This window comes from Ipomoea nil, unplaced genomic scaffold (genome assembly GCF_001879475.1).
Source record: "Ipomoea nil cultivar Tokyo-kokei standard unplaced genomic scaffold, Asagao_1.1 scaffold0268, whole genome shotgun sequence".
NCBI classification, from domain to species: Eukaryota; Viridiplantae; Streptophyta; class Magnoliopsida; order Solanales; family Convolvulaceae; genus Ipomoea; species Ipomoea nil.
Window position 1 is genome coordinate 5660639 of NW_017616696.1, and position 141081 is coordinate 5801719.

Here is a 141081-nt window from a genome sequence, read left to right on the forward strand (position 1 = left end):
TGGTAGCACTCATCAGAATGAGACGCAGATCAGGACGCCGGGGAAGAAGGTCACGTAGAATTATTAGAAGAAAATCTTCATCCATGCCTCGTTCATGAATTTCATCGACCAACAAATGGGTAATTCCAGTTATACATGGGTCCTGAACCTATTATTAAGAAAATAGGGAAAAAAAAAAACTCTGGTAAAATTCCTCAATGGATTGATTTCAGAAAATAACTACATTGCAAGGACAAACAGAAATAATGCCCATATAGATTTTTCAACATTTTTCCCTGTATAGTACAGGACTTGATATCTTAATTTGGTTCACTATTATCTATAATTTTTATTTAAAAGAAAAAAAAAATCTGATTATCATGCATCCACCAAGCTAGGCAAGAAAAAACATTATTATAATTTAAAAGCCAAACATCAGTACAATATACATATGTTCTCTCCTGTACTTGAAACAAGAAAAGAAACTGAACTCATAAAGCCAGAACAAAAAACTCCTCTTTATAATGAACAGTAAAATTAGCATTGTACTAAGATCCAAATACCAGTTGACGCAGCAGCACCCCTGTCGTACAAAACAATAACCTTGTTTCAGCAGACCGCTTTGACTCCAGCCGGATCTGGTAACCAACAGTTTCTCCTAGATTTTCACCCCTTTCAGAGGAGATTCGAGCTGCAACAGATATGGCAGATATACGACGAGGTTGCGTACAAATTATGTTGCAATTGGCTCCACGTGAAGATGCTATCTCTTCCTCCAAAATGAATTGAGGAAGCTGAGTGGTTTTCCCACAGCCAGTCTCTCCTGATACTACCAGTACCTGTGTATCAATAGTGACTAGCATTCATAACCTTTTCCAAAACCACTAAATCACAGTTGTGCACCAAAACCTCTAGAAAAATAATTATATCAAATAACAGAAACATAGGGCCCATTTACTTCAGTTTTTAATTTTCTAGTTTTTCAGTTTTCATTCCATGTTTTCTGTTCAGAAAACTTGTTTACTAATAACACTCATTTTTCCAAATTTATATTTTTAGATCATAACATAACATTATAAAAATAACACAAGTCCAATTTTGAGTAATTTTTTAGACCTTATATTTAAAATATATTTGGATTTGTTTGGTTTAAATGGAATAAATATAATTCTTACTTTTGAGTCTAATATATGTAAGATTTTAACATTCGATATCTGAACCAAAATTTTAAAAATCAGTTCAAATTATAATTTTTAGTTTAGACAATATGAATTTTTTTTTACCTAAATATTTTTGGATATGTTCGTTTGAGTGAAACATATATATTTTTACTTTCAAGCCTAATATATGTGAAATTTTAATATCTAATATCCGGACCAAACTTATGTTAGGATATAGCATAACAAAAAATACCCAAACCAAAGATCTATTGAGTTCATCCAAAATCTAAAAATCGATTTAGATTTCGAATTTTAATTCCGATAATTTGAATAATGTGTAACCTTAAATGTAAGTAAATAAGTTATATTTATACGGAGTATAAGTAAATGAGAGTATAAGGGATAAAAGATGATAATGAATGTTGTCATAGTAATGGATAGATATGTAAGTAGATAAAGGTTAAAATGTGGTAGGGATGTGATGGTAGTGGTAGATATATAGTCAAGTAGGTGATAGGGGTTCTTTGTTCCATAGGAGAAAAAAAAAAAAAAAGTATTCTCCAGTTTTCCAAAAAACAGGAAAACTGTTTCCAATTTTCAAAATGGAAAACTGTGCAAGTAAACATATTCTCTTTTTTTTCAGTTCTCTAGAAATTTAAAAAAATTCTTCAGGTAGTGAACGGGCACATAATCTCCTCAAAATAAACTAGTGTTATAGCAAAAAAAGGTTGCTCAAATGCTGTACCTGATTTGATGCAACTGCTTTCAAAAACTCAGATTTTACTTTAAATGCTGGAAGTTTTTCTCTGAATGACATCATTGCCTTAACATTATCAGTTGCCTGTAAGGAAAATGAATTATATATAAATGCAATAGCAAAACAGAAATACTATTTATATCAGTGATGACCTAAAGCACTTTATGCATACCTTCAGCTTTTCTTGTTTCTGTTTAAGTTCAGCGTTAAGTCTCTCCTTGGCACCATCACTCTCCAATGTAGCGGCAGCTCTTGCAGCATGTACAGCATTAGATGATACATTGGCAGTATATGAGTGTGTAGAAGAGGAATTTCCATCAGACACAGATGCTTGTGAACTGCTCAATAGATTTCCAACTTTTCTCTCAATCTCCGTAGACATTCGTATCTATGAGACACATAAAGTTAAAATAACACATTAAATGACAGCTTTCCACCATAGATGCTACCCAAGAGACCCCCAACCCCCAATGGAGTGGAGAAAATTAGAAAAGAAAAGTTTAACATGTTCAACCACCTCCTGTGTTGATCCATGGCGCTCATCAAGATCTGCCCGGTAATTAGGTAATGGAACTTTGCTCACAACAAGTGCCTTACCCTTGTTATACGCATGACTTTCTTCCCAAAAATAAAAGACCAGAAGACAAAAATTAGCATTGCCTTCATTATATCAAGCTTTAGACTGTAAATTGACACTGAAACACGTTAGGATTGAGGGGAGGGGAAGACAACAACATCATTAAAGTCTATTGTTTGAAATATATTATATACGCTCAGTCTGCTCATGCCATTTGTAGTATTCTCAAAACTCCACAAATCAACTTCTTTCTATTTTGCACAGTAACCAATTACCATATAAAAGACTACAGTGTCTTAGGATTGAAAATGATAAGCTATGGTTACAAAGAAAGCAAATCACAGACAATAGATATTAAATTAAATTGAAAGTAAAGAATAGAAATAAGCTACAATATGGTAAATTCAGTACATAACAAACCAAAAAATTCATTAAATTAACGATTGCCAATTACCAATATATATTATTCAAAATCCACTTACAAGTGAAGTCCGAAATGATATGCCATATCAGACAACTTTCCCTGATCATCCCTGCTAAAGTTTCTCTTAATTATCATCTCCTGCTCTCCTCCTCTCTTGAACTGCTCAATTTTTCCCAACCACTCATTCTCGTTCATTACCTCCATCTGAGAAAATCAAATACGCGTTATTGGAAGGCAACAAAGCACCAGAATATGAACAAGCACAACTTGCAATAAACCACTAATATGCGCACAAAACAGGCTAAAATTCCTATAAATCGTATCATTTCTTCAGTTTCAAGAGTTTTTTTTTTTTAAAGCCAAAAGCTATAAAAAAAAAAATGTAATTCTCTACGCATTGAGAGTTGTACCATCCCTGAGCTTTATACCAGAAATGTATCTGAAACCCTACTAAATGTACAGGAATGCGGTACCTCGGCAGCTTTCTGACGAAGACGCTCAGCTCGCCAGGCGGGGTCCCACCAGCGCTGCTCCCCACCTCGCCCTCCGCCACGGCCGCCCCCACCCCCGGCACCTCGCCCTCCTCCACCACCACCGCTGCGGCCGCGGCCAGCGCCGCCGCGACGGCCACCTTGGTAGTTGGGACGATTGGACATGGCTAAGGTCGGTACCCGACGACTACAGAGATTGTAGTTGCAGTTGCTTCGCGTAACTGAAAGCGGCTTGTACAAACGGAACTGAAAGGAAGTCGGACAGTAGAAGAGAAGTCGCAGTGACATTTATATGGCACACGTGCGAAGCAGACTGGCGAAAACTACCGTTTTAGGGAAGGGGAGACATAAAACTGAATCTCTTGGGCCATCTTGACATTGGGCTTGAAATAAAAATGAGAGTCTATTTTATATTTACTCGATAAATTTATAAGTTACAACAGTTTAAGAAAGTATAGACAGATATTTAGATATGAAATACAAAGCTTACTGAAATATAATAAAATTATAGATAACGACATAAAAAACAAGAACATTAAATTAAAATTTAAACAAGACATGATAAACGTGAATTACTTAAATATACTTTTAGCAATTACTATTAACTTTTTATCTAAATATATTGAACAAATACATAAACAACGAAGTGGCCTGAAAAAAGTTGAAGTAGAGAATTAAGATGAATCGGATAAGCTTAACTAAAGCCATGTGATGTCAAATTATTAGTTGTTGGCTTGGAAATAGGAAGAGTTATATGCTACAGTTTGTTGGGCATAGTTAACTAACTAACCCATCATACAATACCTTAGGGCTCATTTGGTTCGCGAAAAACATTTTAAGGGAATTGGAATTGAAATTCTATGGAAAAACAATTACTAAAAAGATGAATTTCATTGTTTGGTTGGTGGAGAAAGAATTACTGGGAATACTAATTCTATTGTTTGGTTATATTTGAAATTGTAAGGAATAACGAGTATAAAGACATATATGCCCCTACAAATTAATAAGAGTAATATAATTAAAAAAGAAAACAATGGTAAAATAGTCAAACCATATCACTTTTTCTTCCCATTTTCCATGAAAAACAAAATCCTTAGTCCAACCAAGGATTTTGTTTTCCTCAAATTTGAAGAATTCATTTTCCAATGGAAAATGAATTCCATAAACCAAACACCAAAAAATAACATTTTCCTTCACTTTAAGGAAAAAAATTTCCTTTGGAAAACATTTTTCATGAACCAAAGTCCCAAACATCCCCTTATTCTCTAATCATTTATCTTCAAAAATCATAATAGTAGTTATCTTAAGTACACAAAACATATATATGCACCTTCGTTCATCCCTACTTGAACAAATATAGTAGCAAAAACTATTGAGTTTGTATCTATAATGCGGAAATGTGTTTAGGTCAAACTCCGTTGATTGACAAATTTAAAGAAGGTTAACAGCAATTAACAATGAGATTTACTTATTAATTTGTAATTAATTAATTATTAACTAGATAGCTTACTAATAAGAATGTGAATACTATGTTATGAATGTGAATACTATGTTATGAAGCATATGCATGAAATATGTACAAAATATCTACATTCACTTTTTGGGTAACGTGCATAAAAAGTGACAAGCTAAATATTTTGTGATTACTTAATTATAATTTTTTACTAATATAATAAATAATTCACTTGTAGGTATTTTCAAGACACTATGACATGCTCTATTGAAGAAATATATGAAATAAGTGAAATGTGTACTAAGTATTTTAATAAAGAGGATGTATAATTTTATAGATTTGTGTGCATGTTATGTTGGAATACTAAGTTGTTGATGGTTGGATTATTTTTGTGGATTGTATTATACTCCTAAGTTGGATTATATTGTAGATTATATGTGTTCTAGTTTGGCTTATAAGTTATAGGAATAAGGTTCAAATTGGCCACTGAACGTAACCTGAAAATGCAATTAGGTTACTGAACGAAAATAAAGTGCAATTAGGTCACTGAACACTCCAAAAACGTGCAATTAGGCCACTGAACTCTCCAAACGTATGCAATTTCACCGGATAGCAGGTTACCTGCTTATGTGGCAGCTGAGTTGGCATTTTTAATAAATTTTAAATAATTTTTAATAATTAATTTTAATAATAAATTTTATAAAAAATTGAAAAAAAATAAATAAAAAATAAAATAAAGTCGTTTTTATTTAAAAAAAAAATTAAATAAAAATTTATTATTAAAATGTATTAAAAAATATTTAAAATTTATTAAAAATGACAACTCAGCTGCCGCGTAAGTAGATAATCTGCTAAAATTGAGGGTAACCTGCTGTCAGGTGAAATTGCACATTTTTTGAGTGTTCAGTGGCCTAATTGTACTTTTTTTTCGTTCAATGGCCTAATTGCATTTTCAGGTTACGTTCAGTGGCGAATTTAAACCTTATTCCTAAGTTATATTGTGGATGGTAGGTAGTAATTTGAATTTTATTAAGGATTGTGTTGATAGATAGTATTCTTAATATTATTATATGTAAAATTTATTGTACGTAGCAAGGTGAGAACAATATTGTAACTATAGGACTTTGTTCTTCAAAAGAACAAGACTCGATCTCACAACCTCCTTTATAAGGGAGTAACTTGGTGCCCTATACAGTTCCTAACATGTATGACTTTATTATAAAGAAAAAAAAAAGTTAAATTGACTCCTTAAATTAGACGGATAGTGTAATTGAGTTCCCTAAATATAAAAATTCCATTCAGATCACTCAAATGGATAAATTTGTTCTATTCAATTCAAATAAACTACATTGTTTGGTTGGAGGGAATTGCAATTCCCTCAATTCATTGAATTGCAATTCATAGGTCCCCCTATGAATTGCAATTCAATGAATTCATGCAAAGAGAAATGGAAGGAAAATACATATTTGTCATTGAATGTTATTATTAATATTATTACACAAAGGGTATTTTAGTCTTTATATCACTTCTCCCATTTTCATTATTCATCCCTACCAAACAACGTAATTGTAATTCCTACTTTATTCCCACCGAATTACAATTCCTTTCCCCCTTAATTCCTTCCTTCCAACCAAACGCATCGTTAGTGTTTTGTTTTTATTTGTTTACCCATAAATATATCCTTAACTTTCAAATTCTGTCTACACTCCTATTTCCTCTAAACTCTTACATTTATATTCCATCTCAAAATTCTCTACGTTTCTAATTCATATCACCACGTATTCAGTTATATATTGCACTTTAACACATTTTGTATTTGTAATTAACAATTTTTATATTTGTAAACAAATATATTGAAAGCACATCATACTGTAAATTATGAATCTGCTGTATAGAAATTATGAATCTACGGTTTAGAAATTATGAATTTAAAGTATAAATTTTATGAATCTACAGTATAGAAATGATGGATCTATAGTATATAAATTGTGAATCTACAGTATATAAATTATGAATATGGAACCGTGCCCACCTTGCAAGGTGGGCACGTGCTCACAGCATAACGTTCCAATTTTTGATTGATATGCTTACGTCGAATTCTTTCCATCGTTATACCGTGCACTAGGGCGTACAAAGCACTGTGCGCCCTGCGTCTCCCAAAACGACGTCGTTTTGTTAAGTTGTTAAAAAAAAACTCCTGTTTTAAATACACATAAACTCATAACAGAATACACATAAACTCATAACAGAATGCACATAATACATAATACACATAAATTCATAACACAATACACATAAACTTTTAACTGAATACACATAATGGGTTTGGTTAACATAATACACATAAACTCATAACACAATACACATAAAATTTTAACTGAATACACATAATGAGATTTGGTCTGTTCGAATGGACGAAATGACATCAGCATAATGTCAATATAAAACACGTGCGTTTTGTGCATGGACACACATTGCTATGTGCGCCGTGGTGCACGATATAAATTGCCGAATTCTTTTGCCAATACCAGAATAAAAATGCGTTCAGTGCAGGCCCATATATATATCAACAACTTAAATTGGGCCTCTAGTCCACAAGCATTTTTTCTTTATTATTATTATTATTGTTTTTTATTTTATTTTTTTGGAGAAAGTCCACAAGCATCTTACTTTCAATTTCCAAACTACAGTGCTGTGGTTTCCTTAGTTCCTTCACCTCCCGGCATTTTCTACTGAACAGCACAGAACCAGAGATCTGTGCATTACAAGTTCACAATCCAACTGAAAACGCCCTCCAGCCGGTAAACAAAGTCCACCCGGGTGAGAGCCCTCGAGTCGGCGACTCACTAGTCACCGGCGATGGCGGATCCGGCGAATTCCACACTTGGACGAATGCTGTTGGATGAGATCACTCCCGCTGTCATGGTCCTTCGCACCCCTCCCGTCGAGGAATCCTGCGACAAAAATGGAATCTCATTTATTGAAATGCTCAGTCCTTTCTGCAATTTCAACAATATTGATGGTTTTCGTTCTCTCCATTCACCTATACATACATACATTCAAATTCATTTCTCATTGTACATTTTAATATCATTACTTGGAAGCTTGAGCACTTTTTATCAATTCCACTTTGAGAATTATGTGTTTAGTTAATATTGAATTTCTTATCATTGTTCCGATACAGTGCCAGTGAGGACGGCAAGTGATCAACCCTACAGGTTGAAGAAATTTAAGTTGCGATTGTTTTATGCATCAGATATTCGGCAGCCTAATATAGAGGTATACTTAATTGCTTAAATTCCATAGAAAGTAGTTAAACTGTTCTATGCAAATATGTACTGTCATCCCTAAACTTTACTTGCTTTGTTGAGATTCAAGTCGCATACAAGCTCATAATTTACTACTAGCTCATTATCTCAGCCTTAAGCTAGATTTTTTTTTATTTGGTCCTATGGCCTATAAGTGTTTTTCCATAAGCTCAAAACAACTTATATGAATTTTCCATTTCAAATGGCTTTTGAAGATATTATGATAATCTCATTGGAATAGCATAAGAAAATAAGCTCAAATACGATTTTCAAAAACCATAACCGTCACTTGTTTGTTTTTGGTATATATGACTATATGAGTGGAACGGGGATTAAACTTCGAGACCTTATAATCTTATATATCGGTTCAAAAACCGTGACCTCATTGAAACACTATTTTTAAGCTTACTCTGACAAGCTTGTTGTTCTGATTGTCCTGGTGCTTGTGTGGAAGTTGTTGAAACACCACAAGAAGCTAAAATTTCCATTTTCATTCTATTTGTGCCCTATAGCATTAAATAGATTTCTGAAATGATTTGTCTTATTTATGGTTTGTCTTTTTTTGATAACTGATTTTTGCTTAACTAGGCTGCAAAGGAGCGATTAAAACAAGTCATAACTAATGCTGGGGACAGGGATCTTTCAGAATTCTGCTCAGACCCACCAAAAATTGAGACCATCATAAACTGTAAGTTTTGTCTTCCTATAATCATCCTTTTCCTCCGTTCTGACCACTTCTGGTACATTATACTGAAGAAGTGATTCTGAAAAGCACAGTAAACACAAACTATTGACTCTGTGCTTTCCAAATTAAAGGTGTCTTCAGTTAATTGCTTGTTTCTTTTCTTTTGATTCTTGTACCATGAACTTAGTTTCCTATTGAAAGTTTGGATTTAAAAGATGATGTTCCTGACTAAATATGTGGCATTCTTATGGAATATGGACTGATTCTCTGTTGATGCTCAATTGAAGCCTCTCAACTTGAGTTCCTGCCATCATGGTTTCAGTTTTTAAACAGAGAGCTAGTGCGCACAGTATCCTTCTCAGAGCATGAAGCTTTTGACCATCCTGTGGCATGTAAGTCCACCCCCACCCACCTGTTCTTGTCTATGTGCTGCCACTCTAGAAACAATCCTCTTTTTCTATTATATAGAGTTTGTTGTGCTTTTGCTTTTCATTTTCTGACATGCCGCACTTTTGTGAATATCCATTAGGTCTTTTGGCTGTTTCTTCGAAGGATGAAGATCCTATCAAGAAATTCGTTGATCTTTTCAACACTAGTCAGTTGCCTTCACTCCTAAATGATGGTGCCATGGACCCAAAGATTTTCAAGCATTATGTCTTGGTGCATGATAACCAAGATGGCACATCAGAAAAGTATATTGCTGATTCCTTTGCTTTGGAATTGCTTGGGAATTAATATAACTTAATAACTCATAATAATGAGATCATCTCTTTCGCAATCTGATTGTATATATGTATGTGGCTGTGTGTTTATGGATAAGCCCACACCTTTGTGATAAGTTCATGATCTCTATACATGTGAGGGAACACCTTTTATTATGAGAGAGATTGCTCCTTTATTAGCTTTTGATCTGCTAGATTTTAGCTACTTGACAGTTGACACTATTGTTGAGCAAAATAAGAATGTTTGCCCACCAAAAGAAAATGTAAGGTACTGAAAAATAAAGTAAATTAGTAAATGAAATTTGATGGTACTATTTGTCACGGATTTTGAGCATTCCCGAATAAACTGTTGTTTCTGTGTTAATGGAAAATTGAGTTCACTATCTGCGGGATTTTCCTGTGTATTTTCCTATTCTGGGTTTAAATTTGCGATTCAAAGCTGTAGTGCCGTGGACAATACTCAAAAAACTTATCACTATACAGAAAACTAGATATAAGATTTACATGATAAAAGATTGAAGACTTAATTTTACTGAAGTTCTGTATGAATTAAAATTTGCTTTCTCAGCTGGGGCTTCTTAGGTCTTTGAGAGAGCATTTCCTGAACCAACTAAGCAACTAACAATAAGATTATTTTATTCTGAGAAAAGAAAAGAAAAAAAGAAGAAGAAGAAAACTGCAGTTCTTACTAGTGCTAGGAAGATAAGCACATATGAGCTTGTAGCAATCTTATACTTGAAGCATTCAGGAATGTGCCTCCAATATCTATAAATTGACTGCTAATTATTATGGAACTTTTTGAAAGAGCAAAAAGAATAAGGAAACTTGTATTAATCCTATGCATTTCAGAAGTTGTTAAAACATTGTTTCTGATGCACTGGTTTCTTTTGTGGCAACTGTCTTTTTACTCATTGAACCCAGGTTCATGCTGCACAGTGATGGTTATTTTTATTCATGTTTCTTTGCAGAGCAACCAAAATACTGGCAGACATGAGAAGCACATTTGGGGCAAATGATTGCCATTTATTGTGTATTAACTCTTCAGCTGATGGATCAGCAGATCATATTGAAAATCCATGGGCATCTAGTGTAAGCTAATCAAGACTAATTATAGCTCAATTCGTTTAACATATAGTTATATACACTTTCTTTTTGGTTTGTTTGTTTATATACAAGTTAAGTAGGGATGAAATTTTTTGCTTGTATCCTCCGACAGAAAAATGATGTTTCAAGTAGCCAGAAACTTGGTAGCTTTCTCAGCCTTGATGACATAGATGAGGTACCCTCTCCACCTCCTCTTTCAAATTGTTATAGCCTACAGTTTGCAATAATATCTCAAGGATAAAAGTCATTGTACACAAACATATACATGTTCACTATGATATCAACCATTTATTTATTTATTTAATTTTGGGTTTTTGCTTTTGTAAGTTATGTCATTATGAAGTGAGTAACCCTTTTTGAATATGCAGCTGAAAAATGTTATGCATGATCTGTCATCCAAACATATCATCCCTCATATGGAACAAAAAGTTCGTAATCTTAATCAACAGGTACCTCTTCCTAACTTCTGATTTCATACAGTGCAAAGTGTTCTGACTATCTAATTGAATATCATAATATTCTTGCTTATGCTGTGGGTTGTTTGTTTTATGCCACATATAGGTTTCTGCAACAAGAAAAGGTTTCAGAAACCAAATTAAGAACTTGTGGTGGAGAAAAGGGAAAGACGATACAGCTGAAAATCAGACAGCGTATGGTTATGCTATTCTGTTTTGCTGCATAATTGTATGCCCTTTATTTTTCTTTATACATTACTGATTGATGATTGACTTGCATAATTGCTTGGACAGGTATACTTTCAGCTCCACTGAATCACAAATTAGGGTGCTAGGTGATTATGCTTTCATGTTGCATGATTATGAACTTGCATTGTCAAACTATCGACTACTCTCCACAGACTATAAGCTTGACAAAGCATGGAAACACTATGCTGGAGTTCAGGTAGTTCTTGATATTACATTTTTGGATTGTGATTATGCATAATCATATATTTGTTGATTGTCTGCTGGAAATCTTTCATCCAAGAGTGTAGTGTATAGTGGTCTGAGCTGTGGGTTAACTATCAATTTGCTACGGCTGCTATTCACTGCATTGAAAATTGCACTTGAATATGGAAATAATAACTCTTTTTAAGTTTTTATATAGTTATTTGCAAATTACTTATTTTTTTGGATTTCATTTTCTGAAAACTATGGAAATGGATTTAACTATCCTTCTCTCACTTTATTTTGTTCTTTCCTCTCTACTTTCTTTCTGTTCTCTTTTATGGGATGAACCAGGGAAAATAAACCTTAAATCTTTTATGAACCAGATAATTGTTATTAATGCTTTGCTATCACTAGAAAGTATGCATTTTATTCAGCTACTTTGGAGAGCAAACTAGCAAAGATACCCAAAACTCGTTAATTAATCTAATTTCCTTGTATGTCTTTCCTCTTTTTCACTTTGATTGGGAACTTGGTTAGTTGCATGTTACGAAAAGTTTTGTTGGACCATAATTTGAATAAGTGTCTGGATGCGCTGTTATCTGTAGTCATTCATACACATTACAAATTTCTAAGTACAATATGTTAATTTTAAATGTTGGCATTAACTTAAAATTTGTGTATGCATCTGTTTCTTTGATAGGTATTTTTGCTTATGCATCTTCATCTTTCATGACTGTGTTCTTTATATTATATTTTAGGAGATGATGGGATTGACTTACTTCATGTTAGATCAGTCGAGAAAGGATGCTGAATATTGCATGGAGAATGCTTTTACTACATATTTTGTACGTAGCCTTTTTCCTTTCTGGTGTGAATATTATGGAGTAATACATTATTGTGTAAAATACACCGTGCTATGAGTCACTCTCTCCTTGTCCTCGAAATTTCACTTTCCATTGTCTGCCCAATGAAATACAAGAAGGAAAGAGGTAATAATGTAATATTATATCATGGGGCAAACACATATGGTTGACCTCAGAACCAGATTTTGGCCCCATAAGATTGGCAGTTTCTTTCTATTTCCATACTGTAAGAAATAAGTCACTTAATGAAGCTAAATAATCTGAAAACAATTGAACGTCAAACTACTCTTGTGACTACAATATATGAACTTCAATACGTAGTTATTGCTTATAAATCAAGGTGGAGATATCTTCTAAAAGAACGTAGCCCAACTTGGCTGGCGTCTCTTTTCTCTTGGTTTAAATACTTTGCTTCTGCAACATTTATGCTCCTCTTTGCATTTTATTCCTTTTTAGAAACGACAAGAACAGACAGTATTTTGAAGGATCTTTGTTTTCTTTTATCTTTTTGCTATAAGGAAGAATGGGTAAAGTTGTAGATGACCTGTAGATGTAGAGTTCCTCCATGTGCAATCAGCTACCATGCTACCTTCTTTGTAACCACTTTAGCTATGAACGCATGAATATGCCTTATTTATGAGTAAGGGAACAGTTCTTATTAAAAATTGTGTGAACCAGCATATACTATTTGGGGACAATAAGATATTAAATAACACAAAAGTTACGAGTTTGCTCCATGTCTTAGTTTTTACCTTTTGGATGTGGATGTTTAATGTTGATGGTTTTAATTTTAATTTTTTTTAAAAATAAATTCAGAAACTTGGCCCATCAGGTCAAAGAAATGCTACACGGTGTGGCCTATGGTGGGTGGAAATGCTGAAAGCAAGAGATGAGTATAAAGAGGCTGCTAGCGTTTACTTTCGAATCTCTGGTGAGGTAATGCCCAGTTTATGCTAACATAATAGAGATAAATGCTGTATGCTATTCTGAAGGTGCACCTTTCAGGAACCTCTGCATTCAGCTGTAATGCTTGAGCAAGCATCGTATTGTTACTTGTTTTCCTCTCCACCAATGCTACGCAAATATGGCTTCCATCTTATTCTTTCTGGAGATTTGTACAAGAAATGTGATCAGGTTTCTTCTCTCATCTTATCATGTACATATATAAACACACATTTGCAACCATGTGTAGATGTTGAAGCGTGTAAAGAGCTGGAACCTAGACCATAAATATTTGCGTTGTCTCCTTTATCAGATAAAGCATGCTATTCGAACATACAGAGCTGCTCTTTCCGTTTTTCAAGGAACTGCTTGGAGTCACATTAGAGATCATGTTCATTTCCACATAGGAAAGTAAGTTACTAAGATATCTCTAATACTAATAAATTTTTTAGCTAATTCTAGTCCATTTTCCCGTCTACTGAGAATGCAAATGAGCGTAGGTTGATGATTAAGATGCCTGGTTCCCTCATTTTTATAGCACCGTAGTATCTTTGGTTTGCTCTTTTACTGGATATGTTATGGCTTGTATTGGATCTTCCAAAGAATTCTGCTTCTTAATTTTTTATTTTTATTTTTGATGAAAAAGGATTGACTAGTTAACGATGGAATATTTACATGATGTTAATATCCTCATGGTATCAGATGGTTTGCTGTCCTTGGGGTGTATGATGTGGCAATAAAAAACATCCTAGAAGTCCTAGCTTGTGGTCATCAATCCAAGACAACACAAGAGTTATTCCTGAGGGACTTCTTTCAAGTTGTTCAGGTTGTTACTGCTTATCTTCTCAGTTTATCTCAATGCTATTCCTGTTTGTGACTCTTCAAATGGCTGGCTGCTTCTAGCTATTGTCTGCTTTACATCCAATTTAAGTCACCATGGACCAGAATAGATTTGCATTATATATTGTAAATTGAACTGCCAATTATTCAGGCATTGAACTATACTCTAATATTTGTTAACATAGTTAGAAGAAAGGGGAAATGGCTTGATAAACATATTTACTGGAATCAGGTTTCAAAAGATTATACCATGATGATCTAAAAAGAAAGCAGAAGGAATGCAGGATAGTGTGGTTACCTTCATCTTAGAGATTAGAAGGCATTCATACCTCTTGTAGAGTAGAACAGAAGATACTGGAAGGGGGTTGAGCAGATCAACTTCATATACCACTTCTGGTTTCAAATATTTGAAAAATATTTTCTATTTGCAATGTAGTAGTCTAGTGTTAGCCTCTATATGTATCTGATTTAGACAACTAGACCTAGCCATATCACATGTCTTTTCATGTTTACTTTTTAAATGAATTGAGTTTGTGAAGCAAAACAGTAGAGGTTTCTTTGTTTACTATTTTTATTTGAGTTACACAGAAAACAGGGAAAACGTTTGAGGTTCCAACACTTAAGTTACCTGTGATCAACATCCCTTCAATCAAAGTTATTTTTGCGGATCATCGCACTTATGCATCACATACAGCGGTAAGCCAATAAGGCATTTCTTTTATCACTTCATTTTAAAGACTCTTACCTTTATAATCCATTTTACCACTCTCATTTCTCTAGTCTATATCTTGTCATAGTTGATTATACATTTAGCACTTGGTGGATGGCATCAATTGGCTTGTTGTTTGGTTAAACATACCATTTTAGTGAATACTAATGTTAGTGCCATACTATGTATTTTCATGTATGCAGCTTTTATGTGTTTATGCAGTTCTATTTTCCATTGCCTTTATCATTACCTCTTATTAATTCCATTTCTTTGCCTTCTACTTATCATTTAGTTGTTGAATGTTGACATGCTGTCTTTTCTCATTGTTGTGTGCCTAGTTTTGTCAGAGAATATATTCAAACTGCTTAAGATTTGACATGTTCAAGTAGTTGAGTATCATCAAGAATAACAGTTCTATACTCTTTATGGAGTTGTACGTTGTTACTTGTATTCTTGAGATTTGCTTATCTGATATTGCCTATAATGAAGCCACATTATTTTGATCATTTAATGATTTTAAAGAGAACACTTTCCCTTGCATTTCAATATCCATCCAGTATGTATTTTTTGAGTTGGGTTTGAATCATATTGATAATTTGTGGATTTCTAGAGCACTCACAGCATTTGAAACAATGTCCATGTTGGTTACAGTTAGTCCTGTATTTGGTGCCTATGGCTGCTTTTCCTCAGTGCCCACTCAGCACAATAGAAGGATTTTCCAAGATGATTTATTTCTATGTTGTATGCTCCTTGGATCATATATTCATCTCACAAAGTAATTTTCAAATATTGCCTATAGCTTTAAAATTGCCCAAAGACTGCATTCACTTCTAGAATCTAGATACTCCTGAATGACTTTGGACCTGTATAAATATTCTTGCTTCTTTAAGATGAAAAAGTAACAGCAGGACCTCTCTGTGATATTGCATTATCTAATGTTAATTGTATTGATAAGTTATTCTTCTTAAAGTTAAATGATTATGGGTCTTTTCTCTTCAACTCATATGCCCCATACTCTTCTAAGTGAACTTTCCTTTAACTAGAAACAAGGTGATTTCAAAACCTGCAGAGACACCAAAGAACACTCCAACTTGGGGGTTTGGAGTTCCTACATATTCTTTCTGTAGTGCTCTATTAGTTACATGCTTCTTTTGGCCTTGCAATTTTGCCTGATTATATTAGCTTACCATCAATTTCTTCAATTATAAGTAGTCTGTTCTTTATTAGACTTTTCATCTCTTCATTGCCTTCCTTATTGGTGACAGGTAGTGTTTCTAATTACTGAAGTGTTTGCATATTCTTTGTCACTTAGCACTTCCAAGTATAATGCTATTTTCTTTTTTCCATTTGTTTTTTGCAAAACTTATAGGTCAATGTCAAAGAAAGTTTGTGGCAGTCATTGGAGGAGGAGATGATTCCATCACTGTCCACGGGTAAGAGTAACTGGCTGGAATTGCAATCCAAGATTTTGCCCAAGAAGTTTAAAGAATCAAATATCTGTGTTGCTGGAGGTAAAACTAGTATATGCTTTTAGATATTGTTATCTTTCTTGTGCAATTGACCTTTTTATGGTGTGCAGTTTTTATTGACAAATGTTTTGGTGAGTTTTTGAAGTGTCTACTTTAGTTTAATGATGTTGGATGTGCTGGCAGAGACTGAAAGATGCCAACTTTTTTATCCTTAGAATGGCAGTGATTGTAGGTTACTCTGGCGCACACACACACATGTTAATAAGAAGGAATATAAAAGGACTTGAACTTAAATTACACCTTCATGGATACCTATTAAGAGAAATTATAAAACTTTCACACAAAATAACAAGTAGGTAAAGGTTAGTGTTTGTATATTGTCTGCAGTACCCATATTATAGTGCCAATTTAGCAATTTTAAAAGAAGTTGCAAATAACCATATAAAACCAACTCATTTAAATATATATATATATATATATATATATATATATATATATATATATATATATTATTTTGTGTAAAAGTTTTATTATTTCTCTTAATAGGTATCCATGAGTTCAAGTCTTTTTATATCCTTTCTATTAACATGTGCATTATATAATTCTAATTTTTTCTCCTTTCCCATGTGTACCAATAGTATGGCATTATTATTTTTCTCAATTTCGCTTCATGTTTTTACAGAGGCAATTAAAGTGGCTGTTGAATTCAAAAACCCACTTCAGATAGCTATACCAATATCCAATGTTTCTCTCATCTGTGAACATTCTGTGAAAAGTAATGCACCTGACTCTGGTAAGTCACTAGGATGAAAGTTATTTTTACCTTTTTCTTTTCACTCTCCCATTAGTCATTTTATTTTATTTTTATTGATGGTCAAATTATATCTATTTCGACTTTCCCTTTATTTCTAACTTAATGAACTAATTTTCTCCATTCATCATTAACACTATATTGGGTAGTGCAGATGTAAAAAATGTAAACAGTCATCAGAATGACCTGGAATCTAACCAGTCAGTCATTAGCAGGTATGTATATGAATCTTTCTTAATGTATGCTTTGGATTTCCATGCAATTTGCTCTTTGTAATTCGTATTCTATTTTGCTCATTGGAATTGTTGAAAAATAAAGGTTTGAAAGAATTAGGATTTGAAGGTTTGGTGGGTGAGTAGTATCCACTCCCTGTCAAAGATGTGGAAGCTATGATATGAGAGGAAGGGAAGATAATATACAACTAGAAAGACTATATAGGCTATTAGATAAGCTGAAGATTCAAGACTCTACCTCTGAAAGCGAAAAGTCCCCCAGAAATTATGTCTTACATATTTAAAGACGTTTATTTTTAACAAGAATTAGGGCTTAGTTGAGTTGTGTTTTTATTTTGCTTATGCTTATTGGAAATGTTGATTGGTGATTTCAGGGACTTCAACTCTGTCACATCTTCATTTACATTGTCTGAGGTTGACGTTGTGCTGGGAGGAGGTGAAACTACTGTGGTTAGTTGTTCGTTCACAAACAAACTATTTCCTAGCATATAATTCTGGTAGATTGTATATTGTTTTTGAGTCTAAATTTTGATCTTTTAATATGGGTTTTGATCTTATGACTGAAATTTTACGGGTGACTTCCCAACTCTCAAAAGAAATACTGATTATATGCTGTTTGGTTTCCTACTTTCTATAGAATGTTAGCTAAAGCCCAAAACTATGAATCTTAGTTAATAATTCTTGTGCTACCTTACTTGAAAGCAATACAGGTTGACTCCTAATTCTAATGTATTTTTATTTTCTGTATTGAATAAAATGTTTAAATATCATGAAAGGAAGTGTTTTACAACGGACCACAAAAAATAATCATATGACAAATGCAGATATTGTATAAGATGAGTGGGTGGGAAATATTTTCTATCAAGGTTTTAACATGGTTGTTTATGGGCTTATCATAAGTTAGCTACTTATAAGTGACGTCCTTTAATGTTGCATGTATTTATATACATGACCTCAGAACTTGTCTTCTTAATCTTATACAGTGTACAATGTCTTCATTGTCATCCATTTTTAAGTTGTCATACATTACATACATCTCATAGTGATGTTGTCATTCCTCAGCCCTGACCCGCTCTATGAAGGTGATTGTATATATTAATATAGTTGGTTGACTGACATCATATCCTAAATGGCTAGCACCTCCAGTATACTAATGGTCCATTAGTTTCTTCAGAAAATGCTATTTCTTCTTAATTGCACTTTGAAGGATGATAATAATTATCCGCTACTAAATATCCCATTGAATTTTATTCTTCAGGTAGAACTGAATGTTACTCCCAGAACAGAAGGCACTCTAAAGATAGTTGGTGTGCGGTGGAAATTGTCAGGTTCTGTGGCTGGATTCCGTGAATTTGGTCCTGATTTAACCAGGAAAAGAGTTGCAAAAGCTAAAACAAAATCTAAGCGTAGTTTGATTGATAATCTGCAATTCTTAGTGATCAAGGTTCTGCCTCTATTTAATGCCCGTAATTCATGCTGTACATGCCTATTAAACTAACATTTACAATTTGGCAATTACTGCTCAATATGCAGAGTCTACCTAAGCTTGAAGCATTTATTCATCAGTTACCTAAAACAGTTTATGTGGGAGACTTGCGGCCTATCACTTTAGAGTTAAGGAATCCATGTGAAATTCCCGTGAAGGTATGGGCATCCCCTATTACAGCATTTGTGATAGGAATAGGTTTGCTTTAGGAGTCAAGACTAAAGAGCTCATATTGGAATGCAAAGATCTTATTATTGTTTTTACTTTTGAAGAAGTTTTTATTTTTATTTTTGAATAAATCTGTTGTGTATATATAATTATTAGTGCTTGTTTGTATAATGTTTCTGCATTTACTGCCATGTGAATGTGCTGAGCTTCTGATCAATCTGATGTAACATTTGAGCATCCTCATGGATGTATCGTGTATGAATCTGCTTTTATTTGATTATAGATTATAGATGACAACCCTACATATGTTATGACAGAATTTAAAGATGAAGGTCAGCCCTCCAAGGTTTCTACAAATTGGTCATAAGGAAGCTACGAACATGGAATTTCCTGTTTGCTTGGAGAAGGGAACTGAATCCACTGAAAATTACATACAATCAAAGACCAAAAAAGCATCAAATGGTGTTTTTTCATTTCCTAAGGTCAATCTTAAACTATTGTTTTGCATCAGCTATTTAAGTCGGGATGTATTCCTCATCCTTGTGTGTTTTTAATTTCATTTTCCAGGACATGGTAATTATGGAGGGAACACCCTCCTCGTGGCCTCTTTGGCTTAGAGCTGCTGCTCCTGGAAATGTTTCATTGTATGTAACAATATACTATGAAATGGAAGATACGACAAGCGTAATGAAATATCGTACCTTGCGCATGCAATTTAATTTGGAGGTTTGTCTTGTCTTGAATGCTGATGGCTGTATTATTTGTATCTATTTTCCAAGTTCATTAAATGTTACTGCAGAGTCTGGTGTTCTCATTTGCATGAGGTCATAAAAGATTAATTTCAGCTTCACACTCTTCTCCCTCTAAATAATATCTGGATCGGTGACCATAAATTTCTGAATTTCTTTTTAAAATTTCTGATAGCAACTGTTAATTTGGAATTTTATACTGCAAGTTGTTTATTTGAAATTTTACTCTTGCAATTCAAACCACTTTGTTTGTATGATGTCTTATTGGCTTTTGCAGGTACTTCCATCATTAGATGTCTCATTCCATATCAGCCCTCGTCCTTCTAAATTACAAGAGCTACTTGTGCGGATGGATGTTGTCAATAGGACTAGTGCAGAGAGTTTTCAGGTTCATCAGTTGTCATCTGTTGGAAACAAGTGGGAGATGTCATTGGTCGAGCCAATTGATAATGCCATTTCAACAGATTTTCTAATTGCTGGTCAAGCTGTCTCTTACTTTTTAAAGCTCAAGGTTGGTATTGCAATCTGTAGTGCTTTATACATTGCGCCTGATATACTCTATTTGTGTTTTATCTATGTTTAGGGTCTAATTGTAAATAGTTTACTTTAAGTTAATAGTAACTTTATATTTGTTTGTCATTACTCTATTGCTTACGTGCTTTTGCTTTTCGTTAAAATTCATTACCCTTTTGACTTCAGAATTGCAGAAAACCTGTAACTGAAGAGGAGAGAGCTGCTTCTCTTGGTCCTGCAGAAAGAGCAGATGTGAAACTGAACCATGCCAGTAGTGAAGTACTGCTTGATGTCTACAGATCTCCATTGGTTGAATTTCACGATTGTGAAAGGCTTCACCATGGAATGCCAGGCCAGGTTTTCTTTTTCACTTGTTTTCTTTTAGCTAAATAAAAAAAATGAAAGATTTGTTTTGGATGTATCAACATATGACAAATTTCCCACTACAAAAGTTTCTGTGATAGATAATAATTTTTAACCCCGCTAGGTTTTTCTATTTTCTGCTCTTACAACATTCTGAGTGTAATAACCTATTAATCTTTTACTCTTTTTGCATAAGATGCATTGAAGGAATAAATATATTGTCTTATTTATTTTTTTCACTTTCAATTAGGAGCATCGAGATATGGTTGATTTCATATTGCTGTGCCGACAGCAGAGTGATGACAAATCAGGGCAAAACTCTCTGAATATTTTCACTCACCATGCGTGCTATTGCAGGCAAGTATCCCATTAATTATTTTTATGTTTAAACAGATATTTATAGCATGGTTTTTCAACAGTTCCTAATTTTACTGTTTAAATCTCATGTATGTGGTGGTGAATTACCGAATATGTTTGTTATTATTGTTGACACACTATCTTTCTTGATAGAATAGGATAGGATAATTTATTACCCAAAGAAGTAATTTAGTTCTCTTGTATTTTGTAGAGTGATGAGCACAAGCCCAATATGGTGGCTGCTGGATGGACCCCTGACTATAACACACAACTTTGCTGCTGCTTTCTGTGAAATAAAATTGACAATGAGTGTCCATAACTCCTCAGATTTCCCTGTATCAGTTTCTGTTAGTCCTGCGGATTCTTCAGCCAATCTCAGTTCAGCGAGCAGTGCATCCCCAGCTTCCGGTAATGAAGTGGGCTGGCATGCTTTGTTACAAATGAATGACGTTAAAGTTACATCTGATATCCCCCGAGCCCCAAAGACACTCGTGCCGGAGAGTCCTGCAGCTTTCATGTGGTCAGGTTCAAGTTGGACTCATTTTAAACTCAAGCCATTATCTTCTACAGAAATCCCTCTTCAAATTACCGTGTTTTCTCCTGGGACATATGAGCTGTCAAACTACTTGCTACACTGGAGTTTTTTATCTTCCGGTGATCAAGGGGACAAAGGAGATGTATTGAGACCATCCGGGACTTGCGAGGGGCATCCATACTACATAACCGTGCTACCACAAGATTGAACACTTTTGGAACAATTCTTTTTCCCCATCAATAAGAGTGGAGAAGATGTCTGCAGTAATTTTGTACCTTCAGCTTGTACATCAGAAAGTTTCAATGTACATACACAGAAACCCAAATATTAGGAGAAAACATTCTTTTGACCTTAGAGGGGAACACATGCTCTTTCTTTCCTGGAGCCCATTGAGGGCCAATATATCTATATGACATGACTATATCCACATCCACTGCTTTAGCTTGTGTGAGGTTTCATTCGACTTTTACTGGTCTCTGTACCTTAATCCATCCTTGAATTTTTGCTGGCTTGCTACAGACTATTGTCGGTCAAAGGTTTGAAGTTAATGAAATTTATTTATGGACATTTGCCAGTGTATAATGTTGTTTTTTTGCCCATCTAATCCGGCAAATTATACCATGGATCATTGCATTGTGTACCTTTATTCAAAATGACATCCAGGGTGTGTTTGGTTCGCACATAGGAATCGGAATGGGTATCAAATACTTGGTAATGGTAATGTGTTTTGGTGAAAATATTTAACATGTTTGGTAGTAGGGTGGAATGAGAATGGTTACTAATAATAGTGCTTGAGAATGATTAAGGAATGAAAATCTTATTGTATTTGGGTATGAGTTTTTCAATTAATGGGGTATTTGAAACCCATAGTAGTGTTCTAAAAACCTATCAACCAAATAACAACAATCACACACCCTCAATGTGTTTACAGATAACTTATTATGTAATATAAATAAATTTGATACAATATATTATATATAGGTATGTAATCTTAATGTCATTTTGGAGTAAGGTACTTTAGTATTTAAATGAGGGAGATTAAATTAAACTTTGAAAAAGAAATTCAATTTTTTTTTTGAAAAATTATATCGAAGCTGAGGTCATTGATAGAGGCATGGGGCCAAGAGTATCAACAACTTGCAGAAGAAAAAACAGTAGAGGATTGATTAGTTTACAGGTAATACTTAATGCGTGGGTCACAGTCCAAAAATGATATCATTTTGTGTAATATTTTTACACGACTCAGTGTAATATATATTTTTATAACTCATAATATACCTTATTCTAAAATATAATGTACATTATTCTAACTCAAAAAATATATTATCTTACTTCAGAAGTTTCATTATTCTAACACATACTATAAAATTAAATGATATCGTTTTAGACCGTGGAGCTGTATGGACCACGGTTCACAATAATTTGGGAATGAACCAAAAGACAAGATAGCGCAGTGTAAAAGCTGACAAATAGTGACTATCCAATATTCTCAAGAAATGGTAATAATAATGATAAACCAACCATCCAAAAAACAAAAATTATGAAAATGAAAGAAAAAGCAAATGAAAAATTAAAAGGGTGGGTGGGGCAAGAAAGGAAGGAAGGAAGGTTTGACTTTGACTAACAGGAAAAGCAATCATTTTGATTTCTTCCATGGCTGGATAGAGAGAACAATGATCAAGATGACAATGAGAAGGATGATGATTCCAATGCAAGCCCATTTCCTGCTACTCTTCTGGTGCTCCCTGGCAACCTGGAGATGCTGTGCCCCTCCCCTGATAAAGCTACTAGCCCTATTCACCTGGCTCTCTATATCGTCAAGCTGCTCCCCTTGCGTCTCCACCAGCACCGCCATATCCAAGAACACCTGATGCAGCTCTTTAAGACTCCTCTCCACCTCCTTCACCGCCTCATGCCGCTCCTGAATCTCCAGCACCGTCTCCATCACCTCCCCCCTCCCCTGCTCCTGTATAGCCTTCTGCAGGAACGTCTCGCTCTGTCCCGTGGAGATCAGCCTGTCCACCACCGCCTCCTCCGGTTTCTCCCCCGTCACCGTGAAGTAGCGCCGCTGCACCGTCTCCCGGTACTCCGCCGACATCTTCTGCCGGAGCTCGTTGAACTGGTTCATCGACTCCTGCAGCTTCTTCCTCAGCCCGTTCACCACCGACGTCCGGGTCCGATCCGAGGAGGTCCCCGGTCCGCACCCCGCGATGCTCCGGTTCGCGGCGTTGGACCGGTCCAACGCCTCCAGGCGGACCTTGATGAACTTGGCCTTCTTCAACGCCACGGACACGTCCTTGTCCATCTTGTCCCGTAGATCTTTCACCTGCTTCGCATTGTGGAGAGTCTTGCTGTGTTCATTGGAGGCGTTGAGACGGGCGCAGATGTTCTCCAGTTCCCGGAGCTCGTCCTTGATGGCTTCGACATCCTCAAAAAACTTATCGAGGTTGACTCCTCCGGTGCCGGCGGTCATCTCGATGGAAGCGGCGTTGCTATTCGACCTCAATTCATCCTCTCGGTAACGAGAGAAAGACCCAGAGAAAAGATCATTCATTTTGACTTTCAAGATTGATAATAATAATCCTCTAAAAGATAAAAAAGGAAAAGATATTGGAGGCTTAAATGAAGATGATCTGGTAGATCAGCGCGCAATGAATTCCTGACCGGAATACAGATAGATAGGCGTGGGGTGGGGTTGTTGAAAGAAAGAAAGAAAGAAAGAAAGAAATGGTAGCTACGACTTGGCACTTGGGAGACTAGTATGGGTAAGGCGACGACTCTGTTAACCAGAGAAGAGTCAATTGATATTAATGGTGGGGACTGGGGGCCTAGAAAATAACAAAGAAATCGCCGTAACCGTGAGGGTGGGAGGAGAGGGTCAACAGAGACTAAGGTGAAAGAGACGACTTTTTCTTTTTTTAGATATAAGAAGAAGAGTCAAGAGTGGATCTGGAGATCTCTTACCATATGTAAATTTTGAGTCGATGAATAGGCTAACGGACAGGACAGGACAGGACAGGGAGTGAAGAAGTTTCTGGGAAAGGCCATCCATCCATCCCGCGTTTAGTAGTAATTACACAGTACAAGGTTGTTTTGTTAAGCCGTCATTATTAGTTGTAAAACACGTACTGTTTGGGGCTACAGCCTACAGTTCAACGTCTCCCTTAAGATGATGGGATGAATAATGAAGTTGTTGGAGTGGAATTTACTGCGTTGTGTGAATCAATAAATGGGTACAGCGGTATGATTGATGCCTATGGAACAACAGTCCAGTTTTGTCATTTAAGTCTATAGAAGATTCTTCCCTTCTATACCAAAGTGGTACCATTTATGCTTATAATTTTAGATTAGATGCCGTAAAGTGACAAACACAATGAACTAAGAAATGTGAATTCAAGATCAGGCTGCTTCATTGCCACATCAAATAAGTTTACTGGTATTAATCAAGTAATTAAAAGTAGATTTACGCGTCTAAATAATTAATCTCATCAAATTTACAAAAATATGTTCATTTTTGTCACATAATTAATTAATAAGGAGTAATAGAGACGAATTTTAATTTTATTTTTTTAACATAGCCACAAGCCTACAATCTTATTGAGTTGATAATTTTTAAAATTATACTTTTTTTTTAAAGGTTTTAAAATTATACTTATTTGTAAACTATTTGACGCGTTGGTGAGAGGGTTAGTCTTCACATAAAATTTGTAAGAATTAACATTTCAGGCTTTCATTTTAAATTCGTATTAACTAAAATAAATTATCAAAACTCAAGATGTGAATGCAATTTTGAATTTGATACAACATATGCAAAAGGTAGAATTGCATAATTAGTCAATTTGGTCCTACATTCTAAAATGAGTTAATATCCAAAATCATCCTCGACTATAGGGGTTTTTCTCAATTTCGTCCTAAACGACTTTGGTGACCTAATATCGTCCCAGACTTTTGTGTTTTGCTCAATTTAGTCCTCCATTTGTTATTCCGTCAAATTGATGTTAAATAAAGGGACAATTCAGTAATGTCAATATTGATCTCTCTTTACTTTCAACTTGTGAAGTGCGAAATTCCTCTTTCTTGTACGAATTACACCCAGAATTACTCCCGGACCTGCAAATCAAATTTTATATTCACAGTTTTAGGAGTAATTCTGGGAGTAGTTCGTAAAAAAAAAAAGGGATCTCGCAGTTCACATGTCTATGAGTAAAGAGATGCTAATATTAAAATTACTGAATTGTCTATTTATTTAACACCAAATTGACATAATAACAAATGAGGGACTAAATTGAGCAAAAACACAAAAGTCTGGAACTAAATTGAGCGAAACACAAAAGTCTGGGACAATATTATGTCATCAAAGTCGTTTAGGACGAAATTGAGAAAAACAACTATAGTCGAAGACGATTTTGGATATTAACTCATTCTAAAATATACCGAGTATTGAACCCAAACTATGTCAACTTGATGGTCCGAAATCAGTTTGGGCTAGCTAATCTGGTTTTCGGGCTCAACCCGCAATCTCCTTATTTTCCAGGGGCGTTTCCCATTTTAGCCTTATAATAATACAATTATTTATATCAAAAATAAAAAATAAAATCCACGGAATTGTCCAAAAAACCCCTCGAAAGTCGAAATCCGACCTAAGTCACTGAAACCTTCTACGACGGCCATCGGCGCTCCCAACTGAAGCAGCATCTACCATGGCGACGATGCGAATGATAGGCAACTAATCTCACTTCATTTCCATTTATTTCTTTCCACTATTTATCAAATATCTAATAATTTAATATTTCTGCCTCATTTTTTTTTTTTATTTACTTCTCAAATCAAACAGATATTGCAGTCAACTTTACAGGTCAGTGAGTTCTAAAGCCACTCTTAAATGCGTTTTTTTAAAAAAAAAATAAATTTTCTGAACCTTTATGTGTTACTGTATGAATGGAATCACTATTGCAATTCAGATAGCATGTTCAAAGGAATATACAATGGGAAACAATACCATGCTGCTGATATTCAAGCTGTTTTGAAGCGTGCCTGGACTGCTGGGGTTGATAGGATTATTGTAAATTCTTCTCACTTCCATCGCTTGTCATATTGTTTGCTAAATAGAGTTTGAAGTTTTATGGTGTTTGTTCAATGAGAAAATGCTGGAAAGAGAAGATCTTTATTGTTGAGAGTGAAAGAAATGGTGAAATACATTTTGAATTTGATACTGAGTTGAACATTTAGGTGACAAATTGAAACTCGTGAAAGAAGGGCATAGGGAAAATGGAAAGAATTTTACACCACCTGTCTAGTTCCTTTTTCTGGCTACATATTTGAGACATTCTTTTAGGTTTGTACTTCACTTCACAAAGAGTTCAGTGTTGGTACATAGAAGTACTGAAATACATCATCTGCATGAGATTATCATCTTTTTAGGGCTATATTGTCTTTGCAAATCGTGTGAAAAGTTTTGTAGATAGGAGAAAAGACCATATCGTTTTTTTTTTTTTTTTTTTTTTTTTTTTTCATGGTCTCTTTTCGTCTGCATACCACCAAATTGGAGTGTAAATAAATCTGCAATTTAGGTTCCATTTGGTAGTGTATTTTTCCTGATTTTGTTTTCAGATTTTGTGAAACAAAAAAAAAGTGTGGCAATATTTCTGTTTGAAAAAACCAAAAAGTTTTATTTTAAGCTGTTGCTGAGGAAAGTTCTTCTGGTTTTTGTACTAACTATTAAGGAGAGAACATTTGGGATATACATTTTTTCTTCTATTCCAACACTAGCTCTGATTTGTGGAAGATGAATATTAAGTTTGATTTGTATGATGATAAACTATTATTTATGTGTGTGTTTATGTTATAGGTTACTGGTGGCTCACTTGAGGAATCAAAGGAAGCTCTTGCAATTGCAGAGTCAGATGGTCTACCTTTACATCCTTTATATTGATTCTGTTAACTTCCTCTCTCAGTTATTCTTATTTATGCCATGAAGTAGCTAAGCATGAAAACTAACTTATGGCAGCAAGACTCTTCTGTACGGTAGGAGTGCACCCAACAAGATGCAAAGTGAGTTTTGTTTTGTTCTTGACTAATTTTTTTATTTTTTATTTTTTATTTTTATTTATGTATAGTAGGACATGCTTTTATTTTCTTCTGATGTGTTCATTCAGGAATTTGATGAGAGTGGGGACCCAGAAAAGCATTTTCAAGAACTCTTTTTACTTGCTAAAGAGGGAGTAGAGAAAGGAAAGGTGTGCACTATTTTCTGGCTTGTAAGAAGAAATTTCTTTTGATTGTGAAAGCATGGTTCAGAAGGGATCTTCATGCAGATTGATTGTGAACATAAAATAGATGATTATCCTCGATTTTTTTTTTTTCGTCTGTACTTTAATTATTTTAAATGAAGACATCCTAACAGCTTTTTATCCCCCGTATTCCGTTTCATGTTACTGGTGCTAAATTCTCACTACAAGTAAGGTGGTGGCCATTGGCGAATGTGGATTGGACTATGATAGGCTTCATTTCTGCCCCTCTGAGATTCAAAAGAAGTATGTCTATCAGTAACACCCCCCCTCCCCCCTGGCAACACCAAAAGGGTTGTACTACCTTTATATTTCATTCATATGTTTTTCGGATTTCATTGTGCCTCTTTAATTGAGTTAGCTTTGCCTTCCTTGATCTTTTAAAACAGGTACTTCGAGAAGCAATTTGAATTAGCATATATGATGAAGCTGCCAATGTTCCTTCACATGCGAGCAGCTGCTCAGGATTTCTGTGACATAATAGAAAGGAATAAGGATAAGTAAGACTGCTTACTTGTGAAAGAAGACATAATATGAATTTTCGGTGTTAGTGGTTGATCCAAAGCAGAATTAATAATGGATAAGCATCGTATAATCAATTGTCATTGCCAGTTTTGTTTGCAAACCTGAAGCATCTTTATCATTTACAGGTTTCGTGCTGGGGTTGTTCACTCTTTCACAGATAGTTCAGAAGATCGAGACAAACTTCTTTCATTCAATAGTCTTTTTATAGGTAAATCTTGGGGTTTTTCCCTTCGTTTTTGCTGTGATTTTTAACCTATCCTGCTCACATATTAGAAATTTGAGTTTCTGCATAAGTGTTTTTATTCCTTGGATTATTTTATTAGGTGTTAATGGTTGCTCTCTGAAGACTGCCGAGAACCTTGAGGTTTTAAAGGGTATTCCTGTTGATAGGATGATGATTGAGACAGATTCTCCGTATTGTGAAATCAAGAACACACATGCTGGGATTCATTTTGTGAAGTCTTCGTGGCCATCTAAGAAAAAAGATAAGCATTCTGAAGAATGTATCGTTAAAGGTCGCAACGAGCCTTGTATGGTTAGGTGAGTAACCGAGTGTCAGTACACATCTTGCTTATAGAATTTTCATTATTTTACACATTTACACATCTTTGGATGCTTGGTTTCATCGCTCCTCCTATGTTCTGGCTCACCCGTGTGTTTCTCCAAAATAACTAACTACTACTCGCAGGCAAGTGCTTGAGGTCGTTGCTGGTGCTAAAGGCATTGCTGACGTAGAGAATTTGAGCAAGACACTGTATCACAATACTTGCAGGTGATTGAATCTGTGTAGTCGACTCCCTAGAAGATTCTCTTCCCAGAAATTAGTGTCGGGAAATTTCGTACTTGTTTCTCTAACATGGCAATGGATTTTTGCAGGGTTTTCTTTCCCCATGATTTGGATTCCGCAGCAGAAGCACTCCTTGCTAGCAGCCACAAAAGTGACAAAACAGTGTGAAAGAGCTTTCCGCATTTGTTTGCAAAAGCTTTCTGGTAATCGTTGCATCTTCTAAGAGCTTTCCGCATTTATTCAAATTCAGTCCCAAATTATGAGAAACCCCAGTTTGCTTATCATGGATATGTTGTAGATTATCAGATTATGAATGTATTATTTCACTTGAACTGGGCATGTATTACTGATTGTTTTCTGCCATATTTTGCAATAAAGAATTGTTTTTGATCTAGGAAGAAGAACCTTTATGCAACATACTTTCCACACAAGTATATTACACTCACCAAACCAGATTACACAATACATTGTACATGTATAATAAACACAACAGTCTATGTCTGCAATACTGAATTCAACCTACAGATCTTCATGATCTATTATTGCACATATGGGTCATGTATGGTATGTAAACAAAATGCATTTAGGCCAAAGTGCCCCAAACCATTTCCATTTGAGGCAGCCTAAATGCACCTAAGCCAAGGATGAACTGCCTATATGATAGCCAAGAATGAGTTGCCTGTCAATTGCAACCAAATGATATGATCAAATCGGAGATTCTGGGTTTGGTTGCAATGACAAAAGGGTTAGTGTCTTTCACTAACCCCATCTTTCAGCCTAAGCTGTCAGACTTTGAGGTTGCAGCAGCTATCTGCAGCTGCAGCCATCCACTTACCAGCCATGAGAAAATCATGACCGGTGTTCATCATCATATCTGGCGAAGCCCGAAGAGATGAGTGGAGATGGGCGTTGATTGGATGAGGGCGATGATGATCCTCGGGATCTTCCCTGTCAAACATGCTGCCGACCTCTGAACGTTTGCGCTTGCTCCCAGTTGCGCCCTTCACATCTTTGGTGTTCAGAAAGCGCCCACCACAACCCCTGGGGCGCCGCGTTGCGTGGAGATGGCGCGACAGGTGCAAGTATGGCTGCTTAACATTACAAACCAAACCAAACCAAACCAAAGTTATGCAATCACATAAAAGAAGGCTATTGAAGTAGTATTACATAGACATCTTGTTGGGCAGAGGACGGTGAAAGGTCAAGTCTAGCACCAGATGGCAAGGGAGATTGTAGAGCTGAGGCCTGAAAGGCCAAGTCCAACACCCTGCCTCTTGAAAATGTACGCATTTGCTACTAACTATAGCTTTTAGCATAGTGGTAAGCACTTGATCCTAAAACCACTGTTGCAAAAATCGTGCCTAGGCGCCCTAGGCGGTCCTCAGGCGCCTAGCGATTTTTTCAACATTGCCTAAAACAACTGAACAACTTCTACCTTACGGGGTTTCACTTTGTTCTCCATTTCCGCCTTAGCTCGGCATTTCCTGCGCCTCATTATCCCATGGTACTGCTTCGCATTCACAAATATTGGGCCTTCATCAGAGCTCAAATTCAGCGGCAGCATGATGCGCCCCTGAGAATCATTTCACAGTCAGTCTATTTTTGCAAGAAATTTAGACTAAATCAAAACTTATGTCCCAGAAAAGTGACAAAAATCAGTGAACTTTTATGGATCTAAGCATACTAAATCGAAACATTAGTAGAAGAAGAAGACATACTGCAACTTGAGGTCCATAAGCTGAATAAACTCCATAGCACTGCTCACTGTAGGGATTCTTGGCATAAACCTACACAGTTTTAAGAGAAAAGCAAGCCAAAAGAGATAAGAAGAAACTGAGATTCCTTTGTTAATGTTAATGACACAATGGATATACGATTTACCACTGATTGACCGAATCCAAGCTCAAAGGAACCTCGATATTCAGTACTAGTTGGCTGGACAGAGATTGTAGCCTCAACTTGGGGAAATTTTGTCACATTTCCTGAAGATCAAAATTACTACAAATATAAATAAAGGTCCAAATACTAGTATATATAACTTTCATCAAGATGATACTATCATATTGTCTTTTGATGAGATTGTTTCTTGATAACAGTATTATGCTACCAGCAAAGGGTATCTTCACCATTACATACACTAGCTCCCCTCATCTTCACCATTACATACACACACTTGATCAGACATTTATGACAACCATTGCCCTAGCTATATATCTCATTTTCTGCCTACATGGGCAGCTCAATTGGTCACAGGGGTGAAGTTTGATAACAATGACCCGAGATCGAGTCTTACCAGCGACAGTGTGGGTGCAACCTCTCAAAGTGAGGGGGCTCCTTGTGCGTAGTAAGCAAAGGTCTAGCCTTTGTGTTCAACCGAGTTACCATGATTTAGAGTTTAATGTTGGTCACTCTAGCTAGCTATGCAAACCCACAATTTTTGGTACAGGTTCCTTTATTTGGAAGCTAGCATGATTTGTTCTTGGTATTTGGAATGGAAGCAGTTATTGCCAGTTCAAGTTAAAGTGATTCATGCAAATGTTCTCCATTTACACAAAAAGCCTTCAAAATCACAAATACCACAATGAGCTATGTAATAAACACCAATCATTGGAAAAAAGGACAGAATTTACCAGAAAAAACAGTGAATTGAGGTGGGATCCCCTTTGACAGTGATTGCTCCAATTCCAAAGCTCCTTCACCTTCACTTTGCTTATGGTTCCCAGATGCATCCTTCAACTGCCCCAAAGTCTCATCATAAGCAGTTGGTTGAGCCACACTCCACCATGGCACCATGGGATTTTGAGCAATCCCTTCATGCTCCTTGGAAAACACACTTTGCATAGTCATAAATAACTTCCCTGCTTTCTGAACCAAACTCTTCCTACTTCCTGCACTTCAATCATGAATAAAAATTCAAAAACCCTACAAAATTAATACATTTGCAGTAATATTTACGAACAAATTAATCATGGATCGGAGTATAAAAGGGCTTAAAACTATAACAGCCAAGAGAAAACACCACCATATATCCACATAAACTCACAAGAAGATGAACCGGTTCTTTAACAGAAGTAGCAAAGAAGAAAGACAAGTAGACAGAGAAGAAGCTAATAAAAACATGGGTTTTCTTAATAAAAACAAAAGCTTTAATTTAATTTAATTTAATTACCTAGACTAGAGCTATTATATATATTATACAAAATCAAAGCACAGAGAGCTGGGGAATTGAAGAAAAATGAAGAGGATCAAATTAACTCCACTACTGTAGCTTGAACCAGTCATGTACGGAGAAGACAAAGCTGTAAAGATTCATGAAAATGAGCTGAGGGAGGAGAGAAGCTAACAGAGATCCCATAATATGATAATACATACCCAATATAGTATAGTATAGTATAGGAGAACGAGGAGGAATAACAGTTGTAATCTCGAAATTGTTGGGCGGTCAGTGAGACAAAGCCCATATGCTAGGAGCCATGTCTCTATAATAATTTCAAAGAAGTCCCGAAAGGAGGGATGAAGTGGGTAAAATATAATTCTCATTAATATTATTCAGTCATATTCATATTAAGAAGTTTTTTTTTCAATAAAATTACTCATATCATGAGACAATAATTTCTCCATCATCATTCAGTAATACTGGTTCAGTAGGTAGTATTTGGGAGTAGAAAATAAGGTTCTAATTTGACAGCGGTAGTGTAGGGATTATGTCCAAACTCCAAAGTGGATAGATCCTTTATGGGCACTGGCATTTGGCCATATTTGCTAAGCTGTGGTATTGACATTTGGCCATGTCTGCTGAGCCATTGAGATTATGTCTAAAGTGGGCAGATCATTTGTGCGCACCGGCATTTGGCCTTGTCTGCTGAGTCATTGAAGTCATTGTGATTTACATAAGCTAAAATGATCTGTGGAACTAAAATGTTGGAGGCCCTTGAGATTGGGGATTCAACCATTTGAGAGAAGAATAAAAAAAAAAAAAAAAGCAAGAGAGAGAGCAGGGAGTAGAAAGAGATAGCTTTCTACAAGTGTAGTGGAACTACACGAGTACACGACACTGGCCAATCAAAGATTGCTTTATTGCAAAGTCTTCCTCTTCTTCATTCTTTTTTTTTTTTTTTTTTTTTTTTGGGTGGGGGGTAGGGGGTGTTTAATTTTCTTCTCCCTTGAATAAGACAAATTAACCAGCTAACAATATTTGACGTGCTCTTTTTAAAATATTCAATATATTACTTTTTAAAAAATAGATCTATCTTATTAAAATATAAATATTTACAAGTTTGATTTAGGAACGGTCTATTAACCTTGTTTAAACCGATCGGCTATGAACAATCTAAACTAATTTACTCTTTCTTTACCAGCTACAATTACAAACGTGATTTACTCAATGCATACACTCTGAGTTTCTGTCATCACTCAAAAATAAAAATCTATTGTGTAGAAAATAATGTGCATTATCTTTCAAGCAAGTATTCATTACCATTTGTCTATACATACACTTAGGCACGCAGAATAGTAATATAAATGTAATAAGATAGAGTTCATCATATATTTGTATTATCTGTTCAATTGTTTGTATGTTTATGGAGTGATGTTATTAATTAATTAATTAATTAATTAATTAAAGGCATATTAAAATGGAGTTGATATGTTGATAGTATAGCATTTGGCTGTGAACCCACGAAAGATTCTATTCTTATCTATCTAACCTGCTTTTGTTTTTCAATATTAAACAAAATAACAAAATAAAAATAAAAGATATTTTCACCAATATAGGTTTTTTTTTTTTTTTGTTTTGTTTTGTTTTGTTTTGTTTTGTTTTGTCTTTTTCTTTTTTTCTTTTTTGTTTTTTTTTTTTGTTTATTTTTTGTTTCATACATCACATATCTCTATTAGAATGAGACTAATTTGGATTTGATTCAAATTATGTTCGTAGAGTTTATAATTATATCAATAGCGCACTTATCAACCGTCCCAATAAATCCACTTCTTAATATAATATTACAAGTCTTTATTTTTATTGGTTATCTATTAATTAGTTGATTATATCACAATCAACACACTAGTCAAATGCAAAAAGAACCTAATATGTGTACACCAAGAAATGAACATTAAAAAATGATTTTAGTAGGAAAATGTAACAAAAAATTTAAGAAAATAATACGTGTACTTATGAAAGGTAAAACTACTATCACATGTCCTAGTTTTATTAAGAGAAGAAAATAAAATAAATGAAAATTATATTCTACTGTATTTTTTTTTTTACAAATAAATAAAAGTATTATGGAGTAAAAATATTTAAAAAAAAATGAAAAGTGATAGTAAGTATAGTATTACACCCGTTTCTGAGTGACAAAGATAAAGAATTGAGCTCTAATAATTGTAGGAAAGTATAGTATTGCTCTTCAGGGGTGTGAAGCCCTGGGGCGATGAGATTTTGTCTTTTTGTAGGAAAGTATAGTATTACTCTTTCAACTTAGTCAAGGAGTACTACGAGAAGTGGGTAGTACATGTAATTTGAATTTAAAACAAAACCAAAAAAAAACAATGTTGAGTGTATTTTGTCCTTTAGAAGTGTACTTTGTAAAATTATACTCTTCTTGTGTGTGTGTATATATATATATATATATATATATATATATATATATATATATATATATAATATACTTTTATAAAACATTATATATTGTGGACCAAAGTCTAATTTGTATTGTAGTCTTAGGTATATAAAAATAATATTGCAAATTATGTATCTGAAGTAATGACTTTATGTACATATAGATTTATTTTAAAAAATTAAAAAAATCAATATATGTGTCATTCAAAATATCTCAATTAGTATTAAAAAAAAAAAAAGAGTAAGTATTTTTTTTTAACTAGGGTCCATCCGGAATGGACACTTGTCCACGAAATAACTAGTGACATACAATATTATAATCTTGGGCATTTTAAAGATTTTTCAAAAAATTGAGAAACGTATGCAAATAGGTAGCAACTCACTACTTCAGTAGGAACTAAGAAGTATTTGGGAAAAAATACCAACATTTAAACCTTGGCAGTAACAATGTGTAAATTTTGATCAAAGTAGATAGATCCCTTGTGCGCATTGATATTTGACATAGTCTATTGAGTCATTGAATTAATGTGATTTACCATTCTCCCAAATGGAATTCAAATAGGTAGTTGAAAAGCGTTGGTGGTTGTTGCTATTACTCCGTATTAAATAAATGAATGTAATATTATTATCTTAGTGGGCAATTGGCTGGGCATCTATCCCTATGGATTTCACATTGAGTTGTGCGAATGAATGTATGTTTGGGAGTTTTAAGGTGGTCCTTTCTTTCTTGCCTTGCCCACAGATCTTTAATTTAGGGTTGTCCTATTCATTAATTGTATTTCTTGTACGGTGGTCCTCTATATATTTTTCCTGTATGTGCTGTCAATATTAATAGTGCCCTATCTAATTATATATATTTTATTCATATAAGATAAGAAGTACATACTTATATGAATAAAATATATATAATTAGATAGGGCACTATTATAACTATTATAAATATATATAATTATGTATTTCTTATTTTGTCAACTACCATGTAGTGTAATGATATCCTAATTACCCATCCAAATGGATAGTCATAGGTTTGAATTCGATGGTAGGAACTTAGATTTTTTTATACTCAAAATGTTTAAAAAAGTATAGAGCAGATACTACTTATAAAGAATTATAAGTATTTCAAAAAGAAATGTACTTCTTATTTTTTATATTTTACATAAAAAAATACCATTAAACTTTATCAATAAATATATACCGCAATATAATTATCCCCGTTAATCAGTCATTATCGTTTACTTATGGTTGCTGGCCGCAACTTCTTTTCAGGTTGGTGTTTGCTAATCGCCTATTGTCGCTGTCCCTGTCGGTTTTAAGGATTTTTATCAAACAAATGTTTTGTAGCTGATTTTATTATTATTATTATTATTATTATTATTATTATTATTATTATTATTGTTGTTGTTGTTGTTGTTGTTATTATTATTATTAAACATTTTCATTTTCTTGTATTTAATTTGAGGGGCGGCTAGCGGGGCTAGGGGTTTAAATAACGTTGATAGGCCAGGGTGCAACAGCAATTTTACTGAAGTCCAGCTAATTGCAATTTATTACATAGGATAATTAATTAATTTATTGATGAATAATTGGATAAGTTTAGCGCTTTTGTAGTTTTGTTTATCTTCTGATCTCTAAAGGTACAAAGGGTATGTAAAGTGTAACATTATTGACAGATGAAAACTACAACTCATATTCATCACCATATTGCCTTTTGCATTTGCTTTTCTTGTCTTTTTAAAAGAAAATCTATTTTCACATAATAAAACTATCTAATATAGTTACCGCTTACTATAAAATAAACAGTACTTTGCGAATAATAAAATTAAAAAATATTGGAATCATGACGGCCATATATCTAATAAGAGAAAATACGATTTTAATCTCATGATTATACTAACTTTTTTTTTTTTTTCAAATTGACCAAATTAATAGTGTGATAATGGTTGGTTGGAGGAGAGAAAATTAATTAAGGTTGAATTAATTGTCAATAAAGTTTGCAAGTTGCAACTTTAATTCATTCACTTTGATTTATGAAAAAAATCACAATTGTTACACAAAGGAGCGCTCTAACGTTGTGTTTGGTTCAAAAAAATAAAAATTAAGGGAATAGAATTGAATTTCAATATGAATGGAATAAGAAAAGAGTAAAATGAGAATAATATTCAAATGTTTGGTTCACACATGGAATAAACATGAGATTATATATTTACAGAAAAAATTATATTATTGTGTTTGGTTAGACTAGGCAATAGAAAAAAAATCATTTAAATAACCAAAATACTCCTATTCAAAATAAAACACCTAGTCAAATATATATATATATATATATATATATATATATATATACACACACACACACACACACATGCTCAGCAGCTCAGACATATCTATACACATGTATATATACTTAAAAAAAATTGGAGTAAAAAAAAAAAAGAAAACAGAAATAGATAAATATATACAAGTGCATAGAGCTGGAATAGAAAAACTATATATATTCATGCCCATATGAAACCGGAAAAAAAAAACATAGAAACAAATTAATCATACAAGCTCGAAGGAGGTTTCGAAATATATGTATCCATTTAAAGGGTTTATAAGCGTATTTTTTGTTTAATAAAAAAATAATTATTCTTAATGGACTAGAAATAGCTAATATTAATGAGGGCCTTGATTATGTGAAATTTGATCTATTCAATTATTCATTACCTTAAAAACCAAACCAAACCGCTAAATAGATCTATTTCACGGAATAACATTTCATCCTCAATGTATTTCATGAATCAAATGTCACCTAAGTGAAACCTGTTTTCTGGCTCTAGCCGGCAAAGAATTCGAACCATAAGGTGGTAAACCAACTTAGGTTGCCGACTTAAATCAAGAAGGCTAATAAACAACTCTTATAAAAAGTGAAATTGAAACCTTGTGATTATGAAACTCACTATTCGACCATTTTGATTCGATTGCACTTCAATTCATTCACTTAAGTGATCATTGTGATGGCAATCATATCATTCACTTTCTTTACTTTGCAAGCATGCATATACCTTTATGTTACTTTTTTTTTTTTTTTTTTTTTTTTTTTTTTTTTTTTTAATGTGGAAGAATACATTTATGTTACTTAATTTTCAAGTTTGTTCCATTTTTGGGTAGGTGGTACTTATTTCAAAAATTTTCCATTCTTGGGTAGGTGTACTTAATTGTGGTTGATTTTGGTTTCAAAAAAAAAAAAAAAAAGAAAAAAAAAAAGAAAAAAAAAAAGAGGTTGTAGCTACATTCCATGCTTTTTGGAGCCTTCTCTCCTCTTCAACATTATCATCATCATCATATATTATAATATCATCTTTCCTCACCAGCACCCTTAATTTTATTACACATCATCGGATCTACATAGAAGTTCTGTCAAATCCCATAGCACAAATTAAAGTAAGTTTTTGGTTGGTAAAATAGGGAACAAGAGTAATAGCCTAATTCTTTCACATCTCACTTAATTTTTTTTTTTTTTTTAATATCACATTATCACTCTTATTAGCTTTATCTTATCTTTTTCTTTTTTCCTTTTTTTGGTCACATTATCACTCTTATTAGCTTTACTAGTTTTGACACGCGCTTTGCGCGATTAGACCAATGCCCAATGTGTATTTATAAATTAGTAGTCCGTATTTCTTAATTGGTTAAAGTATTCATATAATATAATAATGAGAGAGAGAGAGAGAAAATGCGAAATTAATAAAAGATATTGAAATAGTGTTGGTGATTATATATTGTAATAAAAAAAAAAAATTCGAAATAGCTAAATTAGAATAAAAGTAAAAACAAATAAACCACTAACTAAAGAAGAAATTCGAAATAGCTAAATTAGAATAAAAGTAAAAACAAATAAACCACTAACTAAAGCTGACTATCAATAATGAAAAGAGTAGTAATTTGAACACAGTGAATTAATTTTTCTTAGTGCGTGTTTGGTGAGGCTCGGAATTGTCTTCTTCTTCTCCATCTTTAGTGAAGTTGAGTTTCCTTTTTGCTGGTTGTGTGTTTATTGCATCTTGTTTACTTGTGGTAGCGAATGACAATGAATCGTGCAATGATGTTATGGTATATGATACCATGCTTTTGCCTTGTTGTGTGTAGGATTGAGACCTCAATTGTATTATATATTCTTCATCTTGTAAGCGGTTATTGATATGTTGAAATCGTAGTTGTTGACCCTACAAGATGTTTATGTAGTTAGGCATTATGTTAGTTTACTGTAAAACATGAGTGGTTGTGGGTGGTAAAGGAGAAATACCTGTTGTTCCAATTGCATAATTTGTTTGCTCGTTGAGAGTAATAGTTGTTCAGCACATTTTCCAAACACAGATGCAACAAGGCCTCCACTTCCATCAGTAATTTCCACATCTAGTTTACACCTATTATGTGTTTTGAGAGTAGCAGTGTTGTGTTATGTTTGTGTAATGATTAAATTGATATTGACCTCCTTCTAACAAAAAAATAAATAAAATGACTTTAAAAATTGTTACTAACCTTGGTGTTCCCACTGCATTCATTTCACCACAATGCATGCAATGAAATAGTTTGTCACTTTCTGCGTAAACCTTTTTCATACAATGACTACATCCAATGTACCATGTGTTTTTTATTTGAGGCTTAAAGCTAATTTTCCCTTTTATCCAAACAGGTTTACTCTGCAAGTTATCATGAGTAAAAGGATTAATGTTAATGTTAAAGTATAAAATATTGAATTAGTGTGTAAAACAATTTTTTATATATACCGGATCAATTGATTGAGGGACACTATCAATTGTAGAAATTTCTGCAGTTTCTGGATTTGCAAGTTTTATGGCAGCGTCATTGTAGTCTCGACAGCGTTTTAATGCATCAAGTGTAGCACGATGCTTTGTTCCCCTAAAAATACATTAAAAAGAAATCAATTTTTAAAATAATGTGTGTGCGTGGGTGTGTATATTGAATAACTTATCAACAAATTTAAAACATACCATTCTTTTAAACGTTATGCTCGTGGTACTTCTGGGTGTAAAAGTATTGTTGAATTTGTTCTTGTAGTCAAAGAAATTCCTGGTGTAGTGGATAGTATATTAGATATGGTAATGTATAAATGGTGCAGTTTTGAAACGATGTTAGTAAATAATTTGATTTTACCTTTGAAGTGAACAACTGCAATATATTCTGCTGATATTACCGGGTAGTTTCCAGCTTCAATTTCTCGAGTGATTAGGGAACCCTCTTTGTCAGCGTATTCTCCCCACATGGTTAGTATAATTGGCTTCAAACTGCATTTTTTAAATAAAGAAAAAATGGTACTACGTAAAAAAATTGATGTGGTTGATAGCAATTTATTTAATATAAGAATAGTAATAGAATAGGGTTCTTACTTTTCATCAACAACAATAAAGTCATTGATCTTTTGTTTTCCATTCATTGTTGAGATGAATTCTTTTGCAAGTTTGTCAATGACAATACCTACAATTGCTATCATAGGGGATGACAAGAAATAATTACTCAAATATGATTACAATAGATATTGGTAAGATGTTGTAATAAAGATTAACTTACAAATTTCTTGTGACTTTTTCATGCATTCATAGAATTCTGAGAATGGTGTGTATGATTGTTCAATGGTAGGCAATGGTGTGTCAGCATTATCACTTGTTTGGATACTGGTCTGAGCATTTAAAATCCATGTATACTTGTATTTATTGTCAAGTACTCTATAGTTCGTCTGGGCAGGTTTGACAATGGCACTTGAAATTATGTACCACTTGTTGGTCTTTAAAGTGCTATCATAGATTTCAATGTCATTATCAAACACTATTGATTGAACCCGAGTTCCCTGTATATAGATATAGCATTTACAATGATGTTGGTGGTGAATGAAAGCACCTTGATTTGAGTGTAAATAAAGAACTATACATGTCTAATAATCTAATAAATATAAATTTAAAAATGACAAATAATAATAATAATAATAATAATAATAATAATAATAATAATAATATTATTATTATTATTATTATTATTATTATTATTATTATTATTATTATTATTTAAAAAATAATTATAATCACGCAGCATATAAAAAGCTATCACTAAATTCATGCCCATAATAATATTATGTACTCATAACAATACACGAAAAAACGTTTTAATAATAATAATAATAATAATAATAATAATAATAATAATAATAATAATAATAATAATGATGATGATGATGATGATGATGATGAAAGGGGGAAATTTTGTATTATGTACTTACAGTTTCATCCTCGAGGATGATGAGCATATACTTTTTGTCAGGCGATTTAATAGCATTCCTTGGTTCGTTTTTCTTAATGACACGAACTTTACAACTCCATCTCACAGTTTGTGTGTCAATATCAATTAAGTTTAGTGCATTTGCCATGACTAATATTTTTCTGTCATTGAAAATATGTGCATAAAGATTGTAAAGAAATAATATAATGAGAAGCATAACATAAATTGAAAAATCATAGATTAGGGATTGGAATTGAAATAATATAAGGAGTAAGAAGAAGTATTATATTATTTATATATATTAATTAATTATGTAGTAGTGGTAGGAGAGTTATTATATTCATACCTGTAGAATGTCTCTTGAATAGTGTGTTGCAAAAGAAGTTAGGTATTGTGTCTGTTGAATACCAGGGGTTAATATAGTGTTGTTCTGGGTAGATTAAGGGTGTAGTTAGGAATCTATAAAGATTTGTATTATAGAAATCCTATTAATTAAGTCATCAATATTCTAATTTGAAATTAGGAATCTATTAAGATTTGTATTCTATATTCTAATTTAAAATTACAATTGTATATAGATGGTAATAATGACATGACAAGTATATATATATTACATATAGTGATGATGACATATTTAGTAAATAAGAAAGTATCGTAATATGGAAATAAATTACTATTTGTGTATTGATTAATTTTTTTACGAAATAATTATGTAAAATATAGAAGATTAGTTAAGAAAATTATGATTTAACAAGGAGCCACTGCAATCATTGTGTTTTCATTTGATACGTGCAGCCTAACTAATATTTTAATATAAGTATTTAAAGTATATCAATGCAAGATTATATTAGAGTTGATGATGCATAGATACCGATACCATATTTGATCGATATTGAACTTGGCCTAGCAAACTACGCGTAAAAATAAATCTTATTGGTGATTGAATCGGGTTCGTGTGTGTTTAGTATTTTTTATATAAATCATATAATTTTTTAGTTTATTTATTAATAAACACTTAATCTTTTTGACAATGTAAAACTTTCCTACAAATATTATGTGCACAAAGAACATACCCATTTTTTGCGATTAACATTTAGCAGACAAAATGAAGCCACTTTTAGGGAATACAACTCCTAGCAATTAGAGAAAGAAAAGGAAAGGAAACAAAAAGTATAGATTTTTTTTTTTTGTGAACTAATCAGTGTGTCCAGTAGAGAGAGGGAGTATTACTCCAAATAGACAAAGAAACGGAAAGAAAACAAAAATTATAGACTTTGTTTTTATGAACTAATCAGTGTGTCCAGTAGAGAGAGGGAGTATTTACTCCAAACACAGATATGAGTCATAAGAAATCTACAAATATGTATGATATCCTCATATCTACCCATTGAAAATACAATATTCTCTCAAAACATTATAGTAAAAGTGAATATTTAACATGTTTTTCTGCACAAGCATAAACCAGCCAGATATTTCAATTTCTAGCACCTCCTTTGAAAGTTCAACTTCTAAATGCAAAGTGTGAATAAACAGGCAAAACGAAGAGGGAACAGAATCAGCACTACAGCCACAATGGGTAATTGATCATGCCCAATGCGAAGAAAGCATGCCGTTTACGGACCAAGATGTAGGCATTAGATAGTAAAACCAGATCCACCATTTCGGAATGTGCTGCAAGATTACAAACATATATAAAATGATCATTTTGAATAATGTCAGCGAGTTTCTTATAATGTAATGTAAACTGGAGATCTTGAGGTGTGTTATTGAAAGTGAAACTTACCGGTTCGGGGACGTCAACACCAAATACACAGCACTTTTCTTCTCAGATTCAACCTACCTTCCATCCTTTTACAATTCTGAAATAGAAAGTAGATGAGTGATCTAAGCAAAACGATACAATATCATTTCAATTAAAATTAGAAAATTAAAAAAAGATTCCAGACTCCAGAACCCTTTATCAAGTGCCTTGTTTACTTTCAAATAGGAGCCAGATGCAATTTACTCCAGTATGAAAGGAAGAAATTCAATGAATATAGCATGCATGATTTTTTTTATGCAGTTTCACTTATAGCATCATTTTTAATTTTATCAACACATTCTTGAAAGAAATGAGAGTTTGATGTTATTTTCATGTAAACAATCCATTAGCAACAGTGCCGCCATATAGGGAGGATAAACAAATATAAATAATTAGAGCATAAAGGGAAAAGGTGAAGAAGGTTACTTGATAATCTAGCTGCTGAAAGTTGTGTTTTTGTATCTCTTGGAGAGAACAACCGTAATCATTAATTCCTTATATTGATACCGGATCAATGTCAATATAAGTTGGACAAATCGAGCATCTGAATGCGTAGAGTAGTAATCTGTATAAACACAATATATTAAAATCAAAATGTATTCACTAAAGCATGTTGTGTTTTATAAAATGAATATATTTTGCACAGAAAGTGTAAAAAATAACCTAGTTAGATCAAAGAAGTGATCCACAAGCTTCATTTAGAATTTCTTGATAGACAATGTTATCAGTTAGGTCTGTAGTAGTTGTATCGCGATGAGTATTGCAAAGTAACATTTTTACACAATCTGCTTTCTTTGCTCTTGATAATGCAACATATAATTGTCCATGTGAAAACACCGGTTGTCTCAAGTAAATCCCCACAAAATCAAATGTTTGTCCTTGTGCCTTATTTATTGTCATGGCAAAACAAACTTTGATTGGAAATTGGTGACGTTTAAATGGAAGTGAACAATTTTCATCCTTTGAAGCTTCAAGTGGTATTCTTGGTATGAAAACATGTTTGCCAATGTGTTCCCCAGAAGCAATGAAACAACGTATAACATGATCACGGAAGTCATCACATATTAACCGGGTACCATTACAAAGTCCTTCTGCTGGATTAATATTCCTCAGCAAAATTACTGGGCAATTCTTTTTTACAATCAACTTGTGAGGAGGTAACCCAGGTACTGAGATAGTATGCAAGTAGTCAACAAAATCATTTTTGCAAGTGGAATCAAGCAACTCATCATAACTTATATAGCATTTTTCGTCTCCAGGAAATCTATCAATTAAGGAGTTGTTAATTTCATCCACGAATTCATTCTTCGGTGTCAATATACCTCGCTTCATGAGTGGATAAGGATCGCGGGTGAAGTTCATTAAATCTGGGAAAACTATGTCAATTAATGAATTGAAAGACTGTAATTCATCTGTAGATGGGACAAGGAATGTTCTTGGAATTTGAATTGAATTGCCAACCACATATTTTTCTGTTCCATTTCCCACGCGCATTAAGTATTCACAAAAAGATGGGTCTTCTTTAGCCCGCATGTTTTCTGTCAAAACCAATCTCTCAACGATTGGCCAAATTTTATGTGATTTAACCAAACTTGCTTCTATAAAATCCTGTCTGCTTCCAGATCGTATCACAGGTAATGTTTGGCGAAAATCACCTCCAAATACTACAACTTTGCCACCAAAGATTGTGTCATTGTTTGTTATATCTCGCAAAGTTGTTTCGACATTTTCTATGTCTCTACGGTTGGCCATAGTTGCTTCATCCCATAAAATCAACTTGCACTCTCTAAGCAGTGAGGCTTCGGCACTTTGTTTCCCAATATTGCATACAAATTTATCATCTCCATTGATGGGTATTTTAAATCGAGAATGAGCTGTTCGGCCTCCGGGTAAAAGAGATGCAGCTACCCCAGATGTTGCAGTTGCAAGTGCAATGTCTTGGTTTGCTCTCACACGGGCTAAAAGGCACCTGTATAGAAATGTTTTACCAGTTCCCCCTGGGCCATCAACAAAGAAAACCCCTCCTGAATTTGAGTAAACTCTAGAAATTATGGTGTCAAAGGCAACTCGCTGAGATTGGTTCAACTTTGTTATAGCAAGTAAATCTGTTTCATTAGGAAGCAAATTTTTTTCTGCTTGTATTTCTTTGTGTATTCTTTGTTCTTTTGAAAGACCAATATGATAAGAAACTAAACCAAAGTCATTTATATTCTTCCCCAAAGATTCAAGTATATCACTTATCATATGGAGACACTTATTTTCAGCATCAATTATACTGTTACATGATGAAATTATGTCTTCACAAAGATGTTCCTTGTATTTCGTCCACAAATCATGGGGAGAAGGAATGTTACAAAAAATCAATAGGGTTGCAAATAACCTACGAAAACTTGTAGGCATTTGCCAACACATGGCTTCCTGCAAACATTGATCTATCACTTGATCACTCTGCAACAACCCTAATTTCTCTGCAACTTCTCTGAAAGTTGTAGCCATAGATTCACCAACCATTTTTAAGTGTTCATATGATTTTGGAGCCCTGACATTCATCAACAACATTCTCAAATAATATCTCTCTCCTTCAATGGGATTAACACTCACCAATCGACCTATAACCTCTCTTTTTTTCCTTGGATACCATTGTTTATCTCTGTTTACCCAAACAAAGAACTCGGGGAATTCTAGATACAATAAATTCAATCTCTTAGCTGTCTCATCAGTCATATTCATGAAGAAAAATTCTGTTAACATTGTCTTTGAGCTAAATTGATTATCCACAAGGTGAATCAAATCTTGTTTGTTGTCAAATCTCATGTACTGGTAGTTCTCCAAATGGACCTGCAAGTCCACTACTGCTGGTTTTATTTCGGCAAGGCTAAAACCATATATTCTCCATGCAGCTTCAGGAGGTGACACCCATCTTGCATTCTGGTATTCTTTTATTTCATCAAAATCAATGACTTCTTCTCCGGAAGACACACTAAATGCAACTCTATCATGGCCTTTATATATATACTTGTATATGTACTTGACACACTTAATACTTGCACAGACTTCAACATTGATATGACAATCGAATTTAGATAACAAATATGCGTTATATGGTATGACCCATTTGTTGTCCAGTTGGTGGCCACGGACGGTGACAAAGCGTGAATTGTTCCGTCGCTTATAAGTAGGATATGAGTTCTCTCCCATAACTGTTGCATCCGAATAGCCCTTCGGATATTTGTTTTTACAAAGTCTAGCACCAGACTTTTCAACCATACATGGATTTTCAGGATTCATTGAACCACATGGTCCATGTATCATGTGTTTTGCTACTAAAGAGTGCAAAGAAGAGTTGTGAACAGCGTCAGGTATTTCTGCACTAACAATTGCATCAACATCCAAACCTGATTTGAATTTGTGATTTTTTCCCAAAATTAATAAGAAATGAGCATGTGGTAGCCCACGCTTTTGGAATTCAATCACATAAGTGTATGCTATCACCACTCCAAAAACTTTTTTCTTTATGAGGTCAACTTTCAATTCTTCCAACTTAGCACGAAACACTCTGGAAATCAAATCAGGCCTATTTTGTGGTTCATCGCAAAACTCAAGCGAATTTTTTATCTCAGGCCAATTTGGGTTACAAGTTATCGTTAAAAAAATATCTGGCTTACCATATCGCTGCACTAATGTCATAGCATTCATGTATCTTTTACGCATATCCCGTGGGCCTCCAATGAAAGAAACGGGTAAAATTACTCTACGTCCGACATTAGATGCATTTGTTTCCCCGCATGCAATGCTATCCACTAATCCTTGCATGCTTTCTGTTCGAACATCACGTTGTTGTGCTCGAAAATAATCCAATCTTTGTGTCTCAATTTCGATATACGTGTCAACAATGAATTGTTGAAAGAGTCTTCCTGAATGTAGGAGCATAGACTTATCATTTGGTCGAATTTGGAAACGATAAGCATAATATTCTCTGCATGAAACTGTGTTCCGCTTGCTCTTACCAACAATATTTTCATTTTCTTTGTCTAACAAAGCTTCTATTGAAGGAAATTGTCCAGGTTGAAGAATACCTTGACAAATGGAGGTACGATTTGTATAAGATTTAGGTACCTTAGATATACCCTCATGCCAACCACTTTCTCCGTGGGGAAACAATAGGGGATATTGCAAGGGATCATAACAACCATAATAGTATTTGACAGAATGTGAACGGCCAGTTTTTGCAAAAACTTTAATATCACGACTGTTTTCTCCGCTACCATCTTGTTCTTCTACCCAAATTGCTGCAACTTGAGAAGAGGTAGGCATGTTGTAAACACGTTGATCTAAAGTTGCATTTGAGCGAATTACAATATTACAATCTTCAATACTTGATATATCCTTAAGATTTCTGAAGAACTGTGAATACGGATTGCTTCCAAGTACATCAATCAGGTTTTCAACAACACTTGCCTCCATTCGTTCTGCCCCTTTGATTCTATTTTCAACCTCATGCTCAGTATCAAAGAAATATAGTTGCAAGTTTTTAGGAGGTTGATTTTCAGGCACCAGATCATTGATAAAATGATACATTTGTCCTTGGACCTTAAATGTATAGATTCCTTTATTCCTCCTGGATAAATTTTTGTCATAGTTGTGGATTCCTAGTGAAGTAAATGCAAATGTGTTGTTGTATGTTCGAACACATGCTTGAAAATGACGTGACACTTCATCTTTCTCACAGAAGTATTGCTTCAATAGCGGAGGCATTTCATTAGACACCAAAACCACTTGGCCAGAGGAGCAACAAAATCCAGGTGGTTCATATTGGAATCGCTTTGCTTTACAATAGGTACAAGGAGAACAATCTTTTAGCATAAAAGACTGGTCGAGATTAGAAGAAAGAGTATTGTTGTGTTGCAAACATTCTTGAGAAGTTTGTCTGAGTACTACTTCTGAAGGACCTTTATTTATTTTGAAATATCATATAATATTTTTTTAAATTGCATAAGCAAGTGATGTATAATCAATCAAATGCATGCATGTAAACAAGTTAGTTCTAATGTCCATAAGTTAAAGAATTGAATTCAAAGTAAGACAAATATGCCAATTAAAAAGCATACCAGCATTGACGTCGTGAGTTAGTGTAGATTTAGCTGCATTACTTTTGACGCGACGCTTTTCGTTAATATCATCTAGCATTTTTCGTTTCTTAGCAGGATCCATTGTTGCGTAAGCATTTCGGCGTCTCAAGTTCCTCTCTGCCCGTCGACTCTCATTACAAGCATACTGCTCGCTTTGTTTACTATTTCGAGCATCACGACTGGATTCAGGGACTTCAGAATCGCGAGACTTCATAACATAGCTATTTAAAAACAATAAATTCAAACTCATGAATGAGAATACAATTGTGAATTCTGATCTTTCTACATTAAATTAAAGGTAAATCTGAAGATATGTTTTTAATTTGGACCAATTAGTTATATCTATGATTTATTTCTTGTAGTGTAGTCTATATACATTGAAAAAAGTAGTATCTTGTTCAAAGATATTCACATCACAAGTAGATAGGGCAATTGTTACATGTATACTACACATCTACTACAGTTCACCTAATCTCGCAATCGAAGGATGATTGTTAAGGCAATAAGGTGAAGACAAATAAAGGCTAAGATATCCTGGAATAATTGCATACCTCAGGTTTATGGCTTTGAAATTCTGTCTTGTACCGGAACTCTGGGTGCCGACTAACAGGATAGTCTGTCCTCTCTAACTCTCTTCGACTTCCAACAAGCTTTAAAATTTATTTGTCGGAGAAACAAAGCAGTGAGTAAATCACTCAATTTAAAATAAATAAATAAATAATCTGCTCAAATTTTTCAAACGTACCTCCTTTGTATCACTCCTTTCAAATAATACCACTCTAACCCCACGGTCACCAGTAGCAAGATGGTCGCCAGTTTTATCAAACTCAATGTCAGAAATTATATCAACTGCAAATCAATAAAGAGCAAACATATTAGGATTTCCCATTAAATGAAGTTGCTAGAAATATAAATGCAGGAACATAATTAATGATTTTAAAACATTATCAGAAACAGAACAATATTATAATACTGTAGATTATGTGAGATTAAAAAATTAGATTTGATGATATGTTGAAATAGCCTACATTGATGAAATTCAATTGTTTTAAAACAGAATGTAATTTCCATAATCTGAGTAGTGTTTATCCCCAACTTAAGTTACATAAAATTGTAAAACCTCAACTTTGGAACTTTTTGAGAAAGGAGTTTGCCTATTATCACAACATACAATGCAAACTACTGTTATGGCTTTACATGCACTTCTGGTTTTCCTTTCTGCTCATCATACCATGTTAAACTCATTGTTGACACAAGCCACAATATAACACATATAAAACTGAGGAAAGCATCGCTGTTAAGGCCAGCTAAAACAAACAGAATTAGAGAATATATGATTAGGAGCATCCGAGGGTGGTTAGAATTCAAGTAATAAAAGCACCACATATTGGAAGAAAATCATGTTATCGTCTAAAGAAGAGAGGCAAAACACACTTAAGAATTAGCACAAGAAGAAACCAGAAACTACACAGTATTAACCTTTATCCTTGAGCACAATGTAGAGCAACATTCCAACAATCTATAAGTAGGGGATGATCAATGGAGCATGTTAAATTTAAAAAAGTGAACTACCACAACAGGGTGGTTAGAATTCAAGTAATAAAAGCACCACATATTGGAAGAAAATCATGTTATCGTCTAAAGAAGAGAGGCAAAACACACTTAAGAATTAGCACAAGAAGAAACCAGAAACTACACAGTATTAACCTTTATCCTTGAGCACAATGTAGAGCAACATTCCAACAATCTATAAGTAGGGGATGCTCAATGGAGCATGTTAAATTTAAAAAAGTGAACTACCACAACACTAATTTATTAATCTGAAGCATAAATAATTTAGTTAATGTTAACTCAAGTGTTATACAGCTATTATTGAATCTTAGTGTTAATGTTGACACAGTGATCACAATTCACAATGTTTCGAAACTAAGATTGTGAACAATAACCTTAGAATTAGTACTACATATTCCATGAACCTAGGGTGAATTAGTTATATGACCCTTCATAAATAATTCACAAGTCAGATGGGCATTTACTTCACTGATGAACATTACAATCATAAACATTGATCATAGTTATGATGTACGTTAATCACAATTCACAATCATAAACAAATGCAATTACTTTTTGTTCCGACACTGGAAGGACCAGAGAATCTGCTACTGGAGATCGCTTCTTCGAACTGCCTAATTTCTTTGATGTGCTTCTCTGGATTGTCCGCCGCAGATCGTTTCTTCGAACTGCTACCGGATGCCTAATTTCTGTGCTTCTCTGGATTGTCCTCAATCCCCTCTCGTAATTGCCTTTCCTTCGAACTGCTACCAGATGCCTAATTTCTGTGCTTCTCTGCCTCAATCCCCTCTCGTAATTGCCTCTCAATTTGACATTAATTTCAAGTTTGCCACCGCATAGCTTTGTTGACGGAATCGTTAAGTCGGACGGTGTTTTTTTGTTTAAATTATAACAACTTAAAGGTTATGTTAGGATTTGCAATTGGCATTAAGGTTAGATTAGGTTTTGCGGTTAGCAATGTACTACTACAAAAGCTCAAAGTACAACTTGGAGGAGCATCTGGTGTACCGACATTTTTTTTATTCCAGTTAAGGGTTTAACAAGATTCGCTCTTATTAAAATTGTAGATGTAGATAGGTTCTGCGGTTAGCAATGTACTACTACAAAAGCTCAAAGTACAACTTGGAGGAGCATCTAGTGTACCGACATTTTTTTTATTCCAGTTAAGGGTTTAACAAGATTCGCTCTTATTAAAATTGTAGATATCTATTTTTTTCCTTTCCTTTTTTGATGAACACAAAAATGGAAAAAACGTGAACAATTCAAACTCATCAAATAAGATGTCAATAATGGATGGTTTTATCGGGATCGGGTCCACCATAAATCGGGTATAGAGGTACAGAACGGGAGATAGGAAAATAGTAGCTTCATTATCCGGGGCGCTAGGCCCAAAATAGTACGTACAAAGCCCGAAACACCGGCCCAAAGAATACATAAATAATAAATACTATAGCCCTAAGAAATGGAATAGGGCCCGAAATGACGGCCTGAATAATAAATAAATAAATAAATAACACAAGCTAAATAAAACATAACTAAATATGTTAGTAACTGAACTCAAACCCTGGTGTGCCAGCAGGAGGGAGAAGACTCAGACCATTGGACCAAAAGAGGTTTGGTGAGAACAAGGGTGCCTTTAAAAGGGAGGGAACGATGCCTATTTATATTGTTGAAGGACTCACGGATGGTTGACAAATAGACGGCATCTGGCAGCCTTCATTCTAGGCCACACACGTATCCCCCACTACTTTGCTTCCCGCACTTTCCCATGCATAAGTGGAGCTTCCTACTCTTTAGTATACAAGATCTTGATTGGCTTGGTGGTTTGGAACTTGTGTTGTTATGCTTGAGGTTGTGGGTTGAGGATCGTTATGCTGTGCATCCGTATGCACCATGCATGGTGCATACGGACGACGTCGTTTTATTAAAAACGCGCATCCCACTTTAAAAAATAATTTTGTTTTAATCTGGAATTTTAGTTCATAGATTCTGGAATTTTAGTTCATCGATTCTGGAATTTTAGTTCATCGATTCTGGAATTTTAGTTCATTGATTCTGGATATATAGTTCAAATTATGCACAATATAATGTTGTTGCTGGGAATCGAAACTAATTTTTTTTTTAAGTGAGACGCGTGTTTTTAATAAAACGACGTCGTGGGTTGATACCCCTAGTATACGGATGCACAGCATATATAATTTCGCAAATTATGCCCTGGAAACGTGTTCACCATTCATGGTGAACACCGGTCCAAACGACACCATTTTTATGGAAAAAAAAAAATTGTTAATGTGCTGTTAACGGCGCGCGTTTATTAAGATTATGAATTTTCTGTAATGAGATTATGAATGTACTGTAAATTCATAATCTCATAACAGAAAGTTCATAATCGCATAAAAGAAAAATATTTATTAAATTATGAATTTTCTGTTATGAGATTATGAATTTACAGTTATATAATTATGAATTTTCTATAAATTCATAATCTCATAACAGAAAATTCATAATTTCATAACAGAAAATTTATAATCGCATACCAGAAAATTCATAATTTCATAACAGAAAATTCATAATTTCATAACAGAAAATTCATAATTTCATAACTGTACATTTATAAATCCATGCCTGCATATTCATAATTTATGAATGTTGAAGAAACTTGCGCGAAGAGAAAGTGAAACCACGAAATGTGAAAATGAAGAAGAAAAGTCACACAATTAATTATGAAAAAAAATAGAAAAGATAACGGTGCACCGTTACCGTTGAGACTGTGTTCACCATGGATGGTGAGCACAGTTCCATGGCATAACGATTGATATAATTTGCCGTGGGTTGATACCCCTAGTAACCATTCTTATAATATTTTGCTCCAAGCTTCTTCTTTCCTTAGCCCAATAGAATTCCATTATTCTTATTGGGTCAACACCCCACCCATAAAAATGAACACCCCGCTTGGACCAAGACTTTCCCAATAAAATGGGCCCCGGATCTCATGTCCCCATCAATAATATTGAAGTTGTTAAAGAAAAATTACTAAAAAATATATGTCAATTAATCAGATTTCTTCCCATGGTATGCACAAAATAATCTTCGCTTTTGTGTAATGTCTCACAAGGTCATGTACGATGTGCCCAACCGAGAGAGTGATAGCAATAATCAAACGTGTGACCTTTTGATATGACAATCATTATCTACCCACCAGAACACTCCTTCCGACTTCCGAGACACTTGTAACTCATACTCTACTACGTACTATAAAATTTATTCTGTTTTTTTAATCATAATAATATTTTCATTTTAATTATCGACTTTAAAAAAGGTATTACTTTTTCTTTTTTTAAATCTAAAATGTCCATTTTTTTAAAACTCAACTAGTATTTTTTTTTTTTTGAAGAAACTCAACTAGTATATTTAAAAATAATAATAATTTATTGGAGGTAGAAATATAATCCTCTAATGTTTCTTCATCATTCAAGCAATTATATTGCCAATGACCTAGCCCAACGTAATCAATTCACATCCAACGACTTGTTAATGTTGAAATTTAAAATTAAAATATCAAAATCTTAAAATTCTAGTTAATGATTCTTTATTTATAAAATATTAACTAAAAACATATTAAAATTTTAAAATATTTAAATACGAAAAAAAACCAAATATTTCTTCTTCATTATTCAATAACAAAATGTTGATTGAAAATTTTTCTCATAATTTTGTTAATAAATTCCAAGTGGTTCCCATCATCTATCAAAGTCCCAACTCCTAACAGTGACAAGATGGCTGATTAATTAATTACCTCCAACAAGGCAACAACTCAACAAGTCACCATTGTCAATGTGTAGCTTAACAAATTATAGCAAGTTTAATTAATTTTTGTTACAATTAATTAAATTAACTTTGTGGGGACTAAAATGCACCCTTGACCTTAAACAATTCCAGGTGGTCCAACACCTATAATCGCTTTTTCTTTCCTGTCATTTGCAAATTTCAGTATTTAATTTTGTCTTAGAAAGAATCTTGAGGCAATGAATATTAGGGTGTGTTTGTTCCGTACATGGGAATCATAGTCAGAATCGAAATCAAATACTTGATAATGGTAATAGATTTTGGTGAAAATATTTTGTATGTTGGTAGAATAGTGGAATTTGAATGATTATCAATATTGATGTTTGGCTGTTTATGACATTATAATGGGAATAAAGATTTTAAAAATACAAAAACAAAAAATTAATACAATTGATCCTAATATAATGAAATGCAAAGCACCAACAAAAAAAAAATCAAAATAAAATCTAGAAGTACTAATTCAAACTTAAAAATCAAATTACCAATAAGATGAAATGATACCCGTTTTTAATTAGAGAATGAAGTTTTTAATTGAAATGTAATCAAATCTCATAGTTGTGTTTTAAACAATTGTCAACCAAACACTAACTTTGATTTTGATTCATATCTTGATGTGTAAACCCATGAGTCAAACACACCCTTAATTATTATGGGTTTGAATTTTATTAAGACCAATTATAATGAGGTTATCTTTTAGTTTTTCTTTATTTTGGTAAAAAAAAAAAAAAAAAAAAAAAAAAAAAAAAAAAACAAGTTCTTTAACTGTTTTGTTGTTTTTTTTTTTTTTTTTGAAAGGAGTCTGTGCGGCATTTATTCGAAATATGCTGAAATAGAATCTGGCAGGTCTAAATCCGCATACATACTAGATAGCTGATTAATCGCAGTAGATGCTAATGTATGAGCTAAATAATTGTCTACTCTAGGGAATAATGAATTAAGCAGTACTCTAAAGACGATATACTAGTTCTGCAACTATCGACCTCTACACGGATTGTTTGGTGCTTCAACAATATCTTTCGTCTACAACACACTCATCGCGATCTTATTTAGGCTCGCGATGAGTGTGTTTTGTTGTATTTAGTTGTTTTAAATAAATTGTTGTAGTATGCATATCCCATTAACAAAATAACTTTAAAGCTCCTGAGGCATAGCTTAATTATTCAACAAATTCAAAATAAGTTAAGAAATTTTATGTTACTAGTAGTCGTAAATTGTAATATACAAAATCACTTAGAGAAATATATATCTCTTAGGATTCAAACTTATATATCAAAAAAAAAAAAAATCATTGATTATTATTGTAAATAATATAGTATATAAACGTACCCTTTCAAACTTATATATTAAGAAAAAAAAAATTCATTGATTATTATTGTAAATAATAATAACGTACCCTTTGAAAGGATTTTATTCACATGCATTGTTTGAAATAAATTGACGGCTGTAGGATTTGAACCCACGCCCTTTCGGACCAGAGCCTAAATCTGGCGCCTTAGACCACTCGGCCAAACCGTCATTTGTTAATTAGTTGCCTGGTTAATAATAATTATGCTGTGGATGGCTCAGGCATTTCACAACCACAACTTTAAAAATATTATAATCTATTAATATTCATGTCAAACATTGCAATAAAATAGAGTAAGAGTCAAACAAACATGCATGATGTGCATTTAAATCTGTGAACTCAAAAAAAAAATTGTAATTAGATACTTGAATACTTGTAAAAACTTTAAATATAACAAAGCAAGAATTAGAGCAATGGAGAACTAAAATTTAATGCAAAAATGTATGGTTTCCGTGCATTATTGCATGGAAGGGTAATTATTTTTTTCGTCGGAATTACATCACTCATTGTCGTACTTTTTTTTTTTTTTTTTTTTTTGTCACATATGAAAGTAACACCAATCTCTTCTTTTAAAGTTTATTGTGTAATTTTAAATTCTAAATTTTGACACATAAATATATGTTTAAGAATAAAATCATTGTCACATGTTAATTAGTAGATCGTTTGTAAGTTTATATTGTAATTGGAACAATTTCACAATTGCTAAGCATTCAATAGCCTAATTACAATGTACTTTTTTTAATTCATCACCCTCAAAAGATGAAATCTCTTGTCTCAAGGTCCCACACCCCGAGTCAACAAGATTGTGGTGTAACTTTGTTTAATTTATAATTGCATTTGTAGCAACTACATGGGCAAATTATTGTGTGGATCAATGTTATGTGGACCATAACAAAAAGTACATTTTCAATATATTAAATGTACATTATTTTTGTACTGTATGTACATTATACAATATAATGTACACTCAGTACAAAAATAATGCACATCCCCTGTATACAATGTATATTATTTTTGTACTGAATGTATATTATTTTTATACTGAATGTACATTATTTTACAATATACAAAATATGTCCATACAACTTGTGTAGATCACGATCTACACAATAATAATTGAACTACATGGGAGTGTCCATCGGCCTATTTCATATTTATATTATTCCTAAAATTAAAAAAAAAAAAATTGAACAACAAAGGTGCAAAGTTAATTGGGAATATGTGAGGATTATGATGCCACGTGGCCGTGGGAATGCACCCAATGAATATCTTTATTAATTTTTTTTTTTAAAGTAAACTGCTGGATATATTAATCAATCAAAGCTGAAATAAAAGCAGGGGAATTATCCTCCCACAACATCGAGTTTGCCTGTGTATAGGCTGACTGAGCTAACGAATGAGCTAAAATATTTAAAGTACGAGGAATATAAACAATAGAGCAGGAAACTAAAAGATTCATCAAATCCCGATATGCTGAAACAGCTAAACCATCGTAAGTGCGAAACTCAGTCGCTGAATTGCCAAGTGCGTGGCATAGGTTCGAACAATCTGACCATAGCTCCACCTCCGTGACTCCACGATCCCTAAGCCAGGATAGGGCCTCTTTACATGCGTATGCCTCTGCCATGAAGGGTCCCCTACAAAACGGCAAGGGACCATTTTTAGCTGCCAAAAAATTCCCATACGTGTCCTGTAGTAATATGCCGTACGCCCCGTGATGCGTTGTGGCCGAATAGGATGCGTCAAAAGAGCAACAAAGCTGCGCCCGAGGCTGCCCTGCGCCGGCTGCAAACTGCCGAGATTGGGGCTGTCCAGCAGTGGCAGTAGCAGCGCCAAGCTGCTGCCGTGACTCCATGCGGCCTGCCGCGGTGCACCATGCCGCCAAAGTAGCCATTGCCCGTTCGTACACAAGCCGTGGCCTACCCACCTTATGCTCCCATACCGCCGAGTTCCGTTGCATCCAAATATTGTACATAATGGCCACCATAGAAATAAATTGTTTCTCATCAATATTTTGGAGCAATAACTCAAGCCACACACCAAAGTCATCGTCCACCGTACTCTGCACAAGAAAACCCGAAATATTCCACACACATTTAGAGAATTCACATTGTACTAATGAGTGCAAAATATTTTCAGAGCTTAGAGCACACAAAGGGCATGCTAATGGTACATCTACCCTCCTATTATATAAGTTCATGGTGGTGGGTAATACTCCTCTCACAGCTCTCCATAAGAAAACTTTCCACTTCGGGGGTACTTTCAGATTCCAAATTTTATTCCAAGATGTGAAACCATTTGGGGGTGTAGTAACGGTTCCCATTAAATTACGATAAGCAGCTTTTACTGTATAAATTCTTTTGGGGTCCCCATGCCAATACCACATATCATCATAGACAGGGCTAATTGGAATGGCCGAAATCTGCTCCACTTCCTCCGCACAAAAAAATTCATTTAGCAAAGGTATATCCCAGGTTCCTGACGTCGGATCAATTAATCCTGAAAATTTTACTTCCCCCAGGTGAGGAGGCTTTTCTGTCATAATTCTTGGCTCAGGTTCGCATGGCAACCACGGGTCACCCCAAACCAGAGTGGAGTTTCCATTTCCTATTCTCCGTCTGATATTTCGTTTAATGAGTCCCTGGGCAGCCATTATACTTCTCCACGGAAAACTTGGATTATTCCCAACTGAAGCATTCAAAAAATCCGTATTTGGGTAATATCTGGCCTTATATATTCTCGCCACTAGAGACTGGGGATCTGTCAGAAATCTCCACCCCTGCTTACCCAACATAGCCATATTAAAAGCTCTCAAATCCTTGAAACCTAGGCCCCCATATTTCTTTGGGACACTCATTTTATCCCAGGCCAGCCAATGGATTCCTCCTCCATCCCTTCCATTACGCCACCAAAACCTATTCATAACACGCTCCAGGTTCTTACATAGTGAGTCAGGCAACAAAAATGCACTCATAGTAAACGTGGGCATTGCCTGCGCCACCGATTTGAGTAAAACTTCTTTACCTGCTCTAGATAAAAGTTTCTTATTCCAGGAGCCAATTCTCTGTCTCACCTTATCCTCCACATAAGCAAACACCGCCCGTTTATTCCTCCCTACAAACGCTGGCAACCCCAAATACTTTCCAAAGTTTTGTGCTTGATGAACCCCAAATTCTGCTGCCACCAAATTTCTATCAGCTTGCTGAGTGTTCCTACTAAAGCATATATTTGACTTATTATAATTAATCGTCTGGCCAGATAGCTTCTCATAATCAGTTAGACATCGTTTAACTGTATGGGCCTCACCAACATTTGCCTTAAAGAACAGGAGGCTGTCATCCGCAAACAAAAGATGTGAGAGAGCAGGTGCTCCTCTCGCCACCCTCAGACCATGGACTTCACCCCTATCCTGAGCCTGCTGTAACAACAATGATAACCCCTCCGCACAGATAAGAAACAGATATGGTGACAAAGGATCCCCTGGCGGAGTCGGCGAGATGGGGTCAATTGTCCTCCAGACACACCATTAATCATAATATTATACGAAACAGTAGTGACACATTCCATAATGAGATTAACCCAACCTGCCTGGAAGGCCAACGCCAATAACATATTCCTCAGAAATGCCCATTCCATCTTATCATAGGCTTTTGCCATGTCTAACTTCAGAGCTCCCCACCCCACCTTACCCAACTGCTTCCTATTAAGAAAATGTCCAACCTCGGCAGCTATTAAGATATTATCAGTAATCAACCTGCCAGGAATAAAAGCACTCTGCGATACTGAAATAATATCGCCTAATAGGGGCTTCATACGATTAGCGATTACCTTTGCAATAATCTTATAAACAACATTACTCAAGGCAATCGGGCGCAAATCCGTGACCATCTCAGGGGACTGCGTTTTCGGGATAAGCACAATATTCGACTCATTAAGCCCGGTTGGCAAGGACCCTGTATTCAAACACTGCAGCACACAACTAGTCACATCTGGACCTACTATGTCCCAGAACTTCTGATAAAAACCCGGATTCATTCCATCCGGTCCCGCAGCTTTGTCTGGAAACATAGCAAACAACGCATCTTTCACTTCCCTCGGGTCATATGGCCGGCTCAGCCATTCATTATGGGTGTGGGTAACACGTGTAGGGATAGAGGCGAAAAAATCCGCTCCATTACTCACATCGGGGTTAGCAGCAAAAATATTATTAAAATAATCCATTATAACTGCCTTCATAGCATCACCATCTACCCATCCTCCCAACTCATCTTTAAGACGTAAAATAGTATTCTTTCGTTTTCGGGCAGAAGCATACCTGTGATAGAAACGTGTGTTTGCATCCACCCCACGAAGCCAATGCTGCTTCGCCCTCTGCCTCCAGAACACATCCTCCTGCTTCTCCAATCTCACTAACTCAGATTCCAGGCGGCGGAAATCTGCTAATGCCTCGGGACTCACACGACCACGGCAAACCAACTGCTGTTTCTTGAGACTAGCAATCCGCTTCCCAAACTTATGGAAACGATCACCACCCCACTTCTGAAGCTTCATACCACATCTCTCTACCCTGGCCTGTAAATCCTCCACCCCATGTCCGCATGCCTCCTCTACCACCTCCCTACACCCTTCATCCAACAGCCAAGCCATCTCAAAACGGAAATGCTGTGGACCAACACGAAATCCCCCCCTGGCCGTATGTCCAGGAAGAGAGCCGAATGGTCCGATCTCCTGGTCAGAACATTATAGACCTGGGCTCCTTCCACCACCCCACGCCACTCATCAGTCGCTACCACTCTATCCAACTTTTCCTCAATCCAATTTTCCGTCCCCTCCCCCTTTTCCCATGTATACTGATATCCAATCATGGGGATCTGTATTAAACCACAGTCCTCTAGCGTTTCACCAAAGCCCCTCAACAACGATTCAGGATGTCTGCAACGTCCCCTCTTCTCATACTGGAAAAGCAAGTCATTGAAATCCCCCAAGACCACCCAAGGCAGTGTCGACCGGGAACTTAAGTGTCTCAAAAGATTCCATGACTCCACTCTATCACCACGATCCGGGAAACCATAGAAACCCGTCATCCTCCAGGGCGCAAAACCATCTATATGTACCTCCACATCCACATGGTTACGAGAGTAACCTAGCAGACTCACCGTATCATTCGTTTTCCATAACAGAGCCAAACCTCCACTGCGTCCCCTATTATCCACATAGAACAACCCCTGGAACCCCAACTTCACACGCAAACGCTCAGCATTGTCTCTAGCAACCTTCGTTTCCATTAAAAAAATAAAATCGGGTTTCTTTCTGGATGCCATATCCAACACCTCCCGAACTGTTCGTGGATCACCCAAGCCACGACAGTTCCAACTCAAGGTACTCATAATGATGGGCGGGTCTGGGAACCAGAACCCGCCATGAACAAGTTTTTTGAAATATCCGTCATTGCCACATCCTCCCCAACTCTCCCCACGACTCCCTCATCATCCCTTCCCATGAGTTCCTCACTACCCCCCTCCTCCCTGCGCCTCTTCGGCCCACAAACCACCCCTTCCCCATCCGCCGGCCGCCCCTCCACCGGAGGCCCCGTCACAACCATCCCACCCGTATCACCCGCCCTTCCCCCTTTCTCGGCCACCTCCTCCCTCTTCCCCCCAACCGGAATCAGCCACGAACCTCCCACCGGTCTAGGACCCCGCGGTAAACCCGCCTTCATCTCTGCCCCAAACGGATACCGATCCAAAGTGAGAGTCAAATTACGTGCCTGTAAACAGAACTTATACGAATGGCCAAGCAAACCACAAAAGAAGCAGAAAGTGTGCAATCTTTCATACTTGAAGGTCACCCAACACCAAGATTTATCCCGCTTTGCAAATTTCATTCTTCGGCGCAAAGGCTTACCCACCGGAATACTAACACGAATCCGATAAAACGCCTTCCACGGGCGATCATTAAATCTTTCATCACCCTTCAGAAAACCACCCAAAAAATTACCAACCTGCTCCTGTATGGCCATGGATGTATAGCCCATCGGGAGACCGTAGACCTGGACCCACATATCAACCGAATCAAGCAACACATCGTTCGACATCATCCCATCCTCCACTGGCCGGCACACCAAGGTATGGTTATCAAAAGACCATGGCCCCTCATCTATCACACGCTGCAAATCCGTCTAGTGATAGAAAACAAACATGAAAAGATTCGGTTGCAATTCTGAGATCTGTACACCACACACGGGCTGCCACACAGACGCCAACACCTCCCGCATAAATTCAAGCTTCACCATCTTACGCGTCAGAAATCTACCAACCAACACCCACGTGCGGTCCTCTGCCCCCGTCGCCGGCGCAACATTCTCTCCCACCGGTACCAACATATCTTCTTCGTCGAGCAAAGAGATGCCCGCATACCCCTCCACCAATTCCTCCTCAACTTCCGACTGCACCTGATGCCCCACAGCCCCTTCCCGTCGAACCGCACCCCCCTCATTCACGTTCGCATGCACCTGACGCTCCATACTCCCCCCTCGCCGAACAGTCCCGTGCCCATTCACGCCCGCATGCACCTGATGCTCCAAACTCCCTTCTCGCCGAACAGAGCCGCGCCCATCAGCATTCGAACACAGCTGTCGCTCCATAGCTTTCCTTCACCGACGCACACTGGTAACGTGCACGAATACGCCGGAAACAGATGTCGAAAACGGTAAAACCCTAGGCAAACCCTAGTAGGAAAAGAGAGAATACTCTAGAAAGAAAACCTAGAGAGAGAAAGTTGTGACCGCTAACAGGGCATTTGATTGGAGGGAATTGAATATCTTTATTAATTAGTGAAAGCCTAATAAGCTATTTTTACCCAAGAAAATATCATTGGATATATATAAGCTCGGGTTCTAGTGTAGTAGGCTTCCCGGGTATGCATGTGTAGATTTACCTGCTCCATCCATCTAAACATGATCAACGGTTGAAAATTAATGAAAAGGCAAAAAAAAAAAAAACAAAACAAAACAAAACAAAAAATGTTGTAACATTTTTGTAAATGATTGTGCATTTAGATATGTTTGATGTTTGATGACTCTTTGAGTCCAAATGCACCATCAAACATTCTTATGTGCACCGTCAAACATTCTTAAATATTGCTCACTCGTGTCATCACAAGAGTATCTAAATGAACCATCAAACATTCTCAAATGATCAGTCAAGCATCTCCAAATGCTTTGTCAATTCACATTAAATTATAAAAATGACATTCCGTTCTCCCACCCCCTTCTCATTGAATTTCAACCTTTAATCATGTTTAAATGGGTGATCCAAATCTATTTGCATGGTTGCACTTGGTATATATTTGGGATCAAATGCAGCAGGCTCCCGAGATGTGACAGTGCGGATAGATTTGGGTTGTCCATCTAAAAATTAGTAAAAAATAATTAAAAGCTGAAAATCAATGATAAGGGGAAAAAATATAGTGTGTGGCATTTGTTGGTACATTAAGTGTTGGTCTATCGTGCACTTAATAATGGTTTGTGGTGCACCACCAAATACTGGTCTGTGATGCACTAAGTGCTGGTATATGGTGCACTATTGAATAATCTGTGGTACACTAAGGGTTGGTCTATGGTGCATCACCAAGCGTATGCATGCACACTGTGTTCGCCATTTGCGCATATTGTATGTCTTTGATTTGAGCTCATCTAATATTGGTTCAGATCTATCTACATGGTCGTACTTGGGATGCAACCGCACCAGAACTATATATATTTGTGATGTATATGAAAATAATATTTTTCTCAAATGGGGAGACCATAAGCAAGCAGAAGTAGAGAGTTTTAGTTATCTTGATTAAGGTAGAATTTTAGGTAGGTAGCTTAGGTTGAATATAGAATTCAATAATTAACCTAATAATTCTGTAACTTAACTTACATATAATATTATATATATATATATATATATATATATATATATATATATCATCTTGCAGTCATTATCAAAAAGCTAAGCTTTGCTAATTGACATAACTTCTTTTTTCTAATTTCTCTTAAGATTGTATATTAATTAGTCAATTTCTTGCTCTACATTTTCATTGTTGGTACCGGGCATTAGTTTTGAGTGTCTGTGTGTGTTTCTTTTTTTTTTTTTTTTAATGCTACTAACTCTAATACTCTATTATATTGTAGTATCTGTTCAAACATACTTTCTCAATCTAATGAAGCACACAGAGTTAACAACGCCCCCACTGAGGCTCGATCTCATAACTTCCAACATGAAAGAGGTCACTACATGCCATTTGAGTACAAGGTACTTGGCTTTGTGTGTTTCTATCCCCAAATTGTTTTCTTAATTAGCAAGATATGTATCACATGATACTGATAGAAAATGACAGCACTATATATACTAATATTACTCTCTATGTTGCTATACCTCCACACTTGTCCTCAAGACATTTGCACTTTTATATATTATTGGATACACTTTGTAATTTTGTTTGATTTACTTTTAGTATTTAAAGTTTATAATATTTATCAAATTATCACTACATTTTTCCCATTACATTAGAGTCATTCATTATTCTAAATTAACGACTTGCACTTTATACGTAAGGTTTTGTTATTATATATATATATATATATATATATATATATATATATATATATATTGATGGTTTTATTGGGACCAGGTCCACCATAAACCGGGTACAGGAGTACAGAACGAGGGGTAGGGCGCTAGGCCCAACACAATGTGTATAGAAGTCCGAGGTACGGCCCAAGAACATCGACCAAGGCCCACGGGGTGGGCTATAGCTAACTATGCTACTGGTAGGAATCGAACCCAGGTGACTGGATTAAGAGTATGAGATCAAGACTAATAGACTAGTGTGCCTGTCGTGTACGAGTTGCCCTTAGCCAGAGATCCAGGGCCCCTATTTATAGCAAGCCCCCCCTCCTCCTCTAGCGTCCACGTGTCCCATGCAATCCATCCCTACTTCCCCATTTATCGCTACGCAAGCGGGCACGTTCGCCATACTTCCAAAACTCCCGCGCATACCACCCCGGTCCACCATGCTCGGCGCACCCGCTCAGCACCCCCTCGGGAAGGGGGGGGTGCCGTTGACAATCTGGGGGGCGCACTACCCCCGCTAGCCGCGCCTCGGCCTGAGGTGGCCGGCGGGACCCGCCGCCGGCCAGTCGCCGGCCGGCCAATGGCTGGCCATGGCCCGTTGTGGAGGCTGCCCTGCTCGCAAATATCGGTCATATACATGCTGTCGCGCCTTAATACTCATGTGATGGTGTGGTCTAATGGTTAGACGCGCGCTTGCTCTGTGGGAGGGTAGGGGTTCGAATCCCACTGGCAGTAGCAGCGCTTTTCCTTGCTGCCTTTTACCCATGGCTGCGGTGGTGGGGCACTGCCGGCACGACCCCTCCCCCCGGCCTCGCCGCCGGGCCACCCCGCCGGTCCACCACCGACCGGCCGCCGGCGGTTTGTGCCCCGGAAATCTTTCTCTCTCCTCCGTTTTGGGCCACCACGCCCCCTTGTCTTCTTAGCCCAATAGGACTTGGGCCAATCTCCTATCATCACCACTCCCACTTGGGTCAATACTATGCCAATAAAATGGACCCCCGGGTCCCATATCCCCATCATATATATATATATATATATATATATATATATATATATATATATGTGTGTGTGTGTGTGTGTGTGTGTGTGTGTGTGTGTGTGTGTGTGTGTGTGTGTGATAATAGTATCATATGAGATAAATAAAAATCAATATTAGTCTTATATATGTAAAAATTCGACGAATCTGATCGGATTTTTTATTTCTAAAAATACGGTGATATTTTCGTAGTTATTATCAACTTCACTATGCAAACTTGAACACTTAAATTACAATCTTTAATAACTAAACATGCAAACCTGCCAAGCACCTTATGCGTAGATAGCATGTAATGACTCTTCCATATGGGAGGTCATGAGATCGAGCCTCAGTGGAGGCGGTGTTGACTCTTTGTGCTTCAACAGGTTGAGAAAGTATAGATGAATAGATACTCAATGTAATAGAGTCTTTATCAACAGTTAGATACTACAATCTAAACCATAAATGTTAGACCTTAAGTAGTAAAAAGTGAACTACTAAACCAAATAAAACCAAAAATTCAGTCATAAATTTTAAAATCGAAACTCTAAGTGCAATGCACTTTCGCATTTTTGCAAGTGCAATCTTTTAATACTAAATATGCAAAATGTTAATACTAAATGTACAAAATGTTAATACTAGATGTGCAAACATGAAAAAGTCAGAGAATTGCATATTTTAGTATTCATGTTTGCATAGTAAAATTGGTGATAATTACGAAAATGTCATTGCATTTAAAAAAAAAATAATTTGATTCGTCTGATTTTTCAGATATAAGGTTAAGATTGATTATTATTTCTCTTAATGACTTGTTTTGTATAAAAAATTAATCTGACCGTCTGTATAAAAAAATACAAAATTTTATTATAACATTAAAAAATAAACATAATATAATTAAAAAAAATTCTAAACTGTTTTTGTTTGTTCAATTATTGGTAAAAAAAGATATCGTACTAAAAATATAATTATAGTTTGATTGAAGTATATAAAACGTTAAGAGAATTGTGTCGGCTAGAGAACATTAGAACAAACTTATTGGAATCTTCGTAGATAATGGAGGGACCAACAAGCATGTTGAGGATACATATAATAATTAAGGGTACTAAGCACACATTAATTTATATTAGCACAATACTATATAGGTTAGGTCAGAAACTAACGAGCATTGTGGATGATTTTATGTTAGGATGCGACGTGCACTCTTAGCTGGCAGGCAGCCAATGAGATAGGGAACTCTCCACGACCTCCCATGACATTAAGTCTAACCACCCTTTTTTGTTTTTTATTTTTTAAAAATATCTGAGTGATGAGGTGACTTAATAATTATGTTTAATGGTGTCTCTCAGTAATATGTCTCGGGTAAAGGACACCTAACTGAAGGTCTAACCACTTGTTTAATTCATGATTCATGAAAAAGAATTAATGAGAAAATTAATATAAATAAATAAATAGATAAGTTTAGGATAAGTAGGTAATCTTTAATAAAACCACCTGTCACTTATGCCAAAGAAAGTGTTTTATGAGAATATTTTATATATTGGATATTGCCATATTGAAGGCATTTTTAGAATAAAAATTGGAGAAAGCGTGCCCAAAAGTTTGACTTTATCAAGAAAAGTCATAATTATACCAAATAATCACATTTTATGTATAAAATATTACTGCCAATTTTATACGGAGGATCTCTATCTATCCATTTCAGATCACTTTTCTTAGTTGCCCTTAAACGAATGAACGTCCTTTAGTATATTTTTGGTGGGGTTAAATGCGATGCGATATACTGCCCCTCTCCCTCCCTATACTTTCAACACTTGGCGACAAAGAAACCATAGCATGCAGATCTTCATGCACAAACACTCCTATTGGGTATGAGTATCTTATCTGGAACACTTTTAAAACGACAAAACTGCACTTTTTCTCCACCCATTTCACTCTATTCAGCTGCACTACTCGCCGATTCCATACGTAGCATGTTAGGATGAATTGAAGAATACAATACGCATCGCATCATCCAATATGGCATTTCCCACTTCAGTCTAACAGAGCATAATATAGTTAAATTCTCCCAACCTATTAAAATTCGAGTGGGCAACAAGTTTTTTCTAGGAAGAAAAGCCTATACTAGTAAGAACCCAATGGTTCTGGTGAAGTGACCAAATTTAAAATATATGACAACCATACATATGCAATGTTATCACCCATTACCGGTGGACTTGTAGTGACACTCATCTATTGTGGAGTAAACAAGCCCTTCTGACTCCAATGATTCCATCGCTTTTCTGTTGGGGGATTTATGGGGGAGGGTAACACAAAAACATTGTACAAAAGTCAGCATGTTATCTGCACATGTGTATGTGTACTGAGATAGAGGGAGGAAGAGAGTTACAAGAGCTTCTCAAGAGGAATGTTTAGTTGTTGAACAAGCTCATTGCGGTGAACCCCTTTTTCCTGAACACTGAAATAGTAGAAAACTTCAGTCATCAAGAGTTATGATATATAGAATGTGTGTATATGAGTTTGTAATGGTCTCAAACATACATCAGAATTCAACAATGTAATTAGTCGTATGCAGAACCAAAAAAAAAATTGCGAGATTTCACCCATACCATCAATGGCTTATAACAACAGCAAATGCACTACCTCACAGGTGTTTTTACTACTACTTCTATACTATATAGAGTAGATACGTTAATCTTCTATTTATTTACAGACCACACGTGCACACTTAGTTACAAAACCTGAGACTGGTTTTAAATCTTAATTAGATGGCCAAAATCTTCCTTCCTTGAAAAACCAATCCTATGGGCATCAACTAAGAACCAATCGCTTGGATAGGCTCCCACCAAAGAAATATTTCTTTCCTTTCATGAAGGTGCCAGACAGTTAACTAGATCCAGTTTGCAAAATTTCCAAAATCATTATTGTAAAAGCAAAAATAAATAAATATAGATTAAACTCAAGTTGCACAACATCCTTTTAGTCCAATCCTTTCAGAGTTCAGAAGTGAACTTTTCTCATGTTGACATATATAGATGACTCTAACATACCTACAACTAAAATCCAGCATTAAGAACATTCACATCTTTACCATTTCAAGATGGACAGAATAATGATGAAATTATTAACTAGCGAACAATTTGTTTAGGATTTTATACAACTTACAGGCATTGGGGCTGATGCAAATAGCTTATGATCATCTTTTCTATGCCCGTAATTCCATCCACATTATACGCAGAAAACTAAAAACAGAGGATACATTGTAAAGTTAGTTAAATAAGCCAGATAAAAGTAGAGAACTCTATTATGGGATACCTTACATTTGGTTGGGAAACTTGGTACCCCTTCATAGGTGTGTTCATAGCTGAATTAGGCACATGGGTGGCAGTATTAGCACTGTCTGGAAGTTTCTGTGAATAATGATAGGAGAATAAAAATCTCAATCTGAAAATAATAGTAAGGCAGATCATATTTGATTTTATAAATTTGCTCTATTGAATTTCATCCAAAATAAGTTCAAAGAAATTAGTGGAATACCCGTAACTTGGTGTTGTGGCAATAAGCATAAATAGCTTCAGCAAAGTGATGCGCAATCTCATTATAATCATCAACAGGCCTGAAATTTGCAGAATAAAGGCATTTACATTGCACAATAAAGATTTTTGTAAAGAATGGGAAATTATTTATTAAAAATAAAACAGTTAGATGTATTTTAGACAGAAATTCACACATCATTACTACTATTGCCAAAAGCTGATTTCTCCGTCCAGTGGCAATTTGGCAGCCAACCAATATGTTTGAACTCAGATTGTGTTATATCAATGACAACCATCACACTTTGATCAGTATTCAACTACTATGCATTGCTTAGTAAAATTAGAAGCCTCAACACCTCCAACAAGAGCAAGCATGGAGAGAGAGAATGGGCCTTGTGCACTGGAGGGAAGATACTCTTTAGGAGCCAGATGTTCTGCACCTCCTCAAGGTCTACTTTCAGAACAAGAGAATCTAAGCTTTGCTATAAATTGAAGCTTAAGGAAGGAGAGAAAAATAATACGGAACACTAGAGTAATATGTGTGGTTTATATACATATAGCAGTAAGTTATTTAGATACAATTCCAACTACAGTACTACACAATCATAAGCATTATCTCATGTGGGAGTAATCAGAACTCCAGAAATTGAGATATACACAGAATCTGAACATGTGGCCACTAATACCATAAGCTTATTTAACTTAGAAAACTTTTCTTTCACCCATGTTACTTAAGGTGACACACTATTTCAATGTATATAAACAGCCATGAAACCTTCATCTTTGAACAGAAAGTGCAGGCAAGTCCATGGGGTTTGTTATTTATTTTCATCTTGTTGCACTTGATTTACATCCACTTAAACAAAAGTAACACAAAAATGATATTCAAACTAAGTAGTACTCCGGCAGAAGAAGAGAAACTACAAACTGATATAAGATGAAACTCTAGGTCAGGTAAATTAGCCATTTTGTTGCCCTCACAACAACCTGCAATTTTGGACTTCAAAAAAATGCACCTAATGCCAGACACTACAATTTAGGAAGAAAGGGACACTGGACACCCATGAAAGCATTAAAGTACCAGCAAAAGTTTAATGTTCAACACATTTACTTGATAGTAATAACTAATAGCAATATTTAAACCAAAGCAACTGTTGATCTATCATACCTGACAGAGTAAGTCATCAACTGTTTCTTGCCCTGGAAACCCTTCAAGTGTCCATGGACTTTAACATACATACCATTTCTAATGACAAGGCACCAAAAATAAGATTAAACTCCTAAATAAAGGAATAAAAGAAATGCAAAATTATAAGGAAGAAATATTACGAGATAGCTGCCATTTCCGTTTTGTCAAAGGGTTCATTCAGCCTACAAAGTATAAACGAACCTACTTTCAGGAAAAAAAAAAAACCTAAGTATATACAAATTATAAATGGATACAATGTGTTTTTCAATTAAGAGTTTTCAGCTTTACCATCGATAGCAGTCAATGCGCCCTGTTCCATCATCAAGCACAAATGAAAAATCAGTGGCCCTATCAGCCATGTTGAACACAATCCCCACTAGTTTCACCTTTAGCAAGTGCCGAAGTTAAAGTCCAGATATAAAGAGAAAGAAGAAAAAGATAGTAGAACCGAAAAGAGATAGAGAGAGATATTATCAGTACACAACACCTACATTATTCACGTCAACACCATTAACTAGAAAGTTTATCTTATCGTCGCTGGAATTTACAGCATCTATTATCTGCTTCACTGTCAACGGAAGCAACGATTGGGAATCGCGACTCTGAACAAACAATCAAAATCAAAAGAAAATAAAATAAATAAAGAGTTACCTTCTTAAAACTCTAATTATTTGCTTAACATACACAATTTTTCTGCAATTTCTTCTGATTTCGTGTAAAAGTGAGAGGTCCCTATACAGAGAAGCCGAAAACAGAACCCTACATGTCTCTCTAGAAATCAGCAAGCATGACAAAGCAGTTCGATTGAATTTTTTAAAAAATCTCATTCCAGTTTCGAGCGTTCATACTTCATAGTGAACTGAAGGGAAGGGGATTTGAGATGGGTATATAGAAAATCTGGAGTAAAATATACAGTACTAGGTAGCATTTTTTGTTTTTCTTATTGGTTTTTTAACATTTTCATATGGGGCAGTAGCAGCAAACCTTAGATGAAGAATAGGAAGGATCGGTAGCAGTTTGAGTCGCCTGAGAAGGCATGAAACCGCCTCCGGCGAAGGCCGCGTTGCCGTCGAACGAAGCGCTCCCACCATACATCTCTTTTTGCAGTTGTCTCTTCCGGTCCGATTGTGTTCCCGCCTTTTTGTACCTCTATTTTTGGCTTTTTTTGCTCCCCATTTGGGCCAATGAAATCATTTCTCCGTATTCACTCAATCAAGTCCAAATTACACTAGAATATTTTCAGTCCAATACCATATTAATAAACTCAAATAATGGGTGCAAATTAAACCATGTGAATAAATAAATAAATAAATTTAACTTAAAAATCTTGTGAACAAAAAAATCAGGTGGAGTTTGAAAATTAAATATACAATTAAATGGTACGAATTATTTTATTTTTTTTAATGGCTTATACGGATTGTTTTCTTTTTTTAGAGTATGTAGCGTTGCTTTTCTCAAAACAAGTTAATTATAGTCAAATTCACTAGCAACTACAAGGGCAAATATGTAATTTTCATATCTCAAACTCAATAATTTCATTTGGAGTTTGAGTTAAATGGCTTGAGAATGATAAAAATTACAAGTTTTTCCTTATTGTACAATAAGGGCATGGGATGCAAAAATGTAACAATTTTAAAAGATTAACTAAAAAATGGCACCTCTCGTTTTCTTTGACGATCGAGCCTTTCTCTCGTTTCCTTTGACGAGCACTTTTGTTCTTGTAATCTTGTCTGTCTTTGCGTTGAGGGGTGGTTTCCAAAAAAAAAAAAAAAAAAAAAAAAAAAACTAAACTAAACTAAAAAAAATGGCACAATAATCAATAAATAAATAGAATGAACTCTTCTCAAAAGTCAAAACCATCCAAATATTCAGCACGCACAAGAATGGTGTACTCAAATTTGGGAAGCTACAAGGCAAAAGTTACAAGGCAGAAACCTAGATAGTACATTACACAACACCAAATAAAATCAGAAGAATTTGTTGTATTGACTTGAGAGAGAATCCCTGAGATTGGAATATACGCTGTAAAGGGAGTACTGGCGAAGGTTCTTCACTTCATACCACGAGTTGAAGACCGAGTCGTGCTTGTCAGTGCCGGAAAATGTGAGTTGTACCCCAAGGCTACAGTCTGCGTTGCCCCCTCCTCGGTTCTTGCATGTATTAACTTTCATAGCACAATCTTGACCATTGAGGCATGCAAAGTTAGTGTTGTGTTTGCATGATGCGCACCCATCCCTCTTCCAGTGCAGGTTTTGCAGCCTACCCTTTTTGAATTCAAGAACCTAAATCACAAAGATTTCATCGCTTTAGCTAAACATTATGGTCAATTTGCAGAATATATTTGTTTCGTGTGAGAAATTTTCATAATGCATTTAATCTTACCAAAGTAAAGCTTGTCACAATGTAACTACCATTTGCAACAAAGGCGGGGACAGACCTAGCAGCATATTTGCGACCAGCAAATGCCACCATGTACCCACCAACGGTATCCTGTTGTTCAGTGGAAAGAATATATAAAACTTAAGTACCTTAATAGATAAATTAAATAGCCAAAAATAAAGGTTGGAGCAACAATCCAAGAAACATTAGTGGATGCAATGTCAATAGGACACTAAATTAAGCTTCATATTTATCTGTCATAACAGAGATGACCAAATAAAAATTGTCTACTTGCTAGTTGCTACTACTTTTCTGTCTAGAAATCCATTTGTTCTTTAAAAGGCACTTGGCACAAAGATTCAGCCCTTCCTCAGCCTCTTGAATTTTCTTCCCTCATTCATTTCATTATTCCTAGATCTAGACACCACCATCGATTCAAGGTGATCACCATGCACTGGAAGCACTATTTACCCATACCATCAACCTCTGAAGTTTAAAACTTAAGGCTGCCAGAGTTCAAACCACAAGAGCAGTTTAAATCCTGCATAACATACTCTTAGGCCTCACTGCCCTAGTTTAAACCAGAATTTCAACTATAACAATAGGAACTTTGATGTTTAAACCTATAAGCCCTTAAAGGATCAAGTTCCTGCATACTCTCAGCTCACTAATTCAAACCAAAATTGCAACAAAAAGAGGGGAAGTTCAGTACATTTACCAAATAATAGGTTCTAAGGTAGAAGATGAAACAAGTAAACATCCCACTCGAAATTAGGAACATACTCACAACTCACTGTCTTAGTTCATTAAATCAGTAATGAATTTTCTTGATAAACTTCTTACTTCTCGAACCCTTTTAATTTCTCTAATTAAGTCTGCAAGCATGCAATTTAGTTATCAGAAAAATTTTCTTTCTATAAGCATTAAAGCTGTACAAGCATGCAAGTTAGTTTATTTGCAATACTAAAATCAAACACAAAATCTATTCACATACAGAGTATTATTCTACAGTTAGTATCTTGACAAGTCTGATGGACCTCGAAAGGCTCAAAAATAGATGACAGTGAAATGGCTTATAACGAGAGGTGGAAACAAGGGTCCTAGATGAAAGCAAGGAAAGGGGATAGGAAGAAAATAAATGAAGTAGAACAACTTGGGGTATTGACATCAACTTGGGTGTCCCTACTATTTAGGTAACATACCTCAATGATTGATAGGGAGAGAATGAAACATAATAAAACTGTAGCACAGTATATGAATATCATATAATAGCTACTGGGTACTATTGTACTAATAAGAAATATGGAGTACCAGATGCATTCTCAAAAGAGTGGTACTTCAACTGAATCCTCTAAGACATTGAAAATTGGGTATGCCATGTCAGACATGCAATACCTGACATATATATTCAAGCTCAACAACATAGAATACTGATGCTAGCAAGCTGTTTGTTAAAATTCTACTGCACTCCTACAACTAATGCAACCTTATGTAGCAGGATTGTGCCTGCACTGTATTATCTATAAAGATAACTAGAGACTCTACTTCACATTCAGGTAAGTTCAGACAATACAAAGTTCTTCAATGACCCAAATTTCTTTCATTTTCCAAGTAAAATTGGGGACAATATGGTTACACAAAAAGAGCAAGCATTGAGGATTGACTGCATAAACCTCCAGTGCCATGTATCTATTAACCTCTATGTTGAGAGAAATTAACAGCATAAAGCTCTCATTTAGTAATGATCATGTTCTATAAGTAATGATGAGCAATAATTGCTTTAGGAAGACTTGCACCTGAGGAATTTTATCAATTATTTGGCAATTAAAACTAGTAAAACCGAAAATAAATTCTAAAATACTAAACCTGAAGTTGGAATTTTAAACCTACAGAAGACGTAATTGTGTTTTCCTTCCATCCGCGATTCATAACCTATTGGCCTAACAATGTAGCTTTTCAGAAATGGATTTCTCAATAGTGGCTCCCAAAAAGAGAGAATCTCAAGTCTCAACGGATCTAACTCCAATCCCCCAACTTTCATCTACTGAACGGTACTAAAACCGCAAATTCTAATACCAAAGCAATATACAGAAACACAAGTATAAAGGTTACCGGGAAGAAGTTCGAGGTGTTTATGGTGAGGAGCGAGATCTCGTCGACTTTGGGACGGAAAACAGCGAGCTGAGAGCTTGAGGGGAGAGAAAGGCGACGGTCGCAGGGAGAGAGCTGAATGGCCTTGTTGTTGTTGACGTTGGCAAAGGTGGCGTTCCTGGGCGCAAACAGAACGCCGAAGGTGAAGCCGTCGGACCTCTGAACCTTCGTGTCGGCACACGGCGAGTATACGTGGTTAGTGTTGCTGCTCGATTGTGCTAAGGGAAAGAGAGTTGAAAGGAGCAGTAGAGAGTAAGTTGCCCATGGCGACGCCATTGCTGGTTCGAGTTCGAGATCGAAAAGAACCAGATAGTCCAGCTAAAACCAGCTTTGCTCTTTTGAATTCTTTTTTCCCTAGTCGTTTTGTTTCTTAATCGGTTAATAATCGATTTAAATTTGAAGACTTGTGGTCTAATGGCACCAAAATTAGATTATCATATAGGAGAGTTATGAATTTCTCTTTGTGCTTCACTAGATTGAGAAAATAGTTATAAACAAATATTATATTTAATGACGTTAAAAAATAAAAATAAAAAAATTTTGAACCACGTTCTAGCAAAATTAAACATTTACAAGAAACCAATGCTTAACTTTTTTTTTGGTTACATGATGAGGGTTTAAACCCGTGAGATGACTATACAACTATCTCGCCCGCTCCTTGCGGGTTTGTCATCCGAGCCATTTCGGTCCCGACCCTGTCTTCCCATATTAGGTCCTCTACGCACTGCGGTTGATCACCCACGAGCCGCGTTCCGAGGTCATGGTCTAACGCGGTTGACGCTAATTTATATGCCACTTTGTTCCCCTCTCTCATCACATGGTTGAAGCTCACGTCCTGGAACACCCGTGCTTTCTGAGCACATAGTCGAACGATGTTGTTGCCCCTACCAGACCTAATGCACTCGGTAATCTGCTTGACCACGGCCAGCGAATCACTTTCCACCATAAGCCGCCTAGCGTGGCATCTCACCGCCAATCTTATCCCTATCAGTATAGCCCATAATTCCGCCTCTTCCGCCCCGCAGCAACCTATATTGTGCGTCAGTCCCTTGATCCAATGTCCTCTATTGTCTCGCAGCACTCCCCCACAGCCCGCCCGTTGAGTTGGGCCTTTACAGCAGCCGTCGACATTCAACTTCCACCACCCCATTGGAGGTTTCGCCCACGCAGTTGCTCTCTCATTGAGACGAGGCCTAGTGCCTGCTGCTTAACTTTAGACTTTAGAGTAATAATAGCTTTATTAACAAAAAATGATAATTGGAACTCGCTTTCAAACTTGTGAGGAGGTAAATTGAACAAATTTAGTTTTGATATTCGGTACTAAACTAAACACTTGTAATCGCTTTATATAAAATCACTCTGTATCATTCATGATACTGATCAACTTACGAATTCATTACAAGTGCCAATTGGGCCCATAATAAGATCCATGTTCAATAAGCTAAGACAACTCTTTATTAGACATGTGCAAAGATTGTGAAATTTAAATGAAAATCCAAGTCCAAATAAAGACCAAGAGCTTAAAGATTATTTTAATTGTGATTTTGTTAAATTTGTGATATTATCTTAGGAATGTAGCGACATTCAATTTTGTTTTCTAAACTAATTATATTTATTGCTTTCGTTGATCAAAAAAAAAAAAAAAATATTTATTGCTTTCGAAATGATTTAGAAGTAGATTCGGAAATTATTTAACTTGAGTGTATGACCAAACCCTACACTATTCTTATAACTATTCTTATAACTAAGGTTTAGTCATTCATTTATTATTCAGTTTTGATTTAATAAATTTATTTGAATTATTTTAAAGTCTCACTTTTATTTATTTAGAGTTCGATCTCATAATATTTCTAAAGGATGTAGTTATACTACATTGAAGATTGCTCGTGAATTATTGAATCTGTTACGGATCGCAACGAAAACTCAATGGATACAAATAATGTTCTCCTAGCTATAGTTTTTTCTCCTTCAATTTTAATCTAAAAATATGATTGTCCTCAAGAGTGAATAATCATACAAAGGAAAAACAATTCAAATGGTGGCATTCAACTTGAATAATTATTGATGATTTCCGAGTACTATTTAAGCATAGTATAGTATGTACACCCAACTTGTACTAAATGTTGTACCAGATCAAGGTTAGTACTTAGTACAACCTCAAAATAAAATAAAATAAAATAAGTACAACCTCAAAAAAGTTTACATGCATAGGTTTGAATGCTCTTTTATAGGCTAACATGGCTTGTCCTTAATTAGTTTCAAGAGTCGCATACAACAGTACTTCTTCAGAAAGATAAATGAACTAAAGAGCATCCATAATCATGGATATTATTGACTTTTTGCATATCAATAAATTTAGGAGGAGTTTTTAATAGGTGTAGAGAAGAGTTAGTTATTTCTCTTGCAATTTTAAGTTTATTGTGGGGATTACCATGTGAGAGAAAATGTATTGCAACACTGAACGCGCGCCCAAACAAGCGCGTGCATTGCACCGCCCACTGGCGCGTTCTTTTTTTTTTTTTTTAATTGTTTCTTTGCATCAGACGTGGTCACGCTTTTCTTTTTTTTCTTTTTTTATTTCTTTCTCTTTGTTTATTATCTTTCCTAGTAAGCTCATAAAAAATCGTGAATAATTCTAAACTGATATTGATGCTCTAAGACAAATAGACGTTCAACCAAAAAACATGGAAAAGTAACATAGGTCCTCGTAAAATAGTTAGCTTATCAGTTAATTTTAACTTATCTGATCACTATTAGTTATTTGACTTGATTAAAAAATCAGTATAAATGAATGACTAATCAGCTTTTTGTAATTTCAAAATGCTAAAATTTAAAAAGCTGTTCAAAGCAACTTTTTAAATAAGTTTTATTGAGAAAAGAAATTATACCAAATAGTTATAAGCTAACGGCTAATTTACAAAACACATTTCTACAATCCGCTAATGTTATCAACTAGTCATACCCTCTAACCTAATCAACTAACAATCATTTACCAAATAGTGCCTCTAACCCAATCAACTTCATACCCTCTAACCCAATCAACTAACAATCATTTACCAAACAGTGCCATAATTTACCGAGATCCAGAGATAGAGGGCTAGGGTGAATTTTATTTGAACAATTTATATTTTATCTCAACAAATAATATAATATATTCATTCTGAATCATTTTACTTATCTACTTAATATTCATTGGTTAAATCAATTATTTATTCTTTGTTTATTTTTTATTATCTTTTAAATTGTTAGATTACTGAGAATGTTAGATTTAGGAATGTGGGATGACCTAAGAAAACTTAATGTTACCTTCCACCAAACAGAAACTTGAACTCACAACCTTCCAAATGAAAGTCCAACCCAAGTACCATTAGACTACATAGTCTTAGTGTCATTTTGTATATAACTAACAACTAATTTATCAAATTTCTTTCCATATGTTATCAACTAGTCAAACCCGTTAAAGCAAGTTATTTGTCAAACACCCTTTTGTTTGAATGTTTGATGGCTTATTTGACACTCGTCACCCTACCAAAAAAAAAAAAAAAGAATTAAAAAAAGTAGTGATTCCGATTATGGTTATTCTCTGTTGCTATTACCATTTACCGCTGACCAAATGGAAACAACTTTCATTGTATATCCGCTAGCTTGAAAGTTGAAACCTGCAGGCCAGGCTGCAGCCATGGATCATCTTCCCAATACAGCCACCATCAACAACAACACATCCTACTCCCGCGGCTACCTAAGCACCGCCGGAACCGACATCAGCAGCTTCGGCTCCGCCATCGGAGTATCCATCGGAATCCTCTTCTTCATCACAACCATCACCTTAGCATCATACTTCTGCACCAGAAACCAGACATCATCATCCTCCTCCTCGTCAAACCAAAGACCGCAGCCCAGAGATCCTCAAAACTCAAGCGCGACCGAGACGGGGCTGGACGAGGAAACGCTGCTAAGCTATCCCAAGTTGGTGTTCTCCCAGGCGGCTAAAGTGAGCCGCAAGGATTCCACGGCGGCGACTTGCTGCTCGATTTGCTTGGCCGACTACAAAAGCTCCGACACGCTAAGGTTGTTGCCGGAGTGCGGTCATCTTTTCCACCTTAAATGCGTCGACCCTTGGTTGAGGCTGCACCCCACTTGTCCGGTGTGCCGGACGTCGCCGTTGCCGACGCCGCAGTCCACTCCGCTGGCCGATGCGGTTCCCCTCGCTAGCTTGCGCGTTCGATGAAATGAACGCATTATTATTTCTTGTTTAATTTGGTTTAATCATCTATCTCGTGTACACTGGACTATTCTTAAATGAAATAAATCAATTAATTATGGCGTGCGTTGATTTGTTAATTAGCAATATTGAAACATAAATATCTGATAAATTAGTTGTTAGCTGATTGTATTAGTGGATTTGACTAGTTAATAGTAATAACAAATGATTAGTTGTTAGCTGTTAGATGATTACATCCAAATGACCTTCTCAAAAAACTGATCTAAAAAATTATTTTAAGTAACTTCTTGAGCATTTTAGAGCAAAAAGTTGTTATAAAAAGCTAATTAATCAAACAATCATATTGATTGTTTAACAAAGTCAAACAGCTAATAGTGGTGAAATAAGACAAAATTGACTGATGGACTAATTATTTTACCTAACAGGATCAAAATGTTTTCATGTAAATGATGGAAAATTTGTACTCCGTATGTATTTTTTTTTCATTCAATTATACTCTTAGTACAAACTTAATCATGTATTATATGATCATCTTTAACCCTTAAGTTATGTACGAAATGTCAATTTTAGTCCCTTGATGATTATTTTTACTACAAATTTGTCACTTAATAAAATAGTTAATTTGATCCTTCAAGGACTAAAATCATCATTCCATGCATAACTTATAAATTAAAGATGAACACGCATATAACTCATTGACTAATTAAATCTGTATCACGTACAAGTATAACTGGAGAATAAAAATGTAATTTTTACTTAAATTATTTGTGAAAAAAATGTGGAAAAAAGGACGGATGAGCTGTATAGTATTGAATCGTTTGGTCCACCTCTGAATTTGCATTTGAAGTTTTGAACATAAATATATGCAGACGCAGTTGTGTTTGTTCACCTGATCGTACGGCTGAAACTGAATGAGATCCCTACATACTACAACTACCACGTTAAATATTCAGAGAGGACAATCCAAAAATACATTTCATTGTTCACAGTTCAAGCACAACTTTTTTGTTAAGAGTCTTGCTATACAGTCTTTCCTTTTCACATCAATTTTTTTTTTTTTTTTACCGTATAATTGTTTACAAAATTAAATTAATTTCTCATCAATGAAAATACTTTGGCCTTGTTTGGTTAACGACAGATCTACCAACAAGTCAAAACGCCAAAATTTTTGTTTGGTTAGACAACTGTTCGGAGCAATATTTTTGCTCCGAACCACTGCAAATAGCAGCGTTTGGATTTGGCGTTTTGGAGAAATTGCATGCAATAATATGTTTTGTGGAATAAGTTTTGATGTTGTTGAAAAAAATAGGGAAAAGAATCAAATAAGTGGTCAAACTATGAGCATAGTGCAATTAAGTCCATATATATTTTTTTAACTACAATTAGAGAGTATTGAGTTTGAACAAAAATGCAATTATTACTTTTAGCAAGTTATAATTAGGTAATTAATCTACTGGCTAGATATGTCATGCCACTTTTTTATATATATATATGGTGCTTGGTTCAAATTATAAAGGGAAAAGGTATAAATTCGTTATTGAACTATTTGGGGATAACAATTAAGTCACCGCACTCGAATAAACTTTAAATTTATCTATACAAAAAAATAATAATTAGCATTTTTAGCAGGTTTAACAACATATTTGGACTCTTTGCAATATCAAAATAAGATTGTTGTTATTGTTGTTGTTGTGGTTACGTTATGTTAGTTTTAAAAAAACACAGCTCAATGCCAAATCACCTAAAAAGTCACATGGCATATTTAGTCAATACGTTACCATTAGATAACATGCTAAAAGTGTTAATTGCAAGTTTTATGAGTTCAAATATCTAATTGATTTTTGAAATAAGAGTCAAATAGGTCATCTAACTGCACACGATAATGCAATTAGGCTACTGAACCTAAAAAAAAATACAATTAAATCTCTAAACTAATCAATTTTATGCAATTAGTTCAATTTGCAAGTTTTTCAAGTTTCTAACAGGTCACTGCAAATTTAAAATATTATTTAGAAATAATTATTTAAAATTAAAACAAAATTAAAAAAGTTGAAAAAAAATCGTCTCCGTCGGAGTATCTTCGTCTCCAGGACCGGAGACTTTTTTTATTAAATAATTATTTTAAACAATATTTTAAATTTGGAATGAGTTATTAGAAACCTGAAAAAACTTGTAAATTGGATTAATGGCATGAAATTGATTAGTTTAGAGATTCAATTGTAGTTTTTTTTTTTTTTTTTTTTTAAGGTTCAGTGAGCTAATTATATTATTGTTTACCTATTTGACCCCTATTCCTTGATTTTTTTTTTTAAATTCAAGTGCTTAATAATTATCATTCTTAAAATTTCATAACAAATAATTTAGTAATAGATGTATGTTTACATAATAATAAAAAAAAATGTATGTTTACTTTTTGGGAAATAAACCAAAAAAAAAAAAAAGGCACGGTTTTCTACTCTCAACTAAACAAACAAACAAAAAATGCTTTCTATTTTAGCAAAAAAAAAAAAAACATACAATGGAAACTATTTTATGAAAAATGAATAATTAATATTTTGTTAAATTTAGAAAAAAGTTACTCACCTTTCACAATCTTCTCCTTTTAATTCCTCGTCTCTACATGACATTGTTGTATAATTTAATACAAAATATTTGATTATAAATTGATAGGATGAGCTAAGTTCTAATGATTATAAGTCACATTAGAGAGAATTTAGAAAGAAAAAAAACATTAGAAGAGATAAAAGCATTTTATTATCTAAATAAACACTAAAGTAATTATTTAATAAATTTTGGAAATAATTATTTTTAATATTTATTTATTAAGATGACAAATTTAGCAAGGGAGTATAGAACCATTCTAAAAATAATTAGTCAAAATATAAGGAATTTCACGCAATTAAAAACAAGCACAAATTTAGCAAGGGAGTGTGCATCTCTGCATCGCTTTGTAAGTCTGATATTTTCCCCATTTTTTCTTTTCGCTGATCTCACATGTCGAAGAGCCTTCTTTCTCGTATAAAGCACCTGTGCAACCAGAAACCCAATCGCAGTTCACCCTGGACCCTCCGAGTCGCACCCCGCATCAAGGAACTCGTCATTGAGGTTTGCGAAATCCTCAGAACTCAAAACCACTGGGAACAGAATCTCGAGACCCGCCTTTCGGAGGCCCAAGTGGTTCCATCAGAAATTGCCTACCTTGTGTTCGACAAAATTCAGGATGCTGAATTGGGCTTGAAGTTCTTTGATTGGGTCTCTCGGAGACCCTACGGTTGTCCCCTTGATGGGTTTGCGTACTCTTCTCTATTGAAGCTACTCGCAAAGTTCAGAGCTTTCCCGGAAATTGAAGCCCTGTTGCTGGAGTCTACGAAATGTGAAGAGACGTTGCCTACAAGAGAGGCATTCTGCGACGTGATTCAAGCTTGTTCGAATTCCGGGTTGGTTGACAAAGCTCTCGAACTGTACTCATTTGTGTTGAAAACCTATAATTTGCTTCCAGACATAGTCGCGTGTAACTCTTTGCTTCATGCGCTTGTGAATAATGGTCGAGTTGAAGTTGCGAGGCGGGTGTATAATGAGATGGTTAGGAGGGATAATGGTATAGAAAATCATTGTTTGGATAATTATAGCACTTGTATAATTGTGAGGGGCTTGTGTAAAGAGGGTAAGGTTGATGAAGGTAGGAAACTTATCAGGGATAGATGGGGAAAGGATTGTGTTCCAAATATTGTGTTCTATAATATACTGATTGATGGGTATTGCAAAAGGGGTGATATTCAGAGTGCTTATAAACTTTTCCAGGATTTGAATTTGATGGGCTTTTTGCCCACAGTGGAGACATATGGAGCAATGATAAATGGGTTTTGCAAAGAGGGAAGTTTTGAGAAAGTTGATGAGCTTCTGAGAGATATGGTTGCTAGGGGTCTTTCCGTCAATGTCCATGTCAATAACACCATAATTGATGCTAAATATCGGCATGGTTCTGCATTGAAACCACTGGATGTTATTAGGAAAATGCTTGAAGAGGGCTGTGAGCCTGATTTGGTGACATATAATACTTTGATATCCGCTTCATGCAAGGCTGGGAAAATTGAGGAGGCTGAAAAGCTTCTAGGCAATGCAAGAGACAGGGGATTGGTGCCTAATAAGCGTAGTTACACTCCATTGATACACGTGTATTGCACACAGGGAGATATAGACAGGGCTTCAGATCTGCTTCTTAAGATGACTGAACTTGGTGATCCACCTGATCTGCCAACTTATGGAGCTTTTATCCATGGTTTTGTACACAATGGGCAGGTTGATGTTGCCTTGACTATTCTAGACAGGATGATTGAGAAGGGTGTATTACCTGATTCTGGCATCTATAATGTCTTGATGAATGGGCTGTGCAAAAAAGGGAAGCTTCCTGCTGCCAAGCAGCTTCTTTCTGAGATGCTTTGTAACAATATATTACCTGACATGTATATTTATGCCACTCTATTGGATGGAATCATAAGAAGTGGAGAGCTGAATGAGGCAAAGAAGCTCTTTGAACATGCATTTGAGAAAGGTGTAAATCCTGGGGTTGTAGGTCATAACGCAATGATAAAGGGATACTGTAAGTTTGGGATGATGAAAGAGGCCGTGTCATGTGTGTGTAGGATGAAAAAGATGAATACTTCTCCTGATGAGTATACTTATTCCACTATAATAGATGGATTTGCAAAGCAACATAACTTGGGTGGTGCATTAACAACATTCTGTCAAATGGTGAAACAGAAGTGTTTACCAAATGTGGTCACTTATACCTCTCTAATTAATGGGTTTTGCCACATTGGTGACTTTCAAAGAGCACTAAAATATTTCCATTATATGCAGTCAAATGGTTTGATTCCTAATGTTGTTACTTATACTATATTGATAGGTGGCTTTTGTAAGGATGGAGAACTTGCAAAAGCAGCATCCTTGTTTGAACAAATGCTAATTTCCAAGTGCTGTCCAAATGATTATACCTTTAATTATTTGGTTAATGGATTTTCAAATTATACACAATCCGTAGTCCTGAAGGAAGGAAATAATACTAAGAACTGCAAGACATCAATGTTTTTAGATGCTTTTAAAAGGATGATTTCAGATGGATGGCTTCCTAAAACTGCTGCATATAACTCAATTATTATTTGTCTTAGTTTACATGGGATGTTACAAGCTGCACTGCAATTGCAGGGAAATATGGCCAGTAAGGGTCTTTGCATGGATTCTGTTTCCTTTGCTGCCTTGTTGCATGGCATTTGTTTAGATGGAAAGTCAAAGGAATGGAAGAGCATTATTCCCTGCAATTTAAATGAACCTGAACTCTGTACTGCTTTGAACTACTCTCAAATATTTGATCAGTACCTAGCTCACGGTATGAACTTTGAGGCTTCAGTAATTTTGCACAACTTGGTCAATGACTGTAAGTCTCATTATCTTCACATGGATAATATTGAAGTTTCATAAAAAAAACGTGTTGGTTTCACTTGCCTTTCATGCATTTGCAAATATCTTTGAGAGAGTTGTGGGTGATTGGATGCCAAAGTCATGGGTAAGCTAGTAATTAGTTGGGTGTTGGAAAGACTCATGAAAAGCACATAAGACATTTGAATCTGGGCAATTGTATGAAGCACATGCTTTGCTGTACTTTTCGTGTGAAGCACTGAAGAACAAAAGGCTGATAGAAGTGCTTTTTGTTTAACTTGTAAAAATCAGCTTGCCAATCCCAAGAAATTGGTTCCAAATTGTCAGGCATTCAGACCCCAGCTCACTGTATTTTTCTCTCTTTCTCCTGCTTCTCTCCCTTCAAGCACAGAAATGGTAGAGAAAACCATTCATGGAGCTCCAGAAGCTCATTAGCAGATATTCACAGCTTGCAGAAGAAGCAACAACTACTACACAACCTCCAAGTCCAAAGGATTTTCTCTTTGAAGATTGTAATTGAAGGAAATGCCATAAATTCAGAGTTAGGGTTTGTCCCATTTTCTTTTTATTCTCTTTAAATCCCAAATCAGGAAATTTCTTGATATTTATATATGTATTGGAAAGTTTTACAATGCCAAATAGTAAAAATGCCTACTACTACTATTTTATTTATAAAAATGCTATTGCCCCATTCTATTTATAGTAGTTAGCATTCTTACTATCATGCATTATAGATCTTCCCAATAAATATATATATATATATATATATATATATATATATATATATGTGTGTGTGTGTGTGTGTGTGTGTGTGTGTGTGTGTGTGTGTGTGTGTATTTATTTATTTATTTATTTATTTGTTTATTGTACAAAAAGATGTGGAGTAAAATTTAGAGATGTTTATGATTTGGTGAATATCAGTTTCATGTCTTGATTTTATGCACTTATCCAGTTTAGTGGTGCTGATTTTTCTTCCATGTGGATTTTTCTTACTTTCTTAGTATGTACTTTGATTTTTACACTTTTAAAAAACATCCTTTTCATATTTTTGCCATTGAAAAAAAAAAAGGGGAAATGCAGCTGCCTGGTTTGAGGAAACTAGTTATGTATTTTCATTTTTGTTTGTTTCTTTGGCCTTCTGTAGTGGGTTGGAATAATTGGTCGTGCTCAAATTTGACTCAAGGAGTGACGGACTGAACATCAAGCTCAGTTGGGCTCAGTTCAACAATAGGGGAATTATTGGACCCTTGACAAGCTGACCTTATTGTGGCTTTCAGGGGTGACTACTGGGAAACTGCTATCAGAAGGGTTCATCAAAGGATGAAGAAAAGCCCCAAGAGCAGGTAAAGCCTTTGACCTTTAAATTATGGCACTCTTTACTGATAGTGTTTAGAGTTTTAGCTGAAGTGTATGTGGGGAGAGTAACTAACCTTCTTGATTGATATTTGCTTATTGCCACTTAATTTGCTGTAATATCTTTTATCTTATATTCTTATATTAGATTTGATCATGCAACAGCAAGTGTAAACTGTAACTTCAGTTTGAGATTTGAGCTTGATTGTATTTTCGTATTGGTTGGTGATATGCTCCAAGAAAATTTCTTGTCATAGTATTATGATGATTTTTTTTTCTAACAAAAGAATTTCCTTTCTTATTGTTGATATATTTTCACTTTGTTATGCTTCGTGATCAATAAAAGTGGCCGGAGCAACATGTCTGTTACTGTTTTAAATGGGGCTTTTTTCTCTCAATATTAAGGCATGCTCTTTATACATGTTCTTTGGACTTTGATAACAGTATTTGTTTTGAGTATCCGTACTAATGAATCTTTCTATTGGTTGAGCATAATTTTTTTGTTATGCTTTTGAAGAGCTCTTCAGTAAACTTATTGCTCCTGACAGGTAGGAAGATGGGAGGTTAATATCAGAGGCGCAAATTTCAATGTGCAGATATGGAAGCTACCAAAAATATTTGGAAATGACAGTCCGTTTGGCTCTTCGTTTTTAATCTACAGTCTATTAACTATTAGGCTAAGGTTTGAAGAACAATCATCTTGTTGTTTTCAGATGCGGATCAAGAGAAAAAGAGACAAGTTTGCAGCCATAAACAAATGGGTTGTGAACTCTGGACTACTATAAAGTGAGTGATTCTTGGTGGCAGATGGGTTATAAGCAACTTCCTTGTGTGTAGTTCATGGTTTTAATACTTCCATTAAGAATTGGGATAAAATTTATTTTGGCCCGATGATGAAAGGTGTGAATTGGATCCCGGTATGATCAGTGGGTTGAGTGTGGGATTCACAATTTACCTCTGTTGTGATTCTAAGTATATTAATAAAAAAATTATTTTGATTTTGATTTTGATTTTGATTTTCATCCATTACTAAATAAAGAGTCTATTTTTATTAAAATTCATTCTAATTATTGAGAATTTGATTTCAATTTAAATACTTCAACCAAACATGAAACACCCCTAAGCTTGTAAAGTGTGTGATTAACAAGATGGCCTTGCAATTGTTGTATATGAATCTTTATCAATAACATTTTTAATCTAAATGATCTCAAAGGTACATTTCTGTTTTATCTTTTAATGAAACACCATTTACTTAATTTTAAAAATTGTGAGAGTTTATAAATTCGTTATTCAGTTTTCACTTTCATATTTGCAAATATAGAACATTTGCCACCCCACAAACATACAAACACTTGCTTTAATATTCTTATTGGTTATTTCTTCTTTTAATTCTTTTTGTCTTTGAACAAATAAAATTATTATTTGAACTACAACTATTTAGGTTTAATTATGAGTATGTTATTAATTGATGGAATAGTGAGTTCTATAATAATTCAATAAGTCCAACTTAACGACTAATTAAAGAGTGTATAATGGTTAAAAAAAAAAGTGTATAATGAATAGAGATCCACTTTAGTTGCCTTAGTCAAGGCTATTATTCGAGATGTGTGTACAATCATATATGCCTTAGGGCAACCTTAATAGGGGGTTCATCACCAAATTTTAAAATAGTAAAATCCCCTTAGGTTAGATTTTGACAAATGGGAATGCAAAATTTTCACAAAATCTTCCTCCTGCAATTCAAAGAATCATGTCAGAATTTTTAAAAATCTTCCTCCTGCAATTCAAATAATTAAAATATGGAATTTATAGTAGTCCAGGTGATCTTGCTTATAACCCATCTGCAAGGGTGGATGCCCGCATGGGTAGCTCAACTGGTCATAGAGGTGAAACTTTGGAAGAATGACCAGTGGGAGTAATCTCTCAAAGTGAGGGGGGCTCCTTGTGCGTAGTGAGCATCGGTCTAGCCTCTATGGTTCATGTTCAGGGACGGAGGCACCTTAAGGGGTAGGGTGGCCTTGGCCCCCGCCCCCCCCCCCCCCACACCCCTACCCTCACCTTAAATTTTTTAGTAAATATGTATGTATATATTGATGTAATAGGGATAAAATACACTTTTGGCCCCCCTCTAATTTTTTTTTTTATAAGAAAAATCTATTATGTTTATATTAAATAAACTCAAAATATATATTAAAGTTCAAATTCATTAAATAAAAAGAAATAAATCAAATAATTAAAGTGACCATTTTTCTTTATTATCTTATTTCTTTTATCAAGATTTTAATAATGAATGGCATCAAGTATACATTTTAATTTAAAAAAAAAATCTCCAAATTTGATATATATATGGTGCAATTAATTATAATGTGGACTAACATTGTAAATTTTTTCTACTATATTGGCCCCCCCCAACTCAAGTTTTCTGGCTCCGTCCCTGTTCATGTTCAGTTGAGTCATCGGGCCGGGGTGTGGGGGGCCCTTAGGGTTGGGGTTCAACTTTTGGAAGAATAATTAAAATATGGAAATAAAATGATAGGGCCGAATAATTAAAATGTGAAGTGGTACTCATGGACTAACTTTTGTGATAAGTTATTGCCTTGGATCAATCGTTATATCCTACACCACGGCGCACATAGTACTGTGCGCCGCGCGCCTCCCAAAACGACGTCGTTTTGGGGTAGTGTTGGGAGACGCGGTAGGAAGTTGCTGAGATTATGTGTATTTGTTCACAACGTTATGTGTATTTGTTCACAACGTTATGTGTATTGGTTCATACAGTTATGTGTATTTTTTATACAATTATGTACATTCTTTTTATACAATTATGTACATCCGAATCAGAAAATTTGTGTGTATTTATGTTAAGAGTTGATGTGTATTATGTTAAAAATTTATGTTTATTATGTATTATGTTAGATTATGTGTATTATCTTTTAAAAAGAGTATGTATATTTTGTTATATAATTATGTACATTCATGTATAACATTATGTGTATTCTAGTATAACATTATGTACATTCTTGAACAGCGGGTTTTTTTTTTAAAGAAAGACTGTTGCCATTCACTGGGGCGGGAAATTTCAAAAAAAAATAAAATAATTAAAACGACGTCGTTTTGCATCTGGGCGCATAGTGCAACGCGCGCCGTGGTGTAGGATATAAATTGCCGTCTTTGATGGGGTGTTTCATGTTTGGTTGATTTCTTTTGATTTCTATCCATTATTAAATAAAGAATCTATTTTTATTAAAATTCATTTCAATTATTGAGTATTTGATTTCGATTTAAATACTTCAACCAAACATGAAACACCCCTGCTTCGGAAGCATTATGTTGTAGAATCGGGTCCACCTTGCAAGGTGGATACGGTTCTATGTTCATAATTATTGAACTATATGTTCATAATTATAAAGTGAGTGAATTCCATTTTTGGTCCTACTGTTATAGGGGCGTTTCCAATTTTAGTCCACCTTAATTTTTTTTGCCACTTTATAACCACTATTATTGAATGTGTTCCATTTTTAGCCCCACAGTTAGTATTTTCATCAAGAGGCCGTGTAATCTAGGGGTATTTTGACCTTTCTTCTCATCCAAGACTATGTTTGACTAAAGAAATGAGAACATTATACCTAAAACCTATGAAACCTCGCTGGTTCATGTTGGAACGAACGAAACGATGTAGCTTTGGCTTCCCATTCTCGTTGTTCGAAGAGTCATCTTCGAATATCGGAGGAGGAGGACGAACCGCCTGGATTAAAAAAGAAGAGACAAACATAAAAAGACCAAAATACCCTTTGATTATACGGCCTCTTGACGAAAATATTAACGGTGGACTAAAAGTGGAACACATTCAATAACAGTGGTTGTAAAGTGGCAAAAAGAATTAAAGTGGACTGAAATTGGAAATGCCCCTATAACAGTAGGACCAAAAATGGAATTCACTCTTATAAAGTTAGATATTCATAATTTTTGAACTTCATATTTATAATTACTATATTCACAATTACAAAACTCTATGGTCATAATTACTGAACTATATGTTTATAATTATAAAGCTACATATTCATAATTTTTGATTTCATATTCACAATTATTGAATCTCTATATTCATAATTACATAACTATAGGTTCATAATTATGTTCACAACTCTATATTCATAATTATAGAACTATATGTTCATAATTTTTAAATTATATATTCATAATTATAGAATTATATGTTCATTATTTTTGAGTTATATATTCATAATTATGAACAATTTTAAAATCGTGTCAACCTTACAAGGTGGAAAAAGATTCTACAACATAATTTGCCCTGGGAACTTGGGAATTGGGATGCCGTAAGAGACTAAAATACTCAGGACTTAACAGTAATTTACTGCGATTAGATAATTTTCCTAACGCTGCCACCTAGACGATCCTCCGGCTAAAGCCACGTTCCTTGTTCTACGCTCTTCACTCCTGATTCCTTTCTACTCTCTTCACCGACCCTCCTTCGTCTGCAAGTCTGCTACTGCTCTCTCGCTCTCTCTCTCTTTTCTGATCATTAATGGCGGAACTGAAATTCATCGTTGTCCTTGTATTGTCTCTCTGTGCGATCTTTCCTCTGAGCTCAGCCACGTCCAATGACTTTCAGTATTGCAGTACGTTCCTCATTCCCCTTTGACCTTTTTTTCCCCCAAATTTATTACTGCCTATTATTATTATTGTTATTGTTGTTGTTGTTGTTGTAATTGTAGTTGTCAGTTCATTCGATCTAACAGTCGCCGAATTTTACTTGCCACAAACCAATTAGCTAATTCTTTTATTTTAATTTTTTCCTACAGTTTCCTAGATGCCTAGATTCAGGGGTTTAGATCCTAGTTTGATCGGTTCGTTATTTGTTCGTCAAAATTACTAACCGAGTTCACTTATTTGATAAAAATTGGATTTCTAGGGTCAGCTAAAATAAGGCATCTTTCTTTCTAGGTGAATTTGTTTAGCGGTATTATCTTTTGATATATTTTCTAGGTTTTGCTTGTTATTAATTACGGAATTTAAAAAAAAAATTTTTAAAAAATTAATCCAAGGTTCAATAAATATTGTAAAAATATTCTTAAAATTCACCTCCCAAAAGGTTGAATCCCGAACTCCAAATGGCTTAGCAGACACGGCCAAAATGCCTACTAAATCATTGAGCTAAGCTTGTGTGGACAATATTCTTAACATTCTTTTATGGCGTTTTGTTGTATTGGACTTTTAGTAGTTGCTGAAAACTTGGAGTTAGTGTGATTTGTATGTGGTTTACCAATAGCTTGTCCTTCTTTTTATTTTGTTTTATTCTTTTCTTTTTTCAAGGATTTTCCTAATATCATACGTGCAGGCAAGAAGAAGAACTATGATGTGAAGGTCACTGGAGTTGACATAACACCTTCTCCTGTGCAAAGAAGTGTGGACACCACTTTCAGTATAGCTGCTTCCACAGGTGATGGGCTTATTGAATTCAGTTTCGTAGGAGTAGTTTTTTCATCCCATATTTTATGCGATGTATATTTTTATATTGACTGACAGTTGTACATATTTTGTGTGGCTATTCATCACAAAGTGGCATAGTCGTTCATTGGTTGCTCATTTCTAATGAATCAGCAAGATGATAAGTGTTTGCATAGATTGTGTGCATTCATTCTATCCAATCCATCTTTCTCTTATTGAAGTATGCACTATGAAGAAAGAGGAGATGAGTCAGGAGTGTAAGACTAAGATGGATAATAGAGGTAGTATTTAACCAAGTAGGCAGCTCTAATTGCATCCCTCAACAAAACGAACAAACAAAAAAAAGAGTAACACTAAAGAGGGATAATAAAAATGTTATTTAAACTTGAACATAAAAGGTTGATCTCATTAGCAACCATCAATGAAAAATGAACCATTTATTATCATCAATGAAAAATGAAGAAGATACTGTTGAATAGGGGAGAATTCGTCTTAATGAATCAGCAAGATGCTCCTGGAGGCCAGGAATTGCATATTGTTTTATAAATACAATATTAGATTCGTCTGTATGTACTCCATTTATTATCATATAGATTTTACTTTTTAGTTAGCTGGACTCTAGAGTTCTCTTCCCTGTTATTAATTACAATGCCGGAAGTTTGACTTAGATTTGTCATTTCAGATAAAAGCATATCTTCAGGAAAACTGACGGTTGAAGTCAAATACTTCTTCTTTAGCGTCTACAGTGAGGACCACGACCTCTGTTCAGAGACATCTTGCCCTATTCCTGCTGGTGATTTTGTCATTGCACACACCCAAGCTTTGCCTGGGTATACACCCCCGGTAAGACTTCTTTCCAGTTCTTCTAATTTAGTCATGCTTATATTGATGATGCCCATTCTGCACATTTCCTCCTTAAGAATCATGTTTAATATTTCATTTGTCAAGACAACGTCCTAAAAGCCCATCTGCTTTTGTTCAGAAGTGAATTGGTGATTTTTTTGTATTGCTAGAGCTCTATGAATTTGATAGAATGATTCTGGTTTTGGAAGATGGGTTCTTCATTCTCCTTTTATTTTATTGTGATTTGCCTCTGTTGGTGTTGGGGGTGATCGCATTCTTTTGTATACATTTAAGATAAGAACATGGTAACTACACTATCTTCCTTTTCCCGGCATAGATCATCCTATCACCTGACAATGTTTGGAAAATCCAGGGCTCCTACACTCTTACAATGAAAGTGAAGGATGAAAAGAACAACGAGTTGTCATGTATCACCTTCGACTTCAGCATCGGATTTCTTGCAGAGGAACCCAAGGCAGTTGCTGATAGCTAGGCACTTGAGGACTCATCACCTACTTGTTATTGTAGTCCTCCCACTATCAATGTGATCCCTTTCGTTGTTCTTCCCAGTGTCTTTTTGTCTGGTTTGTAAAAATACCTTAGACAAGCAATGCGTGGCCGGGCATATATCTTCTCAGCTATGTCTCTGCTGCTACTTTTTAATTAACAAGACTATGAATACCTGTGGTTACTCTGTTACATGTTCATTACCTGCTATTGTGTTACAAATCATGCTATTTTTTTTGGGTCAGGTCATGAGGTGTCCTGAGCATGTCATAATTGGGGCAAATTATGCCTTGGACTCGGGTCCAAAACGGTGTCATTTTGCTTCAAAAAGATGCCGTTTGAATTTTAAAAAAAAATATTTTCTTTTTTTGCTGTTTGTCTTTAGAATCCTCACAAAATAAAATAAAAATATTCACAATTTTTGAACTCTATATTCATAATTTTAGATCTCAATATACAAATTACAGAATTCAATATTCACAATTTTAGATTGTTAATTGTAGAAAATATTTTTAAGCTCGTACACAAAATGTTAGCCAGATTGATTTTCTGCCCCATCGTGGGCTCTATTTTTGGTGGATTTTTATGGGCCGGCCCGTGAAGCCCGTGGGCTGAGAAATACATTGCTCGAGCTTGTCCCGTGCAGGCTCGTGGGTCTAGCTGACTGGCCCACGGGCCATCAATAAAATAAAAAAATTATTTTTTTTGAAGGGAAAAAATTATTAATCTATTTAAATAATATATTGAAAATTTGATGCTAAATCTGTTGAAAAATTACCATTTAAGAGGAAGTTGTGAACAAAAAATAATGAAATATTTATATTTTAATTTCCCCTAAAATCTGCAGAGAAGGAAGATTAAAGTTTATATTCTATTACTGTATTCTAGAAATTTTATGATTGAAGCTTTTGTAGCCAACAAAATTTACAAATCACCTTCTCTCAAAAAGCACAACAACATCGCCACGATTGATTTGCAATAGAAACACATAAGAAAAAAAAATAAATCAAAAACACTAAGATGCCACAAATAATAAACACATCATTAGCACAATAAATTATATTAAACAAATCATCAGCCATTGCAAATTGAGAGAAGTGTGGGCCTGCGACTGCCGGCGAGAAAGATCCAGAGATCAGCAACGACAATTGGAGACCTGGAGGCTGGAATGATAAAGAGGCAGTCGCAAAAATAAAATATGTCCTGCCCCGCATTTTCGTGGGCCAGTTATCCTACGGCCCTAACCCGCTCTACCGCGGGGCGGTTGCGGTAGACCCGCGGGCTTTGGTCGTTTTATTAAAAATGCGCGTCTCTCCTTCAAAAAAAATTCAGGTTCGATTCCCAGCAACAACATTATGTTGTTCATTCATTCTAGAATTTTAGTTTATAGATTATGGAATTTTAGTTCATTATTCTGGAATTATAGTTCATCAATTCTGGAATTGTAGTTCATTGATTCTGAAATTTTAGTTCATAAATTCTAGAATTTTAGTTCATTCATTCTGGAATTTTTAGTTCATAGATTAGATTCTGAAATTATAGTTCATTGATTCTGGAATTTTAGTTCATTTGTTGTTGCTGGGAATCGAACCTGAATTTTTTTTTTTAAAGAGAGACGCGCGTTTTTAATAAAACGACGTCGTTTTTTCACCCATATACACCATGCATGGTGCATACGGATGCACAACATAATTTGCCCTAATCAAGCTGATTACCATGGTATTTAATTCTTAATCATTAATATTATATTAAATAATGTAAAAAAAAAATTGGATATAAGACTTTACAACTGAATTAACACAACACAATATAGAAACATATTATATATACCCTTATATCATATTATATTTATAATAACTATGGAGTATTAAACTATAACGTGAATCAATAGCCGATAGTATTTAAAAAAAAAAAAAAACTATAACATGAGTTATATGTTTTTGCTTTTGTTTTGTTTTTTAAAATTTTTTTCATGATAAAATATTAAAATATGAAAATTTTAATGAAGAAAGCTGGTATTCCAAAATCCAAGTCATACTACTTCCTAATCCGTATGGTAAATGGGTAATTCTCCAATTTATTGTAATTTTCTTTGATTTGCATGTTTTGAGACTTTCCAACTGAAAAACCTGTCACCTGGCTTCCCTCTCCCTCCCGTTCCTGCAAATATCAAGATAGATAGAAATTTCAAAATCAAAACCCTAATCCAAACCCGCAATCCCATAAACGAAGATTATGTATATATGTTGTTAATTACATAGAGACACAGAAATACTTGCCCCGTATATAGCAATATAGGCATTATGTTTTTACATAAACACATAGAAATACCGTCCTCTTCTTCTTAATTTGTTTACTATACATTGAATTTTTGGCAGATTGTGTGAATACAACCGCTCTCACGCGAAGGTAAGTTAGTGTTTTCTTCCTTTTTCATAAAAAAATTGTTTATTTCTTAAAAGTTTAGGATGATATAAACGCAATTAAAAATGTTTGTGGTTTAATGGTTGATATACAGAAGAGGTGTTTGAATTGGGGCTCATTTTGTTTGGGGAAAAGATATTAGGGTTGTTGAAACTTGAAATTGATTCTGATGATTAGGGATTTGGGAAAAAGGAGAAGGATAGTAGATAAATGGGAAATAAATGTAGTCGTGGAAAACTTACAAAGAATGGGATCTTTAATAGACTGTTTTGGTGGTGTCGACCACCGAATATTCTCAAATTCACTAAGAGAAAAGCAATAAAGGGTGAGGCGGCAACCTCAGAGGCTAAAGAGGCCGAAGGTATTGTTCCAGTCCAGAACAAACCCCCTGAGGTGGTTAAGATCGAAAAGGAGGAGAAGAAGGAACATCGTGCCCCAGGTGGAGGTGTGCAGCAGATTGGCAATACAGGAAATGACAAGGAAAAAGCAGCGAAACCCCGGAAGCCAAACAATGTGAAGAGAACGGTCAGTGCTGGGCTGCAGGTTGAGTGTGTGTTGAAGACGAGAACCGGGAATTTGAAGGACTTCTATAAGTTGGGGGACAAACTTGGGTATGGGCAGTTTGGGACGACTTTCCTTTGTATTGAAAATGCGACTGGGAACAAATATGCTTGCAAATCTATATCGAAGAGGAAGCTCGTGACTAAAGAAGATGTGGAGGATGTGAGGAGAGAAATCGAGATTATGCATCACTTGGCAGGTCATCCTAATGTCATATCTATCAAGTACTCGTATGAGGATTCTGTGGCAGTTCATGTTGTAATGGAACTATGCACGGGAGGCGAGCTCTTCGATAGGATTGTTAAGAGGGGGCATTACTCTGAACGACAGGCAGCCCAGCTCACTAGGACCATTGTTGGTGTAATTCAAGCCTGCCACTCCTTGGGGGTTATGCATCGCGACCTTAAGCCCGAAAACTTCCTGTTTGTCAGTGGGGATGAGGATTCACCTTTGAAGACTATTGATTTTGGATTATCAACTTTTTTCAAGCCAGGTATATATGCCCGTTTTTAGCTTTTTTATTGGCCTTTAGGACATGTAATCAAGAGTTGAGAACAATGAAATGCAGAGAAGAAGAGAACAAAATCCAAACACTAATCTCTGTGTTTGAATTGCCATGGAAAGCACAGTTCTGGCACAACATTTCTGGATATTGATGCATTTATCTATCTATCTTTTAATTGTTTTCTGAAACATAGGGGAAGTTTTCGAGGATGTTGTTGGCAGTCCTTATTATGTTGCTCCTGAAGTTCTGAAAAAGAATTACGGTCCAGAGGCTGATATTTGGAGTGCAGGCGTGATAGCTTACATCCTTCTCAGTGGTGTGCCTCCATTTTGGGGAGGTAAGCGGATATCTGTAGTTTGAAAAGCACCAGAGTTTCTGTAGTCTACCTTGTTTATGTGAAGTTGCAAAAATTGGTCTAGGCGCCCCTAGACCGTGGCGATTTCCCCCTAGGCGCCTGCCTAGGTGACCGGCCGCCTAGCGTCTAATTCGGCCGACTTGGCTTGTGATATTTGATTGAATGTTGAAAACAACCTCATTAAAATTTTCAAACTGCAAGTCTGCCACTGATTTTTTGTTGCCCGCCTAGCGCCGCCTAGATTCCGCCTAGGCGCTGTCTGGGCGCCTGACTAGCGCCTAGCGCCGCCTAGATTCCGCCTAGGCGCTGTCCGGGCGCCTGACTAGCGCCTAGCGCCTACTGCAACCATGGGAATCTGTGCACACAAGATTCTCATCCTTCTCTCGTGTCAATATTTGATGCAGAAACCGAGCAAGACATATTTGAAGCAGTCGTGAATGGTGATCTTGACTTCAAATCAGAACCCTGGGCTAAAATTTCTGAAAGTGCTAAAGATGTAGTAAGGAAAATGCTTGATAGAGACCCGAAAAAGCGACTAACTGCTCATGATGTTCTCTGTAAGTCACTATGATTTGTTTTGGTTGTATATTTGGTGTCAGAATTTGAATGTTCATTAATAAGGAGAACTATTTTCGCAGTAAAAATATGTTAAATGACATTTCCTGACAAATTGCCAATTTAAAGCTCTAATTTACCTGTTTCTTTGAACAGGCCATCCATGGGTGCAGGATAATGGGGTGGCTCCAGACAAACCTCTTGATTCAGCAGTTTTAACTCGTTTAATGCAGTTTTCAGCGACGAACAAACTTAAGAAAATGGCTCTCAGAGTAAGTGTTTGTTGTTGAAAACAAGTAATTCTTTATTGGAATTAATGGCTAAGATCATACTATTTTAACCTGATTTTGGAACACATACATATAGTGGAAATTCTTCTCTTTTCTGTCAGAAAGACTTGAACTCTATTCCATCTGTAGGTGATTGCAAATAACCTTTCTGAAGAGGAAATTGCTGGATTAAAAGAAATGTTCAAAGCAATCGACACAGATAACAGTGGCCAGATTACATTTGAAGAACTGAAAGATGGACTACATAAATTTGGTGCAAATCTTAACGAATCTGAGATACAGGATTTGATGAAGGCTGTAAGTATAAGTAACATTTTCCTCCATATTCGTTCTCGTGTTCTTCTAAATTGTCCATACTATCTGTATATACAAACTACAACCCCGCTATGCTTTTTTTGTGAAAACACAGACTGATGTGGACAACAGCGGGACTATTGACTATGGGGAGTTTATAGCGGCAATGCTGCACATGAACAAAGTTGAGAAGGCGGACCATTTAACTGCAGCCTTTTCTTACTTCGACAAAGATGGCAGTGGCTATATCACAGCAGATGAGCTTCAAAAGGCTTGTGAGGAGTTTGGCTTCAGGGACGTCGTCTTGGAGGAAATGATCAGGGAAGCTGATCAAGACAATGTAAGTCGTCACGTTTTCTTTAACATAAAAACTATAGTTTTTTACGATTTCTGTTTCATTATATACAAGCAACACTATGCACTCCTGTCTTCATTTTTCATCGCTTTCATGAATATATTTCAGGATGGCCGGATAGATTACAATGAGTTTGCTGCCATGATGACCAAAGGAAATGCAAATTTAGGCCAGAAGCGATTACCAAATACTTTCAGCATTAGCTTAAGGGATGGAGTGCAGAGTTGTTGAAACAGTATGCATTATTTTCCTTCTGTTTTGAGTCTCCATTACCCCCCCCCCCCCCCACCCCCCAACCCCATCCTCCCAACCCTTTTTTAATTTTTTTTTAATTTTTTTTAATTTTTTTTAATTTTTTTTAATTTTTTTTTTTTTTTTTTTTTTTAATTTCTAGCTTTGATCTATCTGTTTGTTGGTAATCTGGGTTTAAAACTGGAGTGGCATTCATGCTTTTCACTGCAAATGATTGTGCATATCTGTGTGGAAAGTATGGTGTTCTAATCAATCTTTTTAAATGACAGAAATTTCAGCTTGACTTAGCTATTGTTGGCCCCAATATCATTTCAGTTTATGATATAATTCACAGAGATTATAAAAGATAAGGATGGTTCATCTGCCATTGATTAGGAGATAAGGTAGCAAAGGGATATATATATTTATATATATATCCACAATTATTGTTCACCTTTCAGGACTTCATACATCAACTTACATATAATTGCAATACAACTATAACTATTATTAGGGGATTATGATGCACCAATAATTGATTAGATAAATGTCCCTTATGGGCCTAATTTAAACCCGACTAAATTAATCTCTTGTAGAATGCGCGTATCAATGTATTACGTCTAGAAAGAAAAATAAAAAAAATCAAGAAGATTAGAGGGAATGATGAACACACATGGTTGAAGATCATGGGCTTGACAGCATTGTACAAGACACGAAAAAATATTCTATTTGTTAGTTTAAAGCAATGTCTTGAATGAAATAAAGAAAATCAATTCAACATGATGCATGTACTTTGCACATTTGTTGTTTTCTGCTGTAGATGCAATATGTTTGTTTAGGACCAACCAAAACTAAGAACAAATTATTAATATGTGAATTTAAGCGCAAATTATATCGCGGACTAAGGTCTACCATATGCACTATGTACCCTGGTCCACATTATGTATTTGTAATTAATATAGGAAAAAATGTTAAATTGTCTCCTTAAGTGGCAAATTATTGTATGGACCATGGTCCACACAATGTTATGTGGACCATAATAAAATGTACATTTTTAATATACTAAATGTACATTATTTTTGTACTGAATGTACATTATAAAATATAATGTACACTCAAAACAAAATAATGTACATCCCCTGAATATAATGTACATTATTTTTGTACTGAATGTACATTATTTTTGTACTAAATGTACATTATTTTACAATAGACAAAATATGGTCTACACAACTTGTGTGGACCATGGTCCATACAATAATGATTGCTGCAAGTCAAGTGGATAGTGCAATTGGGTTTCCTAAGTGAAAAAAACTTCATTCAAGCCCCCTAAATCGGTAAAAATTGTTCAATCAAGTCCAATTTGACTTGTTTATCAGGTTAACTCGATACGGTCTTGACACGTGTCCATTTTATTTTATTTTTTAAAACAAAATGTTTTTTAAATTAAAAATTAAAAATATTATTTATTATAATAAATAAAATACAATAAAATAATAATAAAAAAGAGAACAGCCATCGGCTGTTCGCGCCGGACAACGGGTGGCTGTTTTCTTCACGGACAGCTGTGGCTGTCAAGCAGGACGACCACGGTCGTCTAAGGAAGACTCAAAAAAGTGCAATTAGGCTACTAAACACTCCAAATGTATGCAATTTCACCGGATAGTAGGTTACCATCAATTTTAGCAGGTTACCTGCTTACGTGGCAGCTGAGTTGGCATTTTTAATAATTTTAAATAATTTTTTAAAAAAAAATTATTTCACCGATAGTAGGTTACCATCAATTTTTTAAAATTTTTTATTAAAAATTATTTAAAATGTCAACTCAGATGCCACGTAAGCAGGTAACCTGTTAAGATTGATGGTAACCTGCTATCAGGTGAAATTGTATACATTTGAAGTGTTCAGTGACCTAATTGCACTTTTTTTTTTTTTTTTTTTTTTTTTTTTTTTTTTTTTTTTTTTTCATTCAGTGGCCTAATTGCATTTTCAATGTTACGTTCAGTAGCCAATTTGAACATTATTCCTTTAATGTTTATTAAAATGTTATTTAACTAGAGGACCAAATTTGAAAAAAAAAAATCAATAGTCAATGGACCACTTATGGTTAAATTGAAAGTCGATGACGAAAATTGGTAAAGATCAATAGTCAAGGGGCCATTTATGGTCAAATTGAAAGTAAAAGGATGAAAATTAGTAAATGACGATAGTTAAGGAACCATTCTTGAAATTAACTCTTAATATATTATATACTTTCAGGTAACAAATTTTGTATATGTTATAATCTTATTCTAAGTTTTTAATATGTGAATGGTAGGTAAATAAACTAACGGTACATAATATATCAACTGCATATACATGATTTAAATTATGATTCACAATGTAAATAGTGGAGTATGGTCTAAGGTGCATAGGTTCAAAAATTAAGGTGCATAAGTTCGAAACTTTTTAAGGTGCATCAGGTCGAAATTTAAGGTGTATCAGGTCGAAACTTAAGGTGCATCACTTCAAAACTTATGGTGCATCTGATCAGAACTTAGGGTAAATCAGGTCAAAACTTAAGATGCACCACTTCGAAACTTAACGCGCGGCCTCAGTATTAGGTATGCAAAACAATGAAATGCACCAATGCACCACATGCCAAAAAAAATGCACCATACCTACCACACCTAATGGTACGTTTATCGTACCTAATTGTGCGTTTTGTGGTGATGCGTACCTAATGGTGTGCTTTTGTGGTGTTTGGTGCATTTCATTGTTTGTGCGTTTCCGAACACTATTGGTGCGTTTTCGGATACCTAATAGTGAGACCGCACCAACCGCACGTTAAGGTCTGACCGCATTTGAATTGACATTTACACATGCACCAAAAAAACAAAAAAAATACACAACACTTAATGTTGCATTTTCAAACATTTTGTGATGCATTTATGTTTACCTAATGATACGTGACTGCATGACCGCACGAAAAACACTTTCCGCATAGTAACCTATATATATGCGCAAAATCTCAAAGAGTAGGCTTGAATCCAACGTACCACCTGCAAAATCCCACAACTCTACTCCCCCAAATCGATCATTCTCCAACCACCCACGAACGGCTGAGATTAGTCCACCCAAAACCGTTGGGATAGATGGAACCTCCGGCACGTTGTGACAGCTAACACTTGTACAGTTGTCGGTACACGTCAGAGATGGCACCAGAGTGGGACCCGTGCACATTGCTCAGTCGTGCCAAGTAGGCTGGGCGCACGACAGCCCACCTAAGGCGGTGTTTGTGTTTCCGAAAATCCGAGTGAGGAGAGAATTGGCGTTACGTTATTTTACACTCTCATCACCTTTGCCTTAGCCATTCCTCAATGATTGGGCGTCCCCTCCTCTTTTACTCTTTCACCATTTTGCCCTCGTTACTCCCATTTTACATCATTTAATGCTACGTATATATAGTGTTGTGCTACACGGCTACATGCACCAAATTCAGTGTATGTATTTGTCTATGTTGTAAACAGACACCAATTTTATAAAGGAAGGGTTTGTCACCTCAAGAATTAGTTAAAGTATAAATAGAGTTTATATAGATATGTCTAATTCAATTCTATTGTTCGAGCCTAATTATTAGGATGACAATTTTAATATGTCTCCCATATATTCATATTGCATGGATCAAAATTTTTTGAGTGATAGTGAATAGTGGGTCGAGTGGGTCTTAAAAATTAAATCTGCGATTGGTCGGATATATATATATATATATATATATATATATATATATATTAGATCAAGTACAAATGCTTCTACAGGTAAAAAATACACACAAATACTAACCGTAGATGTATTCTAAATTAACAGCCAAGATTCAATAATATTAATTAAAAAACATGCGGGTGACATATTTGTAATTTTGAGTAAGTAGATCATATTGTCTTTTGTATTCGAGTGCACATTTTACTTCTTTGAGTGCACATTTTTCCGTCAAGTGTATATTTCTCTTCTTCGAGTGCACATGTTTTGTTTCAGTACTTAGTTTCTCCTTTGAGTACGTGAACATCTTTGAGTCTTTGAGTGCAAACATTTGACCTTCAAATGCACGGGCGTTTTGTAGCCTTCAAGTGCATGTTTTCCTTTCTAAGAGTGCATAATTAATTTTCTTCTAATTTTCCTGATAGGCATATACTTAACCGTATTCGGGTTAAGCATCGTCCTACTGGTCGGTTTGGCCTCTTCACAGTACGAGCTCTCAGAACCGACTGGTCCCAAACGCAGCCGATTAATTCGTCTATTCCCGGGCACCTTCCCGAGAGCGTGTGGTGTAGTTAGCATCAGAAAGTCCGCAATATATCTGAAGAACTTCTTAGGTGGCACAACAACAGCTGCAAGCAAGACACGCGTCCACCATGCCGGGAACCCGGGACTTGCCCCCTCACCTCCTATAAATACCCGCATTTATTGCAGGGTGAGGGACTTTTGATCTCTTCGCTTGACAAGAACCCTAAGACCAACGGTTGTTCGGTCTCGAGCTCAAGCCAAAGCAATTGTACGCGTATCATACGCACCACTGTATATACATTATCATTTTGGCACCGTCTGTGGGGAATCGGTACGAGAAGTCGTTTGACGCGTTGTCACCATTCCTTGATATCATGTATCTGTTCATGGGAGAGTTAGAGCCTGTGAAGAGTATGTCTTTAGACCTTCGTTCGCGCCTCAACTCGCGGGTCGACCTCAATTATCCGCCCGGGAGAGCTCTGACCTCCGAGTAGGTCAATTTTGTGCAACCAGGGCTCGCTTATCCGGCGATGGCAGGACAAGCGCCTTTCCAACTGCCCGTGTACCAAACCGGGATGTATGACCCCCTGCTTCAGTATTGGCAAAGCCCGCAACGCTTTTGCCCCACTTTGTATCCCTTCCTGCCTGGACCAGGAATGTACCCTCCGTCGGTACATATACGACCATAACAACCAGTTGAAGCGCCGAAGATCGCTCCAGAAGTCGCCGCACCGCACGGGCTCCCACGCTGGCGCTCTAAGCGGCGCCCAGCGCAGTCCAGATTGGGTGCCGAAGGAGACCCCCGGGGTGAGGTTGCTGAGGTCTGGCAGAGAACGAGTGCCTTTGTACGGCTCGGGTCGACCGCACACCGTCGAGATGCCGTGGGATAATCGTGAGCAGCAGGATGTATCTATGGCAAGCCGCCAGGGGGACTCGGGGGTAGTCAGTTCATCCCGTTCCAGAAGGCGTCGGGAATCTAGGAGAGGCCAGGGGGCTCCTAGAGCAAGTACATGACGAATTTCGGACTTGGCGAAGGGAACATGATTCCCGACCGTCGGATGCTGCGTCACCGCTGTTGAGAACGTCATTCACGCCAGAGATCATGAACCAGCCCTACCCCCATGACTCCATGTGCCGGGCAGTAAAGACTACGATGGTCGCACCGACTCGGAGATGCATATCAACTCATATTACGGGAATATGCTGATGATGGGAGTCACCGATGCGGTCATGTGTCGGGCTTTTTATTCCACATTAACCGGGCGGGCGGCCGAGTGGTTCAAAGCGTTTGAGCCCGGATCGATATCTTGTTTTGCTGATTTAGCTACAAAGTTTGTGCAAAAATTTGTGACTTCTAAAACTGTCAGAAAGCATTTTATGTATTTAGAGAAGGCTAAACAGTTGGAAGGTGAGTCCCTATCAGACTTCCTCAATAGATGGAAGACAGCGATCGGGGAGTTCGAGCAAATGGACGACCTCACCGCGATCAATATGTTACATTCCTCTCTACGGGCTGGAGCGTTGTACCAAGATTTCATTTTACGCCCCTGTCAACCTATGAGGATGCCATCCGTCGTGTGACTGACTATGCAAATGCTGGAGAGGCTAACGCGGCCAAACGGTCACAGGAGACTGGGTCTAGTCGGAAGCCATCGGGCCGAGCAGAGGGAAGACAGCCAGATCCCCCGAACAAGGCTTGGGGAAGGATAACAGATTTTACTCCTCTGAACCGACCAACATCGGACATCCTGCGATACACACAGTCATGCAATATGGTTCAGCTCCCATAACCATTTAGGGATGGCCGAGAAAAATCTAAGTACTGTACGTATCATCGGTGCAAGGGGCACGAAACATAGGAATGCACGTACCTAAAGCAGATTATCGAAGACTTGTTGCAATCGGGCAAATTAGATCAATTTGCAGCAAAGAAGGACGAAACCAGAAAATCTTAATGGAAGAAGGTTTTTAAGAGGTTGGACTCGAGTAAAAAGGATAAGGGCCCCGACGACCCCCCCCCCCCCTTCGGCTTCTAAACAGGTAATTCATGTTATCTTCGGGGGATTGGAAGACGGGGGCAAGACATTAGAGCGCTATCCGGTCTATCATGTCGACTCGGAAGATGGAGCCAAGCGACAAAAAATGGAGCTAATTACGTTTACACCGGACGATCTACTCGCCGATGCAAACCAGAGTACTGAGGCTCTTGTCGTTACTGTTGATATCATAGGGGTAGATGTTCAACGAGTTATGATAGACACCTGGAGCAGTGTGAATGTCCTCTATCTGGAAGTCTTCCAAAAGCTCAAGCTTGATCCCATTGAACTCACTCCGATTGGAACTCCTCTGTCCAACTTCACGGGAGACACAGTTCAACCGGAAGGAAATATAAGTTTACCTGTGGAGTTGGGCACCCCACCCCGAGCGATAAAGGTGATGATGGAGTTCCTGGTCGTAAATCTGCGATGTGTTCCATAATGCCATCTTGGGACGACCGACCATCGCGATGATTGGCGGCATCATCTGTATGCCACATCTTTGCATGAAATTCCCAACCCCGACGAGTGTTGGGGTCTTACGAGGAAATGCCCGATCAGCAAGAAAATGTCACCTTCAAGCGGTCAACAGACGAGAGGCTAGGAGTTCTAGGGTGAACACAATCTCTAAGCGAAGTGATGAGGGTAAGAAGGAACAACCCGAGCCGTATGATGAAATAGAAGAGATACCATTGCATGAATCCCGACTTGATTGGAAAATTAAGCCGTATGAACCAAATTCTCTCTCTCTCTCTCTCTCTCTCTCTCTATATATATATATATATATATATATATATATATATATATATATATATATATATATATATATAGTAAAATAAGTATTTGTACGTAGTTTCTATAACTTTTATTAACTTTTTTTTTAAGGTGGGTCGGGTGGTGAATGTAGCGTTCCTCAACCCACTCCCAATCCATTGTCATCTCTACTTAAAATCGAAAGAGAGATAAAAGATATTGTATACTTTTTTTGTCAAATGCATTGAGTAGGGTGTTAGTTATATGTCAAACCTAGTCATTAGATGGGGGATTGGGGGCACAGTGTGCCATATTGGTGTGGATTAACACATAATTGGTGTGAAAATTAAAAACTTTTTAGTAGTAGGATCTTCATTAAGAAAATTATTTACATAGTTTTAAAAGTAGGATTATGATCTATATTCAAATTCTTATACTATTAGCCATAATGTACATAGTTTTAAGTATATTAATATACTAGTAATATTTATAGTGTACGTAATTGTCATAATGAGTGTGTTGATAGAAGGTAATGTTCGTGTTCCTTGGCTAGTTGTGACTAATATTATCCCTCTTATTTCGTCTTTTTATATATCATCATAATATATATAGTGATATTTCTATTCCAATTATTACATTTATCGTTTTCTCATTATATTGCTCTTCTACCTTTTTTTTTTTGGGTCCAAAAAGACCATGGCAAAATAATATAACCAAAAACAAAGTGACAAAGGAGTAAGGAAATATGAAACAAAAGAACGTCGCAGTTCACTGCATGCAGTTAATTTGCCCAAATGAGCCAAAGAAAGGTATAAAGTGTGTTTGTTAACTGAGGATTTATTTTATTTTATTTTTTTCGGAGAATTGAAGAATTAGAAAATTAACGTGAATGTTACCTATGACTATTATGATTTGAGAAAAAAATTGAGATTTACATAATACATTCACCTCAAGAGTATTCGCTTTTATTTAATCATATTTGAATGTAAAATTTTTTACTCGTGATAAGTGATGTATGGAGACTTATGATTATACTCTTCATTCCACTTGACCAATCCCTCTATATATATATTTTGATTTATTATTTATAATTTTGCACATGTATACAATAGTCCTATTAATTTGAATATTAAGGCAATGACCTTGTTTAGTAAAATAGTTAGCATATTAGTCAATTTTGACTTATTTGACCACGGTTAATTGTTTGACTTGGTTAAAAAATCAATATAAGTGTTTGGTTAATTAGCTTTGTGTAACTCTAAAATACTAATTTTAAAATTCAAAAAGCTGCTCAAAACAGCTTTTTTAATTAGCTTTTTGAGAAAAGAAATTATACCAAACAGCTATCAACTAACAGCTAATTTACCAAACACTTTCTACAATCAACTAATGTTATCAACTAGTTATACTCTCTAATTAACCCAATCAACTAACAGCTAACAACTATCAGTCATTTACCAAACAGGGTCAATATCATGTTACTTCGTATATGATAAGAACATATGAAAAAATAAAAAATTATATACAGTATATAGCATAATTTGTGAATATTGGCTAAATTTGTATGTAGAATATTATAAATGTTAAAAAAATTTATATTCAAAAAAATATTTTATTAAATTTAACATATAGCAAATACTTATAAGATGGAGCCACTGTGGGGGCAGTTTCTCTCTTTGTGCTGCAGCAGTATGTTGAGAAAGTAATTATGAACAGATACTACATTGTAACAGAGTCAGTAGAGATGGTGAATAATGTAGGTATTTTCAACCTGAATCTATCTAATTTTTATCTCTATCAAAATGAATGTTGTTTAATAATAATGTGATGTGTTTTAATTTGTTGATAATTAAATTAAGATCTAATATAATAGCTATCCATTGAAAACACGCCAAGTTAAAAGGAAAATTGCTTCGGTTGTAGTATATGTATTACTTAATATTTGGGTTTAGGGTGAGATTCCAATCCTTGTAATTAACTCGATCTGCCATCTGCAACACAATCAGTGATTAGTCCGAAAATTAAGTGTTACCAAACTATAAAATGAAAGAGCAGGAATTGAAGTAGGTAGGTAGGATTAGTATATATTCCTATCCTAGGATACCCTCCTTAGGGAATACAAACATGTCTCAAGGCATTGGTCCATATCCATTCCCCCTTTTCTATTACAGACAATGAAACTAACACATGTTAATTTGGATTTATTATTGTAAGATCAAATCTGTATCATATCAAATTATACAATCATTCTACCCATTACTCTTTCTCAACTTTGTGTTTTATTACGTGCTTGCATCAATGTCCCAATTTTTTTTTAAAAAAATTTGGGTTGAATTTTAGCATATACTATAATTAATTTAAGGATAATTGCTAAATAAGCCTTCAAACTATATTGATTTGTGTAAGAAGGTGGGACAACCATGGCTGCCTCCCCCTTCATCCACTGTAGACGAATGACTACCTCCATCTTCTTCTGAAATTTTTTGTTAAAAATTTGATTTTATTCTTTTAATTTTTAAAAATAATGATTAAAATAATTTTTTTTATATATAATTTGACATTATGACATCATATTTAAGAGAAACTTGAAAGTAACCTGTAAAAAATATTATTTACACAATTTTTAAATTTTTAATGGTCCAATTGCACACTTTTTCGTTTGATCGCTCAATTGCACAATGTGTAAAAGTCTAATGGTCTAGTTAACACTTTTTTTCAAAAATAATATTGCAATATAACTTTTAATTTACCTTCTATGTAATAGTCTTGAAATAATATGCTCAAAACACTTAGGTATAGAAACATGTCATACACTCATACCCACATAGCCACATGAGGCATATATGAGTTATATATTTTAAGTTTGGCGTGAGTGAAATTAGAACCTAAAAATTATATAAAAATGTGTTAATATAACCCATTACAACTTTTACATTGTGCTATTGTACTTACTTTTCTATACACTTTGTATATTATTTATTTATCCCTCCAAATTAATAATAACATTAAATATACGGAGTAATAATTTGTACAATATATTTTTTTGGGCGCATTTCTCCTTTATTCAATACAATGATTATTCCTACATAGAGTGGGCAATTTGATTCAATTTTTTCAAACCAAACTAGTTCGATTTAGTAATATACCAAACAATAAAAGTTCGGTAAAATAAATTAAACTGAACCGAATACCGTTTAATTTTAATAATAATAATAATAACAACAACAACGACAACGACAACAACAACAACAACAACAATAATAATAATAAAAGAGTAAATCCAAGTCCCTTGTTGTCTGCTCCGACTTTCAACTCCTATTCTCACTATAGTATTTCTCTTGAATTTTTTATTTAATTTCTTTATGGCTCGTTCTCTACTTTACACGTTTGTTGTTTGCCGCAATTGTTCTTTGCATCTCAATTATATCTAACTTGGGTTATTCTTACAATATTCAGTATTTCCCTTAGTTTCAAGTTTCATGTTTCTATGAAATTAATGTGCGTCAACATCATTTTAGTTTTGATTTCCAGTGCACTGAAAAATAATATTCCAATGCATTGAAATTATTTTCTAGTGCATTGGAAATATATTTTGCCAAGCAATGACGAATTGTGTCAAAAAAATTAACGATAGAGTATTTGACACTTGTTCTCCTAATATTAACTATACAGATAGATAATTCTTCATCTTGTCAACAAAACATTCCAAGTGAGTCAACTGAAGAGTCAGTTGGGCAAAAAAACCAACTGATGTATGGTAATTAGTACTTAGTAGTATGTTTGAACTTTGAATTGCTATTTTGTTATATAAAGCCAATATGTATTGTTTGGTAGTGTGTTTGGAAAATTAGAAAATATTATTCCGTAAAAATTGTGGTTCTTAAATCGAACCGAACTAATTTCGAATTGAAACCAAACTTTTTCAAACTTAACCAAAACTATACCGAACGCTAATATTAAACTGAATGGTATCATTTTTTTTAATACCGGAATCGAAAAAAATCGAACCGAATCCCAAAACACCCACCCTTATCCTTGCGTACCAAAAAAAAAATACAATTATTAATTTTCTCTCACTATAATTTTATTATAGATATGTTGTTTTCATATGTATCCAAAATCAAAGGCGGAGGAAAAGGACACCTGAAAATGAATGTTCTCCTTCCATCCACTTTACTTCATTTATTAAATGAACAGCGGGGGAGAGGGAGATGAACATGAGAAAAGGGGCAGTTACGGTTACCACTTACCAGGGGCACTCCCGTCATTTCCACCCGTCATGTCATCCCTTTGAAAAACTCGCCATTTTTTTTCCTTCTTTTAACATTCTCCATGGAAACCACTCCCACTCTCCATCTCTCTCTCCCCAACTGTTTCTACTATCTCTAACCAACTTTTCATTCCAAAACTTGCATTTCAATTCCCAATACCCATAAATTGCTCATTCCTTTGCTCTGCTCTTCCATTCACACAGTTGGGGTATTCTTCTTTCATCACTTGCTCTCATCATTAAGTCCTTTTTTTCTGAAGAAAAAAAAATGTGGGTTCTTGGAGAAATTGCATGAGATACTGTTGTGTTCTTGACTTGATGCTGTTGTTTTGCTATAGCGATCATTTCCCATTTATTGTTTTTTATTGGATTTTGTTGGATCTCTGTGTTTTGCTTGTCTCTGTGCTCTACTTCATGTTCTTGATTGCTTCCTCTGTTTGGTTGTTCTTGGAGCATTCTACTTTCTGGTATCTTTGTGTTTCTTGGCTGAATAGTTTCAACTCCCTTTATGGAGCATCCAGTTTTCTTTCCTTTTAAGACCTTTTTTTTCTGTTTTTAATGATGTAGGGCTTTAATCTAGTAAACTTTTCATGTTGTGGAAGTGGTAGGATATTGAAATTGTGAAACTTATTTGGATATCTGTGGTGTTTTTGTGTAGAATGGAGTCTGGAAATGGTGTTGTGGCTGAAGAGGAAAGGAATGGTGTGATTGAGGAAGATAATGGGGGAGTTAAGAAAGAGGAGATTGTGGGTGAGAATGAGGAAAAGGTGGATGAAATGCCTAATAATTCATCTTCACTTGAATGTAAACCTTCAACCCATAGTAAATCATCTGGGAAAGTTACTCCAAAGACTCATGGAGTGGCCAAGAATCAGGCTAGGACAAAGAGGGCTAGCCTGACTCATAGTGCCTCTTTCCCCGCGAAAAGCGTTAATTCGGGTGTGAAGAGTGTTCATGCCAGTAAAAATGGCAGAAGAACATCTTTAACACCTCCCCAGAATCAGTCTGACAAGTCCCTTTCTGCTAATGGAACTGAGGGATTGGAAGGGTAAGTGGATATCTTATCTTTCTTACATTTTCTCCATGTCAGATACTATTAGGATTTCCCTTGCCAACCTAATTGTGGTATGTATTTGCAGAACAACTGATGAAAACTTCAAACCTATTACAAATGTTCTCCTTATTAAGGAGGAAGAGGATGCTCATTCCACAACTTCATCGTACTGTTATCTTCTTAGAATTATAAATTCGTTATCTGTCTCTTTCGTTATTAGCCTTGTCGTTCGTTGTTCTAAAACTTCATTATTTTGTACTGTCGTTTGCCTTTCGTATTGTCATCAGCAATGCCACTCCTCAAGGGCAGCGGAGGATTAGTGGTGGTTTTGGATTTTCCTTCAGATTGGAACAGCGTGCTGAGAAAAGGAAAGAGGTTGATAGAATTCTACCGTTTCGCTGATATGGTTTCGTGCATAGATCTTCGTTCTAAGCTGCTCTATTTTGTTTCAGTTCTTCTCAAAGCTAGAGGAGAAGATTCAAGCTAGGGAAGTCGAAAAGAACAACTTGCAAGCGAAATCCAAAGTTGTTTAATTTACATGCATTTTTAACTTCGAGTTTAAGTTTTAATCCTTAGCTTTAATTTAACCTAAGGCACTCTTCTACTTGCATTTTTGTGTTTTGATACAGGAAAGCCAAGAAGCTGAGATAAAGAAGCTAAGAAAGACATTGACTTTTAAAGCTACACCTATGCCAAGCTTCTACAAGGAACCTCCTCCAAAAGTTGAACTCAAGAAGGTAAGAACTATCTGTCTAACAACTTCTAGTTATTCAGTCCAGTCAGACCACTTAATAAGCCTAGTCCACTTGCACCACTAAATTAAGGCCTCTGAATGTGATGTTTATGGTGTTTGAAAATTCTACAGATACCGATAACTCGTGCTATATCTCCCAAACTCGGGAGGAACAAAACCTCTGCATCAATAGCAGCCAGTTCTGAGAGTGCAGAATCTTGTCTTAGCCCCAAGGTTGTTAAAGAACAAGGAAAGTCTCCCCGGGCGTTGCCAGCAAACCGAAAAAAGACTAGCCCCGCCCCCGCCTCAAAAGCGACAACGAAAAGTCCCTCTCAGCAATCATCAGAGACCAAAACTGAAGAGAACAACGCGATGCCTGTAGAGACAAAGCCCAAAGCAGAGGAAACAGATGAGAAAAGTTGTGCAGAAACTGAAACCAAGAATCAAACTGAAGAGCATTGGGGTGAAGAGGAGGTGCAATGTGTTTCCACTTCAAATACAGTGGTGATGCCAGCTCAAGTCTCGGTTGAAGGTTAAAGAAGAGGAGTTAAAAGTTCCCACATTTTCCACTGTACTTATATATAATATATATATATTATCTATAGGTTTTTGAAAAGGTTAATATTTTCCACTTAGTTGGGAATATCAAATATGGTGTCTGTGCTTTCCTCCACCTTGAATGACTCACAAGTTGTTCTTCTGCTATATATAATATATTGTCATTCTTTTGGGAAAAGAAATAAAGACTCGCGGCATAAACTGTGTGATTTTACAACTACCTTCCTCATATAACAAACTGTTTTTGGCAATCGTTATATCCTACACCACGGCGCACATAGCACTGTGCGCCGCGCGCCTCCCAAAACGACGTCGTTTTGGGGTAGTGTTGGGAGGCGCGGTAGGAAGTTGCTGAGATTATGTGTATTTGTTCACAACGTTATATGTATTGGTTCATACAGTTATGTGTATTTTTTATACAATTATGTACATTCTTTTTATACAATTATGTATATCCGAATCAGAAAATTTGTGTGTATTATGTTAAGAGTTGATGTATATTATGTTAAAAGTTTATGTTTATTATGTATTATGTTAGATTATGTGTATTATCTTTTAAAAAGAGTATGTATATTTTGTTATATAATTATGTACATTCATGTATAACATTATGTGTATTCTAGTATAACATTATGTACATTCCTGAACAGCGGGTTTTTTTTTAAAGAAAAACTACTGTCATTCACTGGGGCGGGAAATTTCAAAAAAAAAAATAATTAAAACGACGTCGTTTTGCATCTGGGCTCATAGTACAACGCGCGCCGTGGTGTAGGATATAAATTGCCTGTTTTTGGATTGCCAAACTTTTGCCTATTCAATATGGAGATTTGGCCCAACTTGAAGTTAGCTAGAATGCTTTGACCCAACTCACCTAAGTACCAGCAACTATATGGTGGACCATGGTCCAAAAACAATGACGTTTCTTTAAGTAAAGAAACGGCTACCATTATAGCTTAACGGAGCCCGTATTTTGTGTGTGTTAATTACAAAATGAAACTACAGTGTATCTAAAATGAAACTGTCTCACATATTGTTTTTATATTATCAAATGAAACTGTAGTTGAATTGAAATGAAACTGTAGTTGTGTTGAAATGAAAGTGTAGTGTATATAAAATGAAACTGAATAACAGTTTAACATATTTGAGTATATATTGTCCAATGAAACTGTAGTTATATCGAAATGATATTGTAGTTGTGTTGTAATGAAACTATAGTGTATATAAAATGAAACTGAATAACAGTTTCACATATTTGAGTATGTCGAATTAAACTGTAGTTATATCGAAATGAAACTGTAGTTGTGTTGAAATGAAACTGCCGTGTATATAAAATGAAACTGAATATGTTATACAAACAGAGCTACTTTATACGGAACGGGTGCTGTTTCTTTTCATTAAAAGAAGCGGCGTTGTTTTGGACCGCGATCCACGGTATAATTTGCCACCTAGGTACATGGGGCAAATTGTATCCAACACCAAGATGAATCACTGATACATGTTTATTTTTAACATATTATTAGTTTATTTTCAAGTGTATTACATGTTTATTTTTAGGTAATATACTAAAAAGAACTTATATCGCCAACTATCATGTAGTATCATGTAGTTTGTCATAGGTTCAAACTTGGAGGTGGGGACTTAGATTCTTTTGGGTTGAAAATTTACTTTTAAGAAAGTATAAAACATATACTACCTTGTAAAGATTACGAGCAGTCGTTATATTGTGCACCAGGGTACACAATGCATTGTGCGCCCCGCCTTATCCAAAACGACGTCGTTTTGGTGCATTGTCCAAAAAAAAAAAAAAAAATTCTCTGTTTCGAATACACATAAACTCATAACAAAATACATAGAAACTCATAACAGAATACACAGAAACTCATAACTGAATACACATAATCTAACATGATACATAATACACAAAAACTCTTAACTGAATACACAAATTTTTAACTGAATACAAAGAAACTCTTAACTGAATACACAGAAATTCTTAACTGACTACACAGAAAATCTTAACTGAATACACAAAAACTCATAACGCAATACACAGAAACTTTTAACTGAATACACATAATGGGGTTTGGGCCGTTTGGACAGACGGAGTGACGTCAGCAATTGAAACGTGTGTGTTTTGCGCCTGGGCGCATATTGCTATGTGCGTCGTGGTGCACGATATAAATTGCCGAATACGAGTATTTACAAACAAACAAAAAAACGTGTCTCAAATTATAATAAAATTATTAAAAAATAAAAATAGAGAAAAGGGTTAGGCCCCTTAAACTTTACCCCAAAAGTCAATTAGACCCCTAAATTTTAAAAAAGTGCAATTAAATTCTTAAACATGTCATATTAGGTCAATGAAACCTAAAAATCGGTAAATGACCCCTTATTACAGGTCATTTCAATTCCGGCGGCTGGCGACAGCTTTGTCGTCGCCGGTCACCTTGTATTGGTGAAGGCGACCAGTTGGCCGCCTTCTCCGGCGCCGGTCGCCACAATTGAAATGACCTGTAATAATAAGTCATTTACCAGTTTTTGGGATTCATTGACCCAATTTGACATGTTTAAGAGTTTAATTGCACTTTTTTAAAGTTTAGGACCTAATTGACTTTTGGGGTAAAGTTTAGGGACCTATTTGACTATTTTTCTCTTAAAAATAAACATGGAAAGCAATAAAAATGAGCATGCAATATGCTAAAAATAAATATGTAAATCAATAACTTTTCTTTTAATATGGACCATGACTCACAGTATCACGATTAGGTAGTATAAGGCATGTATGGGCAGCTCAGTTGGTCACGTGCGTAAAGTTTAGAAACAATAATTCGGTATCAAGTCTCATCAGCTACAGTGTGGAAGTAACCTCTCAAAGTGATAGGGGTTACTTGTACACAATATACAAATGTTTAGCCTTTATGTTTAACTGAATTAACATGATTTACACCCTTCCAAATACTCTGTTGGATCAAAGAATGTGTAACGCTTACGATTTGAGATTCAACTTTTTCGGGAACCACGATTAGGTAGTATAAACTCTAAGGGGTCGTTTGGTTCACGGAATGTCAGATTACCTTAGGGAATGTTAGATTGCTGGGAATATTAGATTACTGGGAATGTTAGATTCCTGTGTTTGGTTAAAATTGGGGTATGTAATATAATCATGTTTGGTTTAGGGTTATCTTTTATACACACTATAATATCCTTAAGATAACCAAGGTTATCTTACATTACCTAAGATTTTGAAGGGAATCACATTCCCTTCAAAATCCTATGTGGAGGGAATGTGACATTCCTTGAGAATGTTAGATTCCCTGAGATAATATGAACCAAACACCGGAATGTGAGCTTTGAAATGTCACATTCCCTTGGTTATGTTATATAACCTGAACCAAACGCCCCCTAAAGATTAAAAAGTAATGATTATGAAATGTGATTGTCAAGTCTAGGAGGGTTGGATCGGTTACCACGCACGGTGTTATGATTTGTCAATACACCTGGCCACGTCTTGTCCGTAACGACATGTCATATTTATGTTTGGTCTATTATAAATGTTAGTCCACATATTAAGATCTTAGCTCCCTTGCCATAACCTAACAACTAGTAACAACCACACTCTCCTTGTAAAAGCACTTTTAAAATAATATAAGCAAAGGCCCTACGTCATTATTATATTTCCTTATTTATTCTCTTATCCTAGTTTGAATTAGAATAATCAAACATGCAAAAATAAAATTCTCTTGGTACTTGTGGATGAAATATTGATAGAGAGACACTATACGTACTAGAGAATATTGCCTTGTTTTGTAGAGTATGGTATTATAGATTCTCAAAGGAAATTTGTTCCATCGAGAGTAGTATATTTTTAATGAGAGTAAAATATTGTGGTTAACCTTCTGGCCAATTCGGACATCTACAAAGATAAAAAACTTATTAAGTTTGAAGAATTTCCAGAGACCATCAAATTAAGATATCCTTCACAATGATATGCGAGAGTGGCGAGAATGTGAAGAACTTTTATGCATAGTTATTAGAGCGACCTATGATACCCCTCCCCACAATCCAAAAAAAAAAAAAACCAAAAAACAAAAAAAGAGAGAGAGAGAGAGATTTGTCCCATCATTAAAACTATTATATACTAAATGATATGATTTTGTAAGGGAATTAATTAACAAATTCAATTAAGTAATTAGTAAAATATTGGGGTAGAGAGAGTTTGGAAGTTTCCGGGGTAGATCATAGATGAATGGGTATGGAGGTTGTAATGTTCAATCAAATAATAATAATAATAATAATAATAATAATAATAATAATAATAATAATATTATTATTATTATTATTATTATTATTATTATTATTATTATTATTATTATTATTATTATTATTATTATTATTGTTATTATAGTGACAAGAGAACACACAACCACTATTCAATAATGTGTGCTATTGAGTTCACTTAAATATATAATATATATAAATGTGCAATTCAACTATCAATTTGAACTTTTAATTTAGATGGAGCACATCTTTCAATTTGGTTAGGTGCTATGGTTCACATGTTATTTAGAACCCGTCAAAAAATAACAAGTACGGTTGTACACACATGAAGGGTATATGTTGATTGTTGTGCATAGAATATATAAATATTGACAGGATAATAGGGCTGGCACCCGACCCGGATCACAAATGAGCATCTGACTCAGCATCACATGGGAACCCAACGGGCAGAACTCCAACGGTTAGAATCCAACAGGTGTCACATTTATTGTCATTGAAGCCACCTTTGATGCCACCATTGATGAGAGAGAGTTAAAGCCTCAACGCCTCATTCATGACTCTTCATATTCTTGCCGTTAGCTCAGCTCCGCAAGGATGTCTCTTCATGTTGTTACCGTTAGGACCTAGCATAAATAGAACTTCCCTCAGCTGAGCAGAGGACACACTGTACTTTCTATACTGAGACAAAAGCAATACAAGTACTGTTACTCTCTTATAGCGTTGTTATATTATTATTACCGGTAACGTTATTACCGTCATTGGTGCTTTCATTGAGAGCCTGAGTCCAACACTCAAGCAGGCAACGACACAACTCACTCCTCTTTCAACAGCAAGTTTGAAAGAATGGTGTCCCACAGCTCCCACGGTTCTCGCAACGTGAACAATGGCAATGCCTCAAGTGACCTCCGGGACCAACTCACCAACAATCGCGGAGGGGACCTTCGAGAACAGCTCAACAACGGGAGGCTCGGGGACCTTCGAGACCAACTCAACAGTGGAGCGGCGAACCAAGCCGTGAACCTCCAGGCGACCGCCGATGTCATTCAGCAAGCAGTGACGGCGGCGCTAAATCAGGTGGCGGTGGGACAGCAAGGCCAAGTGCCCACGCCACGGCCCCAGCAAATAGGGGTAGAGACCCAAAGAAGTGGACCGGCCAGACGACAACCAGGCCCTTCCCAATCTGCACCAGAACGATTGGGACAAAGGGCGTCCGTGCGGCAAAGATTAGGATCACAGGCCGAGGGATCCTCTACCAGAGGTCCTCGCCAACACGAAAACAGAGAAGCCGAGACATCACCCACAGAGGAGGTGGGTGAGTCTCGGGAGCCGACCCCACGCCAACACGTTGATGAGTCGGCCTTACGTCGACACTTGGAGGAGCGACGCGTCGAAGAGCCGGCTCCGCGACGGCACTCGGCGGGGAAGCGACGCGTTGATGAGCGGGTTCCACACCGACACTTGGAGGAGCGGCAGTCGGCCCCGCGCCGGCACCCTGATGAGTCGGCCCTGGTCGAGAGGCTGCAGAGAAGAATCGAGGAGTTAGCAAGAAGGGTGGAGGCACGGGAGCAGTCGCCGGAACCCGAGGTACGGATGGCAGCACCATTCTCCCCAAGCATCATGGACGTACCTTTGCCGAGGGACTTTAGGTTGCCCGCCATCAAGGAGTACACGGGGGTCACTGAGCCACGCGTCTACATGTGCCGAGCGTTCTTGTCCACCCTGGATGGAGCGGCCCAAGACTGGTTCAACACCATCCCTGATGGGTCGATCCAAAACTTTGGGGAGTTGTCCAAGAGCTTCCTGACATACTTCTCCGGTAGCATACAGCGTAAGAAACCCTTCTCTCACCTCTGTGTAGTGAAGCAAGATAGAGGCGAGAGCCTCAAAGACTTCCTGATAAAATGGAAAAAGGAAGTCAATAATGTCTACGACTTCGACTCCAAGGCGGCGATCCGGATATTTATCCATGCCTTAAGATCAGGGTATTTCCACAAGCAGTTGAACGCCCACCACCCCCGCTCTTACGAAGATCTGATAAGGACGGCTAGCCGCTATGCCGAAGCAGAGGACGTCGACAGAAAGAAGAAGGACGAAGAGGATGGAAGGAAAGGTGGGAAGCCTGGGAAAGCGGGTCCGCCCAGCCAGGCACCACCCTCGAACCACCCGACCGCAGGGAAAGGCCGAGACCACGAACGACCTCGCCTGGTCCCCTTGCGTAATCTAACTCCCCTTACCCATCCCATCAGTGTCATTCTACAACAAGCTGAGGAGATGGGAATGGTAGAATTCCCCAAGGAGTGCATGAAGGTCTCCCCAAAGGCAGACCAAACAAAGTACTGCAGGTTTCATAGTCAAGCCGGCCACGATACAGATGAGTGTCACGTTTTGAAGAGACAAATAGAAGAACTCATCCAGCAGGGCTACTTTCGGCATTTTGTCAAGCGATCCAAGCAGCAGCAGCAGCCGCAGCGCGATCCATCAAAAAATCCACCAAAAAATGTCTGGAGAAATGAGGATGTCACCGAGCCGTCCACCTTGAAAAAAAGAGAACACGACCAAATATCTGAGCAGAGTGATAGCGAGAAAGAAATCGAGGTGGCGCCTAGACGACAAAAGAAGCACACCATAAACTTTATCTATGGTGGACCTGCAGGGGGCGACACGCCCGCGGAAAGAAAGAAGTGGAGCCGGCGGCTATACGTGGGAGAAGTGGCGAGTTTCCCAGAGAAAAGAAACAGAGACAGAAGGCCATCACCTTCTCTGATGATAACCTCCCAGAGGGCCCGTTACCCCATCGTGACGCCCTGGTAATTGAGATGGACGTCAACGATGTCATTGTCCGCCGCATCCTAGTCGACACGGGAAGCTCAGTCAATGTGATGTATTACGATGCCTTCACCAAGTTAGGGATACTTAGGAACCAGCTCAAAGAAGTACGTATCCCACTCTCTGGATTTACGGGTGATTCAGTGGAGACGGAGGGGTCAGTGGTCTTACCAGTGGAGATAGGCACGAGCCCTAACATTCGCAAACTTGACTTGGAATTCATCGTGGTAAGACTCACTTGTGCGCACAACATCATATTGGGGAGACCGGCACTGGAGAACCTCAAGGCCATAGTGTCGGTGGAACACTTGTGTATGAAGTTCCCCACTCCGAGCGGGATAGGGGTCGTCAGAGGAGACCAGCGAGCGGCCCGCAGTTGTTACGTTAAAGCATGCAAAAAGATTGGCAGAAATGATCCATAAGTCCACACCATCTGTAAAGATAATCGATCGGGTATGGAGCTAGGAACTTTTGATTAAGTATTTTCCTTAATATTCTAGTAGTCGTTTGGGACTAGTGTTTGGTAATCGCGGTCCGACGGCTTTGCATTCTGAAATCTTTTAGAATAATATCTCGTGCTTGTGGTCCGCCCATGTTGTTTCAAAAAAAAAAAAAAAAAAGGAACGAGTCGCACGCCCCGGCCACAGGTTGGCCGAGACGTGACTCGACTCGGATGGCCGAGGCACGCCTCGGCCACAGTCTGACCGAGGCACGCCTCGGCCACAGTTTGGCCGAGGCACACGCCTCGGCCACGGTTCGGCCGAGGCACACGCCTCGGCCACGGTTCGGCCGAGGCAACGCCGAAGTCCGTCTCGGCAAAAAAAAAAAAAAAAAAAAAAAGGCTGGAGCCTGCCCCAGACACGATCGGTCGAGGTTACGCCTCGGCTGCGATCAGCCGAAGCGCACGCCTCCGCCACGAGAGGTCGAGGCGACGCCTTGGCCATGATCGGTCGAGGCGACGCCTCGGCCACGATCGATCGAGGCGCCGCCTCGGCCACGATCGGTCGAGGCGCACGCCTCGGCCACGGTCGGTCGAGGCGACGCCTCGGCCACGATCGGTCGAGGCGACGCCTCGGCCACGGTCAGCCGAGGTGCACGCCTCGGCCACGATCGGTCGAGGCGACGCCTCGGCCACGATCAGTCGAGGCGACGCCTCAGCCACAATCAGTCGAGGCAACGCCTCGGCCACGATCGGTCGAGGCGACGCCTCGGTCGAGGCGACGCCTCAGCCACGATCGGTCGAGGCGACGCCTCGGCAGGAGGCACGCACCTCTGCCAACCTAGGCCAAAGCCTATCTCGGCTAGCATAAGAAATAAAATAAAATCATATGTGATTTTTAAAAAAAGAAAAAAAAAATATAAAATCACATACACAGGATCAAATAAAATCACATATCCTAAATCAAGCAGGATTCTACACAGGATCAAGATAGATTCGGCCTTACTCCCAAGTCAACTCAAACACATCTGTTGACTCAGGAGTAGGGGGACTGGTGACAGGATAATAGGGCTGGCACCCGACCCGGATCACAAATGAGCATCTGACTCAGCATCACATGGGAACCCAACGGTTAGAATCCAACAGGTGTCACATTTATTGTCATTGAAGCCACCTTTGATGCCACCATTGATGAGAGAGAGTTAAAGCCTCAACGCCTCATTCATGACTCTTCATATTCTTGTCGTTAGCTCAGCTCCCCAAGGATGTCTCTTCATGTTGTTACCGTTAGGACCTAGCATAAATAGAACTTCCCTCAGCTGAGCAGAGGACACACTGTACTTTCTATACTGAGACAAAAGCAATACAAGTACTGTTACTCTCTTATAGCGTTGTTATATTATTATTACCGGTAACGTTATTACCGTCAAATATAAATTACAATTCAACTATTAACTTAAACTTTTAGTTGAGTTAAAAGACCTAATATAATGAACTTAATCAAAAATGTGTTGACGAGAATCACACTCATCACATTTATAATAATCTTATTATTTCATATAGATTACGTAGTGGTGTTACGTAGTTTAGTAGTATTATTATTTGTTTATTGATGGACGGACTTCCTTGATGCCAATCAAAGAATAAAGTCAAACCTACAGGCTACAACTAATTCCCATGTGTAAAACTAAAGGCCAGCTCACTTGTCTTGCCCCCCCCCCCCCCCCCCCCCCCACTTTGATTATGTGATTTCTCATTAACTAAATCTCAAATTAAACCACCATGCAAAAACATGGTAATTTTTTATTTAATTAATAACCATGCACTGATGCACTCCCACTATTTCTGTTACCTTTAATGGAATAATATTCTAATAATATAGAGTAGAACTGTCATAACGTTTTAGCTTGCTGAGTCAACTTACTCTATCATATCAGAATAAGTTTTGTGTGAAATCATTTTATTATGAGAAGTGTAATATATTTTATTTAAAATGTACGGAGTAATATTTTTTTTATAATTATTATAAAAATATTACATTTTAATTAAAAATTATTTCGTGTATCATATGAGACGGTCTCAAACAAGACTTACTCATCACTTAATGAAGTAATTTCGGAATTTAGAGGTGTGTCAAAAGAAAGAGCGTGTTTGGCGAGTCACTCGCCAATAATGGTAATATTATAAAATTAAAAAAAAATTACTATGACCATGTTTGGTAAATGGTTGTTAGCTGATAGCTGTTAGCTATTAGCTGATTGTGTTAATTAAAGGGTATAACTGGTTGATAATATTAACTGATTGTAGAAAGGTGTTCGGTAAATTAGCTGTTAACTGATAACTGTTTGGTATAATTTTTTTTTTTCTCAAAAAGCTAATTAAAAAAGTTGTTTTGAGCAACTTTTTGAATTTTAATATTTTAGAGTTACAAAAAACTAATTAATCAAATACTTATATTGATTTTTTAACCAAGTCAAATAACTAATAGTGATTAAATAAGTTAAAATTATCATATAGATTGACTATTTTACTAAACAAGGCCTATATAAATTTTAGGGTTTGGAGTTTTTAAATTTTATACTACTTAATGATTAGTTTGATTACTAAATGTTTCTTTTTAAACTTGTGATAGAGCAATAATAAATAAATATAAAATGTTTTATTTTCTTAAGAGAAAATTACTCCGTACTATATTAGGAGTGGTAAAGAATATTTCATTTTGAAGTTATAAAATATTTGCAATAAATAAATGAATTAACACTTTTTAAAACTTTAATTAATGATCTTCTCAAAAAAAAAAAAAAAAAACTTTAATTAATGATCTGATATCACCTCAGGTCATTATTATGCGTTAAATATTATATTCAATTTTACTTCTAACAATAAAAGAAATTATTATCTTTAATTTTTTTGAAAAAAAATTATTATCTTTAATAATTTGACTAAACACAAAAATTTAGAACACAATGATTAAATAATACTCCGTATATTTTTAATTTCATCACATTAAATAAGTAATAAATATTATACTATTTTAAATTTGTATTTATTTAAACTTTAAAGGGCATTTTCAGCAAAGAATTTGTATGAGATAATTTATGTTTGACAAGAAATAGAATTTTTAAGGAATAGAGTACTGAAAGAAAACAGGGGCAAAATAGGTACACAACCAAAGCAGTGGGACAAACAAAGTCAGTGTCCAAAATAGTAATATTGATTATAAAAACCAACAATTAATAATTAATAATACAAATTAAAAAAAATGCATAATGAGGTCAAAAAAGTCACGCAAGTACACAAATGAGACAAGGAACAACCTGATCATGAGATTCTTCAAAGAAATCTTTTTTTTTTGGTATAATTTTTTTCATACAAAAGTGTCGGTCGAAAAACAAACTTAAATACAAATAAAAAAATTGATATGTAATTACAAGTGTTTATTATCATTATTTTTATCATTATTATTATTATTATTATAATATAACAACAAAATATAGCAGAAGGAATTTCTCCCTTCTTGGAGAGGACTCTGATCATCATCTACTTCACTGCAAGCTCTTCCCTCCCTCTTCATCAACACAACTGTCCTAAAAACTGCCATTTTTCCACAGATAAAATCACTGTAAGATTGGAAAACTTTTTTTGTTTTTGTCTGCAACTCTTTGAAGAACAAACACTACTCAAATACTCACCATTTTCTGTATTCTCATGTATCAATCCTTTAAAGTTTTTGAAACTTTGTTGTGTACAACCTTAACGACAGCTAGGGAGACCGAACGATCCCAGAACACTGCACGCAACTTCCATCATCCCTGCATAAATCGGGGTTAATGTTTGGAGAACCGAAAAGGAGATGCAGATCAAAGTTTATGGTTTCTTTAATCAAAGTAATGTCAACTATGCAAGAATGGCAAATATTTTATAGTGTGACAGGTCAAAGGTTAACAAACATGTAGAAGATTGAGAGGAAGGAAGGAATATGAGAGGGTAAAGGCATTTATCTATATATATACAGGCTGGTTTGGATGGGGAAGTTAGGAATCCATAGTCAGCAAGGTGTGGTGTGAATCACAGCTGGTCTGTGCTGGAAAACTTTTGCCTATTTCATCTTTTTTTCGATAACAAGAGAAACCCGCAACCACTACTCGAGGATTTGTAATTTTGTACTGTGTAAATCCTGCCTTGCGACTCTAGCCAGCAAAGGATTATAGGGAGACCCGAGGTGTATACTGTGTAAATGCTGTCTTGTGACTCTAGTCAGCAAAGAATCATAGGGAGACCCGAGGTGTGTACTGTGTAAATCCTGTCTTGTGACTCTAGCCAACAAAGGATCATAGGGAGACCCGAGGTGTGTACTGTGTAAATCATGTCTTGTGACTCTAGCTAGCAAAGGATTATAGGGAGACCCAAAGTGTGTACTATATAAATCCTGTCTTGTGACTCTAACCAGCAAAGGATTACAGGAAGAAAATAAACTAAAATCGATTGTCTATAACTAATCGGTTCAAACTAATATGACTAACTGTTGGGAGTCGAACTTATAATCGAGAAGGCTTATTTCATCTTGTTAACTCAATCAGCTAATGTCACAAACCAAACACATCTTTCATTGTACACCGACAGAAAAGCTGTTCTTCACCTGCTATTGTAGGTTATACAATGATTTGTGTGGAGGAAGCTTAGTGTTAGGTATGGCTTACCCGCCAGTCAACTTTCTTTTTTGTACTTAATAATGCTAAAGTAAGCCATTCATCTGTACAAGCTGTGACAATAACACACTGCCAAACCTTCATTACAACTCTGTCAATACAACAACATTACATAACACCTAAGTCCATCAACTATGTCATAATTCTTAATTTAATTCTGGACTATAAGTTCATTTAAAATTAGTCATGACAGTGTAAAATTTACTCAATTTAAATCCATGTGTGAAAAAGTATGATGCATAACTTAGATTCTAAGCTCAAGAATTCACCTAAAACAAAGAAGCTAAAGGCCATGACTCCCAACTTCTACAAGACCTAATATAATAATTCGCTTCAAAGTCGGGTGAAGGTAACACCAGATACAATATTATATACTATACTATTTTCTATTTTTGATACCGAATATTTTTAGCATTGCTACTAATATTGTCAAATAGGCGGCGAATAGCACTACAAGAAAAATCAAATTTACATAACATATTTTTGTGTGAAAATCAATGAAATTCATAAGTATTTAAGTTCAAATATTTTAGTATTTTATTTAATATAATATCAAGTATCAACATGGTAGAAAAAAACACCCAAGATTTATAGCATATTTTGCAAGAATTCCTATGAAAGGCTTCAATTAAAGTCAATTCTCGATAGTGTTGCAAAAATCGTGCCTAAGCGCTAGGCGATCGGTCACTTAGGCGCTTTAGGTGCCCGTCTAGGCCACCTAGGCGCTTTAGGTGCCTATCTAGGCGCCTAGAGGGCACCTAGCGATTTTTTCAACCTTAATTCTCGGTGCTAGTTTACTTCTGACCCATTGTTGACTAAGGTCACAAGACTTATTTATTCAATACACACCATTGAATAATGATTGCGGTTTTCATAGTTACCAAAAAAATTAACCCAACCGACACATATATATACTCAAGAAATTCATGTGGGCAAGAAAGTCATGTTTCCTAAGTTTGGGCAATTGCAATTAAAACCTATCAACATCAATTAAATAAAGGTTTAATAATTCAAGGAAACAATATTAATAGAAGGATAAAATCACATCAATTAAAGCAGTAAGAAAAAATAAAGGATTGTGATTGGTTAAAGGAGCATACCTCTTCTTGGCTTTGAAACAACTTTAGCAACGGTGGTTGGCTTAGGAGGCGGCGGCGGCTGAGATGCCTCCGGCGGGAATAGAACGCCGTCAATCCCCTGTACGGAGATCCTGCCGTCGGTATAAATATCCGGGTCGAACAAATAAGCCGACCCTTCTCCGTGCCCGAATTTCACCGACCCATCGGCCTCCTCCGCCACCACCTTGTGGGGCAATCTCAGAGTATCATATCGGATTTTCCCAAACCGCCGGACGGCATTGTACATACTCTCCTCCGTTTGGTACTCCGGGATCAGATGATAGTACATTATCTGCTCCGGCGCGCCGGGCTCGCTCAGTTGATCGGTTGTAAGTTTCGCCATGGCTTCGTCGTTGGGGGCTAGAACAGTTAACACGTAGCCTTCCGATACTAATCTCCCCATTTCGGTTGCTAAGGAGGTTAAATTTACCAAGATATCCGCCAATTCGTTGTAACCGCCGTAATGCAGGAGAGTGTGGATGAAGTCCTTGACCTGGGATTCGCCGTCGAAGTGGTGGTGGGGTCCGCCGGGGCCCGGGGCGGGCGCCGGAGCGAGAGATGGGCCGGGGGCCATGGCGTCGTAAATGGGTAGGACTGGAGGGGCGCCTGCCGGGACGGGGGAGGGCTTCTTGAGTCGGTGGGTTCTGGGGTCCACCTCCGGGGCGCCGGTGGGGAGCACGGCGGAGATGGAGCGCAAGCTCCGGCGGGTATTGAAATCCACCTGCACCGACTGGGGAATCAGCACGCGCTCTATCCCGTGGATGATGCCGTCGGGACGGACAACGTCGTCGGCCCTAACTACCTTAGCGGCGCTCACCTCTCTCTCCCCGTTCCTCTGAGACACGGCGAGATTCTCATCGCCGGCGCCGCGGCACAGACTGGGATGACTCTGCGCGCCCCGTGACTCCTCGGGCCAGTGTTTCGCCTCAATGCGAGTGGGAATCATGTGGAATAGCAGCAGATTCTGCAACGACCGGAGATTCCCGGGCTCCAGCAAGAACCGCTTGAACTCTGGGTCCAAATCTCGCTCCAAAGCCTCATTCCTGGGCGCAAAAATGGTGATATTGTGGCGAGAAACCGCCTCCTCGAGCGTCTGCAGCAACAGCGCCTTCTCCACAAGCTCAGACAGCTCCGTGTAGTGAGAATCCAGAAGGGCCACCAACACTGAGTTGGAATTGATCTGCGGCGCCCCTCCGGAGTGCTTCCCCGGCGGGTTTTCTTGCAATGTGGCACCTGTCAAACCCAGGCAGAAGAAAAAAGCGAAAAAGGCGAAGACTTTGCAGAGGCCATAGATCTGGGAATCCATGGCCGCTTGTAGATTTCAGAAAACTTTGGCCCTCTCTCTCTCTCTCTAGAAAATGGTTTTCGCTCTTGCTTCCCCTCTCTCTCTCTACAAAATGTGTCGTTGGATTCTTGAGTATAGAATAGTGGGGGTTAATGGAGAGAGAGGAGATGTGTTGTTTGGTGGTATAATAAAGCAATGAGAAGTCAGAAAGTCGTATTCTTTTGTTCTAGTGTTTGCAGGACTTTGGGTAAAAGAAACACAAAATGACGAACTCTGGAGGTTACTTCACCCTTCATTATTTAAAAAAGAAAAATACTACTCCATAATATTTAGAAAAAAGTGTCAAATTGACCCCAAAGTCAGGTGGATAGTGCAATTGGGACTTCTAAGTGAAAAAAGCTTCATTCAAGTCCTTTAAATCGATAAAATTATTCAATTAAGTTCAATTTGACTTATTTATGAAGTTAAATTAATATGGTGTTGACACGTGTCCTTCCTATTTTATTTTTTAAAACAAATATTTTTTATTTATTAAAAATTAAAAATATTATTTATTATAAATAAATTAATTAATTAAAAATAATAATAATTAAAAAATTATTTTAAAAAAATAAAAAACAGCCACCGGCTGTCAGCGCCGGACAGCAGGTGGTTGTCTCCCTTCTTCACGGACAGCCTTGGTCGCCGCCCTCGTTCCAGACAGAGAGGACTGATCTGGACGAGTCCCCTCCGTCTGGAACGAGGGCGGCGGCCAAGGCCGTAGCCCTCGTCCAGATCTAGAAGACTGCCATGGCCGTCTTCCTTCGTCAGCCATGGTCGTCTTCCTTAGACGGTCGTGGCCGGACGGCCACGGCTGTCCGTGAATAAAGAAGACAGCCACCGGTTGTCCGGCGCGGACAGCCGGTGGCTGTTCTTTTTTAATTTTTTAATTATTATTATTATTTTAATTAATTTATAATAAATAATATTTTTAATTTTTAATAAAAAAATAAAATAAGAAAGACACATGTCACACACCGTATGGATTTAACCTGATAAACAAGTCAAACTGGACTTAATTGAACAATTTTACCGGTTTAGGAAACGTGAATAAAACTTTTTTATTTTGAGGACCCAATTGCACTATCCACTTGACTTAGGAGGCCAATTTGACACTTTTTCCTAATATTTATTGTCATTTTTTACTCTCAATTTTCTCTGATACACAAAATTTTGATATAGACATTTATAAAAAAAAAAAAAAATAATTTATCAGTGTCCGTCACATCATGGAATAAAATTTAGATATTAAGATTTAAGAGCCTATATAATATAACTATTTAAAAAAAAAAAAAAAAAAAACTGAATGCACCATTGTTTTCTAGTATATTATGTTTTGTTGTAAACTAGCAAGGTGATCGACTCAAACTAAGAATACTGAGTTATATTAAAAACTAATAGATTTAACATTTTTTTCGTGCTTGTAACTTTGTAGTTATTAAATAAATAGTCATCAATTTGGTGGTAATGTCTCACACGAGTCACACTATATGTTTGTTAAGAGTGTATAAAGAGAAGTACTCCTTATAATTTTATGAAGTTGTATATTATGTTTTGGTATAGGTATATAGAGGGAGTACAACTTATAATCACACGACATTATAACATACAATTTTATTAAAAAATTTAACTGTTAATAACAAGGATAAAGTATATTATACTACGTACATAGTTCTTTTTGTTTTAATTATTATTATTACATAATAATAGATCGACCAATTTTGTTGTATTATGTTGTCATCATAGAGGCCTCCTATTTCGTTAGTTGGTGTCGGCCGTCGGGTTAGATTTAATTTATGAAATATTTTTTGGATCCATAAAATACTTTTAAACCTTATTATTTGGAGAAATATAATGAAGTGTTCTTATGGTTGCAGTTAATTATTGAAAGAAAAGCATTTCATATTCTTCATATAATTAGAAAAAATAATTAGTTTATTAGCATTTTATCGAGTCAGTTAGTTAGTGTCATACTGTCATTTAATCACATTGTGATCTTTTACAATGTAAATTTCATTTAAAACGCATTTTCAAATAGTGAATACAATTTTTTCTTGTAAATAAAAAACAGTTTATAAAACTAAAGTTGATATTCACATAAATATTAAGGGGGTATTTAGATGTTAGTTGATTGAGTTAGTGAGTTTGACTAGTTGATAGCATTAGTTGATTGTATAAAGATGCTTGGTAAATTATCTGTTAACTGATTACATGTAAAATAACTTTCTCACAAAATTTATCGAATAAAGTATTTTGAGTAAGACATAACAAAATTGCTCGTATTATTTGCAAAAACAAAAAATAATACTGCTCGTATAGTACATTAGTATGTTTCACAAAAATAAAGAATAATAAAAATAATTGTGACAGGCTGTAAGTGGGGACCACACGGCTACAAGCAGAGCAGCAATGTGGAGATTTGAGAATGGAGGGAAGAATTTGTGGGGGTGGCTTTGCTTCTTGCCGCTCCCTTTTTTGCATTAATAAGACACACCATTTTTAGCCACTTTTTATTTTTATTTTTTAATTTCTCATTATAAATCTCTCAATATATAGTAAATAATACAAATGGTACAAATGTGGATTATTAAAAATAAAAATTGTAATAGTAATTTCATAACGAAAAAATGAAAAATGCTTCCCACTATATAATTATCATTTATGGATTAAAAAATAAAAATTATGTATTTTCATAGATTACTGATAAATTAGATTACCTCACTATTCATTAATAAAGTTTTTAAATATCTAATAAATATAATTACACATCATAGAGTAACTAATAATCAATGGTAATGGTAAGAATTCCTAGCATTATCTTTTCCAATATTGAGCCCCCTCCTAAATTTACTTCAAGTGACACTAATAAATAGATTTTTTAAATATTTGATTAATAAATATATTAACATATTATATTTAACCTCTAATTGAATGAGTCAATTTTATTGTCACATCAAGATGTAAATATTAAGAGGTAAGTTCATAAGAAAATATATTATTTTTTTCTTTCGTTTATTGTAAAAGCAAAATTATAAATTTATTTACTAAAATATTACCATCATCATTTTATATTTATAATAGTTGACATTTTAATTATTTTATATTACTGTCAGATTTTATATAAGAAAATTCTCAATGTGTGTTTGCTTGCTTTTTAAGAATAAGGTAATACCTTTTCTGTTTTTGCATTAAAATTTATTTTCTCACCAAATTTGGTACTTTTAATTAAGTCATACTCTAAATAGTACATTTGCGGGTTCTATTCCTGCAACCAACATCGAGAATTTGAGGTTGGGTTGAGTACATTGTGCTCAGAAGTGTACAATTCAATGTTAAATTTTGAAACTATATTAACTCGATTTATCTCCTCATAAGTCTAGGGGCGAATTCATGAAATTTATGATATTGGATAGCAAAGTCAGAAAACCTGAGTTATTAGTATAATTATAGGGCCAAATTATTATTTTTCAATTAGTAATGACATATTGACATGTTACATGCCACATAATAGGGCCAAATTAGTATTTTAAATTTTTTATTTGGTAGTTAGTTTTTCACTGTTTTGGTTGGTGCATCCTTCTCTAGTTCTCTATAGTATATTTTCATATGGAGTAATAATAATAATAATAAATACAATTATTTTTTGTTAATAAATTGGATTACGAAATAAGAGACACGTCATACGAATATGGTAATTCTCCATTAGTTATAAAATAATGGAATAATGTCGGGTTCATGGTCTGATGTCATATCGTTTTCTACCAATGACTTTTGAACCATATGGGGGAGGAGATCAAGATCATGAAGTGAAACCTCATCTGCTATTTGACTTCGATTGCTATATTCCTCCAATTAAACACAATAAATTTTCGTATCTTCATTCTTCTTTTAAACACTAATAGAAAAATGCAATTTTAGAGTATCATATTTCGATGACTTGCAAGTAGTTGCCAGTTTTCAGATCTGATATTGAGAATAATTGAAAGTCTACCTCATTATATTCATGATGAATTACAAGAAGTGTCACAAAATCATTAAAAATATATACACACACACACATTGTGTATAATTGACAAGGTTGTAAAAATTGCTAGGTGTTCCAGGCGCCGATTTTTTTTAAAAAAATTTATTTAAGACTTGGTAATTATAAACTATTTAATACTTTAATAGTTAGTACTAAAATATTAAAACATCCAATAGTTGTAAATTGTATATATTAGAGTACCTGATTTTAATTTTTTTATTACATTTTTTTGAGTTGCGAGTTGCGACCAATTTGAACAATTTAAGTTTATTTCACTCAAAACGGCATCGGTTTGAGCGAAATAACACATTAAAAAAAAACACAGAAAAATAGCTAATCGGTAGCCTAAATGCCCGCCTAGGTGCGCGATTTTTGCAACATTGATAATTAAAGAATTAAAGAATGATTTTGTTCGTTCTCTGAATGATGTTTTTTTTTTTTTTTTTTGCCGAAGCTATCGCTGTGAAAGAAGCATTGTCCTCGGCTAAGGAACGAGGGGATAGAAATTTAATTATCTTTTCATATTGCCAAATGGATGCAAGTGGTTCGATGGCATGGCACATGATCTCTCATACGCTGGTTGTGTTTTAAGTGAGTGCCGAACTCTTCAACGACACTTTGAATCGGTGCCAAACAAGTTTGCTCATGCACTCAGCTACTCGTTCCCAATCTGGTCCGCTATGTTGGTTATCTTTGATTACACCTTGTATTGAACACTTATTATAATAAAAGTTCTCATTTTCCCTTCAAAAAAATAAAATAAAAATCACACCACTGTAATAACCGTTGTACTAATTATCTCAAGCAAATATTGAGGGTGTTTGGTAAATAGTTGTTTGTTGATTGAGTTAGTGAGTTTGACTAGTTGATAGCATTAGCTAATTGTAGGAAAGTGTTTTGTAAATTACCTGTTAACTGATAGCTGATTATATACAAAATTATTTTCTCAAAAACTGATCGAGAAAACTGCTTTGAGCAGTTTTTTGAATTTTAGCATTTTGGAAAAATAAACTGTTACAAAAAGCTAATTAATAAAATACTCATATTGATTGTTTAATCAAGTCAAACAGCTAATAGTGATCAAATAAGCTAAAATTAATTGATAAGCTAATTATGTTACCAAACAACCATTATCATTTTAACCTAATTAATCAATGCGTAGCTTATTTTTCTTGTTAGGAATGTTTTAAATGCCATTCTAATTTCTAAATTTAACAAAGTTTAACCTACCACTTATTGAAATCATGATCCAAATATTACTAAGATCCAAAGAAGATAGAAGTACGTAAATTAGCCGTGCTAAATATAATTATAATTATTGGAGTGCTAACTGCTAAGTGTGGATTTTTGGAGTTTTTCTCAAAGTGCTCTTCAACCTAATAATGATCATAATTCATAACCTCCTTCCCTAATAATAAACCATTAATTATTTGTTTCCTTTTGCTATTTTGGGGACTTTGAGTGACATAAAACCTAAATAATAACTAAACCACTTCAAAAAAAAAAAAAAAAAGGCTACTAATATAAATATCACATATCGTACATAACATGGTCCATAATTATTACATTCTTGAGGTGTGACAAAGCCTAACTTGCACTGTTAAGATTAGGATGAGAGAGTTAAATTTCCACAAATAAAAATAAAATTAGTGATTTTAAATATTATTTTTAGAAGTATATAATTTACGTTTAAAAAAAAGGAAAAAAAAAAGATATAAAGTTTCAATTATAAATAAATGAGTTAATACCCATTTTGGTCCATCGACTATTAAGTATTGTTTAATTTAGTCCTTGACTTTGAAAATGACATAATTTAGTCCTATGACTTTAAAAATCAACTCAATTTGGTCCTTCGTTGCAAAATTGGTCAAAAAATTGTTAAATTGAAGGATAAAATGATCAATTCAATGTGCTTCAACCCCTTTCTCCGTCGTTGTCTCTTGAATCTATCCTAATTCAAAGACAGAGAACATTGATGTTTCATATATCGAGCAAACAATATGGCATCATGGTGCAGCAGCGGTATATGTTCTTTTTCTCGCCTCACATCAAAATCTGACAATCCCAACATACCACACCTAAAATGTGCTAATTACCTGCTATTTTGATGATGTTGGTGGATAAAGAGGGGTTGTGTATGACGTCTGAAAACCTTGCAGGGGATCTAAGTAAAGTTGTTAGAAACCTTGCGCACTTCACGTGTTTGTTGAACCAGAGAGGCATATATATATATAGCTACAAATTTGAAAAATTGTTTTTTTGATGAAGAAATGTATGTTCTATTGTTTCATTATGTCACAACCACATCATTTTTGTACACAAAAATGCTAGTTTAACTTAGCTACACTATTCAGGATTTCCACGGCGGAGGCATGGGTCGAGTCGCAAGGTAAAACGATGAAATGTTTGAGAATATTGTGTTCTTGTTGACTCCAGACCGGCCACTGCTGGTGAGGGACACCAGTGCAGCTACCAAGCCTGCATTTCCTAGTAGCATAGTATAACCAAGTGGCACTCCACATGTACTCGTCGAAGTAGTTGGTGGAGTTATAGTACGGCTCAATGTATGGATTTCTTCAGCTGGACACCGTTTTTTTTTTTTTTTTTTTTTTTTTTTTTGCCTCTGTCCTTGAAGAATGCATACACGATTTTTGCACATTTAGCCAAGTTGGCGTAGTATACGGCGTTGCGCTACTGCTAACACTGCCGCCATTTCTCCGGTTAGGTCCAGCCTTGAAAATACTATTTGGACTACTAATCTTCCTTCAAATTTGGTAAGAGTAACATTATCAGTTGGGGAGAATGTAAGATTGATTAGGAAAGAGAACGTGGGAGGGGAGAGAAAAAAAAAATAAAACAAAACTGATTTTAAAGTATATATATATATATATATATATATATATATATATATATATATATGGTTGCATTCAAATACAAACCCCCTTAAAATACAAACGCTCCTTAAAATACAAACTTGAGCTCGTGCACACATTAACATACTTACATGCACACAGGGCGCACTGCCAATAATTTCTGGGATTAGCACGTGCACACATTAACATACTCACATGCACACAGCGCGTAGGAGGAAAAATCACAGCCATCCATCAAAGCTCGTGCACACATTAACATACTTACATGCACACAGCGCGTAGGAGGAAAAAATCAGGACCGTCCAATACCAACATCCAACGGCGTCAAATTGTCCACAGGTTTGTATTTTAAGATGTGTTTTTACCTGAATGTAAATATATATATATATATATATATATATATATATATATATATATAATAATAATAATAATAATAATAATAATAATAATAATAATAATAATAATAATAATAATGATAGTCAGGCGCGCGCCGATGTGACGCGCCCAACGGGGGTACACTCGTGTCAACCACGATTGGCTGTCACATTTAGGGATGACAATTCTACCCGCACCCAACGGGTTACCTGCATCCCAGCCCCCATGGATAATAAAATACCCGCGGGTATGGGGGCGGGTGTGCGGAGAGGTATCCCCGCATCCGCCCCCGCCCCCACACACACACATATATATATATATATATATATATATATATATATATATATATATATATATATATATATATATATATATATATATTGTGTTATTATATTTATGTCAATGTCAATATCAAACTAGTGTTGAAGTCTATAACTACTTTTTTGTACTAAGTCGAGGATTTGAAGCACTAATATAATTCATGAAGATTTGAAGCATTAAACTTGAAGTATTATATAGATTTTTGGGTAGTAAGGGAAGGTCCTAACTCACTAATATTACAGCTTCTAATTATTTTTTGGTGCTAGTGGCTAAGATTTTATACACTAATGTTGAAGTTGGAAGCAAATGTAATATTCAAGTTGGTAGTTATTTGGTGAAGACTTTGATGCACTAATATTATAAATTGCACTAATAAAATTTTTATTAGATGTAAGTTTCATATTATTAATGAGACTAAGGTTACATGCAAAATCTCCATGGGTATTTCCCGCACCCGCAAAATACCCACGGGGCGGGTATGGGAAGGAATTTCATTACCCGCGCGGGTGCGGGTGTGGGTATGGGGAGTGGGGTGGGATTGCGGGGGCGGGGACGGGGGATATATCCCCCGCCCCGCCCCGCCCCGCCCCGCCCCATTGCCATCCTTAGTCACGTTTGGTTCTTTTTTGCTGGGTCCCACCATGCTGCCATTCTCCCCATCTTTGCAAAAGTAATGCATTCTCCCCACTTGCTCTCCTGGTGTGGATGCTCTAATGGCTAGGGCTGTGCAGCAGACGTTTCGGATCGGATCGGATGGCTGATGGGCAAATTCGAACGGATATCGGATTGATGTTCTGAATACCCTACTCGTTGTATTAATGATATTTATCTGTTCGGTTCTTATGCTAATCGGATCGGTCGGAAATCGGACTATAAGTCGGTTTTAAAAAAAACGAAAATAAAAAAATAAACCTAAAAAGTTCATTAATTGGGAAAATAAAAGTGCAAAACTAAAAGTAAAATAGCAATTAATAAGTAATAACTGATAGTCTAAACTCTAAAGCTCTAAGCCTGTAAATTTCTAATAGACTAATATTGTAATACTAACTTAGTAATTAGTATTACTAAGTAGTCTATCAGCAAAAGGATGGATTATACAAAATACAGATTAGTCATTATTCTATTATAGATTTACAAAATACACAACACTACAACAGTGAAGTGTCAAGCAGTCAAGCATATCAGCATTCAGCAAGATAGAGATTTAATTCTTTCACACTTTACATGCAAATCAGTTAAGTCAGTCAGTTACTCTTCTTCCTGTGAATTGTGACAAGTAACAAGTTAGTGAAAAGAATTAGCACATAAGCAAGCATTACTGCATGTTTGCATTAGAATTCTAAATTAAACACAGAAAATGGATTAATATATATTTATATAGTTGGCTCAGTAAGCATTTTTCCATATCAGTTTTGGATTAAGGGCAAATTGCTACAATAAACAATAAGTTTAGAGCAACTTATCAACTTAATCCTTTTCAGATTAAATGTGGAAGCTTCATCATTGCCATGGAAAAGGGACAGATGGACAAACATAGTAAAATAGAAACATTACCATCCAGATTACCATTTACCAGAATAGCAGATGCACAAGGGACTTGAGGCTGCAACTTAGAAAAAGTTACCAAGCCTTCACAAGCCAGTAAATTTATGCAACCTTACCATTATCATACATTCATACTCACAGAGGTCCAATGCAAACAAATGATCAAGGCATCAAGCATTTAAGCCAGCAACTTAATAAAATCAGTTACCATGGCCCTCAAAAAATACCAAGTGAGAGATTAGATTGCAATTGAGTCAAATAGTGTATATATTGCAATAAATCAGACACAAATAATTGAGTAAATGAGTAATGTAAAGCATAACATTACAGGAATCATAGCCAGTGTAGAACCAAGAGATCTCTCACTTCCACCTTCACCACTTAACTCTGCAAAATAAGCGATTTTCAAATAATTAGAATTTAGAAATAATAATGTAATTTGTAAAATGTGAAAAAAAAGTCAAGGAAATGTAGTGTAAACTTTTTTACCTTTTTCAAACTTCTCCAACTCTTCCAGGTTCTCCTCAATACATAAAGGAATATTTTGCTGTCTAAGCCAATCATGTGTACACATCAAAGCTTCCACAATTTTTGGAGTTAATGAACTCCTAAAAGGATCCAATACTCTCCCAGATGTACTGAAGGCAGATTCAGAGGCAACAATTGAGATTGGGATGGCTAGGACATCCCTAGCAAGCTTAGACAGTATAGGAAACCTAACAGAGTTAATCTTCCACCATCTAAAGTATATCAAAAGAGTCTTCTTCTTCAACTACTACCTCACTCAAGTATATATCCAACTCAGTTTTTTTCTTACCACCAGACTCCAATCTTTGTTTTTTAATTTGGGACTTGAGTAAATGTTGTGGCATACCAACAAAGGCATGTGCAGATACAGAGGAATCACTACCAACAGAGACAGATGAAGACTAACTAGAAGCAGGAACAGAAGGGACACCAGAACTGACAGAATAATCATCAAATAACTCAGTCAAACCAGCAAGTACTTTTTCATAGTATGGTTTACCCTTTTCCTCAACATACATATGATTAAGTTTTTTTTGAAGGTTACATATGATTAAGTTGAGTAGGCATATACTCCAATTTATCCATGGAGTCTAGAATGTTTGCAAAGAAAATCATTAGATTCATTTTATCTACATCACCCCAATACTTCTCAAATTTTTCCTTTATATTTTTCCCCATAACACTCACTGTCCCATCAGCTTCCATCATGCCCTTCAATAGGCAGTACAAATCATAAATCACAGTGAAAAATGTGTTAGATGTGACATACAAAGAACCAGAAATTCTGATTGTCATTTCATAAAAACATTTTAATATCTTTACCAAACCACCAACTGATTCCCAGTCCATAAAATTAGGAATAGAATTCCCCAAGTCAGACTTGAATGAATAATCAGATTCCAAAGATTCAAACACTTTCTGGTAACTCAATGCAGATTGCAACATCAAATAGGTAGAGTTCCATTTGGTTAGAATATCTAAACATAAAGAAGACCTTTGTTCAATACTCAACAAATCAGCCAAATCCCTGAATTTCTTAAGCCTAGTAGGAGAATTTCTAACGTATCTAACCACCTCCCTGACCTTCTTGACAGAACTATCAGAGTATTTCAGACCATCTTGCACTACCAAGTTCAAGATATGGGCAATACATCTCATGTGAATATACTTTGCCCTCACAGTAGATGCTCCCAAAGACACAATTTTAGTCTTTAGAAACCCCATTGCAGTGTCATTGGATGAGGCCCCACTCAAAACATTCCTAAGCCAAGTATATTCACCTTTATGAGAGGTAACAGGGACAAATGCCAAGATTTTTTTATGGAGCTTCTACTCAGAATCAATGAAATGGGCAGTAACTACCATGTAGTTAATCCTTTGGATGGATGTCCATGAGTCAGTGGTAATACTAACTCTATGACTGCTTCCCCGCTTCCCCTTAAGAATGCCTTCAATTTCAGTCTCTCTTCTTCATAGACCACTAGGATGTCCCTACTTATAGTCCATCTAGATGGATCTATAAACCTAGGGCAAGCAATAGCAATGAACCTCCTGAAGCCTATTCCCTCCATAAATCTAAAGGGCAGTTCATCTATGATTATCATTTCAACCAAGGCCCTGCTAATTGATTCTTGATTAAATACCCATGTCCCTATTTCTCCCACAGAAGGTTGAGATAAATCAGAAGATGTAACAACTTGAAATGTTAAAAGGGACTGCCTAGTATCCTTGGAATGAGGGTTCTACATACAACTCATCATGTGGTTTCTCAAGGAAGATGTACCATGTTTTTTACTCTCACAGTGATATACTTTTGCACAATAAATACACTTTCCTTTCACAGTAACACCAGTACTGTCTTTTATTTTCTCAAAATGATCTCATACTTTAGATCTGGAATCAACCTGTTTTCTCTTCTTATCAGGAACTGCAGGAGGTTGCACATTCTGTTGATTATTTTGCTCAACAGTTTGGGCTTCCAACCCTGTATTTCCCTTTGTTGAAGAGTTGGGAGGTTGACTCCCAGGCATACTGATATTTTCCATCTAAAAAATGGTTAATTATCAGTACACAAAGTAGGATTCACATTCAAGATGAGACAGCAGTGCATGAAACTGATGAAAGCATTTAATAATTCCAGAATCAGACACATTTTGTGTCATCATTTTACAGGAATGCGTAATTAAATATACAAATATACAAATACAATTAAGGGCATACATCCATAAACAGGCAATACAAAGAAATCCAGATTCAGGGATATATTTTAAATATCCAGATGAACCAGAGACTGTTATAATATATATACAACTCATTTCATCAACATCATTAAAAGGATTTCTATGGGGCTTCCACCAATTTAAGCCTTTAAGGGACATAACATTATAACAAATCAAATTTATCACAGTCAGTGCTTCCACCAGAATGTCACAGAACATGTCACACATTCACACATTCTGAAATCAATTTTATAACACTATGGTTTTAATAAAAAGTCAGTGCTTCCACCACAATATCACAGAGAGTCAGAGACACAAAATAGATCACAAATTCGCAATATACTCAGAGTAATATGTCAATAAATTTAACAAATAACTTTTACAAAACTAGGGTTTGCATTTTGCAGTAAAAAAGTCAGTGCTTCCACTAGAATATCACAGAGACCACATAATATATCACAATAAATTTAAGAACTGCAAATATATAAAAATAGGGTATACCCCGGAGAACGAGGGATTATGTATACTGGAAGTCGACGACACCACTAGTCCACGGTCCACCACAACACCACTACACCAGTCAGGGCCTCAAGGCTTCCACCAGTGACCACCACTCAATGTTTCGTCGTCTAGAACTCTAGAAGACTAGAACAGAAGTACAGACTAGAACCAACCGGAGAAGGAGAGTAGAGACTACAAAGAAGTAGTCTTTGTCTAGTAGAGAAGAGAGAAGAGAGAACTGAGGAGTGAGGACTAAAATCGCAAGGTGCGACTGCGCATAGAGAGAACTCAGAGAAGAGAAGGTCTCATCTGGAAACCCTAAGAGAAGAGACTGACTGCGCAAATGAGAAGAGAACTGAAGACTTCTGCGTATCAACATATATATATATATATATATATATATATATATACACACACACACTAAGACTAAATGACGTCGTATTGCACTCTACATACGTAACCCTATTTTTAATCGGATATTCGGACGGATCGGGTTGATTTTTTGGCCCCACTACCCGAATGCCATAAACCGACGTCGTTTTAAATGACGGTTCGGTTTTAAGAAATCGGGTAGCGGTTCAGTTCGGTTATGTTTGGTCGGGTAGCGGTTCGGTCGGGTTTCTCGATTTTTTCGGATTTTGCTTAGCCCTACTAATGGCGCATGGGAAGAGAAAGTAAATACTAAGAAATGTGGTGAAACATAGTGGATTGACCATTTTACCTTTCAATTTAATAATCTTTTGACGAATTTTGTAAAGAATGACCAAATTGAGTTGATTTTTAGAATTAAAAGATCAAATTAGTCATTTTCAAAGTCAAAAACTAAATTAAGCAATTCTCACCCGTCAAGGGACCTGGGGAAGATGAGAGTATTTCAATACTTATGAGGACAATTTACACAAAATGTCGGTGATGAGTAACTTTAAACTCAAAATTAGGCTGCAATCTTATAAAATTGGGTGCTCTCCCAATGGATTGAGGGATTGAATTAGCGATGGAATTAGGAAGCGGCCAAAAACTAGTAAAAAGCATGCGTCTAGGCAAGCCCAATTGGCTAGCTGTCGCTGTCGGACTATTGAACTATAAATCCACTGCCGGTGTTTCTACGCTAAGGGAACAAACCCCACCATCATTGTCACCTCGCGTAAGGCGCGTGAGCGAGAAAATGCTTTTAACTCACAACACCACATACAATGTCTCAAACGACATCTCGCCAAATGCAAATACGCCTTTCTTGTCATTCACAACATTCCATCTCTGCACTGAATGAATGAATTTACCATTTTGTCCTCCATGTGCACTCTTATTATATTCATTTTTAATATACTGAAGTTATATTATTTATTGCTAGTACACTGTAAATTTATTTTTAATTTATTACATATGGACCATGATTTACAGTATAATTTGCCTCTAACTTGTTAATGTTTACCTAATAGGTGTAACGTGATTAGGTTAGTAAAAGTTGCTTAATTCAATAAGAATAATTAAATTAATCCCTCCAAGGGATATTTGTTATGATTACCAATGCCAAAAGACACGCATGATTATTTTCAGTTATTAGAAGAAATATTGACCCACCATGCAATAGAGGCTAATTCCATCATTTTTGTCCATCTTACATAAACCAAAAGTACAAATTAACCCAAATACAAAAATGATGTTTACCAGTATATAGGTGAATAAGTGTGAAATTGTGTAATCATCATCATTGATAGTTATGAAGACCACATATTTGTATGTTTCAGAGGATGCCACTCTTCCTCTTCCCCCTCTACCCTCTCTTCCTCTTACTCCAGCAATTTTGCCAGAAAAAACGAAAGCAGTGTTTGTCCTCGGCATGACCTGCAAGTTAACAATTACAAGAACAAGATCACATAAGAGCATATGTATGATGAAAATATTTAGCCCTCAAGGCTACATTGCGCTATTCTAACCTATAAGATGGATTTATATACAAAGGAAAGCATGTCTTGTTACCAATTATATAACACTCACCTTCAAAGATGAAATGCTGGGAAGAAATGTCAGCCAACTGATTATATAATTGCTAAGACTTAATTTCAGAGCAACCTTGTGGCCAAAGCACCAGAGTTGTTATTTGATGGTGTCTCACTCTGAGCACTCATGTTAACATGGTTGTTGCACTCGCTAATTGAAGAACCCACAGAATTAGTATCCACCAGAGCATGGGGGGATCTGTTACTTTCTCGGCTTTCCAGGCATTCCATGATGCTAGCAATTCCGGCATTCACCTCTCTCCTAACTTCAGAACCAATATCTGAAAAGGATGTGCTTCGAGAAAAGAGCCTTTCCCTCCAACCTCTTTTAGTCTTGTTAAATGATTCTCGGTATCTTAAAAAAAAAAAAAACATGTTAACTTTGTTCAAACATTCAAATGGCAACAAGAGTAATATAAAGAAGAATAATCAAGAGGGGAAAAAAAGAGCTCCAATATAACTCATACTTCATCGACATTGAACTAAATTGAGATCTCAAAGTATCCGAAATTGACTGCAAATCAGATGGACCTGCATTCTCTTGATTTGTCATGGAAGACTGGCCAGAAGAGCTTCTAAGAGTATATAAAAAGAAATCAGACAAAGCAATTTTTCAAATATTCTATGACCAATGAACAAAAGCTTGCCACTACCTACTATCAACAGAGATTCCTTGAGAATTGTTTAGCATGGGTATGGATGCAGGGGATGAGCTAACAGTATGACTGCTATTAACAGAAGAATTGAGGGATGAAACTTGAGGAGTTTCATTGTTCAAGGATGATTCTGAAACTGCTCCAACAGGGACTTGGGAAGCAGAAACAGGCCTAACACGACGAGATGCACTAGGTTGTGTAGAAAACACAAAACGCTGTGAACGCTCATCAGAGGATGGACGGCTTCTAGATCGCTCCCTCCTAGAATTGCGGTGAGCTCTTTCCATTGCAGCAGCAGCCAAATGCTGGATGATGCGTTCTTCAAGTTCAGTATCGCTTAAGCCCACTGGTAACTGCATTACAATAACAAAGGTGAGACAGCATTAAGACTTTAACAAGATGCTTCAGATGATGGCGCAATTAAAAGAATATCGAATTCAAATCAGATGGGTAATCTACATGTGGCAATTCAATGTCTCCCAGAGTAGGATGGCGAATTATTGCTGCACTTCTTGTAGGATTAAGTTTTAAACGCCTTTCATGTTCCACAGCCTCAAGCAATTCTTGGCTGTCATACCATCCAAAGCAGGTAAGTAATTACAAACAGAAAAGACAAAAATAACTGAATA

At 35.8% G+C, this 141081-nt stretch overlaps 15 protein-coding genes, 1 long non-coding RNA gene and 1 other non-coding gene across 33 annotated transcripts in view; 7 read left to right on the forward strand and 10 right to left on the reverse strand.

Annotated features, from left to right (window-relative positions):
* The window catches only part of LOC109150296 (DExH-box ATP-dependent RNA helicase DExH1), a 7997-nt gene extending 4287 nt beyond the window's left edge, over positions 1 to 3710 (reverse strand). The window contains exons 1-7 of one of the 2 annotated variants that reach the window (XM_019298191.1): positions 3371 to 3710; positions 2956 to 3101; positions 2414 to 2510; positions 2069 to 2284; positions 1885 to 1980; positions 543 to 818; positions 1 to 148 (exon numbers count right to left, since the gene is read on the reverse strand). The exon at positions 1 to 148 is cut by the window's left edge and continues 56 nt beyond it. In XM_019298191.1, the coding sequence (XP_019153736.1) occupies positions 1 to 148; positions 543 to 818; positions 1885 to 1980; positions 2069 to 2284; positions 2414 to 2510; positions 2956 to 3101; positions 3371 to 3676 (1285 nt within the window). In that variant the 5' untranslated portion in view covers positions 3677 to 3710. Of the gene's footprint in view, positions 149 to 542; positions 819 to 1884; positions 1981 to 2068; positions 2285 to 2413; positions 2515 to 2955; positions 3102 to 3370 lie in introns of both variants that reach the window. The other variant, XM_019298195.1, reaches the window with a different exon arrangement.
* Positions 3711 to 7504: 3794 nt separating this feature from the next.
* LOC109150310 (trafficking protein particle complex subunit 8) lies at positions 7505 to 22152 on the forward strand. The gene is made up of 28 exons (XM_019298205.1): positions 7505 to 7863; positions 8026 to 8120; positions 8738 to 8837; positions 9122 to 9226; positions 9364 to 9526; positions 10525 to 10645; positions 10773 to 10835; positions 11029 to 11109; positions 11222 to 11310; positions 11410 to 11560; positions 12306 to 12392; positions 13227 to 13346; positions 13416 to 13544; positions 13666 to 13763; positions 14055 to 14178; positions 14781 to 14888; positions 16271 to 16412; positions 17053 to 17163; positions 17336 to 17396; positions 17789 to 17864; positions 18673 to 18858; positions 18948 to 19058; positions 19386 to 19550; positions 19636 to 19794; positions 20095 to 20328; positions 20517 to 20687; positions 20944 to 21050; positions 21262 to 22152. The coding sequence occupies exons 1-28, from the start codon at positions 7701 to 7703 to the stop codon at positions 21791 to 21793; spliced, it is 3852 nt and encodes a 1283-aa protein (XP_019153750.1). The 5' UTR covers positions 7505 to 7700; the 3' UTR covers positions 21794 to 22152.
* An 886-nt stretch (positions 22153 to 23038) lies between these two features.
* LOC109150350 (syntaxin-121-like) lies at positions 23039 to 24546 on the reverse strand. The gene has a single exon (XM_019298252.1). It carries the CDS (start codon positions 24137 to 24139, stop codon positions 23222 to 23224), a length of 918 nt encoding a protein of 305 aa, XP_019153797.1. The 5' UTR covers positions 24140 to 24546; the 3' UTR covers positions 23039 to 23221.
* Positions 24547 to 26181: 1635 nt separating this feature from the next.
* LOC109150317 (putative deoxyribonuclease TATDN1) lies at positions 26182 to 29578 on the forward strand. The gene is made up of 12 exons (XM_019298215.1): positions 26182 to 26307; positions 26420 to 26440; positions 26547 to 26647; positions 27434 to 27491; positions 27593 to 27636; positions 27741 to 27821; positions 28048 to 28118; positions 28262 to 28372; positions 28523 to 28605; positions 28721 to 28937; positions 29086 to 29169; positions 29274 to 29578. Exons 1-12 carry the CDS (start codon positions 26286 to 26288, stop codon positions 29350 to 29352), a joined length of 972 nt encoding a protein of 323 aa, XP_019153760.1. The 5' UTR covers positions 26182 to 26285; the 3' UTR covers positions 29353 to 29578.
* A 16-nt stretch (positions 29579 to 29594) lies between these two features.
* Positions 29595 to 32704, reverse strand: LOC109150328 (nuclear transcription factor Y subunit A-10-like). Of its 3 annotated transcripts, none has more exons than XM_019298226.1 (6): positions 32557 to 32704; positions 31815 to 32077; positions 31066 to 31166; positions 30903 to 30971; positions 30620 to 30757; positions 29595 to 30275 (listed from the first exon to the last, which is right to left on the reverse strand). In XM_019298226.1, exons 1-6 carry the CDS (start codon positions 32643 to 32645, stop codon positions 29970 to 29972), a joined length of 966 nt encoding a protein of 321 aa, XP_019153771.1. In that variant the 5' UTR covers positions 32646 to 32704; the 3' UTR covers positions 29595 to 29969. The 3 variants fall into 3 exon arrangements, with proteins under 3 accessions (XP_019153771.1, XP_019153778.1, XP_019153787.1); XM_019298233.1 differs by having other exon boundaries at positions 29595 to 30272; positions 32557 to 32700; XM_019298242.1 differs by having other exon boundaries at positions 31815 to 32072; positions 32557 to 32641.
* Positions 32705 to 43544: 10840 nt separating this feature from the next.
* LOC109153274 lies at positions 43545 to 48137 on the reverse strand. The gene is made up of 2 exons (XM_019301147.1): positions 47981 to 48137; positions 43545 to 47698 (listed from the first exon to the last, which is right to left on the reverse strand). Exons 1-2 carry the CDS (start codon positions 48081 to 48083, stop codon positions 43545 to 43547), a joined length of 4257 nt encoding a protein of 1418 aa, XP_019156692.1. The 5' UTR covers positions 48084 to 48137.
* Positions 48138 to 48185: 48 nt separating this feature from the next.
* Positions 48186 to 48991, reverse strand: LOC109150357. Its single transcript, XR_002049131.1, has 3 exons — positions 48747 to 48991; positions 48553 to 48651; positions 48186 to 48222 (listed from the first exon to the last, which is right to left on the reverse strand). It is a non-coding gene; the product is annotated as an uncharacterized LOC109150357 (long non-coding RNA).
* Positions 48992 to 54270: 5279 nt separating this feature from the next.
* LOC109151627 (replication protein A 32 kDa subunit B) lies at positions 54271 to 70254 on the reverse strand. 4 transcript variants are annotated; one of them, XM_019299446.1, is made up of 13 exons: positions 70104 to 70254; positions 69611 to 69721; positions 69408 to 69505; positions 69260 to 69301; positions 69099 to 69176; positions 67932 to 68010; positions 67715 to 67801; positions 67560 to 67636; positions 66784 to 66852; positions 66582 to 66676; positions 60316 to 60322; positions 59242 to 59249; positions 54271 to 54281 (listed from the first exon to the last, which is right to left on the reverse strand). In XM_019299446.1, the coding sequence occupies exons 1-10, from the start codon at positions 70212 to 70214 to the stop codon at positions 66592 to 66594; spliced, it is 837 nt and encodes a 278-aa protein (XP_019154991.1). In that variant the 5' UTR covers positions 70215 to 70254; the 3' UTR covers positions 54271 to 54281; positions 59242 to 59249; positions 60316 to 60322; positions 66582 to 66591. The 4 variants fall into 4 exon arrangements, with proteins under 4 accessions (XP_019154991.1, XP_019154989.1, XP_019154990.1 ...); XM_019299444.1 differs by having other exon boundaries at positions 67715 to 67804; positions 70104 to 70253; XM_019299445.1 differs by lacking the exons at positions 54271 to 54281; positions 59242 to 59249; positions 60316 to 60322 and having other exon boundaries at positions 66440 to 66676; positions 67715 to 67804; positions 70104 to 70253.
* TRNAL-UAG lies at positions 54855 to 54934 on the reverse strand. The gene has a single exon. It is a non-coding gene; the product is annotated as a tRNA-Leu (tRNA).
* A 670-nt stretch (positions 70255 to 70924) lies between the features above and the next one.
* Positions 70925 to 74003, reverse strand: LOC109151454. Its single transcript, XM_019299431.1, has 3 exons — positions 73611 to 74003; positions 71502 to 71609; positions 70925 to 71401 (listed from the first exon to the last, which is right to left on the reverse strand). Exons 1-3 carry the CDS (start codon positions 73923 to 73925, stop codon positions 71087 to 71089), a joined length of 738 nt encoding a protein of 245 aa, XP_019154976.1. The 5' UTR covers positions 73926 to 74003; the 3' UTR covers positions 70925 to 71086.
* Positions 74004 to 77205: 3202 nt separating this feature from the next.
* On the forward strand, positions 77206 to 77968 carry LOC109153700 (RING-H2 finger protein ATL70-like). Its single transcript, XM_019301579.1, has one exon. It carries the CDS (start codon positions 77329 to 77331, stop codon positions 77875 to 77877), a length of 549 nt encoding a protein of 182 aa, XP_019157124.1. The 5' UTR covers positions 77206 to 77328; the 3' UTR covers positions 77878 to 77968.
* Positions 77969 to 80779: 2811 nt separating this feature from the next.
* On the forward strand, positions 80780 to 85674 carry LOC109150362 (pentatricopeptide repeat-containing protein At1g52620). Of its 5 annotated transcripts, XR_002049135.1 has the most exons (4): positions 80780 to 83305; positions 84452 to 84650; positions 85209 to 85290; positions 85374 to 85674. XR_002049135.1 is itself a non-coding variant. In XM_019298279.1 (2 exons), exons 1-2 carry the CDS (start codon positions 80866 to 80868, stop codon positions 84502 to 84504), a joined length of 2493 nt encoding a protein of 830 aa, XP_019153824.1. In that variant the 5' UTR covers positions 80780 to 80865; the 3' UTR covers positions 84505 to 84841. The 5 variants fall into 5 exon arrangements, 1 of the variants encoding a protein (XP_019153824.1); XR_002049140.1 differs by having other exon boundaries at positions 80780 to 83854; positions 85209 to 85674; XR_002049139.1 differs by having other exon boundaries at positions 80780 to 83848; positions 85209 to 85674.
* Positions 85675 to 88973: 3299 nt separating this feature from the next.
* Positions 88974 to 91682, forward strand: LOC109150434 (putative phosphatidylglycerol/phosphatidylinositol transfer protein DDB_G0278295). 2 transcript variants are annotated; one of them, XM_019298348.1, is made up of 4 exons: positions 88974 to 89300; positions 90020 to 90121; positions 90812 to 90972; positions 91346 to 91682. In XM_019298348.1, the coding sequence occupies exons 1-4, from the start codon at positions 89207 to 89209 to the stop codon at positions 91463 to 91465; spliced, it is 477 nt and encodes a 158-aa protein (XP_019153893.1). In that variant the 5' UTR covers positions 88974 to 89206; the 3' UTR covers positions 91466 to 91682. The 2 variants fall into 2 exon arrangements, with proteins under 2 accessions (XP_019153893.1, XP_019153890.1); XM_019298345.1 differs by lacking the exon at positions 91346 to 91682 and adding an exon at positions 91083 to 91316 and having other exon boundaries at positions 90812 to 91035.
* Positions 91683 to 93525: 1843 nt separating this feature from the next.
* On the forward strand, positions 93526 to 97670 carry LOC109150381 (calcium-dependent protein kinase 26-like). Of its 2 annotated transcripts, none has more exons than XM_019298292.1 (8): positions 93526 to 94957; positions 95163 to 95306; positions 95729 to 95881; positions 96036 to 96151; positions 96299 to 96466; positions 96579 to 96803; positions 96927 to 97053; positions 97646 to 97670. In XM_019298292.1, the coding sequence occupies exons 1-7, from the start codon at positions 94114 to 94116 to the stop codon at positions 97047 to 97049; spliced, it is 1773 nt and encodes a 590-aa protein (XP_019153837.1). In that variant the 5' UTR covers positions 93526 to 94113; the 3' UTR covers positions 97050 to 97053; positions 97646 to 97670. The 2 variants fall into 2 exon arrangements, with proteins under 2 accessions (XP_019153837.1, XP_019153843.1); XM_019298298.1 differs by lacking the exon at positions 97646 to 97670 and having other exon boundaries at positions 93526 to 93888; positions 93998 to 94957; positions 96927 to 97100.
* Positions 97671 to 108404: 10734 nt separating this feature from the next.
* Positions 108405 to 110933, forward strand: LOC109150397 (protein WVD2-like 4). 3 transcript variants are annotated; one of them, XM_019298309.1, is made up of 7 exons: positions 108405 to 108574; positions 109030 to 109419; positions 109511 to 109591; positions 109713 to 109800; positions 109878 to 109949; positions 110055 to 110162; positions 110291 to 110933. In XM_019298309.1, exons 2-7 carry the CDS (start codon positions 109031 to 109033, stop codon positions 110693 to 110695), a joined length of 1143 nt encoding a protein of 380 aa, XP_019153854.1. In that variant the 5' UTR covers positions 108405 to 108574; position 109030; the 3' UTR covers positions 110696 to 110933. The 3 variants fall into 3 exon arrangements, with proteins under 3 accessions (XP_019153854.1, XP_019153867.1, XP_019153860.1); XM_019298322.1 differs by having other exon boundaries at positions 108418 to 108641; XM_019298315.1 differs by having other exon boundaries at positions 108418 to 108580.
* Positions 110934 to 121563: 10630 nt separating this feature from the next.
* On the reverse strand, positions 121564 to 125611 carry LOC109150392 (fasciclin-like arabinogalactan protein 15). Its single transcript, XM_019298303.1, has 3 exons — positions 124069 to 125611; positions 121952 to 122071; positions 121564 to 121853 (listed from the first exon to the last, which is right to left on the reverse strand). The coding sequence occupies exons 1-2, from the start codon at positions 125390 to 125392 to the stop codon at positions 122013 to 122015; spliced, it is 1383 nt and encodes a 460-aa protein (XP_019153848.1). The 5' UTR covers positions 125393 to 125611; the 3' UTR covers positions 121564 to 121853; positions 121952 to 122012.
* Positions 125612 to 139350: 13739 nt separating this feature from the next.
* Positions 139351 to 141081, reverse strand: part of LOC109150417 (E3 ubiquitin-protein ligase RHF2A-like) — a 4182-nt gene continuing 2451 nt past the window's right edge. The window contains exons 5-9 of one of the 3 annotated variants that reach the window (XM_019298335.1): positions 140912 to 141020; positions 140450 to 140805; positions 140264 to 140368; positions 139795 to 140151; positions 139351 to 139641 (exon numbers count right to left, since the gene is read on the reverse strand). In XM_019298335.1, coding sequence (XP_019153880.1) covers positions 139860 to 140151; positions 140264 to 140368; positions 140450 to 140805; positions 140912 to 141020 — 862 coding nt within the window. In that variant the 3' untranslated portion in view covers positions 139351 to 139641; positions 139795 to 139859. Of the gene's footprint in view, positions 139642 to 139794; positions 140152 to 140263; positions 140372 to 140449; positions 140806 to 140911; positions 141021 to 141081 lie in introns of all 3 variants that reach the window. The other 2 variants (XM_019298328.1, XM_019298340.1) reach the window with 2 other exon arrangements.

What these genes read in the sequence shown, in the direction of transcription:
- LOC109150310 (XM_019298205.1), top strand. Translation starts at nt 7,701, where the DNA reads ATGGCGGATCCGGCGAATTCCACACTTGGACGAATGCTGTTGGATGAG. An exon ending in TGTACAAGAAATGTGATCAG is followed by an intron (nt 13,545 to 13,665) that starts GTTTCTTCTCTC and finishes CTCCTTTATCAG; the next exon opens with ATAAAGCATGCTATTCGAAC. An exon ending in AAGTAATGCACCTGACTCTG is followed by an intron (nt 17,164 to 17,335) that starts GTAAGTCACTAG and finishes TGGGTAGTGCAG; the next exon opens with ATGTAAAAAATGTAAACAGT.
- LOC109150350 (XM_019298252.1), bottom strand. Translation starts at nt 24,139, where the DNA reads ATGAATGATCTTTTCTCTGGGTCTTTCTCTCGTTACCGAGAGGATGAA.
- LOC109150317 (XM_019298215.1), top strand. Translation starts at nt 26,286, where the DNA reads ATGGCGACGATGCGAATGATAG. An exon ending in GGCGACGATGCGAATGATAG is followed by an intron (nt 26,308 to 26,419) that starts GCAACTAATCTC and finishes CAAATCAAACAG; the next exon opens with ATATTGCAGTCAACTTTACA. An exon ending in CTGGGGTTGATAGGATTATT is followed by an intron (nt 26,648 to 27,433) that starts GTAAATTCTTCT and finishes TTTATGTTATAG; the next exon opens with GTTACTGGTGGCTCACTTGA.
- LOC109150328 (XM_019298226.1), bottom strand. Translation starts at nt 32,645, where the DNA reads ATGGGCTTTGTCTCACTGACCGCCCAACAATTTCGAGATTACAACTGT. An exon ending in TTGGATTCGGTCAATCAGTG is followed by an intron (nt 30,972 to 31,065) that starts GTAAATCGTATA and finishes AAAACTGTGTAG; the next exon opens with GTTTATGCCAAGAATCCCTA. An exon ending in CTTATGGACCTCAAGTTGCA is followed by an intron (nt 30,758 to 30,902) that starts GTATGTCTTCTT and finishes AATGATTCTCAG; the next exon opens with GGGCGCATCATGCTGCCGCT.
- LOC109153274 (XM_019301147.1), bottom strand. Translation starts at nt 48,083, where the DNA reads ATGGATCCTGCTAAGAAACGAAAAATGCTAGATGATATTAACGAAAAG. An exon ending in AACTCACGACGTCAATGCTG is followed by an intron (nt 47,699 to 47,980) that starts GTATGCTTTTTA and finishes CCTATTGTAAAG; the next exon opens with CAAAGCGATTCCAATATGAA.
- LOC109151627 (XM_019299444.1), bottom strand. Translation starts at nt 70,214, where the DNA reads ATGTATGGTGGGAGCGCTTCGTTCGACGGCAACGCGGCCTTCGCCGGA. An exon ending in ATGGTGTTGACGTGAATAAT is followed by an intron (nt 69,506 to 69,610) that starts GTAGGTGTTGTG and finishes CACTTGCTAAAG; the next exon opens with GTGAAACTAGTGGGGATTGT. An exon ending in ATTCCTCTTGAGAAGCTCTT is followed by an intron (nt 66,677 to 66,783) that starts GTAACTCTCTTC and finishes ATCCCCCAACAG; the next exon opens with AAAAGCGATGGAATCATTGG.
- LOC109151454 (XM_019299431.1), bottom strand. Translation starts at nt 73,925, where the DNA reads ATGGCGTCGCCATGGGCAACTTACTCTCTACTGCTCCTTTCAACTCTC. An exon ending in ACACCTCGAACTTCTTCCCG is followed by an intron (nt 71,610 to 73,610) that starts GTAACCTTTATA and finishes ACTGAACAACAG; the next exon opens with GATACCGTTGGTGGGTACAT. An exon ending in TTGTGACAAGCTTTACTTTG is followed by an intron (nt 71,402 to 71,501) that starts GTAAGATTAAAT and finishes TTTGTGATTTAG; the next exon opens with GTTCTTGAATTCAAAAAGGG.
- LOC109153700 (XM_019301579.1), top strand. Translation starts at nt 77,329, where the DNA reads ATGGATCATCTTCCCAATACAGCCACCATCAACAACAACACATCCTAC.
- LOC109150362 (XM_019298279.1), top strand. Translation starts at nt 80,866, where the DNA reads ATGTCGAAGAGCCTTCTTTCTCGTATAAAGCACCTGTGCAACCAGAAA. An exon ending in GCACAACTTGGTCAATGACT is followed by an intron (nt 83,306 to 84,451) that starts GTAAGTCTCATT and finishes GGCCTTCTGTAG; the next exon opens with TGGGTTGGAATAATTGGTCG.
- LOC109150434 (XM_019298345.1), top strand. Translation starts at nt 89,207, where the DNA reads ATGGCGGAACTGAAATTCATCGTTGTCCTTGTATTGTCTCTCTGTGCG. An exon ending in CAATGACTTTCAGTATTGCA is followed by an intron (nt 89,301 to 90,019) that starts GTACGTTCCTCA and finishes TCATACGTGCAG; the next exon opens with GCAAGAAGAAGAACTATGAT. An exon ending in CAGTATAGCTGCTTCCACAG is followed by an intron (nt 90,122 to 90,811) that starts GTGATGGGCTTA and finishes TTGTCATTTCAG; the next exon opens with ATAAAAGCATATCTTCAGGA.
- LOC109150381 (XM_019298292.1), top strand. Translation starts at nt 94,114, where the DNA reads ATGGGAAATAAATGTAGTCGTGGAAAACTTACAAAGAATGGGATCTTT. An exon ending in AACTGCTCATGATGTTCTCT is followed by an intron (nt 95,882 to 96,035) that starts GTAAGTCACTAT and finishes TTCTTTGAACAG; the next exon opens with GCCATCCATGGGTGCAGGAT. An exon ending in GGGAAGCTGATCAAGACAAT is followed by an intron (nt 96,804 to 96,926) that starts GTAAGTCGTCAC and finishes AATATATTTCAG; the next exon opens with GATGGCCGGATAGATTACAA.
- LOC109150397 (XM_019298309.1), top strand. Translation starts at nt 109,031, where the DNA reads ATGGAGTCTGGAAATGGTGTTGTGGCTGAAGAGGAAAGGAATGGTGTG. An exon ending in GTGCTGAGAAAAGGAAAGAG is followed by an intron (nt 109,801 to 109,877) that starts GTTGATAGAATT and finishes ATTTTGTTTCAG; the next exon opens with TTCTTCTCAAAGCTAGAGGA. An exon ending in ACTTGCAAGCGAAATCCAAA is followed by an intron (nt 109,950 to 110,054) that starts GTTGTTTAATTT and finishes GTTTTGATACAG; the next exon opens with GAAAGCCAAGAAGCTGAGAT.
- LOC109150392 (XM_019298303.1), bottom strand. Translation starts at nt 125,392, where the DNA reads ATGGATTCCCAGATCTATGGCCTCTGCAAAGTCTTCGCCTTTTTCGCT. An exon ending in TGTTTCAAAGCCAAGAAGAG is followed by an intron (nt 122,072 to 124,068) that starts GTATGCTCCTTT and finishes CGATTTATGCAG; the next exon opens with GGATGATGGAAGTTGCGTGC.